The 122,707-nt window shown below is 53.3% G+C and overlaps 5 protein-coding genes across 8 annotated transcripts; 1 reads left to right on the top strand and 4 right to left on the bottom strand.

The window, feature by feature from the left end:
* Positions 1-6,314: 6,314 nt before the first annotated feature.
* EPHX1 (epoxide hydrolase 1) lies at positions 6,315-41,216 on the top strand. 2 transcript variants are annotated; one of them, XM_055323565.1, is made up of 9 exons: positions 6,315-6,467; positions 22,258-22,445; positions 24,731-24,911; positions 34,136-34,363; positions 34,876-35,005; positions 35,452-35,657; positions 36,457-36,565; positions 40,153-40,278; positions 40,766-41,216. In XM_055323565.1, exons 2-9 carry the CDS (start codon positions 22,263-22,265, stop codon positions 40,965-40,967), a joined length of 1,365 nt encoding a protein of 454 aa, XP_055179540.1. In that variant the 5' UTR covers positions 6,315-6,467; positions 22,258-22,262; the 3' UTR covers positions 40,968-41,216. The 2 variants fall into 2 exon arrangements, with proteins under 2 accessions (XP_055179540.1, XP_055179539.1); XM_055323564.1 differs by lacking the exon at positions 6,315-6,467 and adding an exon at positions 15,650-16,000.
* TMEM63A (transmembrane protein 63A) lies at positions 41,187-68,446 on the bottom strand. 2 transcript variants are annotated; one of them, XM_055323563.1, is made up of 23 exons: positions 68,369-68,446; positions 63,891-64,090; positions 61,582-61,661; positions 60,079-60,145; positions 59,190-59,227; positions 57,046-57,188; positions 55,929-55,980; positions 55,421-55,529; positions 54,691-54,761; positions 52,591-52,671; positions 52,229-52,352; positions 52,004-52,137; positions 50,708-50,845; positions 49,426-49,579; positions 46,877-46,983; positions 46,714-46,800; positions 46,237-46,299; positions 45,696-45,858; positions 45,334-45,439; positions 44,350-44,517; positions 43,653-43,768; positions 43,277-43,336; positions 41,187-42,703 (listed from the first exon to the last, which is right to left on the bottom strand). In XM_055323563.1, the coding sequence occupies exons 2-23, from the start codon at positions 64,074-64,076 to the stop codon at positions 42,530-42,532; spliced, it is 2,421 nt and encodes an 806-aa protein (XP_055179538.1). In that variant the 5' UTR covers positions 64,077-64,090; positions 68,369-68,446; the 3' UTR covers positions 41,187-42,529. The 2 variants fall into 2 exon arrangements, with proteins under 2 accessions (XP_055179538.1, XP_055179537.1); XM_055323562.1 differs by lacking the exon at positions 68,369-68,446 and adding an exon at positions 65,804-66,421.
* A 2,761-nt stretch (positions 68,447-71,207) lies between these two features.
* Positions 71,208-93,432, bottom strand: LOC129509018 (left-right determination factor 1-like). Its single transcript, XM_055324359.1, has 6 exons — positions 93,429-93,432; positions 93,242-93,336; positions 92,893-92,999; positions 72,321-72,518; positions 71,850-72,092; positions 71,208-71,571 (listed from the first exon to the last, which is right to left on the bottom strand). The coding sequence occupies exons 1-6, from the start codon at positions 93,430-93,432 to the stop codon at positions 71,208-71,210; spliced, it is 1,011 nt and encodes a 336-aa protein (XP_055180334.1).
* A 5,930-nt stretch (positions 93,433-99,362) lies between these two features.
* PYCR2 (pyrroline-5-carboxylate reductase 2) lies at positions 99,363-102,673 on the bottom strand. The gene is made up of 7 exons (XM_055323471.1): positions 102,451-102,673; positions 102,118-102,188; positions 101,545-101,724; positions 101,225-101,446; positions 100,913-101,005; positions 100,564-100,727; positions 99,363-100,056 (listed from the first exon to the last, which is right to left on the bottom strand). Exons 1-7 carry the CDS (start codon positions 102,515-102,517, stop codon positions 99,891-99,893), a joined length of 963 nt encoding a protein of 320 aa, XP_055179446.1. The 5' UTR covers positions 102,518-102,673; the 3' UTR covers positions 99,363-99,890.
* A 6,624-nt stretch (positions 102,674-109,297) lies between these two features.
* Positions 109,298-112,176, bottom strand: LOC129509078 (left-right determination factor 1-like). Of its 2 annotated transcripts, XM_055324460.1 has the most exons (5): positions 111,927-112,176; positions 110,610-110,652; positions 110,406-110,507; positions 109,940-110,182; positions 109,298-109,661 (listed from the first exon to the last, which is right to left on the bottom strand). In XM_055324460.1, the coding sequence occupies exons 1-5, from the start codon at positions 112,174-112,176 to the stop codon at positions 109,298-109,300; spliced, it is 1,002 nt and encodes a 333-aa protein (XP_055180435.1). The 2 variants fall into 2 exon arrangements, with proteins under 2 accessions (XP_055180435.1, XP_055180434.1); XM_055324459.1 differs by having other exon boundaries at positions 110,406-110,652.
* Positions 112,177-122,707: the final 10,531 nt, after the last annotated feature.

Here is a 122,707-nt window from a genome sequence, read left to right as displayed (position 1 = left end):
TACCTCCTGGCCCTTATTCCTGTCCCTAGAATGACATCCCAAATAAGCTACTTACATGCAAGCCCTTGTCTTACACTCTGCTTTCAGGGAGCCTAGATTAGAACAACAACAATGAAAAGCTCTTGGAAATTAAGAACATGATAGCTGAAATGAAAACACAAAAATGTGAAGGGTTCAACCCGGTTTTCATTTTCACTCTTTCAGGAGAATAGGCGCCAGGGGTGCAATGGGAAGAAGGGCAGAAACTGCTGTTGTCTGAACACCCCACAGACCCAGCTGATGCTTCAAAGAATTGATTAAAACAGAGGTTTAGGGACGCCTGTTGGCTCAGTGGTTGGGCACCTGCCTTCAGTTCAGGTATGATCTCAGGATGCGGGATCGAGTCCCACATCAGACTCCCTCCGAGGAGCCTGCTTCTCCCTCTGCCTATGTCTCTGCCTCTCTCTGTCTGTGTCTATCATGAATAAATAAATAAATCTTTAAAAAAAACCACAGAGGCTTAGATAACAGTCCCTTATTTGTTCCAAATGGGAACAGAATTATGTTCACAGTGAAATAAGGCATGGAAAAGATTCGGTGTCCCATGCAGACATGCAGAGGGCCAGAGAGCCTTTCCTGCCTTTGAACTTTGTGCACTTGTCAGCCTTTCCTTCCTTCTGTTGACCTCTGATCTGCATGCAGTTGTATCGTTGATCCTTGCTCTTGAAGTCCTGAGAACAGGGCGCAATCAGAGAACCCGTGACACCTAGGAGAAAGTGGTGTTGGGGAGTCAGTGTGAAATCATTTGGAAGAACTTTGGGGATAGGTGAGTAATGATCTATACATCCTCCTTTCTGTGGACTTGAGGAAAATGCTTTGAAGCTCAATGAACTGCATCTTTCTTCTTTGCATTCTTTATAAATGTGAAATCTTTTTTTATAAATGTGAAACCTATAGAAAACCTCAGATTATTTTCTATGAGTAGTAACTCAGTACATTGGATATATTATATGTTATTTTGTCATTCCTGATATCCCCAACAGATATCTTTGCAAATTATCTTGTGTATTGAACAGGAGCGAGTTTCCAGAAACTGGGGGTTCTGCTTGCATTTTATTTATTGGTTGGTTTGTTGGTAGCATCATATGCTGCCAGATGACTGGTAAATATACTTGACTATAAAAATGATGAGGGGAATCCCTGGGTGGCTCAGCGGTTTAGCACCGCCTTCAGCCCAGGGCATGATCCTGGAGACCCCGGATCGAGTCCCACATCGGGCTCCCTGCATGGAGCCTGCTTCTCCCTCTGCCTGTGTCTCTGCCTCTCTCTCTTTTCTCTGTGTGTCTTTCATGAATAAATAAATAAAATCTTTTAAAAAAATAAAAATAAAAATGATGAGAAAATGCAGATATGAAAGTACTTTATATAATTAATGTTCTTACAAAAGTCTCTCTTGAGCGTTTTGGTATCCCCTGTTTTGGTCCCCCTAGAGCCTGTTTGGTATCCCCACCCTCACATCTTCAAAGTCCCATTGGATTTATAATCTGTTCATCTTGCAGTAATGAGTAGTGGGCACTATGCCCTTTGCAGAATCTAGTTGTCATAAAATGCATGCAGGGTCTTATGCAATCAGTAAGCTCTCGATTGGTGTCTGGTAAAGGAATTTATTGGTAAGTATGGGGAGTGTCCAGATAGCAGATTGGACAGGGCAGGAGTCCCGTGGTGAATAAGAGCAAAGGAAAAGCTTGAGGTGAGGAGAGAAAGAGGAAGTGATCCGAGCCTGGGATTTGCAAAAGCACAAGACATGCTTTCGAATCTGAAGGAAGAAGCAATGAATGCCGGGGATCCAATGACCTCAGAAAACAGTACTTTATTTTTAATTTTTTTTAGAAAACAGTATTTTAAAGTTAATTTTTATTTTTATTTATTTTTTTAAAGATTTTATTAACTTGAGAGAAAGAGAGAGATAATGAGAGAGAGCAGGAGGAGGGGGAGAGGGAGAGGGAGAAGCAGACTCCCCAGCTGAGCAGGGAGCCCAACGTGGGGCCCTATCTCAGGACCCCGAGATCATGACCTGAGCCGAAGGCAGACACTCAACCGACTGAGCTACCCAGGTACCTCATCATCTATCTCTGATTTGCATTCTATTTTTCTGGGAGAATTCCTCAAATTCCATGCTCTGGCTTTTCCATTAAAAATTTTATTTCAAGGACATCTGGGTGGCTCAGTCAGTGAGATGGGGAACCAGCATCTTTGTTTTGAGGCCCCCAGATGTCCTTATCTGTGGCTGTTTCCTTGGGGAACTGCTCATTTATTTCAGAGATTGGTCCTCCACTTCCTGCCCTGGGATTGTCACCTGGAGGCAGTGTCCTGTGACCCCACAGCAGGAGGGGGCCTCGGAGGGACTCGAAGTTCCAGGCAAAGACTCTCACTCAATCCTATTGTCTTCCATCAGGTACTTCGCCCTGTCCCCTGAGTGCCAAGTGCCAAGGTAGGCAGATCAGAGGGCTGGGAGTGAGAATGAGGAACAGGGGATATAACTTCGTATACACACTTTAATCCTGGGGTGTTTTTCCCCCACTTTTTTTATTGCAGTAAAAACACATACAACAAAATTTGCCATCTAAACCATCTTTATTTTTTATTTTATTTTTTAAAAAAATTTATTTATTTATTTATTTATTTATTTATTTATTCATTCATTCATTCATTCATTCATTCATTCATGACAGACACACAGAGAGAGGCAGAGACACAGGCAGAGGGAAACACAGGCTCCATGCAGGGAGCCCAAGGTGGAACTCAATCCCAAGACTCCAGGATCATGCCCTGAACTGAAGACAGACACTCAGCTGCTGCCACCCAGGCGTCCCTCATCTTTAAAGATTTATTTATTTATCTTAGAGAACAGGAGTGCAGGGGGGAGGGGCAGAGAGAGAGAGAGAAAGACTCTCAAGCAGACTCCCCGCTGAGCACAGAGCCCCACGCAGGGCTCGATCTCACCAAGATCATGATCTGAGCCGAAACCAAGAGTCAGTTGCTTAACTGACTGAGCCACCCAGGCTTCCCTAATCATTTTTAAGTGTACAAATAAGTGATTTTAGGTTGATTCATATTGTTGTACAACCATCACCATCATCCACCTGCAGAATGCTTTTCATCTTGCAGAACTGAAGCTCTCTACTCATTAAGAAATAACGTGCTGTGATTGAGTCTATGCCTTGCATTCTCACCCAGCAGGGACACTCAGGGTGTACAGAGGATCCCTACTCCCCTCATCCACCCACATCCCTGTCTTCGGAGGCTCTTGATGCCTTTGGCTCCTAAGACTTTGCAGAGCTGTAAGGTAGGGGTTGGCAAACATTTCCTGTAAGGGGCCAAGTAATACATTTTTTAGGCTTTATGGGTAACTGCTCATCTCTGCTTTTGTAGCAGGAAAGCAGCCATAGACAATATGCAAACAAGCACAACCTTGATTTGATAAAACTTGATTTACAAAAGTAAGTTGTGGGTCAGATTTGGCTCCTGGGCCATAGTTTGCTGATCCCTGCAGGTCTAGAGCAAGAACACACCCACTTCTAGTGGCTGGAAGGTTTTCAGCTTTATTCACTTTGCTGAATCAATCACCCTACTTTCCACCTTGCAAAACCTAACGTTTCTCCTCTGCTGTTACCTTTTCTCGTGTTCACTTTCTCCCTGTGGAATATATAGCTTTTTAAAAATCCCTCTGTAGTTATTTTCATGTTGTTCTTGGTAACTGAGATAAATGCATATGTTTGTTTGATCCACAATTTTTTAAAAGATTGTTTGATTAGAGAGAGGGAGTGTAGGTGGGGGGCACACAGGGAGAGGCAGAGGGAGAGAGTCTTAAGCAGACTCCTTCTGAGTGCAAAGCCTGACATTCTGGTCTTGATCTTATGACCCTGAGATCACAACCTGGGCCAAAACCAAGAGTTGGTAGCTTAACCAACTGAGTCACCCAGGTACCCCTAATTCACAAATTTTTAAGCTTTTTATTTCAAAATAATTCCAAGCTTACAATGAAGTTGTTATAAGCATAATATAAAGAGCTCCTAAATACTCTTTACCCAGTTAGTAATTAGTATTTTGCAACATCCTTTTTGTGTTTTTTTTTTAAGATTTTATTTATTTATTCATGACGGACACAGAGAAAGAGAGAGGCAGAGACACAGGCAGAGGGAGAAGCAGACTCCATGCAAGGAGCCTGACGTGAGACTCGATCCTGGGACTCCAGGATCACACCCCGGGCTGAAGGCTGCGCTAAACCGCTGGGCCACTGGGGCTGCCCCACATTTCCTTTTTAATTCCCCCTCCATATATAGATAGATAGATAGAACCATTTCAGACCTTGTATTCTATTACTCCTTAAATAGTTCAGTGTATGTTTTCCAAGATCAGGTATATTAACTTAGAAAAAAAATCAATTCTCAAAATCAAGATATTTAATATGTGTAATCTATTCTTTAATCTATAGGCCAGATATCCCCAATAAATCCTTTCTAGAACTCTTCCCAGCCCAGATAGAGCATTGCAGTTGGTTTTCACGACTCCTTGGCCTCTTTCAATGAGAAACAGTTTCTCAGCCTTGTTTTCTGTTTCATGACATTGACATTATTTTGACACTGACGTCTTTGGAGATAAGGGCCGTTGGTTTCTAGAATGTTACTTTATTTGGGTTTTGGCTGATGTTTCCTCCTGCCTGCATTTTTGACATAAAGAATGTTATTTCCTTTGTTGTGAATCAGGAACTGATCTACAATTTTTATTTGAAATCATTCCCTCCCCCGAATTATTTTTCATTCTACCTTATGTCCCTGGAAACTCTCCAGAATTTTATACAGGGGAACATCCTTTGTTCTGATTTTTAAAAAATATATAAAATATTCTAGAGATCACATTATACCCACTCTTTTGCTCCATAAACCTTTGGGTGGCTTTTGACCAAAAGCAGTAGAAATCTGACTATCTAAACTTTGCCCTGCCAAGTTGGACTCTGTAGTGTATTTATCTACCAACGGCATATATACAGATTGTACTTTGAAATATCTTGCACGAACTTAGATTTCATATTCTAATGTTGCATGGATGGTGTAACCAAGGAGCAAGATGTTAGGATACATGGGTGAGCCTTGAGTTTACAATCTCACTGTAGTTATTTTATATAAAAATACCAGCTTTGGGCAGCCCGGGTGGCTCAGCGGTTTGGCGCCGCCTTCAGCCTGGGGCGTGATCCTGGAGACCCCGGATCGAGTCCCACGTCGGGCTCCCTGCATGGAGCCTGCTTCTCCCTCTGCCTGTGTCTCTGCCTCTCTCTCTTTCTCTCTGTGTGTCTTTCGTGAATAAATAAATAAAATCTTAAAAAATAAATACCAGCTTTACCGAAATGTAACTCACATACTATAAAACCCACCCTCCCAAAGTGCACAGATCAATAGTTTTCAGTATATTTCAGACTTGTGGCAATGCGGCCATCACCAGGATCTAATTTTAAAATGTTTTCATCATCACTGCAGTTTTAAGAATAATGGCAAAGTTGAGTCCCTTGGTGAAATGGCCAGAGCTTCTGTCGGAAAGATTCAGGGGAAGGATGGGGAGGAATGTGACAGAGAGCAAGTTTGTTTTTGTTTTTGTTTTTTTTCTTTTGTAATTAATTATTATTATTTTTTTTTTCAGAGAACAAGTTTTGAAAGAGTACAGAGATGCCCGGGGAGGCGGGGGTGTAGATTTCAGGGGCAGGAGCACAGCACCTGGGAGGAGCGAGGCCACCGGTCCAGGGCTTGCTCCCCGAGCACAGGCCGGAGCACAGGCCCGGGGGCGGCGATGAGTCGCATCCGCTGCCCGGCAGCAGCCTCTCTCCCCGAAGGGCAGAGTCCCGGGCCGGGTGAGCGCCGGGCTGGAGGCCCAGGGCGCAGGGCGCGGGGCTAGGGGCTGCAGGGGCGCGCAGAGGGAAGGAGGGCCTCGGGCGGGCGGAGTCTGGGATCGGCGCCCCGGCCGGGTCAGGGGAGCCCCGGCGCAGCCCTTCCGAGTGGGCGCCGCAGACCCCGGGCCTCGCGGGGAAGACCGCGTCGACCGCTGTGTGTGTCCGAAGCTTCCCAGGACGCCCGGCCCCAACGTGTGCAGGGGCAGGGGCGGTACGTGCAGGCGAAGAAGCGGGAAGGACGCGCCCCAGGGACCGCCCCGAGCCCCTCCCGGGCCCGGCACGCGGCGGCTGGAGGCTGCGCCCGGCCCTCGGGCCGCCCTCTGGGCGCCCTCTCCCCAGCAGGGGCCGCTAACGGGGGCGGGGCGGGGCCGAACCGCGCCCGAACCGCGCCCTCCCGAGGCCGGGGTTCGACCCCGGACCGCCCCTCGGGGGCCGAGCCTGGGCGGGGTCAGCGCGGGGCGGCCCGAGCCTGCAGAGCGGGAGACCGAGGCACCCAAGGAGAGCGCGCCCGCCGCCGCCGGAGCCTGGGGGCCTGGGAGCCGACCGCGTAAGGGGGCGCGAGGGCACGGGCTGGGGGCGCGTTTGCGAGGGGCCAACGGGGGGCGAGGGGGGGCTGGGGGCGCGGGCGGCGCTGGACTTGCAGGCAGGTGACTCGCTCACGTCCCCGGGGCCGCAGCTGCACGGGGACCAAGGGCCAGGAGCGCCCACGCCTGGCACCCCCCAGCCCCCCGCCCCCCGGGGCTGCAGGTGCGCGCGGCTCCAGGAAGAGGCCTGGGCAGGCCCTGCGAGCGCGCTCGGGCCGCGGGGTGCAGGTCCCCAGGCCCGCCCTCCCGGAGAGTATTGCTTCCAGGGCGCGTGGAGCCCCGAGCCCCGCAGTGAAATGCGCCTGTCACCGAAGTCCTGAAAGCCGTGTCCAGTCTTGCAGTTGGGGCCTGCTTCTCGGCCCCCGTGCCCGCCGCGCGTGCCCGCCGCGCGTGCCCGCCGCGCCCCGCGCTGTTGTCCCGGGAGGGAAGGCCTGCCCGCCTCGCAGCTGGGGCGGGGGCGGGGGGAATCTGGGTCTGGGGTCGGAGTTCCCCGCGGAGCTTCTGGCCGCCCCCGGAGCCTTGGCGGTGGGGAGTGGGGACTGCGGCTCCAGCAACTCTGCGGTCCCAAGTTTGACTTCTCTAAGCCTGTCCCCCATCCTCCCCGCGGGGCAAAGCTCAGGCTCCGCACAGCCTGCCCCGACTGGGCGCACAGCCCGCTTCCTGCCTCGGCTGCTCTGCACTCCGAGCTCTGCAACCCCGGCTCTGCACCCCGGGCTCTGCACCCCAGGCTCTACACCCCAAGCGCTGCACCCCCAGCTCTGCACCCTGGGCTCTGCATTCCCCGCTCTGTACACGCGCCCCGCGCCCCGGCTGGAGGCGGAACTGCCAGGGCCTGTGCACTTGAGGTCTGCGCACAGTTCAGGCCTCTGCTCAGATTTATGAGCTCCTGTGGGAAGTTGTTGGGGACGTTGGCCAGAGTCTCTGAGGCGCCCTCAGCCTCTTCTGATGCAGCGTCATTGAAAATAAACATTCTCAGGAAGCTGCCTGGCTCCAGAAAGTAAAACTGTCTTCTGGTATGAAGGCTGTTGTGGCTTCCCTCAGGGAGTCAGGGCCTCAGGGCCTGGCCCCTTTGGGTCTGAGGAGCAAAAAATTCTAGGATTGATCAGCAACGTTTCCACACCTGGGAGGGCCATGTGATGATGGCTTTTTTTTCTCCATCCTTGGGGTGGGGGGTGCGGAGGGCTCAGCGGAGATTATGCCCTCTGCAAGCTTGCAGGTTTGTGGGGAGAGAGGTAGACAGTGAAATAAATTGGTAAAACGTAAAATATGTTAGAGGAAGATGTGTGCCGTGGAGTAAAGCCCCGGAGAGGGAAAAAGAGTATCTGGTGGAACAGAAGCCTGGTGATGTTTGAATAATCCCAACCAGTTAGGAGTGGCACATTGCCATCGGGGGTGACTATGCACCAGGAGTGGAAAATTGCCATGGGGGGTGACTATGCACTAGGCTGAGGAAAGAGCAAGAGCAAAGGCCCTGTGGCAGGAGCATTCCTGGTGCAGATGAACTTTATGTCTGTTTGCTGAGTGTCAGCCTAGCTGCCACCAGTGCTTTTGGTGTGAGTGACCTCCTGCATAAACTATACTGCCCCAGCATGAGAGCCAGAGGACTCTAAACTTTCTGCCACCTTCCCCTACCCCCCAACCCAGTTCCAGAAAAGGAAAGACCTCCACCATCGCATGGTCAGTAACTGCTCAGCAGGGCAGCCAGAGGGAAACTCAACAGCATCTGCTCCAGCCCATGTGCCCTCGTATCCCTTGAGCACTCTGGCTGGTACAGGCTTACAGGTGCAGGGTGATCCCTGGAAGTGACTGAATGCCCTGGGGCAGAGGGGCCTTTAGAGAAAGGGCACCCACCATTGCAGGAAGCAGAGTGCCTTCCCCAGGACCCCCTTGCCGTGTCCTGGTTCATGTCTGATGCACGCACTGGAGCTCACAGGAAGCCCTGGCCATGGATGGAAGAGCTCAGCGTGCCCCAGGCTTAGTAGCCACTCCCCTGGTACCCTGACTCTTCTCTTCCAGCATCCTGGCTCAGGCCCAGACCCGAGAAGGCACAGGTGGCCCAGACTCCGTTTCTCCGTTCTTGCGTGGAAGTGCCCAGAGATGTGGAGCACAGCCTGGCTCACAGAATAAGAGAGGGCTGGGTGTGAGCCAGATACCCGAAGACACCTTCTCGGGGCCGGAGCATGCACAGTTAGATTGGGCCTGTGTTGGTGTGTGGGGCCTCTAGGGCCTCATGCCCAAAGCCCACCTCAAAGGATCCTAGACCCGATCATTAGGGATTCCTTCCTTTGAGGTCACACAGTGATGTGAAAGCACACCTAGCATAGAAGGAAGAGGGGACTTGTGCCCTGGCCATGTCATTGGTATGTCCCCTCCCTGGACCTTGTCCATAAAATGAGGTTGGGCTGTTCAAGCTGCAAGTCTACTGGTGGCTCTACTGTGTGACAACTGTGTGGTGAAGAAGTCCAAATGGATCCTCAGGAAAGGAAACACATAGGTGGGAGCAGTCCATATTGGTGGGGCCTGCGTGGGCCCTGCAGCCTGTGCCAGATCCACTGAGACAACTTCAATGGGAGTGAAGACCACAGCCCAAGGCTGTGGGGCAAAGCCTCGCACAGAAGGCAGGGGCTCAGGATCGGGACAGAGGTGTCCATGCCCAGCCAGCTGGCCTCCTGGGGTCACTGTTGGGGTGCTGGTAGGTGTCCTTAAGGAGCAGAGGCTCCAGGTGCTCAGGGGGTGAAGCTGGAGGTGCAGTGGGTCTCCCCCAAGCAGTTCCCCAGGAGAGGATGCTGCCCCCTGCCTTCCCTAAGGAGGGAGCAGCACTGTGTCCAGGACCCCCTGCTCCACCAAGGAGAGCACTGCGCTGTCCCATCCTTGCTTACATAACTAAACACACAATGATTGTGCAAACGCAGTTCAAACTGGTGTTTCTACTTTCATCAAAGTGTGTTTACCTTCCTTAGGGAGGTCAAATTGACCCTTCCTCACCTTCTGGAGTCCAGCCGAGGACTTCCTACTTAGTCTCTCTGAGCTTTATTGTTGATCGTCTTTTTTTCTCTTTTTTAAAGATTTTATTTATTTATTCATGAGACACACAGAAAGAGGGACAGAGATACAGGCAGAGAAAGAGGCAGACTCCTTGTGGGGACCCCGATGCAGAACCCGGTCCCAGGACCCCAGGATCACGCCCTGAGCCGAAGGCACATACTCAACCACTGAGCCCCCCAGGCGTCCCTGATCATCTCTTTATTTTATTTTATTTTATTTTTTTGATCATCTTTTTAAAACAGAGAACTACCCCTTACTTCTCCAGGTCACTGTGGTATATGAGATGATGTGTTTAAAGAGTCTTCCCACCCTGTGTCACACCTAAAGCACACTGTGGTGCCCAGACAGACTGACCGACAGGATGGGGGCCACATGTCCTCGCCCTGGGCTCATTGAGGGGCTTCAGGCAGCTCCCTCCTGGCCCAGGAGACTGTGAGGGCATCAGGAAGCTGGTGACCAGGAGCACGGGGCCTGAAGGCCTCCCCATCAGGGTGTCTCTGGCAAGCACACCTGGGATATGGCTTTCCCTGTGCAGTGTGTGGCCTCTGCTGCACTGAGGGTGACATTCCAGAGTATTCCTCTTGCTGTTAGGGCTAGAGAGACTTGGACCTTTGGGAAACCAGGAGAAACACTCTGCTTCCAGTGCCAGGCCCCAGGTGAGTCTGCATAGTGACAGGCGCAGCTCCGGGAGGTTTGACTCTCTTACCACATCTTTGGGGGAAAATGGAGGTACTTTCCCGCCTTCCTGGGGTTTTATTTTGCCTATGGCAGGACGTACCGGCTGGACCTCACTGTCGCTGCTAGGAGACAGGAGTGGGCAGGCCTGGCCACCCTGTGCAGGCAGAGAGCATGTCCTTGCCTGGCCTGGCGCCTGCCTCCCTCCCTCCTGGCTGCTCTGTCCACCAGGACCTTCCATTGAACTCCAGAAGTATTTTTAGCCTTTTGCAACTTTTTATTCCTTTCTGCTACCCAGACATTGCCACAAGCAAACTAACCCCCACCAAAATACCAGCAGCCCAGAACTTTCCTCAATACCCTGACCCTCATCCTCAGGGCCGCCCTCCATGGAGCACAGGGGCCCTATTGCCACATTCCAGAGGAGAAGCCGGCTTAGGTTACAGCCGAGGCCCTGCCAACAACTCTATCCCTGACACACCATTGAGGAAGCTTCCAGACCAGGCAGCAGAGCTGGAGGCAAGGGAGGGGCCGAGTGTGAACGTGCTGCGGAGGAGACAGGGTGTGGGCATCACAGCAAGCCCGGCCCACTGCTCTGTCCTCCGGAGCAGGGGTCTTCTCTACTCCCAGGGAGGTGCCAGTGTTGAAACCCCAGGCAGGGCCAGGCTCTGCCCCTGCAGGCAGTGAACTCTCACCCTGCTGTTTCTCTTGTAATTTAAAACCCATGGAAAACCAAAAGGGTCTCATGTGGCAGATCGGAACTGAAACAGGGCCTCAAGTGACACCAGGCGGGGCCCATGAGCCCCAGTGTGGGGATGCACCCCCCCTCCCCTGCATTATTCGGCTTCAGGCCTGAGTGGGGGGGCTGTGTAGATGAGTCTACAGTGGCCTCCGCTCGGGAGGCTAAGTGTGTACAAGTGCACAGGGGTCGGCCAGCCCCGCCAGGGTTCCTCCCTTCCCCTACCAACAGCCCCCCAAAGTCTGCCTTCCCCCCTACTCCCCGGGAACCCCCTGCCGTACCCTCCTCCCAGGACCACCCCTCAGCTTCCTGTCCTGGCCCAGGGAGCACTTAGCCTTGGCCTGCATCCCTCTCTCCCACCCGTTGTGTTCTGAGGACTGAAAACCCTAAGTGATTGCCCGTATGGGTGCACCCCCCTTCACCTGATGGAATGCTTTGAATCCCCCCAGTTTGGTGAGGCCTAGAGAAGTGAGGTTCTCCTTTCCCTGGGGTCCTGGCTCCAGGTTGTTCTCCCAGGTTTCGCTCTGGGTCTTGCAGAGAGGTGAACACGGCCTGATCCCGGGGCAGGTGCACGGGCATGTTGCTCGGCCCCGTGGGCCCCAGGGGGCCGGGGGCAACGTCTGTGGGGCAGAGGCTATGCCGTCAGCCAGTGTCCTCCCCTCCAGGGCTTTCCCACTCCGTGGGGCCAACTGCCACCCGGATTGGGCGGAGGGTAGGCGGTCTGGGCTGCAGCGAGCAGGGCCTGGGGATTTCAGGGAACTTCGGGAAGCCCCTGGGCTTGGGTGGCCGTCAGCAATGTGTTGGCGGCAGGAACATTCCCATTCCTTGCTGCCTTGGCAGGCTGGCCCTGGCATGGAAGGGAAACCATCTGTTTCGATGTTCCTTTTGCCATCCTCCGGAGTGGAGTGGCGAGACTGGGGAGGGCAGCCAAGGGCCCGGGCCTGGGGGAGCATGCGGACCACCGAGCCCACCGTGCTGTCTGGCCAGGCATCAGAAAGGCTCGTGGTGCCACTGTTTTCCCCTCGCTCTGCCCTGGAGTTCCCTGTCCCTGTTCCCGAGGTCCTCCCTCTCCTGTGAGTCTGTCAGGCCACTTGGGAGCACCTGCTGATCGTGAGGTTCTCTCCCACCGGCCTGGGTGTGACGGGGGGTCTCTGAGGGCAGGCTGAAGATACCCCATTGCATTCTCCAGGGTCTTGAGTCTGATCTTCACCTTTTTAAATCCAGACCCTGGTATGTGCAGTCCACCTGGCATACTGGCGGTCCACTCTTGCTTCTGGGAGAAATCTGCCATAACACCCCCTGCCACCCCCCGAACCCTCTCCCTGCATCTTACGGCCAGTGTCTACAGAGTAGTCTGAGAAGTAGGTTATATATAACTCCTCTGGGAGAATTCAGACATATTTTTGTTCAAAAGTTCTAGGGGCGCCTGGGTGGCTCAGTGAGTGAAGCATCTGCCCTTGGCTCGGGTCATGATCTCAGGGTCCTGGGATCAAGCCCCACATGGGGCTCCCTGCTCACTGGGGAGTCTGCTTCTCCCTCTCCCTCTCCTTTTCCTGCTCCCCCTGCTTGTGCTCTCTCTCTGTCAAATAAGTAAATAAAATCTTTTTTAAAAGTTCTAATAAGGGATCCCTGGGTGGCGCAGTGGTTTGGCGCCTGCCTTTGGCCCAGGGCGCGATCCTGGAGACCCGGGATCGAATCCCATATCGGGCTCCCGGTGCATGGAGCCTGCTTCTCCCTCTGCCTGTGTCTCTGCCTCTCTCTCTCTCTCTCTCTCTCTCTGTGTGTGTGTGTGTGACTATCATAAATAAATAAATTAAAAAAAATTAAAAAAAAAATAAAAGTTCTAATAATTTTTAACACTGTCATTCGAAGAATATTTAAATTCATTCACTCGACAATACATCCTGAGCACCCAGGGCGTGCCAGATGGTGGGGACCAGAGGGCGGCCAAGGCAGACATGGTCTCTACCCTCAAGGAGCTTCCTTCCAGCGGGGGTGGCCTATACTGTAGAATGTCGAACAGATGAGCCCATGACCTGAGCTAGGGATGAGAGGCACTCCGTGCTGAGATAGGTCAGGGCAGGCTGCTGGGAAATGGACGCTTGGTTTGAAATTGGAAGGATGAGCAGGAGTTAGGAAGCTGAGGAGAGGGAAGAGATCTGCAGGCTGAGGGACAGGCAAAACCCTGAGGAAGGAGGGAGCGTCATAGGCCCAACGGATGCCAAGAAGGTGGGGCTGGGCTCAGAGAGGACAAGGGGGTGGGGGGCAGCTCAGACCCTATAGATCTTGAAGGGTGAGCTGGTGTCACTCCATTCCAAAGGCAACAGGAAGTTATCCTAGGATTTTTTTTTTTAAGATTTTATTTATTTATGCATGAGAGAAGCAGAGACACAAGCAGAGGGAGAAGCAGACTCCATGCAGGGAGACCAATGTGGGACTCGATCTCAAGACTCCAGGACCACGCACTAGGCTGAAGGCAGACGTTCAACCACTGAGACACCCAGGCACGCCTATCCTAGGATTCGGATTCTAACAAGGGACATGAGGTGGTCAGGTGGATTTCCAGAATAGCACTGTGGCTGCAGAGTGTGTGGGAGGGGGCAAGAGCACGTGTGACAGAAGTGGACAGGGGCCCTGCTTGGGTCCAGGGGAGACAGTGCTGGAGGTGAATCTGAGATTATCTCAGATGTGGAGCTGCTGGACTTGCCAGTAGGGTGGATCCACGTGGGTGGAGTGTAGGAGGGGGTTCAAGGATGTCTCCTGGCTTTTGGTGTGGCATTCGGGAAGTGGGCAGTCTCCGTTACTGGGTGAGCGGGAACCCCAGAAGAAGACAAAGGTTTAGGGGGAGAAGATTGCGGAGCAGCTGTAGATGAAGCAGAGGAGGGTTTGAGATATTCGGGAGCAGGTGGGTGGGCAGGTGGGCGTTGGGGTCCCAGTTAGACCCGGGCAGGTGGCAGTGGGAGCCACGTGGACAGAAAGGATTGCGCCATGTGGACACAGTTCTCTGGCCACCTGATCAGCTTTGTTTACCCATTTATTTCACATTCCCACCTGCCGCTGGCCCTCAGAGGCCCATGGGCCGTCAGGTTCTTGGCCACGAGGAAATCACACAGTGGGATCCCAGCCACGTGAGCAGGTCTTGTGTGGCTCTGGTGTCAAGAGGGTGTCTGACTCACTGTTGAAGTTGAGTCACAGGGCAGACTGTCACCTTCATGGTTTGTCATGTAAGAGATGTATGATTATGTTGTTTTTGAGTAGATAGTACATGCATTTGGTAAAAGATTATTTCTTTTCAAGATATAAAAGCTTATTCAGTGCTAGACTGTTCCCTCGTGGGGCCCCTGGGTGGCTCAGTCGGTTAAGCATCTGGCTCTTGATTTTGGCTCTGGTCATATCAAGGTCATGGGATTGAGCCCTGTGTGGGGCTCTGTGCTGAACACAGTCTGCTGAAGATACTTTCTCCCTCTCCCTCTGCTCCTCCCTGCTTGCATGCCCTCTCACTCTCTCTCAAATAAATAAACAAAATCTTTAAAAAGCAAAAAAGATTGTTCCCTTGTGTTGGGCATCCAAGTGAACTGCCACTGTCCACAGCTTGTGTTTTTGGTCCATGCAGGTGCACCGTTTAGTATGCCGGCTGTTCTCATTTAACTATCAGGGAGATCTTGACCAAGGCAGATAGTTTTTATACTTTTAGACAAAGAGACAATAAATTTGTGAGGAATTGAGAGGATAAAGAAGACGGGTGTTTTTGAGCAACGGGGAATCCTAATCAGAATGTAGACCAAGGCTAGAAGATGAGACACACATCATCAGCTTTCTGGGCCCTCAGGTCCACATCTCTGGCGGTGCAGGTATCTTTTTCCTTCTTCTAACAGGAAGGGCATTTTTCACATGGGAGGTTTGTTTCCTGCTTTTGGGGTGGGGGGGCAGAGAAGGGTCTGAGACTCAAAGCACCTCCTGTCTCGTAAGTGACTTTTATTTAAAATAGTCACTGTGCCGAAGGGGCGCATCTGGGGAGGTCTGCCCTAGATTGGATCGATAAACCCGTCTCTTATTTCCATCCCCAGCTGGTGGACATTCAGGTTGTTTGCAGTCTTCCTTCTTACCAGGAGGGAACATCTGCAGCAAATCCTCCTGAGCATATGACAGTTTCTATAAATGCAAGTTCAGTGCTCTGGAGAAAGGAACTCCAGCCCGGAAGAGCTGGGCAGGGACCACATGAGTTTTAGATTTTTTTTTTAAAGATTTTATTTATTCATGAGAGACACACAGAGAGAGATAGAGAAACAGAGACACAGGCAGAGGGAGAAGCAGGCTCCATGCAGGGAGCCCGACGTGGGACTCGATCCCGGAACCCCAGGATCACACACTGGGCTGAAGGCAGATGCTGAACTGCTGAACCACCCAAGGATCCCCGAGTTTTACATTTTGACAGATGTCACAGAATTGCTTATCATGCAAAAAAGCAGCCTGAATGCTGTGGCCAAGTGGGAAGACACCCTTTTCTGTCCTCAAGAGGGATGAGGGCGCCTATTCCCAGGACCCCCGCCCCCCAACCACTGTGCTGCCATGCCTTTCTTTTGAGAACATATCTTTTATTTGGTCAGGCTGCAGGAGGATGTTTGGTCATCGGATAAATGTCTCAGCCATGGAGCACGAATACAGCACAGAACATTTTGAAGACTGAGCATTTGTTGTTGAGAGTTTATCCACGGGGAGAGGGGGGACTGGATCTATTTTCTCTGCCCCCTGACTTTTGCAATTAGGGTGCTGCTAGGCTCTGTGTAATAGAAACTCAAAGTGACTGTGGCTTCAACAATATAAAAGTTTGTTTACCTGTCACATGAAGGAAGTTTGGAGTAAATAATCCAGGACTGGGCTGCTGGCGCCACGGGCAGCAGGAACCCAACATCTCCATCATTGTCCTAGCATTGACCTCTCTCCTCAAGATCACCTCACAGCCCAAAATGGCTGCCAGAGTCCAAGCATCGCACCTGTATCCTAGGAGGCATGAAGAAGGAAGGGGAAGGGCAAAAGGTGAGTGGTTCCCAGCTGAGTCAGCGCTCTTTATGTGGTCTTCCACACTTGTGCAGGACCCATGCACCCTTGTGCGGACTGTGCACTGTGCAATCTTAGAGGATGCCGTGCACGTCATCCACATCATGGATCTGTGTATTTATTTACAAGTCCTTCCTAGCAGATGGCAATGAGGCATCTTACAACCAAAGCAGTATATTAGATTAATTTTCTAATCGTGTTTTGAAGAATGGGTGTCTTTTCCTAATTCACACAAAATGCTGTCTGGGCCATGGCTGGCTCTGCCCCGGGTACACTTACAGCTCTTTGTCAGCACATGATCACACCATAGACTGACCTGCAGGGAGGGCCAAGAAATGGTGTGTGGCTGGGCTTTACCAACTGAAATAAAACTCCCAAGTGAGGAAAGAAGGAGAGAACGTAGCTGGCCACTCACCACTCTGCGTCAGTCCGAGGGCACATTTGCTGATCATCCAGCTCCCTACAGGCCACGAGGGCAGAGTGCTGGGTTTTCAGTCACGGGGCTAGGCCACGTTTGTCTCACGTGGCTGTGATGCGCTCACCTCCCCAGGCACATTTCCTCACCCCGCCCTGGAGACTCGGCTGATCAGCTACAGAAGGGTCATCGGAACAGCCGCCTTGATTTCTGAGCTGGAACTCCTGGCTTCGTCATGATGCACTAACAATTTACAAACGAGAGAGGCAGGGACCCCATTCATCTGGTGCAGACCGAAGTGCAAAGACTGCACCCTGCAGCTCGCAACTCAACGCCTATGCCGGACACGGGTGTGGACCCTTGTGGCTCCTCACTCACGCGTGTGCTTTCTTACTTTCTGCCTAGTGAAGTCCTATTTATCCTTGAAGCCTCTGCTCTGTGACCCCCTCCTTGAGAATCCTTTGTGTCTGTCACTGGAAGGGTGGTGCTGTCCATCCACTTGCCCTGCTGGGACAGGACCTCCTCCTGCTTACCCCTTGTGCCTGCAAAGAACCCAGCTCCTTGTCACCCACACGTGGTGACTGCTGAGCTCATCTGTGGTCCAGAAAGCAAACTGCTATTTACCTTTCCAAGGCGCCAGTCCAGATCTGTTACCTGCTTTAAAGGACTAAATGACTTCCGGATACCTCCCAGACCAAGTTCAAGTCACAAAAGAGTCGACTTGAGCTTTCAATGTTGTTCCTTAAATGAATCGTCTGTTCGGAAACTTGTGTTTCTGCCTTGAGCAGAACAGAAAGACAGCTTCATTTAAACTATTAGACGGATGTTTCCTGCACCTGGGCCGGAGATGTAAGCACCTACTTTACTTGACCTTGTGTATTTAGCATTGTGCCTTGTACGTCAGGCGCAGGAAGGCAGGAGAAGGCGAATCCGCTGCTCCATGGGCATCCCTCATCACTTTCAAGTACTTCATGTTCAGTTCTCTCTTTTTTTTAAAAGATTTTATTTATTTATTCATAGAGACAGAGAGAGAGAGAGAGGCAGAGCCACATGCAGAGGGAGAAGCAGGCATCATACAGAGAGCCCGACGCGGGACTCGATCTAGGGTCTCCAGGATCACGCCCTGGCCTGCAGGCGGCGCTAAACCACTGCGCCACTGGGACTGCCCTCAGTTCTCTTTTTTTAAAAATATTTTATTTATTTATTCATGAGAGACACACACAGAGAGGCAGAGACACAGGCAGAGGGAGAAGCAGGCTCCCTGCAGGGAACTTGATGTGAGACTCTATCCCAGGACCCCAGGATCATGACCTGAACTGAAGGCAGATGCTCAGCCACTGAGCCACCGAGGTGCCCCTTTTATGTTCAGTTCTAAGGTCACCATGTTACTCAGTGAACTGCTTCATGCTAAACTGATCCCTGATTTTTCCCCCCTAGTTTCATGAGTATGTGCCCAGAACTTGACCTCAGTGTAGAATTTGGAGAATTCCACTCTGCACGACCTCATTTCTTATCTGAGTTGTCAGGGTCCCTCTGAGCAGTCTCCTGTAACTAAATGACCATCGTCCTCCAGTGATTATGCTAAAAAGAAAGAAATGACGCTGGTTTACAATAAAAACTACATTCTCCTTACAAGGCAGGCTAATCATTTTTTAGGGAGGGTAGCCTGATTCCAAGGACGAAATGCTTTCAATCAGAGGCCTTCCCCCCTCTGCCCCCTGCCCCGTGGCTCTCCCAGCAGAGCATTTTGTCTGTGTTCTGGGGAAGTGCATTACAAAATGAACAACACAGAACAACGGAATTGGATGGAATAGGCGCCGGAGCTTTCGGAGCTCACCGCCCTGGCTGTGGTGTCAGGAGCCCACACCACGAAGCAGGCACGCTGGCCCTGGAGAGCATTACTTCTGATGTTTTCACAGTAGCTCCCAAACATCCACGTTTTGAAGGAGGTAGAGTATTTTCTACACCAGCAGGAGCTGACTGCGGGAGCCTCATGACAGACGGAAATAGACAGGCATCTCCTGCCCAGGGACATGTGTTGCAGGATGCTGATAGCCAGGGGTATCCATCACGATACCATCTTCCTCCCAAGTCACGTCCGCGGGGAGCAGATACTCCCAGACCACAGGTGTTCATGCCATGCACGCACCAAGCAAGTCTCGCAGCCTGTTGTGCACATGGGCTGCAGCATGGCTCTAGGGTCTCTTCCAGCCTGAAGATTCCACACAGTAAGACAGGACTTAGGGGGAAGGGAAGGAACACACTGGCAGAGCACCTGCTTTGAGCCAGCGCTTTTATCTCCATCTTACAGACAAGGCCACAGATGCTCCGAATGGTTTCCTGCTAAGTGGTGGCACTGGGATTCCAACCACTGGAAACAGCAGAGGCTCCCTTTTTGTAAACTCCAAGATGTTCCAGTTCTTAATGTCATGGTAGTTAGACTTCAGGGGTCCCCTGGAATGGGGGTTCTCCAGGAAAACCAGGCTGGGCCCTTGTATGGTAACACCAGATGGTCCACCATGCTTCCCCAAACCCACAAGGGGTTCGCATGTTACTTGGTGTGCAGTGGGGCTGGAAGATAGTGTGCCACCCACCAGGGAACCCAGTGATCAGTCTGTTCTGCGCGCACCCCCCCCTCCCAGAAATCAGGCTACCTGTGACTTCTGAATCAGGAGGTCTTGCTTAGTAGAGAGAGCCCAGGCGGGTTGCCACAGTTGGGGACAGCATGCAGGCTCGGGAGGCCCGTGACTGTGGACACCCCAGGCTCCTAACAGGGTTCCTGCAGCGACAACTCCGTGCACCTGACCAAGCCATGATCTTCATGTCTCTTCCCCAGGCTGCGTACAGACCTGTCCCTTCTGTACATTGTAATCTCTGTGTAGCTTTCAAAAATGTGAGTGCTGCACCCCGGCTGCCACCACCAGAGGAAAACATCTGTGTTTCATCACAGATTATAGTTTTGCTTGACCTCTATATAAAGGGACTTGTGCAATGTGTGCTCTTCTGTGTCTGGCTACTTTGGCTTGGCCCTGTCTGTGGGGTCACATGTCGTGTGTACAGCATAGACGGTTCGTCCTCTGGCATGGCATACCACCGTGATGACACCAGTCTGTGACGGGTGGTGCGTAGGTCGTTTCTCATCTGAGGGTTCCATGGATAGAGCTGCTGTGAACGTTCTGGTTTATGGCTTTGGGCAAACACGTGGGCATGTTTAGGTTGGGTCTATACCTACGGGTGCATTGCAGAGGCATAGACTTTGTAAACGTCCAGTTCTAGTAGACTCTACCAGTTTTCCAGAGAGATTGTAGGAAATTGTCCTCCTGGATTTTGATTTATCCTGGTTTCTCTCTAGAAATTGCCTCCCTTACGGTTTTGATGGTGTGCTCCACGTACACCTGCCACTGAAGAGGGAAATGTCTGACTTGAGTCTGCCTCCCGGCCACATCAAGGGTGTGGCTGCACTGCTCTGAGTGCCTCTGTGCAGAGCATGCTGCATGTGGCAAAGGGGGCTGGGCACAAGAAATAGATTGCATCCTAGCTAGAGGAGGGAAAAGTAGGGAGACACCTGCAGGGCACGGTGCTCTGAGGCACAGAAATGGGGCCCAACTTCCTGCTGAGTTAGCTCCCAGAACCACCTGCCCAGCACCACCCCCCACCACAGGCCCAGCAGCGAACGTTCTGGCAAAGGCCAAGAGCTGCATCAATAAGCCCAGCAACCTGGAGCAGAGTCACGTGGTCTGCCTAAGGCCCAGGTGCTCTGTGGCAGGACAGGTGAGGCTCTATCAGTACTCACCTCTAGGTCTTTTTAAATGTTTTTTAAGGTTTAATTTTTGAGTCATCTCTCCACCCAACATGGGGTTTGAACTCACGACCCTGAGATCAAGAGTTGTAAGCTCCAAAGGACTGAGCCAACCAGGTGCTTCCTAGCCACTTTTTTAAATCTTTTTAACAAACAAGGTACAATAAGGTTTTTTGTTTTTGTTTTTTAAAGATTTTATTTATTCATCTGAGAGAGAGAGAGCAACACAAGCAGGGGGAGAGGCAGAGGGAGAGGGAGAAGCAGGTTCCCCGCTGAGCAGGGAGTCTGACTTGGGGCTCAATCCCAGGACCTTGAGATCATGACTTGAGCTGAAGGCAGATGCTTCACCAGTGGAGCTACCCAGGTGCCCCCACAGTGAGGATTTAGGGCTGAATTAGCGCCCCTTCCAGGGGCACACAGTTCCATGTACAGGGACTCTTGCCTGAGTAACCAAGCACAGGGAGCAGAGGGGGTCTGGGCAGGCTGTTGTTCGAGCTGGGGCTGCTGGTCAGGCTGCCTGCTTTCCAACCTGCCTCCTCCGTTTACGGGCCCTCCCGGCTTGGACATGCTGCTCAGCCCTCAGTTCCTCATCTGTAAAATGGGACCGTTAAGATAACTAGATGAGCCAAATGACATGGGGTGCTCAGAGCAGAGCCCTGAGGAAGTTTCCCCACACACTGCCTGTTCCCTTCCCAGGCAGTGAGCCCACACACACACTGCCTGTCACCCTCCCAGACAGCGAGCAGACACCACATCGGGGAGGCGCACACCCCCGCCCCTGCGTCCCTGGGGTGAGGGCAGCAAGGGGCATGCCATCTCTCAGTGCTGCAATAAGGGCAGGGAGCTTGGAGAGTTCTAGGCGCCCTCAGACCAGGACTTCAAGTACCAGCCCACTGGTGGCCCCGTTTAGGGGGACTTCTGCGGCAAGAGGGAACCTCAGGGCAAGCAGGATCGGGAAGCTTCTAGGAATGTGCCAGGCAGGTCTACAGATACAGGAAGCGGATTCGTGGTTGCCTTGGGCTGGGCTGCAGTGGGGGCAGTATGGGGCTGAGATCTAAGGAGTCTCTCTTTGTGGTGGAATGTTCTAGAATTGTGCTTACGGCCACACAGAACTGTGAAGGTGCTAGGAACCACCAGATTGTACACTTCAGGCAGGTGAATTGTATGGCACATGAATTCTGTCTCCTAAAGCTATTTTAAAATTACAACTGCGATGTGTGGCCATCTTCCGGCCACCTCACACTCTGCCTGCTTCCTGACCGTGGGAGCCTGCTTGTCCCTGGTGTGCATGGGGACAGGTCCCTGGCAGAGACAGCAGGGGGCAGAGCTCCGGAGTCCAGCGCTGGGTGGTTAGAGGGGGAGCACTCAAGAGGGTGGAGAGAAGCTTCCAGAGCTGGAGGTGCCTCAGAGGAACCCACGGCCGCAGAAGTACAGCCCCTGCGCCCAACACTCATATTTTTCTAGTTGGAAGGATGAATTTCATAGCTCAGTGTGGTTGTAGATGACTCTTGTCTTTTTTCTCTCCTTTTCCAATTCTTCCAGATGCTTACATTCTTTTTCTTAGGTCAGAAATATGTGAAGTTGGGGTGCCTGGGGGGCTCAGTTGGTTAGGGGTCCGACTCTTGGTCTCAGCTCAGGTCCTGATCTCAGGGTCGTGAGTTCGAGCCCCACCTTGGACTCCATGCCCAGCGTGGTGCTTACTTAAAAAAAAAAAAAAAAAAAAAGAATGAGAGACACCTGGGTGGCTCAGTGGCTGAGCATCTGCCTTCAGTTCAGGGCATAATCCTGGGGTCCTAGGATCAAGGCCCTAATCGGGCTCCCCACCGGGAGCCTGCTTCTCCCTCTGCCTATGTCTCTGCCTCTCTGTGTCTTTCATGAATAAATAAATAAAATCTTGGGTAAAAAAATAAAGTACCCGAAGCCAGGGGCTAGATGGGAGAGCAGGTGGGGACAGGCATCCAGGCCGGGGTCAGGGCCTGCCTGGGGGTCTCTGCGGCTGATGGACACGCCTCTCTCTTGCAGGAATCATGTGGCTGGAAATTATCCTCGCCTTGCTGCTGGGCTTCGTCATCTACTGGTTCGTCTCCCGGGACAAGGAGGAGACGTTGCCGCTGGGAGATGGCTGGTGGGGACCTGGGGCAAGGCCCACAGCCCCGGAGGACGAGAGCGTCCGCCCCTTCAAGGTGGAGACTTCCGAGGAGGAGATAGAGGTAGGGTGCCGTCTGTAGGCGGGACTGAGCAGGGACTGAGCAGCGTGGAGGGCAGAGAAGCCCCGCCCGTGGGTCCTGGGGGGACCTGCCCAGGGATGGGTCTCCCTCTGCTCTTCTCCCGCCGCCGGGCAGTGCACAGAGGCCGGCCCACGCCATCTGCCCATCCCCTCTGCCCCCTCCTCCCCTGCCTCCTCCTTCCCCCCTGCTCATGGGTCGGCAGCGCCCAGGTGAGAGGGGGTGCCAGCTGGCCCCTGGCATGTGCATCAAAGCTCATGGAAAGCAGTTGCTTCCTTCTCCTTTGGGCCCCTCTGAAACCCTCGGAGTAGGCTTGCAGGACAAAGCCAGCAGGTTTTCATCAGGACCTGGGCGGAGGTTCTTCCTGAGTAAGAAGCTAGGCCATGGGGACATCAAATGCTCAGGTACAGAGAAGCTACCCCAGACCAGCACTGATTACGCTCCTGCTGTGGTGCCGGTGCTCATGGTCACATCCAATCCCTGTAGTGAGGACTGTTGTTCCTCTTTCCAGATGCAGAAATTGAAGCTCAGAGGGTAAAGCAGTTTATCCCAGGGACCAAGATGAGAAGCAGGATTTGAACTCGGATCTGTCCAACTCCAGTGCTTATGTCCCTCCACCACACACACCACACACCACCCTTCTGATTCTGGGTGGGAGGGTGGTATCCAGTGGGATGGGCTGCAGGGCCAGGAGGGTGAGTGGGACCCAGGACGTCCTCACCCGTTCTTCCTCTCCTTCTGTGCGTATCGGAACACCTGCTGTATACAGGTGCGTGCTGGGTGCCGGGAGAAGAGCAGAGAGCAAATAACTCACAGTCCCGTAGCCCAGAGAAGGAATGGGCATGGAGGAAGGGTAACTGAGGGATTCATAGGCATAGATGCCATAAAATGTGCCAACAAAAAGTGAGATTTCTGCAAAAAGCAGAAATCGGGCTGCACTCGAGAGAGAAACCAGGCTGAGGCCCCTTGGGTAGGATAGATGATGCCTTCCTATTCAGGAGGCTGGGCCCCGAGGATGTTGCCTTCCTTGGGTTCTCAGACTCAGTCTAAAACATCCCAGTCTGTGTGCCTGGAGTGCTTGGGAGGACACTGGCTACAGGTGACACCCGGGAGGCCCTGTGAGCCCATAGAGACGTCCCGGTCCTGGCTGGTCTTCTCCCCTGATGCTCGCCCAGGGGGCTTGCGCCTTCTCTCCTGGTCAGTCCTTCTGATTCGAGCTGAGTTACAGTGTTTTCCTCAGTGCAAACCACAACCCGGGACAAATCCGTCCTACCACCTGTTTCTACAGCCCCCAGGCTGAGAATAGTTTTTACATCTTTAAATGGCTGAAAATAATCAAAAAAAGGACTGTCTCGTGACATGTGAAAATCACACAGCATGCAGATTTCAGTGTCCATAAATAAAGTTTTATTGGAACCCAGCCGTGTCCATTTGTCCACGTCTGGTCTGTGGCTGCTTCCATGCTACAAGGACAGAGTGGACCAGAGGCAGCTTGAAAAGCCTAAAATAGTTATTGTCTGGCCTCTTACAGAAACAACTTGCTGGTCCCTACCACGCATAAGACTCAATAAATTAAAAATGCGTATTGTTCATATGTTTAAAAACAGAAGGAGAAGTAAAGGTGAAGTCAAAAGGGGCGAACAGGGCAGCCCAGGTGGCTCACCAGTTTAGTGCTGCCTTCAGCTTGTGGCATGATCTTGGAGACCCAGGATCGGTCCCACATCGGGCTCCCTGCATGGAGCCTGCTTCTCCCTCTGCCTGTGTCTCTGCCTCTCTCTCTCTGTCTCTCTCTCTCTCTCTGTCTTTCATGAATAAATAAAATCTTTTTTTTTTTAAAAAAGGGAGGAGAACATAAGGGTGCCTGGGTGGCTCAGTTGGTTTAAATAGCCGACTCTTAGTTTCAGCTATGTCATGATCTTAGGGTCGTGGGATCGAGTCCCTCGTGGGGCTCCATGCTCAGCACAGAGTCTGCTCAGGATTATGTCTCCCTCTCCCCTACCCCTCCCCCATTGCACACATGCACACTCTCTCTCAAATAAAGAAATTGTTTTAGAAAGTGAGGATAGTCTTTCGGAACAGCCACTGTTGTGGGAAACATGGAGGTTCCTTCTGGGGTAAACCCGACCACCCAGGGTGCACGTCTGCAGACCAGCAGCCTCCTCACCCTCCCGTGGGACATAGCTTTGCCTCTCCCGTCTCACTGTCTTGTGGCTGCAGGGTTTGCTCTGTCTTCTGGAACCAAACCTGCTTTGCCCTGCGTTTTGCTCCAGGACTTGCATCAGAGGATCGACAGGGTCCGTTTGACTCCACCTCTGGAGGATGGGCGCTTCCATTATGGCTTCAACTCCAAGTATCTGAAGAAAATCCTTTCCTACTGGCGGAATGAGTTTGACTGGAGAAAGCAGGTGGAGATTCTCAACAGGTACCCTCACTTCAAGACTAAGATCGAAGGTATGTTCACAGCACCAGCTGCCGGGGGAGGTATGTCACAGGGGTAGCCTTGGCAGGTGCCCATGTGACTCAGACCCAACTTAGAATCCAAATACTGGTCCTCAAGAGGTATTTACAGGGTCACCTCTGGAGCAGAAAGAGACAGAATCCCAACAAATCCAATGGGCCTTAGAGCAAGACAGGAAAACGTATAAATAGTTTAAAAGCCAAAGAAATGCAGAATCTGGTCCAGTGATGGGACAGCCTTTGAGGGGAGGGAGCGGAGTCGTGGGCCTGACGTGGCATGGGTCAGCTCCAGCCCTCGGGAGGGTGAGGTCTGCTGAGGGCTGCTCAAGGGATATGTCGGGATCTGAAGAAGTATTGCCCTTTCTGTCGGCAGCTCTGTAGCCCGTGTCCGTCTGTGTGGTAGGTTGTTCCGCACCTGGGAGGGCTTCACCTGGGAGGGCAGGGACCTCCCAGATTGTCTTGGCAAGGCAACCTCAAGATCATTTGGGGTGAGGTCACAGTTCCCTCAGTGGAAACGCATTTCCCCCCTGTTGAGAAATAACTGACATCCCTCACGGTGTAAGTGTGAGGCGTACAGCGCGGTGGGTTGATTTATAGTCGTTGTGAAACCATCACCGCGGCGGGTCCTGCTCACACCCAGCTTCTCGTGCAGACACAGGACAAAGAGAGAAAAAACTTTCATCCTGGCGGTGAGAACTCAGGATCGACTCTTAACTTCCGTGTGCACCCCACAGCAGTGTCCGCTACGTGACCCCCCAGTGCCTGCGACCCTCGCACCTGGGGTTTGCACCTCCTGACCCCCTCCCTCCGCCCCCCCCCCCCGCCTCTGGTAACCACATGTCTCATCTCTTTTCCTGAGTTCACTTTTAGTTTTTGTTTTAGATTCCAGGTATCCATGAGATCCTGTAGTATTTGTCGCTCTCTGTCGGGCTTACTTCACTTAGTGTAATGAAGGCTTTATGTTTGCACGGGTGGTAGGATTTCCTCGTTTTTTAATGGCTGAATAATATTCCATTGTACACATTCGTACCACAATGTCTTTCTCCATTCATCCATCCGTAGACACTGGTTGCTTCCGTGTCTTGGCTGCTGTGAGTAATGCTGCAGTGAACATGGGGTGCAGATACCTTTTTGAATTAGTGTGTTCGTTTTTATATATATATTCCCCAAATTGGAATGCTGGACCATATGGCCATTCTATTTTTCATTTTTGAGGAACCTCCATACTGTTTTCCACAGTGGCTGCACCCATTTACAATCCTACCAACAGTGCAAGAGGGTTCCCCTTTCTCTGCATCCTCGTCCACACCTGTTGTTTCCTGTGTCATTAATTTTAGCCATTCTGACAGGTGTGAGGTGGGATCTCACTGTGGCTTGGATTTGCATTTCCCTGATGCTAAGTGATGATGAGCATCTTTCCATGTCTGTTGGCCATCTGGATGGCCATCATGTCTGTTGGAGAAGCATCTATTCTGGTCCTTTGCCCATTTTAATTGGGTGGCTTTTCTGCTACAGAGTTGTATAAGTTCTTTCTGTATTTTGGAGATGAACCTCTTATCAAATGTAAGGATTGCACATATTTTCTCCCATCCCACAGGCTGTCTTTTCACTTTGTAGATGGTCTCCTTTGCTGTGCAGAGGCTTTTTTAGTTTGATGTTGGTCCACTTATTTATTTTTTTACTTTGATGCTTGAGCTTTAGGTGTCACGTGCAAGAAACTGTCACCAAGACCCGTGTTGAGGAGCTTTGTGTCTATTTCCTTCTAGATCTTTCATGGTTCCAGGTCTTACATTTAAGTCTTTGGTCCATTCTGAGTTAATTTTTTGTGAGTGGTGTGAGGTAGGGGTCCAGCTTCATTCTTTTCCATGTGAATATCCAGTTATCCCAGCGCCATTAATTGAAGAGACTATCTTCTCTCCATTGAGTGTTCTTGGCTCCCTTGTCAAAGTTTAGTTGACCATATATGCCTGGATTGGTTTCCAGGCTCTCAGTTCTGCTCCATTGATCTGTTTGTCTCTTGGGAAAGCATATGTTAACCCCAGAAATATTTAGAATAAAACAGAAATGCTGGGGTGCCTGGCTGGCTCCGTCGGTGGAGCATGCAACTTGATCTCAGGGTTGTCGGTTCAAGCCCCACATTGGGTGTAGAGATTACTTAAAAATAAAATCTTTTTAAAAGTAATAATAAAGTAAAATAATAAAATCTTTGTAAACACATAGAAATGTTTAGGAAAATCAAGTTCATAGTGTTACTGAGCCTGGGTGGCTCAATCAGTGTAGCATCTGTCTTTGGCTCAGGTCATGACCTCAGAGTCCTGGGATTGAGTCCCATGTTGCAGGGGTGGGGGAGGTCCCTGCTTCTTCCTCTGCCTCTGCCCCTGCAAATAAATAAATAAAATCTTTTTTTATGTATTTATTTTCTTCTATAGTAAAATATACATAACAGAATGTTGACCATTTTGACTGTTGTCGTATGCAATACCCCAGAAAAGTGACAGTAAGCACATTTATATCATTATGCAGCCATCCCCACCATCCATCTTCAGAACTTTCTTATTTTGCAAAACTGAAACTGCATCCCTGTTAAACAATAAGCCCTCATTTCTCCCCTCTCCCTCACCTCTGAAAATCATTCTACTTTTGCACTCTGTGAATTTAAGTATGAATTTTGTACCTAAGTACTTCCTATGAGTGGAGTCATTCAATATTTGTTCTCTGCCTGGCTTATTGCACTCAGCACAATGTCCTCAAATTTCATTTGTTTTGTAGCAAGTGTCAGATTTCCCTTTCTTTTTAAGGCTTTCATAGTATTCCATTACATGGATAGACCACATTTTGTTCATGCGTTCACCCGTCCATGAATGGGCTGCCTCTACATTTGGCTATTGTGAATAATGCTGCCAAACATGTGGGTGCACAAGTATCTGTTCATGTGTCTGCTTTCTGTGCTTTGGAGGGATGCCCAGAAGTGGAATTGCTGGGTCAAATAGTAATTTTGTGTTTAGCTATTTGAGGAACTGCCATACTATTTTCCATATTTTACTATTTTTGCACGATTTTAAATCTCCACCAGTAGTGTACAAGACTGCTAGGTTTTATTAAAGTTTGTTTTAGTTATTTTAGAGAGGGAGAGAGAGTACAAATGAGAGGGGCAGAGGAAGAGGGAATCTCAAGCAGACTCCATGCTGAGTGCAGAGCCTGATGTGGGGGCTCGATCCCACAACTCTGAGATCACGACCTGAGATGAAACCGAGGGTCAGACGCTCAACTGATTGGGCCACCCCGACACCCCCAGACTGTCAATTTTTCCATGTCCTTACCAACACTTGTTATATCCTTTTTTTTTTTAACTTTTATTTGTGTTTAATTTATGCAGAATTTACTCCCAGGCCATAAGCTTTTGTTTCTTCAGCTTCTTCTGGGATGTCTTTGTCTTCCGTGCAGCCTCCTCTGCTGGTTTAGGAACAATCTTGTCTTTCCTGTCAGGACCGTCTCCATGACGCAGGGAGAGCTCATGCAATGGGTTAGTCTGACCATGAGTCCTGAGAGTTCTGCACCACATCTCAGGGGTTTTGCTCACCTGGATGTGCTCTGGCCAGAGAATCTACATCTAAACCCTTCAGATCAGCATTACTCTCTGTGTTTTTAAATACATGAGGTAAAATTCTAGCACTCTTCTTGGGGCCCCGAGCCTGTGTCCAGTATGGGCACACCTGCCAAGTCCAGCATCACAGCGATGGTGTGGCACATGCTGCTTCTGCAAAGCGACACCCCTCATGTACCTGGTGGCTTTTCAGATATGCCTGTCCTTGCTAGTCTGTGCAGTCTTACCTGTGTTAAAGTGAACACTAAGATCTGAACCTCCTGATTTGCATGACTTTTCTGGGTCAAGTGAATAGCAAGCCATCTTCAGAGATCACATCTGGCTGTTTCCGGGAAGAGCAACACGTGACATTAGCCATCCTGATGGGCGCACTGCAGCGTCTCATTGTGGTTCTGATGCATGATTGTCTAATGATTAATGAGATTGAGCATCTTTTCTTGCACTGCCAGCCATTTGTATATCTTCTTTAGCAAAATGTTCAAGTCCTTTGCCCATTTTTGAAGAGATAGTTGGGTTTTTGTTGTTGCTGGATTTGAGGCTTTCTCTTGTTCTGCCTATCAGTCCCATATGAGCTGTGGGATTTGCAAATATTTGCTCACATCCTGTGGGTTGTCATACTATTTGGTGGTTCATGTTAAGGAAACTGCATTTTTGGAATTTTAAATATTTGTAATGTTCAAGACAATTTGGCCTTTTCAAGTAATGGACTTTTTTAAGATTTTATTTATTCATGAGAGACACACAGAGAGAGAAGCAGAGACACAGGCAGAGGGAGAAGCAGGCTCCCTGCGGGGAGCCCGATACGAGACTCGATCCTGGAACCCCAGGATCACACCCTGGGCTGAAAGCAGATGATCAACCACTGAGCCACCCCAGGAGTCCCCCAAGTAATGGACTTTTGAGTTATAACTGAGAGTGTGTAACTGAGTAATGGATTCAGATTTTATGTGAAAATCTTCCTGAGTTTACATGAAGTGTTGGAAGATTTAGGCTTTACCACAGTCATAAATTTATTAAAATTCTTAAATTTAAAGTATGTGGAAGATGTATCAGTCAGGCAGATCAACTAAAGTTCTTAAAAAGGAAATTGAAATTATACCATGTTTAAAGCAAGTTTAAAAATGCAAACATTCATTAATCAAAGGCCTCTGGAGAATAACTCTCAACACTGCTTAGATTAATAAATATACAGGAAAAAAAAATAAATATACAGGGGACGCCTGGGTGCCTCAGTGGTTGAGCGTCTGCCTTTGACTCAGGGCCTGGTCCCGGATTCCCGGGGATTGAGTCCTGCATCCGCTTCCTTGTGTGGAATCTGCTTCTTCTCCCTCTGCCTGTGTCTCTCTTTCTGTATCTCTTATGAATAAATAAATAAAATATTTAAAAATAATAATAAATATACATGAGCACCTGGCTGGCTCAGTTGGTGGAGCATGTGATTCTTGATCTCAGGGTGGTGAGTCCGAGCCCCACATTGGATGTAGCAAGTACTTAAAAATAATATCTTTTAAAAAGAATAATAACATTTTAGCAATATAGAGAGGATAATATTTGTAAGTTGAACTCAGAGGCCTAATATAGAGCTAGGTTTCTAAACTTGTAACTAATGAGATGAGGACTAATTTTAAACATAAAGCAGTTGTTGCTGTACCCTTCAGGGACTTGGATATCTTCGTCATGAGCCTCACAAGAGAATCTGAGCCACTTCATCCAAGCCAAAGTACATATAGATCTTTGTATGAAATTTCCAAATGTTGCCTTTCGCATCTCTGGTGCCACATTGCCTGGTTTCCTCATCTTGATTCAGATCACTCTGTTGCTGCATCTCTTCACTGGTCGTCTGTTAGAGGCTGACAGGGTACCTCCTGCATCCAGGCGTTTTGGGTGCAGAGAACAGGGTCCCTGCCTTCTTTCAGGGGTGATGCTTACCTTTACAGTACAGGGTGAGGGGTTCTGCAAGGGAGGAGGCTCTGGGAGCTTCATGAGCCCCACTGCCACCTGGAAATGTAATGGAAGGCTTCCTGGAGGAGGTGGCATCTAAGCTAAGACCTAAAGGATAAATAGAAGTTTGCCACTAATGTGAGGAAGGTAGTCCAAGAGGAGGAACCAGCACCTCCAAACATCCAGCGGCAAGAAACCCTAGGGGGCTATTCCCTTCCTGGAGGCTGCAGGCTCAAGAAGCCTTACCCCCTGGACCATCTTGGGTTCCCCAGGGCATCACAGCGAAGAACAGTGCAGATGCTCCAAAAGGGGGCGACTTTGGGCATTGAGTCGTCCCAGAGGGCTGCGACCAACCCCATGTGCAGTTCAGCTCCCTCCCCAGGATGGCGGTCCCAATTCAGAGCTGGGCGTGCAACACCCTGCAGCATGCTGCAGACCATAGATCTGCCGGAAACAGGGGCGGGTGAGGTTGAGGGGACTTGCTTCCTCCTCCAAGGGAAACCCCCATATTTAGGAAGTATGGGCTTTTAACATTTTTTTTTCATTTCTAAAATTCAAATATTTAAAACTCAAAAAGTCTATAAGGAAGCAGTGAAAAGGCAATCTCTGTCTCAACCCTTCCCCCAGCCAGCATTTCCCACCCCGGGACAGTTTCTGGTTCCCTCGCACACATGCTTCTAGGCATTGCTGTGCACACCAGCACCTGTGCATCTGTGTGGAATTCCCTCAGATGACAGTGTGACCATTTGAATTGGAAATCATATCACATTGTGCAGTGTGTCCCGAAGGAGGTAAGGATATCTTCTGAAATGAACTTCAAACCAGGCGTAAATATAGCAACATAGAAGGACATGTTACAAAATAGAATGTATGTAGAGTTCTGGTTTTGTTTGAAGAAGGTTATAATCTGTGACTGTTTTTTAAGAAGTCTGAGCTGCGGGGCACCTGAATGGCTCAGTCCGTTAAGCATCTGACTCTTGGTTTCAGCTCAGATCAGGATCTCAGGGTCTCAGGGTCGTGGGATCGAGCCCCATGTCAGGTTCCATGCTCAGCTCAGAGTCTGGTTGGGATTCTCTCTCCCTCTCCCCCTCAACACCCCCTGTCTCTAAAATAAATAAATAAATCTTAAAAAAAAAAAAAAAGTCTGAACTGTCCCAATCCAGAGGAGTCTAAGGAGACATGAAAGCAACATGGGGTCCTCAATGAGATCCTGGAACACAAACAGGATGTTAGGTAAAAGTTAAGGACATCTGAGCTGTATTCACCGTCTGTGGACAGTGGTGTTATTCAGCCTTTGCAGGGAAGGAAACCCTGCCCGAGGGGACATCATGGATGAACCTGGAGGACATTCTGCAGAGTGAAATAAGCCAGTCACAGGAAGACAAATTCTGCATGATCCCGCCTGTGGAGGGATCCCGAATTGCCAAGCTCATAGAAGCAGAGGGGGCTGAGTGGGGGCCAGGACGGGGGAGATGAAGAGACGGGGAAATGCTCGGTAAGGGGTATAGAGTCTCAGTTTTGCCAGATGCCTAAGTTCTAGAAACATCCCGGGCTGCGGCATGCCCGCTGTTGATAGCACACTTAACAGTTTGTGAGGACGGAGGTCTCCTATTAAATATTCTTACTACCATAAAAATAAAAATGTTTTTAAAACTAAGGAAATCTGAAGAAATTATGGACTTTAATGGAGTCATTAACGCATCAGTACTGGTTCATTCCTTGTAACAAATGTACCGGAATAACGTAAGCCATTAATGACAGGGAAGCTGGGTGTGGGTTCGTGGGAACTTCCTGTACTGTCCTCACTCTTTTTCTATAAATCTGAAATTGTTCCAGAATAAAGGCGCCTGGCTGGCTCCGTCAGTGGAGCACAGGCCTTTTTTTTTTTTTTTAAGTAGGCTCCACCCCGAGATCACGACCTGAGCCGAGGAGTCGATCACTTAACCCGCTGAGCCACCCAGGTGCCCTGAACGTTCTAGTCTTGACCTTGGGGTCGTGAGTTCAAACCCCACGTTGGGCATCAGGATTATTTTTTTTTAATTGTTCCAAAATAACAGATTTATGTTTAAAATTCTGGAAAGAGAACACAATGTTCTCTTCATGTGCTTTTCCCCCCTTTTGATTTATCTGTTTTCCATTTCTTATGGTAAACATATGTTATTTATGTAATGAATTCACAACTGACCAGAACATTAGCTAGTCATGGTGCAGGTCTCCAGGCGCTCTCTGGGCCATCTACCTGACTGGGAACAGACTGCCCTCAGAGGGGCTCGGGGGTGCCTGGAACCCACTTGCCCACCCTTGGCTTGGATGTGTTCCAAGGGTCCAGCACTCGACTCAACCTTGAAAACATTTCTCCACTTTAAAAAGTTATGCATTGAATTTACATCCCTTATAGAAAAATTAGGAGATCCAGAAGTGCCCGGGTGATTCAGTGGGTTAAGCATCTGCCTTTAGCTTGGGTCATGATCTTGGGTCCTGGGATCGATTCCTGCATTTGGGCTCTGTGTTCCACAGGGAGTCTGCTTCTCCCTCTCCCTCTGCCCCTCCTCCCTGCTGGTATGTGTACTCTCTCTCTCAAATAAATTAATAAAATCTTTTTTCAAAAAATTAGGAGGGGACACCTGGGTGGCTTAGCGGTTGAGCGCCTGCCTTCGGCTCAGGGTGTGATCCTGGAGACCCAGGATGGAGTCCCACATCGGGCTCCCTGCATGGAGCCTGCTTCTCTCTCTGCCTGTGTCTCTGCCTCTCTCTCTGTTTCTCTCATGAGTAAATAAATAAAATCTTTAAAAAATTAAAAATTAAAAAAATTAGGAGGGACAGAAAGAGTAAAAAAATAAATTAACACTTGAAATTATCTTGCTCAGAGACAACTTTATATATATTTGTAGTTTATCCTTCCAAATTTAAAATTTTATATACATATGAGTTCATATACTTACCTATCCATACATATACATACACATACAGTTCATGTACACACGGTGTATAAATATGCACACATAGGACTGCTTTCAAAAATTAGATATTTGGCTTGGTAATTTGCTTTGACCACTTTGAACTGTTTTATATGTTAAATGAATACATATTTGCACTGTCATCTTAAACAGGTGTATTGTATTACAGTGTAAACTATAATCTGTTGCAGCCTCTAATGCTACAATATACAGGTTTTTTTCCCCTACTCCTTTTTTTTAAGGTTTCTTTTTTTTAGTTTTAAGTGACCTTGACACCCAGCGTGGGGACCCCGAGATCAGGAGTTGCATGCTCTATGGGCTGAGCCAGCCAGGCACCCCACCACCCTGTCTTTATTAAGCAGCATTTGCCAAGTGCCACCATGAGCCACGAAGTGTTCTGGGCTCTGGGAACTTGGCAGTGTGTGAACAGCCCGGCCCTGGCCTCACAGGGCTCATGATCTGCTGGGTAAGGGGCATGGCAGTGGTCTGTCCCCTGCAGGGCACCTGTGAAGGCCAGGAGGGGCACCTGTGCAGCTGGAGCATGGGGTGGGTGCACAGCGGTGGGTGGCCGCTGCCATGGGGCCCTGGGGGCGTGGCACCTGCTGGCTGAGCTCTGGAGGGAGCACAGCCTGGGTGGACACGCTGAGGGCCGGGGCTGCAGCCTCCCCGGCTCTGGGGTCCTCTCCACCCTGCGCTGACTGTGCTCTGTCCCCCAGGGCTGGACATCCACTTCATCCACGTGAAGCCCCCCCAGCTGCCGTCCAGCAGCACCCCAAAGCCCTTGCTGATGGTACACGGCTGGCCTGGCTCCTTCTACGAGTTCTATAAGATCATCCCGCTCCTGACTGACCCCAAGAACCATGGGCTGAGCGACGAGCATGTTTTTGAAGTTATCTGCCCTTCCATTCCTGGCTACAGCTTCTCGGAGGCATCCTCCAAAAAAGGTAGGGAGGTGGGGGGCGCCGGTGGGGGCCAGGTCTTCACGCAGGCGGGCATGGGGCTGGGACGGCTCCCTTCGGATGGCCCATGCACTTGCCCAGGCCCTGCCGTGTGCAGTGGGTGAGGGGCGGGCAGGGCCGCGGCCCTGAGCAGCCAGTGCTAGCCCGGGCGCCTGGACTCTCACGCCCTCAGGAGCTCCCCGCACGGCAGCAGGTCCACGTCTGGGCCAGCAAGGCTCACCAAGCCCCGCAGGGAGTACAAGCCCACAGAACCTCACCGGTGCTGGCCGAAGCCCGTGCACCCTCACTGCTTGGCCATCCACGCACTGCCCCTCTCTCCACACCGCCTGCTGAGCCCTGGGTCGCACTCCCAGGGGCCCTAAGATGCCTCCTCCCCCACTGTGAGCTGCTGTCACCCCAGCATGGGGCAAGGGGGCCAGTGAGGAATTCCATAGGAGCCCGAGAGGGCCCCAGGAGTGACATCTCTGTGACTCTCTTCTCTTTCCCCTTCAAACCAGGCTTGAATTCAGTGGCCACTGCCAGGATCTTTTATAAACTGATGCTGCGGCTCGGCTTCCAGGAGTTCTACATTCAGGGTGGGGACTGGGGGTCCCTGATCTGTACCAACATGGCCCAGATGGTACCCAGGTGAGGGTCACTCTTGGGCATGTGAGACGGCCATCTGTGCAGGGCCACAGGGTCTGCCCGGACGTGCCGTCTGAGCTACAGCGCATCCTGTGGGCCTAGAGGAGAGGAGGAAAGGTCCCCCGTCCCCCTGCTGTGCTTGGGGCACCTTGACGTGCATTCCCTTTCTATTTGCTATCACATGGGGCTGGGGACTCTGGGCCAGGTGCACAGGCAGAGAGGGCCAGCCAGACGAGGAAAAAGTCAGAAAGTAGACCTTTTTGGTGGCCCATGTCCTGGAAGAGACCACAACTTTCTGGAAGCTGTATTTTCCTTCCCAACCCCTTCCTCCATGTCCAGTGGCCACCCCAGAGGGACAGATTCCCAAAGGGGCCAGAGCAAGGGTCTCAGCCCCATGGCCTCCCCCAGCCCTGATGCCAGCCTCACCTGGACCCTCTGTCTGCCCTCAGCCACGTGAAAGGTCTGCACTTGAACATGGCTCTGGTGTTAGGTCCCTACATCCTGACTCTGTTCTTGGGACGGCGTATCTTGAGTCTTCTCGGCTACACCCAGAGGGATCTGGAGCTGTTGTACCCCTTCAAGGAGAAGGTTTTCTACAGCCTGATAAGGGAGAGCGGCTACATGCACATCCAGTGCACCAAGCCTGACACTGTGGGTGAGCACACGCTCAGGACACTGCAGCCTCCTCCCAGGAGGTGCCTACACCCTTCCATGCACCCAGCCAGGCGCCAGCCAGGGGCCCTCACTTGCCCCAGCAATGCTGCTCACAGGGTGAAAACCTCCCGGGAGGGACCGAACTCTGTTTCTCGCGGCATTTCTGGGCATAGGTCAGCCAGTGCATGGCCGGAACATTCCAGACGCCTGTGTGAGCTGATTCAGTGGGCACCATGCCCTGGTCCCCTGACCCCTGCGCCCTGAGCTTGAGTCGGGGAGGGAACTTGGGGGCCCAGCAGCTCCAGGACTGGGGGGCTGGAGGGCATCAATATTCATTTGTAACTGTTCCCCTAATTTGGACTTTCAGGTTCTTTCTTACTTTTCACTAATCTGAGCGTATAAACTTAAAACCCCACCTCTTAAAAAAAGTTTATTTATTTATATAAGTAACCTCTACACTCATTGTGGGGCTTAAACTCAACAATTCTAAGATCAAGAGTCGTATGCTCTTGATCTCAAGCCAGCCAGGTGCCCCCAAACAGCACTTTTTTAAAAACAGCGTTCATACATATTTCTTATCGGGGTCCCCCGAAGCTCCCCATGCAATGGATGGATCCCCCAGAAGCAGTGGGGGCAGTACCCCCACTTTTTCCCAGATGGGAGTTCCAAGGCCGAGGATTATGTAGATGGGGGGTGCACGAGCATCCCAGGAGTTAGGGCAGAGCTGCATCACCCCATGACCTGGCGGCCTGCTCACTGGTCCCAGGCCTGAGTTCCTCCCTCACTTCTCCTCACACCAGGCTGTGCTCTGAATGACTCTCCCGTGGGCCTGGCTGCCTATATCCTGGAGAAGTTTTCCACCTGGACCAACCCAGAGTTCCGAGACCTGGAGAATGGAGGCCTGGACAGGTGAGACCCTACCTGCCAACCACCTGCTCAGGTCCCAGCAGCCATGGCCAGTACGTCCACCTCCTGCCCAATGCCCCTCAAGCCCTCACCTGGTGAACACAGCCCCAGCTCCTCTAGATGAGGCTGTGGAGGCACGGGGAGGTCTAGCCACTCGCTCCAAGCCTCACAGTGCAGTGGTCAAGAATAGGAAGCAGGGCTTCAGAATGTCTGTGCTCCATTTGCTAAACAGCCCCCTTCTGGGATCAGTGGGTCCAGGGGGAGCAGCCGGGGCTTCCTCCTCCCGTACCCAGGAGAGCGAGGCTTGTGGCCACCTGGATGTGTGCCCTGGGGAAGCCAGCCGTGGAGGCCGTGGCCTCTTTAGCATGTGATTCCCAGGCCTCTGGCCCAACTCAGGCTCCAGGAGGTCGGCCCTGACCCAGCTTCTCCAGCACCCATCCCCTTCTTCATTGCTCTGGGGACACCCAGGGCACCAGACGCAGTGCTGGGGTGGGAGGAGGGAGAGATGGGGCTGGCTCCCACCTCGGGGATAGGGACCGTGTGTAGGTTGTGCTCTAGGCCCCACTCCTAGAATGGGGCCCGGTATGCAGCAGGCACTCGACAAATACATACTAGAGGTGAGCTCGGAAAGGCTGTGGGAGTCCCGAGAAAGGAGGATTTGCTCTGTCTAAGGGGCAGGGAGGGGAAATGACTGGGAGAATTCAATTAGGCCTGGGCCTTGAAGGATGGGTAGGAGTTTGCCGGTGGAAAGGGTAGAAGAAGAGAATGCAGGCAGAGAGGAAAGCAGAAGTGAAGGCTGGAGTGGTAGACAAGTGAGGTGCCCTTGGAAAGGCTGACTTTGCCGAGGCGTGGAGCAGGTGCACGGGGGCCAGACTGTGAGCCCCTCACAAGCCCTCACCCTGGGATCTGTTCCCTGCCCCACACTGGGCAGGACCCAGGGGCAACAGGGATCCATCAGCAGCTCCTTGGCAAGGGGTGGCCCTGCTCCTTGCCCACAGTCCCTGCAGCCAAGGCTCGAGGCCCCCACTGATCCCCCCAGCCCTGGGCCTGGGGTTCCTGCACTGCTGCCTGGCCCCCTGCCCACACACACCAAAGCTTCGAGCAGGGAACAGCCGTGCTCAGTTCTGTAGTCTAGAAAGATCACTGAATGCTCGGGCGGAAATGGGTGCTGTGGTCCTTTTCAAGCTGTGACCAGAGCTGAGGGGGAGATGGGAGCCCTTGGCCACCTCGCTGAAAGTTCCTAGTTCCCAAGTTAAATGTTGATTCTGACCATTCACTTCTCATTGACTGGATTCCATCCTGTCACCACAGTAACATTTAAAAGGAAGTTCATCTTTCTCTCCTCTTGCTCCATGCTGCTGTTGCTAGAGAGGAAGGAGTGTATTTTTTTTTAAGATTTTATTTATTTATTCATGAGAGACACACAGTGAGAGAGGCAGAGACACAGGCAGAGGGAGAAGCAGGCTCCATGCAGGGAGCCTGACATGGGACTTGATTCCGGGTCTCCAGGATCTCGACCTGGTGCTAAACCGCTGAGCCACCAGGAGTGTATTTCTAAAGGGGAAGATGCCTTGTGAACGTATTCATCATTTCAGAGAAGTTTTCACATTTAATGCTAACATCCCACCCTGCGCCCCTCACCCGCTCCAATGGGAGCAGGGCAGCGGTGAATCAAAGGTTCCTTAAAATGTGGTGCTCCAGAGAAAAATGTGATTGGCCAGTTACAGCTAAACAGCTGACACAAACAAGCAAGTTCAGCAAATTGGCCTTTCTGGGCAAATCAGCGTCTGATTAATCAACCAAACTTCCTGGCCAAGAGCTGGGGAGCCAAGTGGAGCTGCCGCAAGTTCCTCAATTCAGGCAGCAGTGACGTCAGCAGAGCCTTGGGTAGGGAGGAGCAGGGATTGTTGGGGGGCTGGGGCAGGGAGGGAGGAGAGGGGCGCAGGGACTACCAGGGCTCAAAGGGGACAGTGAGGGGGGAGGGAGGAGCAGGGGCAGAAGGTTCTACCTCCCTCCTCCCTGCTCAGGCCAGAAATAGGGCTTAAGGAGGAGGAGCCCCTGCAGTGTGTGGCATTTAGAAACAGAAGCGCTTCTGGATTGTGAAGTATGTATGTGGATTTGTATACAGATGTGTGAGCACACGTGTGAGGGTTGTGTCAGTGAGGAGGGGCTGGACAGAGATGTGGTCCCACTTCTGGTGGACATGCTGGGGGGGAGCTGAGATCTGGAGCCCACGGAGGGGTCAGGAGGAGATGACCTTCTCTGCTCTGGGGGATGGTTAGCAGGCAGTGCCAAGGAGCAGCCTCCCGGGTACACGGAGGAGCTCTGGCCTCCTGGCTGCAGGGGGAGGATGGAGCCTAGTGAGAAGCCCCTAGCTGAGTGGGGGGCAAGGGTGAGCAAAGGGGTGACAGTTGCAAAGGGGTGCTGAGGCATGGGGAGGCAGGGGAGGCAGGAAGGCTGGCCTCGGGGGCCTTGGGCAGCAGACCGTGGGCTGGGAAGGGAGAGATAGAGGCTGCAGGCTGGGTGCAGGGAGGCAAGAGCTCTTGGAAGCCCCCAGATCTGGAATTGAACAGGGAGGGCCTGAGCAGAGCTGTTCCTGGAATGGGGGAAAGGCAGGCAGGGTAGGGGGCTGTCAGACACCCGATGGTGGGGACTCGTCCGTTCCACAGAGCCCGAGTCCCCCAGGGTCTAGACCATCAGGTGGGTCTGGGCTGCAGAAGGTACAGGGCTGAGGGCATCAAGGGTGTATCATAGAAGTGAGAGGGATGGGGAGGGAAGCCAGTGGGTCCGGGTGCAAGGGGTGCTATCCTGGGAGGGAAGTGCAGAGGCTGGTGGGGCAAAGATGAGTGGGGGGCACAGGGGCAGAGGTGGATGCCCAGAGGGCACGTGCAATGGGACCCATGGCGGGCTCCCGGGCTTCTGGACACAGGGTAGAGTGAGCCCAAGGGCAGGTGGGGCCAGGGGAATGTGGAGTCTCAGGGTCCACAGACCACATGTGCCCCAACAGTAAGAACCAAATGGCTCTTTCCTCGCCAAGCATGGAGGCCTGCTGCCTGGGTGGGGTCCCCCCACTCAGCAGTCCCGGGGTGAGGAAGAAAGGGGTGTCCTGCGCTGAGTGGCAAGGTGTCTGCAGGGCCCCATGGCTCCCACATGGGATGACACAAGCTTGGCAGGAGGCTTACAGGCAATGCCAGGTGGATCTAGGGGCTCTAAGGGCCTGGAAGCTGGGATCCACCCAGGGCCTGGTCGGGGTGAGGCCACCTGGGGCTGGCCTGAGGGTGGCCTGTACAGAGGGCCCAGGGGTGGTGACCAGCCCAAAGCCCCTGGGTCCCGCTGACCTCGCCTGCTCGTCCCCTGGGCTGAGCCTCTGGGGATGGGCAAGGAGGGGGTGCGCTGACACTGCCCAGGATGACAGAGGCAGCCACCATAGCCTGGTCCTGTTGTGGCAGCTGGCGACCCTGGGCCAAGCCTGCCCGTGCCCAACCTTGGGTGCACTCTGACGAGGAAGCCAGACAGATGGCGGGGGTCCTGGCCTGTGCCTGCAGCCTGAAAGCCTGCCCCTGAGCCGCCTTCCGGTTCTGCTCTCGTAGGAAGTTCTCCCTGGACGACCTGCTGACCAATGTCATGCTCTACTGGACCACAGGCACCATTGCCTCTTCCCAGCGCTTCTACAAGGAGAACCTGGGGCAGGGCTTCATGGCCAACGCGCATGACCGGTGAGTCTGGCTGAGCCCACACTGGGCCCCTGCCCACGGGCTTCTGGGCTGGGAGCAGCAGGACCACCGGCTGTCGACCCCAAGGAGGCATATTTGACAGTGGGACAGTACAGCCTTGCCTGCCAGGTGCCCAGGTGCCTGGGATGAGGACACGATGTAATGAGCTCACAGAGGGAAAGCAAGCTGGCCGCAGGCCACCAGGATGCTGGCCCGGCTAGCAGTGACGGTTCTGAGGAAAGAGGAGCAAAGTGCGAGCTGGCTGGGGGTGTGAGAAGCTGCCCCCTCCCACTCAGCCATGTTGTCCAGAGAAGAAGGCCCCCAGTGGTTGGATTGGAGGGGGTGGTTAGAGCCCTGGGTCTGTCCTCCTCCTTACGGCTTCCTGTGGCTGGTGAACGGACCCCCACCCCATCCTGGAACCCCTGCTACGGGGCAAAGACGGGGACCAGGAGGCCACCTCACCCCTCACTGGGTCCTCTGCCCCTTCTAGGATGAAGGTCTACGTGCCCACAGGCTTTGCTGCCTTCCCTTGTGAGTTAATGCACATGCCAGAAAAGTGGGTGAAGGCCAAGTACCCAAAACTCATCTCCTACTCCTACATGGCCCGTGGGGGCCACTTTGCCGCATTTGAGGAGCCAGAGCTGCTGGCACAGGACATCCGCAAGTTCGTGGGGCTTCTGGAGCTACGCTGATGCCCATGGGGACTGGCTGTCACCCTGGGGCTCCCTGGCCAACAACGTCTGCCCCTTTACCTGGAAGCCCCCACACCCCGCCTCCCGGCGCCGGCTCCCAGGGAGCAGGGAGGCTCCCAGTGTTCTCTTGGCAAAGATGTACACCCCCATGCCTGTCCCCTGCCCATGCCTGGACCCCATACTCACTACCAGCACCAGTGCTCCCACACACACAATCAATAATGATAAATGATTTTATTCCTAAAAGTGGCTGGGACCAGGTGACATATGCATGCCCCAAGCCCACATGGGGTCCCCCTCCCAGTGGAGCTGACAGGTCTACAGTCTGGGTTGAAGAGGGGGCCGCCCAACCCTTTCCTAGAAGGGCAAGACAGGCCCACAGAGCACCAAGATGCCACTGTATCCCCTCCCGGTGTCCTGGACACCTCAGAGCATGGAGGCCTGAGGGCCTGAGGCTGGGTGACACTGGGGCGGGATCGCAGGGCCCTGAACCACACACCACTGGGTTCCTACAGGGTGGGCCCCCCACACACACTGCTCCCTGTGCCTCTGGCATCCCCTGGAGGCAGCAGGAGGCTGCTTCTCCTGCAAATGCCCAGAACTGCATCCCAGTCCCCATCCTTGCAGGAAGAGAAAGGAAGGGGCCACCTGCCCTTCCAGCTGGGGTCACAGCCTAAGGGTGGTGCATGGCCCAGCTAGGCACAGACACCCGCTCCTTCTCCCCCTTTCCTGACCTGTTCCCTGGCTCTGCTCTAGGAGGCCACCCCAACCTTGGAGGGAGCAGGCATATGCAGCCCTGCAGAGGCAAGAGAGGGTGGATCTCACCAGTCTAGCTGGTTAGGCACTTTATTAATGGTCCTCATTGTCCCTGCCTGCCACAGGGTGACCCTGATCCAGCCAGTGTCACTGGCAACATGATACAAAAGGAGCCACCAGGTGGGCATGGAGGGCCGCGTGCAGCCAGGAGGGGTGTGGGGCCCCCCAGATGGGCCCATCGCCTTCCTGTTCCCACAGTGGGTGCCCGGGATCGGCAGAGGAGGGCTGGAATGGACCCTGACCATCATCTGGACCCCATCTCCGGCCTGGTTCCGCCGCAGGCTCTTTGGTTATCAGCTAGTTGAGTGTGTGCCTGGAGCTGGGTGGGCAGCGTCTGGGGCCTCCGAGGGGGGCCCCTCCACTGCTCCATTCTCCCTCGTACCTGATCTGGTCACCACAGCAGCTGGGGCTACGGGTGTAATTCCAACACGTGATTTTGCTAAAAATTGTCCCAGCCACAGAACTGGACATTTGTGCAGGAGGGAGACATAGAAGGGAGCAGGCCTCTGGCAAGCAGGTCGGAGGACAGGGCTGCATGACCCCCTCCTCGCTGCTGTGGCCGGGAAGGCCGCTGCTCACCACCCCATGGGAGTCCCAGCCTATCTTCCTCAGCCCAGGGCAGGAGCACCTTTCCAGTTCCATCCTTGAGGAGCAGTTGTGCTTAAAACATGTGGAATGTAATTCTGGGCTTGGCTGCTTTCCCACCTGGGTCTCCTCTCCTGGCTCGGAGCCTGGCCTGGCCACCCTCAGGCCTCCTGGTAGACAGGCGGCTCGCTGTCACTGTCCCCAGGGCCCTGGGCCGGGCACTGCCCTGGGACAGTCCCGCTGATGCTGTGGATGGCGCCGTAGGTCTGCTGCTGCTGTGGGGACAGGGCTGTTCTCTCCGAGGACAAGCCATTCAGAATCCGGGGCACATAGGGCTGCCAGAAAATGGGAGTCTGAGTGCTTGGAGCAGGGCCAGGCATGAGATTTCAGACCCAGTCCTCCACCCCACTCCTGCTACTCCTTCCCAGAGCCAGGCTAAGAAGGGGTTTTGGGCCATCCACCTGCCATGCCTCCTCCCTTGTCTGCAGGGGCAGGTGTGCCTCCAGGGAATGAATCTTCTTTAAAACCTTCTCTGGGGCTGGACCAAGGACAGACACCCCTACGAATGCCTGACCTGGGGGGGGGTGAGGGCTGGACAGAAGGGTGCTGTGACCTGGGTCTCTGGCCCAGGCCTGGCCCTGTCAAGTACCGTGGGGGCCTCACCCAGCAGGCATTCAACCTGCAGAGAACAAACGAGGGCCCAGAACTGAAACCAGGGGATGGGGTAGCATCTTGGCAAAAGGAACGCGGCTTCGGAACGCGGCTTCACCTCTGCAGGTGAAGCATCCCGAGGGCCTAGGGATTCCTTCTCGAAAGGACCACGGCTGCCACGTGATCAAGGGACTTCCATCTCACCAGGAGCCTGGGAACCACTGAGGCTTGTTGTTCAGGGAAAAAGCAGAACGTACCGTGAAGGGTGCTGGCCTGGAGACTTCTGCCTCACTTCCTTTGTCCCCTGAGTCTTCTGTCTGCAAACAACAGCACACATTTGTGATGAGAAACAAAACCGATCTTCCTGCACTAGCACCCTCCAAACAAACAGACTATTAACACTCAGGATGGCAGTACCAGCTGGCGCCAACCTCCCGGCAGCAGAGGGTTAGGGGGTGGGCCTCCTGGGGAGCAGGGAAGGGGTGGGGAGGTAACACATGGCACGACTGCTGCGCCTGCCCCATGGGGAAACAAAATCTGGAGAGGGCGTGTGACGAGGTGGCAAGCGGACCTGCCACCTTCTCCCCTGGGCCACATGGGTGAATGGCTGTGGGGGGACCCAGCTCCCTTCACCTTGTAGTTGTGAGGGCTCAGGTGCTTGAAGCATCCAAAGCAGGTGTAGGCCAGGCAGACCAGGATGGTGAGCAGCACGACCAGGAAGGTGAACACAGTGAGGGGGGCCTTCAGACCTGGGGACAGAGACAGGCCAGCCTTGCCAGGGGGGAAGAGGGGCTGCATGTGGCAGGATCTGTTTGTGACCTCTCCCACTGCAGGGAGGGTGTCTGTACCAGCCAGGAGTACCCAGGGGATCCCATGGACCAGCTGCCTCCATCCCCAGTCAGATTCCAGGGCCTGAGACACCACATCCACCTGTCCACTTCCTTGCTGGGTTGGTGCCCTGGGAGAGGTAGGAGTGGGGCTCCCCCACCTGACAGGGCATGGTCACACCCCTTCTGATTTTTCCTTTGCACAAGAATGTAAGCTATGAGGACCCGGGCCCACCCGCACCCCAAAGGGCACCCTGGACCAGCGTGCCCATCTCTGGCTCAGCGCTGATAAGGGGGCTGCCTTCTCTGGAAGCTTCTCCACTAACGTGCCACCAGGGTCACCAGGGGCAGCTCTGGAGCCGAGCTGTCAGCCGGCCCTCCCCCAGCCGCCACCCTCTGACTGGCCATCCGGGGCGGGATCTGACCAGCTGCTGTGAAGGCCTCCTCCAGAGCTGCCTCCTGCCCCCAGCCCACACCCCACCGTGGCCGGGAGGGCCCCTCACCCAGACGCAAGAAGGAGAAGAAATAGAGCCAGAAGAGACACAAGATGGGGGCGGCCAAGGCCTGGTTCACAGCCGCCAAGTGGATCCTCTTCTCCAGCTTGGCCGGGAGGTAGGCAAAGTAGAGGTTGTGCCGGTCCACCATGTGTTTGAGCAGGATGTAGATGAGGCCTGCAGAGATGGGGCTGTGAGCGGCAAACCCGGCTGGGCCCCAGGGCCCCTTCACCTCCTTCCTCCTGGGGCTGGCTCTGCTGCCCCACCGCAGGAAACCCAAAGAGGGCTAAGCACACATCCCAGCTGCGGGTGTCCTCTCCCTGTCCCTGTCCCTGTAGCACACAGAAATTCTAGGATCATTCTGCAGAAAGAAGCTACTTTACACCCAGATGCTCAGACTCAACTATTTCTGGGACCTCCCCCACGAGCCCCCCACCATCCCACAAGGCTCTGGCTCTCCCTCCCTCCCCCACCCAAGCTGACCCATTACACCCAGTAGTCGGCAGATGCCCCAGAGTCCTACCCCAGGGGCAGCATAGAAGGTGGGGTACAGCCTCCTCTATGAAGTCACGTTATTTAAAAAATGATTTTGTTTTTAAAGATTATTACCATACACTTTTTTAAATAGTTGAAGAACATACAGGGACAAGTGAAACCTCCTCCCACCCCTAAACCTCAGCAGGCACTGCCAACAGTCTCTTGGGTGTTCTGTTTCCTTCCAGAATCTTCCATCTCTCTGGAGTTCCTGATGCTTATTTTAGTGGCAGGACTTTGGTCTCTAAAGTCAAACAGTTCAAATCCTGCATCTACTCCTCACTAGTGTCACACTGAGGGCTTCCACACTGGAAGGGCGTGGGCAGGAGACCGCTTCATAGGCCAGCATTGAGTGTTAGGACTGAGAATCCAGGTGGTTCCAGAGGGTTGGCTGCAGGGACCACGGATGGAGGGAGAATCAGCCCCCTATCCTCCTGGGGCTGCTCCGGGGCCACTCACCGAACGGCGCAATGATGGGGCAGGTGATGCTGTAAGCCACGATGACGGTGAAGACACACAGCATCCATGCGTACATGGCTCCAAACTCAAACTGGAAGGCCTGGTTCTGGACAGAGGGGAAAGGAGCTCACTCCAGGCAGCCAGGGCACAGACGAGGACGCTGGAAATGGGAGGCACACAGCTCCCCCCACCTCTTGGGAACCCTTCTGCCTTGGGAACCAGGCTGAGGGTGCTGAGGACCAATGGCACAGTGACCCTCCCACCCTAAGCTTCGGGGTCAGCCTCTGGGGAACCCCACAGTGCAGAGGCTGGGGTCCCGGGAGGGAGTCTACACTCCAGCCATACCCGCCGCGCCGCTGTACCTGCTTGATGTTCCTGCGGTCGGCCGCGGTCTTGGCCATGATCATGCGGAAGGTGTAGAGGATCAGGCCCGGCAGCCGCAGCAGCTCCATGCCGTTGCCGATGAAGGCCGAGGCGATGACATAGTTCACAAAGAAGGCTCCCTGGTCAGGCAGGAAGACACACCTGGGGGGCCACCGGGGTGGGGGTTGTGGTGAGCTGAGGCCTAGGAGCCTCTCCCCCACCACCCTCTCCCTCAGGGAGCCTAATGATTCCTCTCCTCCCCGAGTGGCTCTGTTCTCAGGAATAAGTCTCAAAAAATGAACAAGACTCCACTACTGGAGTTTCAGCCTCAAAGATGAACCACATTTCTGCACACGCAGTGCAAAGCAGGTCAGCTCCACGGTGCCCACTGATGGTTCTGCTCAGCCTGGGAGGGATGCTGTGGCAATGCCAGGCCCAGGGGCCCCAGGAGGAGAGTACTGTCCCCTGCAGCCCCAGCCCAGCCCCGGGGGGACATGCCCCTGGAATGCAGCTCTGAAACACAAGGTGGCTGATACTCACTCCAGCCTGATGGAGGTTTCTGAGGAAGTTTTGTCAAAGAGCCACCGGAAGAAAAAATCCAGACTGGAAGAAAGAAAGAAAACGCCATGAGAATTTATGTCCAGTGCTCTGCGTGATGCCTGCATGTTTTCATTCCTCTCTGCTCTGAACATCAGGCGGAAACTCCAGGCCCGAATTTCTTGTCTAAGATGCCACTTGCTCCATTTAATGAGCAGGGCAGCTTTGACAGCGACTCCTTCCCTTAAAAGATGGTCCTTGTCCTGAGGGGAAGGTCCATGCTAAGTTTTGTTTTCAAGCTTCTTTTAAAGGAAAAAAGACCCTATATCCAGAAGAATCAAGGAGCCCGCACAAGAGCTCCCCGGGTGGGGTGACGGGGATTTGCACACACCCCCAAACTATCTCCCCTCTCCTGGGGACAGAGCTCTTCAGATCTAGCCCCCATGCTAATTCGGAGCACAAGGTGGAGGTGATGCGTACCTGGTGAGGCCCAGGGAGGGCAGGATTAGCACCATGAAGATTAAGAATATGTAGACCTTTGACATCATGATGCGGTTTTCTCCGGACCTGCAGGAAGCCACAGGTGAGTCCCCCGGGCCCCCAAGTATCCCAGGTGGCCCCAGGGATACCCCTGATCACTCACTTGGTCCAGTGAGACTCCAGCAGTGTAGAGTAGTACACGATGGTGGGGAGCAGAGCAGAGAAGGACCACAGCAAGAGGGTGGGGAAGAACTGGCTGATGACTGGGTCCTGGAAAACAAAGGCCACAGAGGAGAGACATGGGCATGGCCACATGGGGACCTCTTGGTCCTGCCTGCCCCCCCACCCCCACCCCAGAGCTGATGCTGGGCCTGGTACAGGGTAGGTATTCCAGAGCAGTGGTTGAAGAGACTGTAACGGCACTTGGCGGGAAGACAGCTCTTTGGAGCAGAGGAAGGAACTTCACATATGGCTCATTTGCACGTGTCCTACTGACCACATCGATCACCCCCGGCCGCCTGATACAAACCCAATAGCAGATGCCGGAGGAGGTGGACACACCGAAGCCAGGCCTCCCTGGGGCAGCCACCCGCTCAGCAACCACCGGCCCAATAGGGGCCCAATCCCTTGTGCACCTGCTGCACTCACGACTGTCATCACACAAGCTGACCCACTACTACTTTCCCTGATAAAGTGAGTATAACAAGAGAGGAAATTTCTTTATTTAAGATTTTTCTTATTTATCTAAGAGACACACAGAGAGAACAGGAGGAGAGGCAGAAGGAGCAGCAGGTTCCCCACTGAGCAGGGACCCCAACGTGGGGCTCAATCCCAGGACCCTGAGATCATGACCTGAGCTGAAGGCAGAAAGACAGATGGATGCTTCACCAACTGAGCCACCCAGGTGCCCAAGGGGGAAGATTTCTTGAAAACTAAGTTGCATACTTCAGAAAGACTATAAAGGCCAATTTCTTAAAAAATGCTACTGAATTAGAGGCACTGGGTGGCTCAGTCAGTTGGGCGTCTGACTCTTGATTTTGGCTCAGGTCACAATGTCGGGTCGTGACATCGAGCCCTGCATCACGCTCCATGCTCAGCAGGAAGTCTGCTTGGGATTCTCTCTTTCTCTCCCTCTGCCCTTCCTCCCTGTGCTCCCCCTTTCTCTCAAGTAAATAAATCTTTTTTAAGAAATGTTACTGAGGGATGCCTGGGTGGCTCAGTGGTTGAGCGTCTGCTGTCAGCTCAGGTTGTGATCCCAGGGTCCTGGGATCGAGTCCCACATCAGGCTCCCCGCGCAGGGAGCCTGCCTCCCCTTCTGCCTAAGTTTCTGCCTCTCTCTGTGTGTCTCTCATGAATAAATAAATAAAATATTTTAAAAAATAAATTTTAAAAATAAAATTAAATAAAAATGTTACTGAATTATATGACAGTAAATTAACTATAGAAGACCAAGGGACTGGAGATTCAGGAGAGATCTGTACTTAGAATGGCTCTGCAAGTTATCTGTAGATTCTCGCTTTACTTAAGAAACAAAAACTGGGGCATCTAGGTGGCCCAGTCAGTGAAGCATCTGCCTTCGGCTCAGGTCATGATCTCAGGGTCCTGAGATCAAGCCCCATGTGGGACTCCCTGCTCAGCAGGGGATCTGCTTCTCCCTCTGCCTGCCCCTCCCCTTGCTCGTGTATGTTCTCTCTCTCTCTCTCTCTCTCTCTCTCTCAAATAAATAAAAAATAAAATCTTAAAAAACAAAACAAAACTGGCTTATGGAGAACAGAAAAGGAGGGGTCCACTTAGCTGATCCACCCTCCAAAGAACAGGCCTTGACCATACACCCAAAGATTGGCAAAGGCATGAACAACATTTATAGGCTTTAAGTCTAAATAAAACTGCTTAATGTACACTATAGATTTTTTAATGATGTTTATTAACCTCTTAATAAACCTGTTTATTAAACCTGTTTACCAAATCACGTAAGAGAGCTTTGACCACATATTAGCTCATGAGCAGCCCTGTGAGGATGCTATGGCAGGTGTTTCAGTCCAGCTATCAGATGGAAATCCAGGCTCAGAATTCATCAGCAGGGAAGAAACAGCAGAGCAAGGGCCAGGACCTCAAGACCTCCAGCCCCATGTGCCTTCCCAGAGTGTGATTAACTGAACACCAAGTGGAATTGGAATAAATAAGAAAGATTTTGGATGATATTTCAGCAGAGCTAATTATGAGAAAATAATACCTTTTTAAGCAAATGCCAATTTAGGGAGTATTTAGCTATTCTGGATTCACCTAAGATTTAAAAAAAAATCATTTGGGGGCACCTAGGTGGCTCAGGTCATGATCTCAGAGTTCTGGGATCAAGCTCAGCAAGGAGTCTGCTTCACCCTCTCCCTCTGCCCCTTCCCTCCACATGTCCGCACGCACTCTCTTTCTCTCAAATAAATGAATTCTTTTTCAAAAATTATGAAAAAATAATTATGTTTCCTATCTAGAATCAATGGCTTTGTAGCAAGATTATTGAATGTGAAAGAAATAATCCCACCCTGCTGCCCCACTCCATGTCACTCCTTCCTGCCCCCCCCAACCACCTGCCTCACCACAGCCCCTGCTGAGAGATACTGCTCCAGCTCCCTGCCCACATCTCTTGTCTCTTGTTCCATCCACCATGCCTTCTAGTCACCAGCCTTGCAGGAGGGGCCTTGCAGAATGGTCACTCACGTTCAGCTCATGGATGGGTTTGGTGACATTAAACTTGTCTATGGTGGACAGGATGATGGAGGGCGTGGTCAGGAAAAACAGTCCCACGAAGAGAGTGAAGTTGATGCCCAGCCACTGGAACCACCAGCGGAAGCCCTGGATGGAGAGGTTCTTCCTGCAGAGGGGAGGTCATGGCCAGTAGGCTTATCTCCCAGGCACCCACCCCCAGAGTTGGTGGGTCCACAAGTCAAACTTAGGGCAGGAGACCAGCCCGAGGGCTCTGGCTGGGGGCTCATTTAGACCTCAGGAGTACAGACAAGTGCTCTGTCTTGACCTTCAGCTCCAGTAATGTCAAGTTTGGGTCTCTCCAAGGAAAAAGAGACTGTTCACTGCTAACATGGCTCCCAGTTACAGCCTGGGGACCAGAACCCACCAAAGAGATGCCATGAATACCTAGGCAGACAAAACAAGGCTCTGAGCCGGTACTCCCCAGCTATGTCTGCAACTTTTGGTGACTGGTGACACATTCTTCCCAGCAGGGGCAAGGGCTGGATGCAGGGAGGGCAGGCAGGGGATGTAAGGGCCAGGGACAGACAGAGATAGCCTGTCCTGGCCTCTCACCCCACTGGAACAGACAACAAACCACCTGAGTTTGATGAACACTGTGAAGTGAGGTGCAGAACCCTCAGAGGCCAAGCTAGAGCCAGTGGAGACAAGCACCCAAAGCTCGCTCCAGGAGGAGAGCGGAGGAGGGGTAAGGAAGAAACTGAGGCCAGCCTCTCTGAGGCCTCTGCTGGGGCTGCCCTCACCCCCCACATCATGCTCAAGGCTGGCCAATGACCCCCTTGGACACAGCTCAGCTCGCCAGCCTGTCCCCCAGGCTAGACGGGGGAGGGGGAGGCCAACACCTGCCCTAAGGCTGCATGGGGGGAGACAAGGGCCAGGAGCCACTCCTGGCTGCTGGGCATTGCCACGGGGCTGGTTCTAATCCAGGTAACATACCCACTGGATTTCAAAGATGCTGAGTATGAAAAAGAGAAACATCGCAACTAAAAAATAACTGATCACACATTGAAATGCTAATATTTTGGATGTTTTGGATTCACTGGAGCAAAGCATGGGGCATGGACACCCCCCTACACATACATCATGCCCCCCCGCCCCACCAGCCCGGGCTCCGAGAGGAGCAGGGGCCGCCTACGGACCTCCCTGACTGCCAGATCCTGCTCGTGCTTCCAGGTGACAGGGCAGCCCCACCAGCCCTGGGGCCTCTCTCCCACCCCCGCCTGTCCTGGGGGCTCACCAGCAGATGTCCTCAGGGTAGGTGGCAAAAGTCACTGTCCATTTGGAAGTGCAGAGCTCTTTGCTGCAGGAAGACGGCTGGGGCTCCCCTTTGCACCGCAAGCTCTGACACTTACAGGCATTGAAGTCTTTCAGGATGCTGCCAGGAAAAGCAGAGGTGGCCAGGGCCCGGACACAGAGGGGACCGCGTACATACATGGGAGACAATACCCAGTGACAGCAGGGCCCCAGAGCACAGGACCTTGGCTTTCTTATTAGTTTGTTACAGGTGATGCTAAGAAACATCGTGCCTGGCACACTGCAGGGAGGACTCCGTCTGAGCCCCAGAACAACCTGGCAAGCCAGGGAGGACTTCTGCTTTATGGAAAAAGAAATCAAGGCTCTCCCACTTGGGTTTGTGCTCCATCCGTCTAATGCTGCCTCCTACGCTGTTGCACAGCCTCACCCGACGCTCCTCCCTGGGCCATCCCCTCTGCCCACCTAGCATGCTGGAGCTGTGGGCACACCCTGCAGCCGGCCAGGGCCTCACCGCCCTTTCCCTCACTCCTTTGCACTCTGACACCCTGCATCCCTCCCTAGGACGGCCACCCCAACCCCCACCCTCTCCATGTCCCCCACTCCTGACTCAGAACACCCTCTATCTATATGGACATCTCCCCCTTCTGGCTCCCACCTCACTGCAGAGCACACCAGGGGGCTGTTCCTGGGTCCGTGCTGCCCACAGAGAAGGCAGGAGAAGGGGTGTCCATGTGGCTACCTGCTTTCCACAGCCCTCTCCCAACCCCAGGCCGTGCTGTTCCCAAGGCAAGATGACACCGAGTACCCATGTGAGACTGTTATGGGAGCCCGAATGCACTCTGGAACCCTCCCCAGGCCTCGGCTTTGCAGCAGGGAGTGCCCCGAGTGTCCAGGGGTCTGTGTGTTTGTATGAAGATGGGAAGCCCAGGCACAGAAGAAGATCTGTGGTCCAGAGAGGATATCTGAAGGAGGGCGGCATCTATCCCGCTGGACAGAACACTGGACACAAAGCAACGGGATCCCCAGGGTGGCTAGTGAGAGCCCAGTGGTAGGGTGAGGCCACATCAACCCAAGAGGGGCTCAGAAGAATCAGCCCTGGCCAGCTGTCACACAAACTCGGGCTGCGATGACAGAGGGAGTGTGGCCTCCCCGGCCACATCTGGGGAAAGAGGTGGAAATGCCCCCTGGCAAATCCCAGAGACGATTAGCAGTACCACGCATCCCCAGCAGGGATAGCAAGTCATCTGGAGGAGGGGCCCCCGTGCCCTGTCATACTCACTAGATGGCCATGGACTTCTCCTGGAAGGTGACGAAGGCCATCCCCAGGGGCTGCTCCTGGACACGGCATTCCTCCTCCGCGATCCTCTCCATCAGCCTGTCCTTCAAGCGTGTGTAGTAGGAGATGGCGTCCTCCTGCCAGGAGACAAACATGCCCTGGTGACAACACAGCCCTGGGTGCAGGTCAGGGACCCTGCGGTGTGCTCCTGCAGGGCTGGGCCCTCACCCACTCACAGCCCGGCACTTCACAGCAGCAGAACTGGCCGCAGGTCTTGGGGTTGATAAGGGTCCACTGGCCTGTCTTCGCCTGCAGGTTGGTGTAATAGGTCAGGCTCTTCTCGGCCTTCTTCCTGTAGGGTGGAGGGGCAGGTGCAAATGTCAGCTAATCCTGTAGCACACACCCCACACTCACCCTCCCACCATCGGTGCCCACCAGACCCAGGAGTTCAGCTTTCTAAACAAGAAAGGGCAGAGCCACCCTCCTGCCTTCCCCACTGAGGGCACCAGCTGCAGCCAGCAGGAAGGGGGGGTCTCAGTGCAGGAGAAAGTTGCTACCCAGCGGGCTACTCCCTGCCAGCCCCCACTTACCTCTCCTTGCACAGGTACATCAGCCTGGCCACGTTGTAGCACAGCTGGACATCCACCACCTCACACGTGGGATATGCGTCCCTGTGCCCAAAAGACGGCCATTGGAAAAGAGGATGTCCCAGACAGGAGAGATGCCCAAGTCTCCAAGGCTACCTTGTGTGCTACCAGAGACCTCTTTTCTCTATGTCTTTTATCAGGGATTGTAGATCAGAAATTTTTTTTAAAGATTTTATTTATTTGTTCATGAGAGACACAGAGAGAGAGGCAGAGACACAGGCAGAGGGGGAAGGAGGTTCCCTGTGGTGAGCCTGATGTGGGACTCGATCCCAGGACCCCGGGATCATGACCTGAGCCAAAGGCAGATGCTCAACTGCTGAGCCATCCAGGCATTCTAAGAAATTTTGGAATTTCATACAAAGAGGCCTTTTTTTAATAGCATGAAAGTAATTTTTTAAAGACTTCATTTATTTATTCATGAGAGAGACAGGGAGAGAGAGGCAGAGACATAGGCAGAGGGACAAACAGGGTCCATGCAGGGAGCCCGATGTGGGACTCGATCCCGGAACCCCAGGATCACACCCTGAGCCGAAGGCAGGCACTAAGCCGATAAGCCACCCAGGCGTCCAATAGCATGAAAGTAATTGCCTGAAAGTGACAAGTTTATACTCTCTGGGCTTTAAATCAACAGGCGCTTCTGACAAAGGATGAACACCACTGGCACCATCCTCCACCCACCCAAAGGAAGAGAGTTATCTGAGATGAGAGTTATCTTTTCCAGATGAGGAAAATAAAGGTCAGAGAGGCTATATGACTTGTGCCCCAGGCCACAGAGCTAGTGGCTGTCTGAGCCCTGATATGAATCCAGGCAGCCCAGTGCCAGGACCCATGCCCAGAGCCACCATATGATGTTTCCTCCCAAAACACACAAAATCCCCACTGACTACATGCCAGGAACCACTCTGGGTACATCTTAGTGAGAGACACAAAACCTACAGATAAGTCAGTCACTCATTTAAACAGCACCCCAGCGTAAGCATCCCAGCCACAAGACAAATGCCCATGTCGGTCCCCAGGGATTGCAGTCGTGTGCATCAAAATTGCCCCCTCAAATGGGATGGCTCTGATCCAGTGTCTGTATGGGAAGGAGGGGGCTTTTTTCTTTAAGGTATACATTAAATAAAACAACTGTTTCCAAACATCGCCTGCCAGGTACCTTGGGGAGCCATTTCAAGGAACAGAGAAAAAGCATGCCAGTATCTGGCGTTTATGTAAAAGGATATTTCTAAAATACTTGGAGTTTCTGAGGACTTAGTCAATAAACTGTAAACATTCATAATATAACTGTGTATACGCATCATCTGCGTAGCAAGCATTCTTCACAAATAGCTCCAAGTTACACCCTCAACCCCAAGTCTGCACTATAGGGTAGCAACTGCTGCGCCGGTGGGGAGTGAAGACAGAAGCCTCGGCGCCCTTGCCTGCAGCCCACAGGGTCCAGGGGCCTCTGCACCTGCTCTGCCCCACCCACCCCACTGCTGATGCTCCATCCTGCATACACTTCCTCCCTCCTCCATCTGAAAGCCCTCCTCCCACCCCCACCTCCACCTTCAGGAGTCCTGGGTGCAGGTGCTCAGCAGGGGCTGTCCCGGGAAGGAGGTCCCACCAGGAGAGCTTGGACTCGCTGAATGGTGAGCTCTATGAGGACAGGGCTCCGGACCCAGGTGCTTACTCAAGAGACACCTGTGAGTAGATAGATGAGCAGCCCCAGGCCTTCCCCTTCGGGGACCAGCTCTGTCTGGGGCATCAGGCTCAGCACAGCTGATGCTGAGAAGCCCAGGGCAGATCATCTCTCATGTGCTCTCAAGACATTTATTTGCACCTACACCCTGGCCTGTACTCCAGCTACTGTGGTCACACGGCATATTGTGGTGGCTTAGAGAAGACAGGCCACCTGGCCAGAACCCTTCCACGACACCAGCACCGATTCGATGCTTGTGTGGCAGGGCCAAGCCCCTCTTGAGGTCTCTGGGTGCCCAAGCAGAAGACAGAGTGCTGCCCTAAGGCACTTGTCCCACCCAGAGGGGCCACAGCCCTGCTCACCGGAAGTGGCTCTCCACAGCCTCCTTTTTGGTGTCCTTGGGAAAGCCCGTGATGAACAGGGTCCGCCGCACCTGCCAGAGAAACGCACCAGGAAGAGAAGTCACCAGGGCAAGCCAGTCTGCAGGCGGGCCCAGCCTTCCCACCCTGTTCAAGTCTCCCCAGAGAAAACAGTGAAAACTCGGAAGGCTCAGGTGTTCTCCTCCTGCAGCCTGGCAGAGAGAGAGCCCTGATGGATGTCATTCACGTAGCATCATCTTCCAGACTGTACAAAGAATACACTTCCAAAGCAATTCTGTGAGCCTCCCTTGCATGACAAGAAAGGGAGAAGGAACCCAGAGAGGGTAAGTGACTCAAATGGTGTCACACAGCAGATCAGAGGAAGACTCAGGCCTGGAACCAACAGAATCTCCTCCTCTCCCATCAAGCTGTGGGTTGCAAAGACAGAGAGCTGCTTGCTCTCCATCCGAACTTCTGAGAAGGTACTCAGAATCAGTGACTATAAGCCCAAACCCCACAAATTTAAGGGCTAGTGGGCAAAACAGAGGGGAAAAAATCCACAGTCTAAAATAATCAGAAATTTAAAAAAAAACATAACATCATCTTTGAGTACAAACATGCCAACTGGATTCCACAGAGGCCTCTCTGGAAGATCACTGCTCCTGGATCCCAGCCCATAGGCCTGGGGCACCACTCGGCTCTTGCTCCCACCTGCACCCCCAGCCTCACTTACCAGGCTCTCCTCCTTGTACAGGATGGACTGGGTGTGATGCCGCATGAAGCCCACGGTGAGGATGAGGTAAAGGACAGCGAAGATGGTGTGCAGCCAGAGGAGGTCATTGCTGGGGGGGGGGGGAACTAGCTGCCATCAGGGCTGGGCTCCTGAGCTGGGGTCGGGGTGCAAGGCTGGGTACCCCTCCCAGCGCTGAGCTGGGGGCCAATGGCTCCATCCCAGTAGATGCCTCCAACAGAGGTCTCATGGCCTGGCTCCTGTAGAGCGGGCATCATCCTGACAGATGGCCCCTGCCCCACGAGACCCTCTGGATCTCCTAGGACCCCCAGCAAAAGAGTCGCTGCCTGGGCCATGTCTGTGCCCACAGCCGGGCCACAGGTGCTGGCTGCGGAGGGACCCTGGGACATCAGCCTGCTCGAGTGGGCTATCTGGCCGAGCCCAGGCTCTGGAACCCACTTTCCCCTTGCTCCCACCATCAGCACCCTCACAGCCCCCTCCCCACACTTACTCTGTCTGCAGGTTTGCTATTGTGGTCCTCCCAAAACTGTAAGGGTCTTTATCTGCAGAGAAGCAAGATAACGTAGTTCCAGGGTCAGGTTAGGGAAGGGGGGTGCGGTATGGCTAGCCAAGGAGTGTGATCCCAGACCAGTCAGAGGACCTGACCATCCATCCGGTCATTTCAGAGCTCCACCAACCAAGGCCTCTGCTCTACCCAGCAACTTCCCAACCCACCACGTGGGTAAGTCAACACTTGAATTCCTCCTGCTTTGAAATCCTTATGACATTCCTTGAGAAATCTAAAATCATAATAAGCTGGTCCCAAAAGCAAGTTGGGAATCACAGGGCATAGAAGTGGGTTCCTGGGGCACCTGGCTGGCTCAGTCAGCAGAGCATGGGACTCTTGATCTTGGGGTTGTGAGTGTGAGCCCCAGAGTGGGTGGATAGATTACTTTAAAAAAAAATTTTTTTAAAGAAATTAAGGGACACCTGGGTGGCTCAGTGGTTAAGCATCTGCCTTTGGCTCAGGTCGTGATCCCAGGGTCCCGGGATTGAGTCCCGCAATGGTTTCCCTTCAGTGAGCTTGCTTCTCCCTCTGCCTATGTCTCTGCCTCACTCTGTGTGTCTCTCATGAATAAATAAATAATATCTTTTAAAAAAGATTAGTTTAAAAAAATAAGAAGAAGAAAAAAACCCAGCGGATTCATGATGGCATTTTGGAAGCTGGCTTCCAACAGTCGCTTAGAAACATTGTTCTCCACTCTGATTTTGACTTTGAGCATCATGGACATCTTCCAGATCCACTAATTATGGCCTCCTGATTGGGTGGGGGCTGGACAGTGTAAAATACTCTCCAAAAGCCCTTGATTCTACGTATCTTGGGGCTTTATTCCTCTTACTTAGATAGAATCAGAAATGGACATCGGGGGCCCTGGCTCTCGGCCCCGGTGAGGGTGGGTTCTTCTCCAGACCTTCAGACAGAGGGGACATTCTGAGAGTCATGCCAAGGACTCCTCATGTCTGACTCTGAGCGGGAGTCCTGGGGTTCTGCTCTACCTCACTGAGCCCCGTTCCCTGGGGCTGCAGCTCTGCCCGGGCCCAAGTCAAACAGGACGAGGGGTCATTACCCAGCAAGTCACCCGAGAGGTTGACAGGCAGGATGACGCACAGGGACAAGCAGCTGATCACCACCAGCAGGAAGATGATGTGTCTCTGGAAGGACAGGTAGTGGATGGCGTCCTCCCCACACCACTCCAGGATCTGGTCATCGCTGGCCAAGACACGCACATGGAATGTCAGTGAGCAGCCAGTAAAAGGCCAGGCCTCAGGTGACCTCACTTAGTCCTCAGGACCGTGCAGGGAGGCAGGTGCTAATCCCACCCCCACCACTTTAGAGGTGAGGACGCCGAGGCAGAGCCCAAGTTTCCAGTCACACAACTTGTGAGGGCAGAGCTAGGATGGGGACCCCTGAGCCTGGCCCCCCCGAGGACCCCCACACCAGGCTCCCTGGGAGCTGCTGTTTCTGGAGACATCTCTGTGGGGGCCGGATGTGGATGCTCAGTTACCCCGAAGCCCCTACCTGCTGCTGGGAATAAGCAAAGCCACTGACAACAGGGCTGCTGGGGCTCTTCTGCCAGGCTCACAGCCCCCACTCTTTCTCCGGGCTCCCCACCCCCAGGGGCAAGCTTTGAGGCAGAGTGGGAGCCAGCACTTCCAGCATTCCGGGGCTCAGGCCATCCTGCTGCCCCCCTCCTCCCTGTGTCCTGCGAGGTGGGGGGCCCCACAGAGGCTCCACCCTTTCCTGGGGGCCATATTTGGAAGCTTCAGCTAGCTTGGGGACCGGAAAATTCTAGAGGCTGACAGCCAGACTTCCATGCCACAAAGGCAGAAGAGGGATGTCCTTCTTTCCCTCTCCTGACAGGGAGGTGCGCTGGGCGTCCAGCTTCCAGAAGGCGGGAACAAGCAGTGATGAAGACTCAAACCAATGAATGAGCAATTGTCATCCAAGGTGTTTCTGGGGACACACCTCTGACTTCCCAATCTGGCTGGGAATGGCAATCCTAAGGAACCTGTGGGGACCCTTTGAATGGCGGTTGGAATGTTGGCCCGGAGCAGCTGTTAGAATTTAATCATAGCCTCAAAAAAGTCAAAGTGCTGTCCTTTCTGCAACAGGAACAGAAGACAGAAAAACATGGGGAGTGGAGATGGGAAAATACGGCGGACACAGCATCGCAGTGACAAAGCAGGATGCGCAGCGGTCCCTGCTACAGCCCCCCTTATGAGAAATTCATGTCCATGGGGTGGGGGGGTCTGGAGGGGACACAGGACAGTGAAAACAGGGTGCAGGGAGAGACCAGCCACTGCTACCCGCCTTTGTGGGTTACCATGGAAATGATGAGTCAGTGTCTGGCACTGCCCCACCCGGTTCTGGGGGGGTGTGGTCCCAAGCCCAGGGGCAGGGGTGTGGCCTGAGCCCCACCCAATGTGGCCACAGAGTAGCCAAATAACAGGCCCTGGGCATCTCTCGGGGGCAGGGTTCCAGGTGACCTCAAATTTCTTCTTACTGGTTCTTTCCCTTACTGGTTCTTTCCCCTACGTGATGGACTTTTTGCGCAGAGTATATGTGACTTCCAGCATCAGGAGGAAATGCCTCCTGGTGGCGCAATTTTGCAGTGGCAGAGAAGGGTGGGGTGGCAAATCCACCTCTCCCACCATGTCATCCCGGGCCCCCTTTTATAGTGGAAACTGAGACCCAGAGTGAGGGTACCCAACATCCCATAACTGCCGGACATCACCAATCCTAAGAGGTCCTTCTTGTATCTTGGCACCTCTGAAAGGTGCTCCCTATGATCACAGCTGATCCTAGCTTGATCGGATTTCTCTCTGCAGGCCTCCCATTTTAAAAACAAGGCAACCTTTAACCCAATGAGGTGAATGCACTAAAGCACCATCTTTTCTCCTCTATGCACTAAATCAGATACAGAAGCCTTCCTGGAAGAGCCTCCTTTGAGGGGGTGCCCATCATCCTTGCCTAGAGCACCAAAAAATCAGCTTTAGTTAGCTTGTGCAGGTGCTGTCTGGGCCCCCCTAATGCCAGCCCCCCCCCCCACTGCTTTGGGCCCGAGCTGAGAAGCAGCTAAGAGACCTCATCTTGCAGTCAGGTGTCTTGGCTCTTTCTTCCTTGCTGACCAAACACGCAGAAAACCCACCCAGACAAAGACAGACACACAGACACGCCCCCACTCACACGGGCTCCCCAAGCTGTACTCACTGCAGGCGGAAGATGGCAGTCAGCCAGGGGCAGCATCCCTGGAAATGCAGAGATGGGGGATGAGCCTTGAACATCTTTGTCTTTGGGAGGCAGATGTGATCGCGATATTAAACAACCATCTGACCTCCCGCGGTGTAAAAGCACTACTTCTGTCCTAAATTCAGCAAGCTACCGCATGTCCCCGAAGTGACAGTCTCCACGCTCCCATTTATGACACGCACCCTGTGCCTGGAATTCTGGTAAAAACCTCTCAAGCTCTGACAATCTGTGGAAACATACAGGCTCCGGGGGCAAATCCTGAACTTGAATAAAGAGCTCAGGGCAGCTGTGGAGAAGCTGCTGTGGGTTGCTATCTGGGCATCCCAAATCACTGGCTGAGACATGGGGCAGACGCAGGGAAACGGGTGAGACAGTCCCCCCAGGGTGCGTATATGGAGGAAGAGGGTGCCTGTAGCTTCTACTGTCCGTCGTGTCTCTTACACATAATACTCCCTAAAGCCAGGCTGTCCCTCCACCCCTGGCTGGAGACACACTACTTTTGGTCATCACCTGTTCAGGGTGATGGGCTCCTGACCACATCTAGCTCAAGCCAGCAGGCAAGCCAACAAAGAACTGTCCCACTTGGCCCTGCGTGTGATCACAGCAACAGGCGCTGGGACCACAGGGATTCAGGAGCCCTCTGCCTGAGAGTTGATCCTGTCGCACACCCTGGACACCCCCAGCTGCATCTTCCCTGCAGGACATCCCAAGTCCAGGTGGCACAGGGAAGAGCTCTCATCAACGCTCACCACTCAGGACACAGCGTACGGAAGCAGCCGCTCAACAGGTGCACAGCTGCCCTCCCCCACGCCCACCCAGCCAGAGCCACACCTGCCCCTTAGATACCAACCAGCTCGCTTTCAAAATCTTGTTGCCCGAAAGAGGAAGATGATGACAATCTCTGGAATCTGGACTCACTAGAAACACAAAAGGGAAGAGTGACAGGAAATTATTTTTAAAAGTCCAAAAGCCGACGTCCAACGTCAGGTATCTTGCCACCTCTTAGAGCTCCAGACCAAAGCTACTAGCACTCCTCCAAGTCTGGCACAAAATGTAACAGTTCGTGAAACATGCAGACAAGGGCAATGACCACTACATGTAGGCATGTAACACTACATCACAAGGGACAAGTGGCAAGGGGTCGGCATCAGCAGATCGTCTCTGTGCCCCGCACCCTGGGGCCTCAGCACCCCAATGCATCTACCTAAAGTGACTTCAGAGTTCAATGTCTGCAATACATTTCCCAATGTGTTAAACAAAACTTAGAACAAAGGCTGTATTTTATCCAATCTACAATTCCACTGGTTGTAAGGGACATAACTATTTTGTTTTAAAAATTTCATTTATTTCTTTGAGAGAGAGAGCACAAACAGGGGGAGGGGGAGGGGCAGAGGGAGAAGCAGACTCCCCACTGAGCAGGGAGTCCAACGTGGGACTCGATCTCAGGACCCCAAGATCATGACCTGAGCTGAAGGCAGACGCTTCACCGACTGAGCCACCCAGACACCCCAAGGGACATAAGTATTTTATTTATTTGCTTCTGCAAATGCCAGAACTGAGGCTTTGAGGAAGGAAGGTGCTTTTACAGGCCCAGTCCCTCCCACACAGTATGCATTTCAACACGGCAGCAGCCCCTAGAGCAAGAGTGGCAGGTGTCGCCGGGTGAGCGCCAGAGGAGGCCCAGGTGGAGCAACCTGGCACACGTGGCTTTCCCTGATGGCTTCCTATTCTGCATCTGACACAAGATCCAGGCTGTGTGACAACAGCTGGGGTTGGAAACACCAGTATGCAGACCTAGAATACACCCCCTTCAGGGGTCATGAGCAGAGAGCCAGCAGAGCCAGGAGAGGTACGGCCAAGGGGGTCTCCGTTCTGCCACAGACTCACCTGATGCTGGCTTAGGGAGGGCCATCAGCCCACACCAACCCGGAGCAAGGACAAGGGCCTCTCCCTATGGCCCTACCACCCTTCCTAACCCTTCTTGCCTCCTCCCCAACCCCAAAGTAGCACATTTCAAAGAAGAGACACTTGAAAACATTCAAGGTGAGAAAGAAAACTGGCATCATTTGCAGGCTATACTGACAGCTCCACATACGGAAAGCAATCCGATTTCCTCCAGAGCCTGAAACCAACAAGGTTCCAGCCACGGCCAGGCCAAGGCCACGGCCCAAGGGCAGCACTTCTGGCACTGGCTTGGCTCACTCAGCGCAATCTAGTGTCAGCATCACATGTGGGCCGCCAGCCTGTCCCAGTCTCTCTCTCTCTCTCTCTCTCTCTCTCTCTCTCTCTCTCTCTCTCTCACACACACACACACACACACACACACACACTCGAGGTGATGTGTCTTTGTTACCTGTCTGCTTCTGACACCAGGGCAATACGGCCATAATCCCAGAATTTCCTTCTTATGATGGAAAACACGAATATTAAACACTAAAAGGAGAAAAGAAACCAAGGACAAGCATCTCAGGTGACTTCTAATTAGAGAGTCAGCGATCTTAGAGACTTGCCTAAACTCAGTGGGGCTAGAAGGGCCCAGAGAGGGTGCTGAGCTGCCCATGGCCACACAGCTGCATGGTTGGATGCTCTGCTCACCTCATTCGCTAGCGCCTGTCGCAGGCCACCCATGCCGCGCTAAGCTTGCCCTGGCGCTCTCCTTGTCAAGCACATTGCCCTGTTCTTCGCTCTCAGGGCGGCATCAACAGCCGCGACCTTCTGCAGCCCTGATCGGCCTTCTGCTGCTCCCAAGCAGGAAGGCAAGATCTGGCCTCATAGCTGCCCTGGGGACTAGCCTCCTTCTTCACTTTACACAAACTTGCATTTTTAATTACAAGGTAGCAGAGCACCCCGCCAGGCAGAGCCAGAGGTGGTGAGACCCTTACTCGGTGTTTGGTTGTCCTCGAGGCAAACCCTGTGGATGCCAGTGTGGAGCGAAGCCCACCAAGGACCACCAGGTCCAGCGGGCTCGGCATCCACAAGATGGGACCTTCAGCCTATCTAACCCTCCCTTAGCTCTAAACTCTGTAAATTCTAGATCTCTCCTCCCTCCCCATACCTCTGCCCTGGCCTGGCCGGTCCTCAGCCCTGGTCCCACCTCTCCCCACTCCCCAGACAGGCTCCCTCCCTTCCAGATTCAGGGACCTAAGAGAGGCCATTTCTCATTAGCACATCCCCACCACGTCCCCAGTCAGGAACTGAGCTTTTCAGTGTGGTTTTTGTGTCCCTCAAGGGAATCCAGAAGGCCAGAACCCCAGAGGGACTGCGTTCCTGTTCCCTGAGGAATGACCTCAAGATGGGTGGGGAAGTTAGTGATATGTTTCCAGAAGCAGGTGACTCATGTCTTGGGATAAACCTGCCTGCCCGCCTGCCCTGCTGCTCCTTCTCGGGGTATGGACACCTCCCACGCATTCATGTTTGCCAGTTCCCAAGTGTACCCCAGAATATCCAGTGATGAACACCCACCGCCGCCAGCATAGTGCCCTGGAGAGTGACTCTCTCTTCAGCCAACCCCGCTGCAGCCACGACCACCTCCTCCTCCAGACCACCTACCTCGGCCCACGCCCACGCTCTCCTGGGTCCCTCCTCCAGTAATCCCAGCAACCCTCTAGACCACCACCTCGCTCCTCTGCTGCCCCTACCCACTGAGGCTGCTGTAGGTGCCCGTGTCCTCAACCTACAAGTGGGTTTCTGCTCCAAGACAAGAATCCTTTCTCACAGACACAAGATGAGTGGCATGTGGGTTCCCATAGCAGCCCACAAAGCACCACAGTGTAGCTACCATGGACATCTGAATCCTGGGTAGAACTCCCTCTTCCTTCCCAGTAATAATTTTCCACTAGCTACTTACATTTATACCTGCCTCTTTCTCTCAATCTGGGCCTAGGGCCCTCCTGCCATGCCAGTCCCATTTCTCAGGCCTGCCCAAGCCCAGCCTCTGGCCCAAAGCAGGGCATCTATACCCTCCACCCCCATCCCACCCCATTTACTCAGCTGATGTGTGTTACCCATGGGGAGAAGGCATCAGGACATGGGCCAGCCACAGGCAGGCAAAGGAAGGTGGCCTTACCCCACTACCTCCCACCTGGCCAAAGGCGAGTCAGCACAGGGGAGAAAAATAGTGTACTTCCAACTAGGGGGGGTGTTCAGGAACAAGGAGGTCTACACTAAAGAGAGGCCACTGAGTGGATCAGCTCTGAGTAAGGTGGGCCTCTTCCGAGGTCTGTCCTATTCTCTATGGCTGATCCCTCCAAATGCCCAGGACCCAGTGGGGACAGAAGGTTACATTTCTAAGCCGGGAGGTGTGGGATGCTCTAATTCAAGCCCACACCTTCCATTCATACCTCCTGTCCCTGCAGACTGCACCCTTCCCACCAGCCCATGACGTGACAGGCCAACTCCGCGGTCATGCTCATCATCAAAGGGACAGCTAAGTGGGCCCTTTAGCACAGTCTGATCTCCCAAAATCCCAGGGGTAGGAATTATGAGCTCTGTTTTACAGAGCAGAAGCCTGAAGCCCATATGAGCAGTGGCACACACAGTGACAGCAGGTAAGCAGCAGAGTTGGCATTTACACTCAGGTATGCCTGGCTCCTCGCCTGACTTCCCCAGAAGGCCCGGGGATGGTGGGGTGAGGGGGAGGACATGATTCAGGAGGGGTCTCACCAGGAAGCAGCTGACGTCAATGAGCAGGACGGTGGGGATGCCCCCGAAGGTGATGCCCTGGAGCACGGTGCTGTTTTTGGCCGAGTTGTAGCAGTAGGAGTCGTTGGGCTGATCCCCGATGCCCAGCCGCTCACGCATGGACACGGCCTTGGACTGCCACAGCTCCAGCGATGGGCGGTGGGTCATCGTGCCTGTCCTCCCTGGAGAGCAAACCCGGCAGACGCTCAGGGCTTGGACCCCCCTGCAGCTCCCCCAGCCTGCGCTGGCAGCGCCTAAGGTGGGAGCAGCAGCGAGAATCAGGGAGGGACAGACGCCAGGCCCCAAGCGCCTGGCAGAGCCTACGAGAATAGGTCCATTGTGGGGACAGTCCCAAGGGTCAGCTGGGTGGGTGGAGGGCTCGTCCCGGACATGGCTGGCAGCCTCCCCAGCGCGAGGGAGCAGGAAGGAGAGCCAGGGTGCCAGAGCTCCTCCTGCCTTGGGGACAGCTGCTGAGAGGGTCATCTGTGGGAGCCCCTGGGGGCTCTGAGGACAGGCAGGGACAGACCAGGGGAGACAAAGGGGAGGAAAAAAACCCAGGAAGGAGCAAAAAAGAAAGGACATGCAAGTCCACAAGGATGGCTGATCCCCTGGAGCCACAGAGGAGCCCCCGCCCCTGCTGCTCCTGGCATGTCCAGCTGGGACAACAGACATGGGCCTTCCACCCACTTGGAGCCGAGGCCCAGGGGTGTAACAGCCTGCCCAAGACTGCAGGCTCGTCAGGGCAGCATCAGCTCTCAGCCCCAGCCCCTTCCCTGTCCCGCACGGTGACACACACACATGAGTTCTGGGCAGCCAGAAAAGGCAAAGGGGGTTGGGGGGCAGTGGAAGAGGATGGAAAGGAGGGAGGGGGCTCCTCAGGGCCCCCTGAAGCACACTCCCAGCTCTGTCCTCTCACCCCCACCCTCCTGGGTATCCTCGGTCTACTGGAAGACCCAGCATTTCCAAAGCAAATATCACTCCCAGCTGGTTGTTGGCCTTTCCTTTCGGAGGCGCCTGGCACCCCCGAGAAGCTGATGGAAATCTCCAGTGTTTGTCTCCTGGCACCAAAGGCCCCAGAGTTAATGGCCAGGCTCTGGCCCCCTTCTCATGCCACCTGAGGCTGGAGAGCCAGCAGACACACTGGGCAACCCGACCTCAAGCTCCCCACTCCCTGCATCTGGCTAAACATTGTCAGGGGATTTGTTACATCTGATATTTCTGTTTCCTTTTTCTTTCTAAGATTGTATTTATTCATTTATTTCTTTGAGAGAGAGAGAGCACAGTGCATGCACATGAGGGGGGGCAGAAGGAGAGACTCTCAAGCAGACTCCTCCCTAATTGCAGAGTGGGGCGCAGGACTCAGTCTCACGATCCTGAAATCATACCCTGAGCCAAAATCAAAGTTAGACACTTTGAGCCACCCAGGTGCCCCTAGCTCTGATATTTCTAACCTGTTATAGGAACAAAAGTCTTGAGGACAAAAAGAAAAGGCACAGACAACCCAACCTGGTGTTTGGACTACCTGGTAATGCCGCTGGGGTGTGTATGGGGGGCGGGGTTGCCACTTCTGAGCCCTGGGGCTGGCTGGCTGGGGACAGTCACACACATACGCCAAGACATGAAGGAAAGGGGTGGGGGTGGCAGTTCCAAGGGCATGGGAGGATTCCCCAGAAGGCTGAGTCACTTTTTCACCCCTCTAAGAGACTTGGCAATGGCTGGAGTAAGTGAAGCCAGAGCCATGGAGTCGGTGGTTCTGAACAGAGCAGACTACCTCTGAGAGACAGTTCTTGTTGGTTTCCTGCTTTAAATGTCACCCAGCGGCACCATCCCAACAGAAGGGCCCGGCCTGACTCTCTGCGGCCAGCTCCTGCCCCTCCTCCTCGCTCCACACTCACCACATGCCAGGAAGGAAAAACTGTGGGTGAGTCCCCTGGAGAGGTCCTCAGTTGGAGCCGGTTCCGGCTCCGGCTCCGGCTCCGGCTCCGGCAAAGACAGGGGCAGCCCTAGCCACCTCCCAACACGCCTCGGGCCTGCTACTCATTTCCTGCAGGGCTTTCCTGACCCCAGGAACACAGAGCACCAGCCTTTACAGGCTTCTCTAGGGAAGACAGACGGTCAGAGTCCCTGGAAGCTGTCTTTCTCAGCTGGGCACACTGCCCTGTGCTCACACCTGCCCTAAGTCTCTGAACTCAGACACCCACGTGGAGTCTCCGGTTCTTCCCAGGGCAATCCCCCACCCTCCTCTCTCCCTCAGCTCCCCGAACTGGTTCTGGGCGCTCTTAACTCCTCTTCTCTGACTCCAGGTACTGCTGGAGCCAGGGAGTGTTCACTCCCAAGAGCAGGGCTGGCTGTGGGCTCCAGAAAAGCCTCTGAGTTCAGGATCTCCTCTGGGTCCCAAGGGCAGCTGCCATCCAAGGACTAGATTCAGGAAAAGGAACACAGCAGAACAAGCAAGGGAGGCTTGAAAAGTGACGTGGGAAGAAAAAAGTCATCCTCATAAAATGCCCACAGAGGGAGCACTGTCCCTGGAAGGGAGAGAGGCTGAGCTCTAGAAGAGCAGAGCCCCCACCCACCAGGAAGTACCTGTGACCCCTCCCTCTTCACCCTCCAGCTCCAGACACGCCTCTACAGGACTCTCCTCCTGCCAAACAGGCTCCTCCCAGTGGCTTTACGAAGTTGGAAAGAACTCCCGAGGTCACCCAGCAAATACTGCCGGCCTCGGGGAGGGAGCCTCGGGGTGCCTGCAAGGTCAGCCCCTTCCAGGGGAGGCACCCATGTGAGGGCAGAGCTTTAGAGGCCTGCCCCGCCTCTCCAGCCTTCCAGCTCAGGTGTGAACTGTCCCTGGCCGTACACACATCGTATCCAAAATCTGCTGAAGCCTTGCGGTCCCCCCAGGCCCAGCACCCCCCAACCCCCCATCCCCAGCATGTTCCAGAACAGACAAGCTCTGATGCGGCAGCTGGGAGCACAGCCACCCCAGGGCAGCTGGCTCAGTGGCAGAAACCAGCAAGCAGGCCCAGTGGCCCTGGGAGAGCCCTGGCTTCAACCACCCGCAGTCCTCCCTTATTTGTAGTTACGCTTATGCAAATGCCTTATTTGTGCCTTCTGGAGAATGCTCTAGTAACCTAAAGGTAGGAGCCACAGAAGCACTGTGGGGCCCTGCAGCCAGTGGAGCAGGCACCCCGGAGTCTGGTCCCGAGTCTGGTCCCGGTGGCTGGGAGGGAGGGCCGAGGCCGCTCCAAGCTCTAACCCGCCGGCCTGAGTTGGCAGCAAGGACTAGCCCCTGACCAGCAGCGCACACCTGACCCTCGTCACCTTCCTTCCAGAAAGGCTAGCCGACTGTTGCGGGGAGGGGGGGGGCGGGGAGCGTGAGCACCGTCAGTTTTTGTAGGAAGGCCCCCTACAAATTCAGGGTATCTTTACCACAGATCTTCCGATTTTCTTACAACAGCAAGACCACAAGCAGTTCCGGCCCTGCTGCCACAGGAGCTAAATGGGATCTTCCAGATGCAGGAGGTGGTTGCGAAGTGAACACGACGTTCTCAAAGCACCGCCAGACTTTTCAAAAGCTCCTGGCTTTTATTTTAAGTCACTCCTCCGGCTAACGGAGGGCTCCATCCGATGCTCCCACTGTCAGAGCCCGCTCAAGAGAGACCTTTGCCCCAACACCAGGCAAACAAGACGCCATGTGAGCAGGAAAGGGAGCCCTGCTTCTGTTGGCATCCTCTGGGGGCACCCAGGGCTCCAACAGGTGCGGGGGGCGGGGAAGAGGGGGACAAACTCGGTGGGACAGGACACGCTGGAGGGAAAGGGGGAAACCCTGGTTGCGCAGTAAAGCTGACAGGGAGTCTGTCCCCATCCCCCGTGAGTGTCTTCAGCCCTGCAGGAGCCAGGGCCCCAAGGAGCCCGCAGTGCCCTCCACAGCCCCCTGCGACGCAGGCAGGGATGGGTGAGCACGGACCCTGGGCCCTGGCACCCAGTCACACAACTTGGCAGTCACTCCGTCCACTGCACGGGGATTCCTGCCCTTGAGGACACTACCTGCAGCCGAAGGGGAAGGCCACCCCACCCCCCAGTCTCAGGTAGCCAGTCTTCTCAGGTCCCCAACCCCAGTGGCTCTGGTTTCTGGGCAGAGCTGTCCTCACCCTTCCGGAAGCCCTGGGCTCCCGAGACCCGGGCAGGGGTCACCGCCGGGCAGCCCCAGCGGCTTCCACCTGTCCCCCAGCGCAGGGCACCCAAGCGCCAGCCACTTCCCAGTCCTGCGGGGCCCAGGGTCCGCGAAGGAAGTGCCCCCCCCTTCCCAGGGCTGGGAGGTGGGGCTCCGGGGACAGGTCCCGAGGGGAAGGAAGGGGCCAGAAGGGGAGAAGAGGGGGAGAGGGGGGGACAGGGAGGCTCGGAGGGGGAGTCCGGGAAGGCTAGGGGGCCGCACCGAACCCCTGCTCCCACCCCTTCCCCTCTACCTGCAGTCTGGCATCCGGCTCCACCTGGCCGGCGCGGGAGGCACCCCACCACTTAAAAGTTGCAAAGTGAAACTCCAGCGCCTCCCGCACATGCGCAGAGCCACGCGCCGCCGGCCCAATTCTCCGCGGTGACCAGCGCCCCTCGGCCCTCACCTCGCGCAGTGCGCAGCCTGCCCGATCGGGCCTGCAGCCGCCCCCCAAACAACACGCAGCTCGGCTCCTGGCGGCGGTCTCCAGGAGGCCTGCGGCTCCCAGGGTCCGGACCCAGCTGCCCTGCCTCACGGGGAGCGGGTGGTGTGTGATGTGGGCAAGAAAGACAGAAACAATTATTAGATTTCCTTACTGCCCACAGCCCACTGACAAGTCCTTGAAACAGGCAGAGTGACATTCTTCTAGGAGCTCAGCTGCCTTGATGTTAATACTTTGCAAAGAGCAAAAGGCAACCTTATCCCCATCCCTGGGAATCCGTAAATCTACTTTAACATATAAAAATTCCTTTAGATATTTCCTTTTTAAAAATATTTTAATTGTTTATTTTTAAAGATTTATTTATTCAAGAGAGACACAGAGAGAGAGAGGCAGAGACATGGGCAGAGGGAGAAGCAGGGTCCCCATGGGGAGCGGGATACAGGATTCCATCCCAGGACGCAGGGATCATGAGTTAAGCCAAAGGCAGATGCTCACCCACTGAGCTACCCAGGTGCCCCTATAAATTTCCTTTTCTCTAAACCCCCCAAGATACATGTTGGTGATCATCCCCCAAGGATATGGCCCACCGACATATATCAGAAGGGTCTCATGACTCGGGCTTTATTACACAATGACCTTCCCCAAACAACAGCTAGCCCCCTAGACGTCCTGTGAACCTTACTTCCAAATTCCTTAGAGACTCACACTCTCCCTAACCCCATCCTGACTTGGAAGTATATAAGGGGCCACTCAAGGGGGCCACCCCAGTGCAGTTCTTGCTGCCATGTCCCCTAATATTCTTTTCCTACACCAGTGTGCACAGTCAGCTGCAAGCTCCCTGGGGCACAGCCCTGATGCTCCTCCTGCAGGCCTCCGTTTAGCATCTGCAGCCCTGGGGGCATGGGAGCAGGGGAACCTCAGGGCCTTTCTGGCACTGCAGCACTTGACCTTCACAAGAGCTTCTCAGGCCTCTCCCAACTCTTGGCTCTCACAGACATTCTCCGTATGTCCCTGGCCCTGATTGGAGCCCGGCTGTGGCTCTCTGCAGTGGGGTGGCTGGGGTGAGTGCCTAGCATCTCTTCCTGCTTTTCAGATAGTTCTTTCCTTTCCCATCTGGCCTTCTCCTTGTCCCTCCCACCCTCACCCCACCCCAAACCCAGCCACTAATTCCTGCAGTTTACCCAGGGCTCCTGCACTCAACCCTCATCCACCTAATAAATGCCTGGACAGCTGTCCTCTCCTGCAGTTACCTCTTGCTCCCAAGGGCCTCACACTTGACCTCCCCCTGGGTCCTGGTCTGGTTGGTTGGCTGGATGTCTGTCCTCCCCCCTTCTGCCCCCCACCCCTTCTCAGACTGATTGTCTACGCCTTTATCATCCTTCATACCTGTCCTTCATGTCCTCATTCCTTCCCTGCCTGAATTAATGGCACCGCCACCCCTGGTCTGAGCTGAGGGGTCCAGGGACATGCCAGGCTCCAATCCCAGTTATTAGAATGGTGAAGCCACTGACAAAAAACAAAGCAAAAAATGAAAAGGAGAACCATCAGAATCTTTGATTTCAAAATTTCAGAGAGAGAATGGATTTCTAAACTTGATTTTCAGTAGATGAAGTTTATTTAGAAATCAAGAGAATGCCTGATGGGTCAGAATGTGAGCTGAGATAGTCATAACCCCAGTTATTTATCATTAGTGTGTGGGGTGCTTGTAAAAACACCATTTCCTTAAGTCTCCAGTAAATACATGGGAGTCAGGGATTGTTCTTGTACATGGGGAAGAAACAGTTTGAAGGGTATGGAATTCAGAGCTCATAAGGGCTGTGCACACTGGCTAGGAATTCAAGGCATCCAGACTGGGAAGGAACTCACAGCTTATCTGACCCTGTCATCTCTCATATCCAACATTTTCAACATCTGCTCCCTTCATCTGCCCCCAAAACTAAAGGCAGTTCTACAGTCTTGTAGTACTGATGAGTTTTCCACCAAAGACTTTTTTTTAATTTTATAGCAAGTGGAAGTGAAACACAGCCAGGAAAGTAAAAACATCAACAGTGACAAGTATGTCTGCTTTGGTTCTAACAGGACAGGTACACTGGACTCTGAATGGCTTCAGGCTCAAATTCCTATATTAGCAGCTGAGACTGTGACCGAATCCTTCCTAGATCCTTCCTTGGCTTTCTAAGCAGTCTAATCTAATCCCTGAGAACTGTTCCCTCAGCATTCTGCATCAAATGGAAAAATACAGAATATAATGTGTTTTGTTTGCTTGTTAGAAAATGCCCTCACTATCTGGGTTGGGAATACACAACCTTAGGGCCATTCCACAGGGCACAGCACACATCCAGTGACCGTCCAAGGAAACAGTGACAATTTGGCTTTTTGCTCTTAGGTTATAGAGTTGACAGAGGTAAGTGCTTGGGACATCCTGCAGTGAATAACATGAACAGAGAAGGCAGGCAGGGACTACCCAGTTGCCAGGGAGTCTTGGAAAACAAAAATCAGCAGGTGAGCTGAATGGACAGAGGAAGCAAATTCAAAGCTCAAATGATGGCCAAAAGTGTTTGCTCAGCCACAGATCTGTAATGCCCTCCCCATGTCCTTGAGCACGCCTGATGCACATGGAAGCCAAACCCCTCAGCACTGCACCCCACACCTAAGGCTCCAGCTTCCTTGGCACGGGCATCCCGTCCCAGGAGCAGCTACACTTCTGCACCCTCATGTTGGGCAGGCTGACCACCCGGGGCCTGGGCCTGCCTCCCTCCTTGACAGTGACGATCATGGGCAGCGATGTCGTCTCCGAGGGGACGCACTGCCGTGGCCCCAGAAGTGGCCACTCGAAGGGCAGGGGCCGCGGGGGCTGCTGACAGGTGCCCACACACTCGTAGGCCAGGAACCCCGGGGGCTCCAGGACCCAGTTCTCGGCCCACTTCATCCCCCGCAGGTCAATGTACACCTCCTGGCGGCAGCAGCGGGCAGCCTGCGTCACCGGCACCTCGGGGTCACAGTCGCCCTGAGCTCTGCGGGGACAAGGAGAGGCTGGGGTCAGCTGAGGGTGCCCGGGGCAGGGGGAAGGCCCTGGGGGAGGGGCGCGTCTAGGAGGGAAGTGTTCCATCCTGGCAGTGTTCAGACGGCTGCTTGTGATAAGGCTGGATGACTACCAGTGGCCAAACAGCACAGAACAAGTGCCATCAGCCCCGAGAGTGGCCGGAGAAATTTCCCGCACCCGCACCCCAAAAGAGCCCCTTCGACGGAGGTGGCAGTCCCTAGGTGCCCCATCCACAGGCCCGGCGCCTACCCGTAGGTCCCCAGGTCCAGGGTGTGCAGCTCCAGCCGGGGCTCCCCCTGCCCGGCGCCCGTGGGCCCCTGGGAGGCAAAGCGCACCAGCCTGTGGGCACCGGAGGCCGGCGGGCCCAGGTGCTCCCTCTGCACCGACACCTGCAGGAGCAGGGGCTGCCGAGGCCGGCTCAGCTGCTGCCAGAAGGTCACGGCCTCCGTCACGTCAAAGGCCTTCCAGCCGCTCTCGTGGAGGGACACCAGCCTGCGTGCCACAGGGGGGCCAAGGGGGACAGGGGCCTGAGCTGGGGAGGAGGGGGTGGGTCCCGGGGGTGGGGGGTGGCTCCCCTCCGCGCCACCCCGCTGGGGACGCCCCCAGCCCCCTCCCCTCCCGTCCCCTCCCGTCCCCTCCCCTCCCCGCCGTCTCCCCCAGCTGGGACCCGCCCCCTGGCGCTCCCCTCCCTCCCCGCCCCGCCCCGCTCGCAGCCCCCACCTGGAGTCCACCAGGGAGGTGCGGTTGGGGCCGTCGTCTCGGACTTGCAGCCACTCGATGGTGACGCGGGCGCGGGCGCTGTGCGGGGACAGCCGCTCGAGCCTGCGGAGCGCCGCCCTGGGTACCGGCTCCTGGAAGAGGCGCAGCACCGCCCGCAGCAGCCACCACCAAGGCTCCTGTATGAAGGACCAATCCTGTCTGCGGGGATGAGCATCTGGCCCGGTGCTCAGGAGGCTGGGGGGAGGGGGAGGCTGCTAGATCCTGGGCCGTGCACAGTGGGAAACCACTATTCCGGAGGCACCTTCCTGGGCAAGGGAACCTGTGATAATTTAGCACCAATGCAGCTTTATCCAATTAGGCCCCATCTGTCCCTCTTTCTGGCTGTTGATGGATTCACAGATTAGAAGTGGAAGAACCAGTCAGTCCATCGCCCGCTTCTGAGCCAAGGCAAGCGATGCTCAGAGACATGACCGCTTCCTAAAGCTCCCACAGTCACAGGTGGCTACAGCGTATGTACTATCAGGGCTCCCAATGGCCATCCTGAATTCCCTCTACACCCTCCAGCTCTTCCCAACCAGAGCCCTGCCTGACCCCGGAAGCTGTCCTGGGGGGCCTCAGTCCAGGTGATGGGGCCAGTCAGCAGTGGGCCAATCATCCAGCTTCCGGAGGCTTCCTGCTTGTGATGGACGGTACCACTGTCCAAGGGCCACTTTGGACCTGGCCCTGGGCCTAGAGCTGAGGGTACCATGGAGGGCAGGGGGCTGGCGTGGGTGTGGGCAGCAAACCTGGTGCCCCCTGGAGAGATGAGTGATGGGGGCTGAGGCAGGAGGGCAGGTGAGGAGTAGGGCCCTGTGCTTACCACCACCCTCCTGCCCCTCCAGATTTGAACCCCCCTAGAATCCAGGCTGCCAGGTGAGGGGTCAGAGGTCATCCTCAGCCTCCAAGGGTCAGGGACCTGCTGGACCTGGCCTGGGCTCAGAACCAGAGGGGACTCTGAGGTCAGTCAGACAGCCCAAAAGCAGCTTCACTCCTGCATTAGAGCCCTACATCTGGGGGCTCCAGGGGCCTCCTGTCCCCTTCCTGTTCAGGGCAGGCCCTGCTGGGGGTGTTCCAGAGATGCCCTGTGGCCTGGCCCCACATGCCCTGGGCCATCCCAACCCTGCACCCATCAGTCTCCTTGATCCCAGGCCCAGGGGCCCATGTGGCCCTTTGGGGTCTTCAGACAAGCTCCCAAGTAGGCCCCACCTGTCCTCCCAGGATGGCCAGGATCAGCAAGGTGGCCCCTCCCCAGGGGCTCCCTAAGCAGGAATAGGGACCCTCATTTCAGTTCATCCAGCCCCTTCCTGGCAGGAACAAGTCCTGGATTGTCCTTGCCGTGCCACCCACTAGCTGCATGTAATTGGGCGAGTTTTCTATCCTCTTCAATAGAAGTCTCCTTGTATAACATGGGAATAATGTACTGTTTTTTTGTTTGTTTGTTTTTTGCAAGGAACTTGTCGGTATTGATCAAGATGTCAGCAGAGTGCCTAGTACAGCCCCCTGGTGTACAGTAGGTGCTTAATAAATAACAGGAGTCTTTTCACAGTGCTACTGATTTTTCTAGTGGTTTTTTTTTTAAAGATTTTATTTATTTATTCATGAGAGACACACAGAGAGGCACACAGGCAGAGGGAGAAGCAGGCTCCATGCAGGGAGCCTGATGCAGAACTTGATCCCAGGACCCGGAAATCATGCCCTGAGCCAAAGGCAGACACTTAACCGCTGAGCCACCCAGGCATCCCTCCAGTGTTTTATTTTAAGAAAATTAAGTTAACACTGTTTTTAAATCCTTTTTTTTAATAATGAACACACATAGTACGAGAGTGAAAGATACCAAGGGTGCATGAGAGACAGCCGGGCTCCTTCTCTTGTTCCTCATCCATCCTTTTCCCCAAGATGATCTGTGCTCTTCAGCGAGACATGTCACTATTTCTCCGGGTGGGCCCTGCCTGTCCTCCCAGGACAGCCAGGGTCAGCAGAGCGGCCCCTCCCCTGGTGCTCCCTAAGCAGGAATAGAGACCCCGGTTTCAGTTCATCCAGCACCTTCCTGGCAGGAGTGAGCCCTGGGCCATCCTTGCTGTGCCACCCACTAGCTGCATGGCCTCCCGTGAGTCCAGAGGACTGAGCCAGCCTCCTTCTGACAGCTGTCCTGTCAATTGGATAAGGCCAGGAGAGCCAGGATTCTGAAAAGACCAGGAAGGTAACAATAGCGGATGTGGCTTGGGCACCCATTGTCCCTCCCCTTGAGTTCCCAGAATACACATTATTAACACTCTCATCTGACCAATAAGGTGATGTACTTGCCCAAGGTCACAGGCCAGCCTTGGCCCCCCTCGGAGCTCTCACTAACAATCTATGACCTTGGACAAGGGTCTTAACTGCTCTGAGCCTCCTTTGTGAAATGTCAGCACTGTTTCCCTCCCAGGGCAAAGTCCCCCGTGAAGGGGAGGGTGGGTGAAGGAGCCCCGGGAGGTCTGTAAGGCAAAGTGGGAGACCAGGCTGCACCAAGGGGGGTGCACACTGTGAAACCACCCGAGGCAGGGCACTGGGACTCCCTTGGGCTCTGGAACACAGCCTCACCTGGTGCCTTCCTCTCCCGGGGGAGCCACTCTTCCCCTGCCCCACCCCTCCCTCCTCCTTCCCCCCTGCACTTGAGCTTCCTATCAGCTGCCTCTTGGTCTCCTCAGACACAGAGAAGAGGCAAAATCAGTAAATATCTGCTTCATTAATTGAAGAGAAAGGGAGGGAGGAAGAGAAGCTTATGGAGAGAAGGGCTTCTAGAAGATCCTTCTTCAGGACAATATTGGAGCAAACAGACTAGTTTATAGGAGCATTTTTCTTTCTGTGCATTTTTTACCTGGTCAAAAAACAGATTAATATTACTAACAACTCTTCCCAAGAAAGGAAAGAGAGAGAGAGGAGGAAAGAAAGAAAGAAAGAAACAAACAAACAAACAAAGAAAGAAACAAACAAAGAAACAAACAAACAAAGAAACAAAGAAAGAAAAAGAAAGAAAGAAAGAAAGAAAGAAAGAAAGAAAGAAAGAAAGAAAGAAAGAAATCTGTGTACAATCCTACCACCTAACAGTGATTTGTTTGCTTTTGAGTGTCTAAACCCTGGGAAGTCTGGTGTTTAGGGGGGAAGGAAGACGGTGTCTGGACTCAGGGCTGGGAAGTCCCCACTCCCTGGAGGTGAGGAGGAGGAGGAGGGGAGGCCAGCACTGCTGTGGACCGAGGCCAGCAGGCCAGGGAGGACAGCCCCACCATCAGGGATGATCCTGTTCTTCCAAGGACAGAGGCTGTGTCAGCTCTGCGGCTGCCTACACACTGGCGATGGGCCCGAATCCGGTGCTGGGCCTCCGTACTTACCTCCTGGGTGTCTGCTTCAGCCGGAAATGTCCCTTGACAGGTGCAGGTATGATCGAGGCCATGAAGGGAACAGACAAACCAGCCAAACAGCCAGAGCCAGGCCTGTTTGGGCCCCTGCCTGCCTTGTGGATCCCAGGGCTGGTAGACCTTGCGGTCCTGCTGCCATCGCTGCTTCCTACCAGGCCTACGGACTCTTGTTCTCTGCGGTGAGGCCCACAGCAGAGAAAGGAAAAGACAAGCTTTGCAATTAGGAGGGAGAGGCACAGGCACACCTAGGCCACGGCATCCTGCCCCCAGCCCTAGCGGAGGACACAGGGTGAGGAGGGAGGTACTGGAGAACAGGCGTCTGGGTCCCTGTGCAACCACACCTGTCCACCCATGCAGCCCATTGTGCTGAGGCTGACGTGGGTGCCCCTGCCCGCTCCCCAGGGGCATACACAGCAAGCCCTGGGAACTGGTGGCCTTAGCAGCTCTGGGCAGCATCCCCCAGGCTGGCAGGCCTGAATCCAGGGGTCAAGGAGCCCCATCTCGTCTGCAGGGGTCAGCCCGCTCCTGCTGCCAGCAGCCCAGGGTGGTGTGGGAGCCCGAGCCTCCTCCATCACCCAGTCACCCAGGCAGGAGCAGCCCATCCCCAGAGCCGGGAGGGCCAGCCTCGGTGGGATGGCTCTGGGACTCCACTGAGCCCTGAATATGGGGACCTGATAACCCGACCTCCTGGCCCTCCTGCTCCCCTTCCTCATCCTGTTAGGGACTTAGGTGCTCAGAGATGGAAGCAAAAGTGTCACATGAGAGAAAGGAAAGAAAGAAAAGGTGGGCTGTGCCACTGTGGGAGGCTCCCTACTGTGGAGGCTACCCCTCCTCCCCCAAACGTGCCCTCAAGATCAAAGGGCCGCTTAGATCCGAGGGGAGGCCTCCAGACTCAGGCAGGCCACCCCCATCCCATGGTTGTTGGGGTGTGTGCCTCACCTAGCCGCCTCTGCGGAGCTGCCTCTTCTGCTAGGATGCTTTTTGTCCTCACACAACACGATTAAAGCACTATGTACAGTATTTTCCTGATTTGTCCTTTTTTTTTTTTTTTTTTGTCCGTTTGAATGGTCAGTGGCCCCCATACTCCCACCCCAGAGACACTTCTGGGGGCTGCATATCTCTCTGGGATCCTGGCTGGTGGCTCCTGGACACCCTGCTCCCCCACCCACCCCCCCAACTCCCCGCCCTCTGCACTGAGTTTAAAAAGGCTTGGATTCTCCAAGCAGGGGGCAAAACTTGCTTGCTGCTCTGGGACTGGAGATAAGGCTGAAAATGTAAACATCCCCCGGAAAGAAAGCGCGTGGACCTGAATCTCTAGAGGGATTCCACAGAGATCTCTATATAAACACACGATAAAACTAAAATGTCATCACAGTACACGTATTGTTTTGAAATTTGGTTTTTATTTTCATTTCCCTTTATTTTTATCATGGGCCTGTTTCCAGGTAAGTATTTATTATTTTTTTAATGGCTCTTAGGAAAATTAAACAAGTAATGCTTGAAAATGTTCTTGATGAAAAAAAAATGTTCTCGATGTCACGAACCCCAGGAGGGCAGGGGTGCCTGGCTGGCTCTGTTGGGGGCACATATGATGTTTGATCTCAGGGTGGTAAGTTCGAGCCCCACACTGGGTGTTGAGATTCCTTAAAACTAATAATTTAAAAAAAAAAAAAAACCAGCTGGATGGGTCAGTGGTTGAGCATCTGCCTTTGGCTCAGGTCATGATCCCAGATTCCTGGGATCAAGTTCTGCTTCAGGTTCCCCACAAGGAGCCTGTTTCTCTCTCTGCCTGTGTCTCTGCCTCTCTCTCTGTGTGTCTCTCATGAATAAATAAATAAAATCTTGAAAAAAAATAAAAACAGCAGGGCAGAAGTCTATAGAGGAGAAAGCAGAAGTCTCCCTTCCCACCTCACAAATTGTCTGCTCAAAACAATACTTTCCCAAAACAGTCAGGGTGCTGTAGGGCAGAGGTCTGAGCAAGCTCAACAGGAGTCTGTGCCCAGGGATCACAGGGCTGTGGTTACAGTGTCTGCCGGAAAGGACACTGCTCCTAAGCTCCGCCAAGTTGCTGACAGAATCCAGCTCCTTGGGCTGGACTGGCTGCAGGCTGGGAGCCCCTCTTGACTCCATAAGGGCATCACTTAGCAGATGCCACTGTACCAGAGCACCACAGACAGGGCAGTTTCAATGACCAGCACTCATTCCTCACAGTTCTGGAGGCTGCAAGTCCAAGGTCAGAGCACCAGGGTGGTGGGGTTCTGGTGAGAGCCCTCCTCCAGCTTTCAAACAGCTGCCTCTTGCTGTGCCCTCAGGTCACATGAGGGCACGGATCCCATCATGAAGGCTCCCCCTTCCTGACCTAACCACCCTGCAGAGGCCCCACCTCCATACACCATCACACTGGCAATTAAGGCTTAAATGTGTGAACTTGGCAGGAGGGGGACACGTTCCTCCCACCATGTGGCCCCTCCATTTTCGTGCCAGTTACTATGTGTCAAATGTCCCTTAATGGGGGCACCTGAGTAGCACAGTTGGTTAAGTGACTGCCTTTGGCTCAGGTCATGATCCCAGGGTTCTGGGATCGAGCCCCATGTTGGGCTCCCAGCTCACCAGAGAGCCTGCTTCGCCCTCTCCCCCTATTTGTGCTGGTGTGCTCTCCATGCTCTCTCCAAATCTCTCTCTCAAATAAATAAATAAAATCTTTTTTAAAAAATGTCTCTTAATGCTTTGCATCCTTCTGACTTCCTTTTTTTTAATATTTTTTTTTTTTATTTGAGAGAGAGAGACCAAGCAAGAGAGAGAGCACAAGCAGCAGAAGCAGAGAGAGAAGCAGACTCCCCGCTGAGCCCACAGCCCGACATGGGGCTCGAATCCAGGACTGACTCCAGGATCATAACCTGAGCAGAAACCAAGAGTCAGATGGTTAACGAACTGAGCCACCCAGGGGCTCCAGAAAGCTCTCGCTTTCTCTGCTACTTAGGGCTGATATAGTTAACTGGGCTCACCCTGATATTCCAACATAATCTAACTGTGCCATATAATAAAATCATGTAATCGAGGATGTGATATCTCTGCATATAGTCCAATTCTGGTGATGAGAGCAGGGCATCACTGGGGGACCTTCTAGAAATGTGTCTCCCACGGTTGTCCACTGGTAGGGGCTTGATACACATCTTTTCAGACCTTTTTCCATGCTTTTGTGTACACTTAAGCATACCACTTTATTTTGTATTATATAAATGGTACACATGAGTATTTTTCTGTAGTTTTTTTTTTTCAGTTAAAATGTTTTAGGATATTTTCTATGCCAACAGATCTTTACTGATATTTTCCAACACCTAATCTTTTAAATTTTTTTCTTAAGATTTTTTTGAGGGGGAGGGCAGAGGAAGAGAAAGAATCTCAAGCAGACTCCCCTCCAACTCATGACCTGAGCTGAAACCAAAAGTCACACACTTAACTAACTGAGCCACCCAGGCTTCCACCAACAATTTTTTTTAAGATTTTATTTGTTTATTCATGAGAGATACAGAGAGAGGGGCAGAAACACAGGCAGAGAGAGAAGCTGGCTCCCTGTGGGGAGCCCAACGCAGGACTCGATCCCAAGACCCCAGAATCACACCCTGAGCTGAAGACAGACGCTCAACCACTAAGCCACCAGGTGCCCCTCCACCAACAACAATTTTAAAAAGACTTAATGAATAAAGAAAAAACCAACTAGGTCCTTGCATGAGAAAAATTCCAGTGCTTCTTAAATTAATCTACAAATGTAACAGAATTCAATAAAAATATTAGAGTGTGGTAAAAACCCAGCATACACAAAGTCAAAAACCAATAATAAGCCAGGGGGAGATATAACATTTGCAATAGGGGAGCACTGTGTCCACAATGTATAGTGTCCACAAGTCAAAAACCAAAATGGCAACTTGGTAGAAAAATAGACACAATGTACTGAATGAATAGTTCTCAGAAATGGAAATACAAATGGCCTTAAACATTTGAAAAACTGTTCACCGTTATTCATAATAATAAATGCAAATTAAGAGTACAGTGAGATGCCACTTTTTCTGTATTTGATTTTTTTTTTAAGTTTGGTTTTTAATGACACTGTGCTGGTGAGGCTGTCCTCTCATCTGTTGCTGGAGGAAATGGAGCTCAGTTTGGCAATATCTACCAAAATGAGAACTATAAGGGGGAACTTGGGTGACTCACAATGTTGAGCGTCTGACTCTTGATCTCAGCTCAGGTCACAATCTCAGGGTCGTGAGTTCAAGCCCTGCACTGGACTCCACACTGGGCACCCAGCCTGCTTAAAAGAGAGAGAGAGAGAGAGATCTATATATATATACTCTGTAGCCAGTGTATCCACTTGTAGACTTTTGTTCAAAAGACACATTCATACAGGTATGAAGTGGCACTTATTTTTTTTTAAAGATTTATTTATTTATTTATTTATTTATTTATTTATTTATTTATTCAGAGAGAGTGAAAGAGAGGCAGAGACACAGGCAGAAAGAGAAGCAGGCTCCATGCAGGGAGCCCAACGTGGGACTCGATCCCGGGTCTCCAGGATCACACCCCGGGCTGCAGGCGGCGCTAAACCGCTGCGCCACCAGGGCTGCCCTGAAGTGGCACTTATACTAGACTGTTTATTGCAGTATTACTTGTAACAGTAAACACTTGGGAACAGTATGAACTTCATTCAAAGAGATCTGATTACATAAATCTTGCCACATCTGTACAGAGGAATTTTATATAGCAGTAAATAAATAAAATAAATAAAATAAAATAAAATAAAATAAAATAAAATAAAATAAAATAAAATAAAATAAATAAAATAAAATAAAATAAAAAAGGCATGTGACAGCACTATATAGAAGACTGCATTGTGTCCCCCCACACATTCATATACTGACGTCCTAACCCCAGCACCTCAGAATGTGACTGGGTTTAGAGAAGGGACTTTAAAGAGATAATTAAGGGGAAATGAGGTCATGGGGGAGGGGATCTCATCCAATCTGACTGGTGTCTTCTAACAACAGAAAATTGGGACCCACAGACCAGGGGTGCGCATGCATAAAGGACCTACTATGTGGGGACAGAGAGATGGTGGCCACCTACAAGCCAGGCAGAGAGGCCTCAGAAGAAACCACGTTTGCTGGCACTTTGATTTTGTGGCTGACGATAAATTCCTATCTCAAGGAGGTTACAGTGTCGGAGAAAATAAGAAGCTCCTTTAAATCAATTAAACTAATTGCACTGGCTGTGGGGGGTGGGGGTGCGGGCCTGGGACAAGGGGCGGTACTGGAGGGGCCACAGGGAGACCGAGGCCAGAACGGGCAGAGACTGTTCGGTGAACCTTTACAAAAATAACATTATAATAACAAATTGCAATTACAATTTTGAAAAGAGGAATAGATCACACTGACGGATTAGTAAGATTGGCACAGTGCGGAGAAATAGTGACGTGTCCCTCTGCAGAGCGCAGACCATCTCGGGGAAAAGGATGGATGAGGAGCAAGAGAAGGAGCCCGGCTGTCTCTCGTGCACACCTTTGACACCTTTCACTCTCCTACTATGTGTGTTCATTATAAAAAAAGATTTTAAAAATATTGTTAATTTTCTTAAAACACTGGAAATTTCAGTAGCACTGTGAAAAGACTCCTGTATTTATTAAGTACCTACTGTACACCAGGGGGCTGTACTAGGCACTCTGCTGACATCTTGATCAATACCGACAAGTTCCTTGCAAAAAACAAACAAACAAAAAAACAGTACATTATTCCCATGTTATACAAGGAGACTCCTATTGAAGAGGGTAGAAAACTCGCCCAATTACACGCAGCTAGTGGGTGGCACAGCAATGACAGTCCAGGACTTGTTCCTGCCAGGAAGGGGCTGGATGAACTGAAATGAGGGTCCCTATTCCTGCTTAGGGAGCCCCTGGGGAGGGGCCTCCCTGCTGACCCAGGTCATCCTGGAGAACAGGTGGGGCCCACCTGGGAGCTTGTCTGAAGACCCCAAAGAGCCACGTGGGCCCCCGGGCCTGGGATCAAGGAAACTGATGGGTGCAGGGTTGGGATGGCCCAGGGCATGTGGGGCCAGGCCACAGGGCATCTCTGGAACACCCCCAGCAGGGCCTGCCCTGAACAGGAAGGGGACAGGAGGCCCCTGGAGCCCCCAGATGTGGGGCTCTAATACAGGAGTGAAGCTGCTTTTGGGCTGCCTGACTGACCTCAGAGTCCCCTCTGGTTCTGAGCCCAAGCCAGGTCCAGCAGGTCCCTGACCCTTGGAGGCTGAGGATGACCTCTGACCCCTCACCTGGCAGCCAGTACTCTGGCAAATCCTGGCTCCTCCCCACCTGCTTATCCCAGACCCCATCACTCTTGTCTCCAGATGTCAGGACCACTGAGAGTCTCCTCAACACTCCCTCTCCTCCACTCCCCTCTTCCCCTGCAGGACAGCAGATCTGACTTTGGGATGACTTGCAGGCCCAGTCCACTGCAACAGAAGGCCAGGCTCCCCACCCCCCCTCAGATCCACAGCCTGCAGAGCAGGGCCCCTTCCTGTGCATGACAAAGATCTGTCCTCCCCACTGCCAGGCCATCAGCCCCTTGGTCTCCCAATCCACACAGGCTTTCTTCTGGCTGATTGCCCAATTGTTTTATTTCCCCAGCAAAACTCTTGAACCCAAGTGTAATCCACATTCAGGAAAGGGCCTGTGTTTGCAGAGGGATAAAGGGTCTGGGAGATTGGCCCTGTGTCTGCCTCTACCAATCCTCTTTCTGGGTCCACACTCAATGAACCCACTGTATTAAAGGTGGCTCACCATCTCTGTAACCTCAGGCCAGAAGGGTCCCTTCCTGATGCATGTGGCAAGAGGCTAAGGGAAGAACCCACTTCTCTTTCCCCTGAGTGGTTCCTTTTGTCTCTTGGATGTGAGTGCCTCCAGCCCCCACACCTGCTCCTTCTTTGTCCCACACCCTCCAGACTCAGCTCCCAGAAAGTTCCAGCATCCTCACTGGCAAAATAAAGCTGTGACCATCTGGGATTGACCCTCCATTAGTCACCGGCAGGGCTGCAATGGCCACCTTCCCCTCCCACTGCCTGCCCTGCCCCCACTGCCAACAGGTGTCTCAGACAGACTTGACTCAGAGGCACTCTATTAATTAAAACCCTCTCTAAATTAGCTTGAAATAGATCAGAGAACTAAATAGAAAATGCAAAGCCATAGGGGCGCCTGGCTGGCTCAGTCACTAGAGTTAGAGATTCTTGATCTTGGAGTCATGATTTGAGCCCCACATTGGGGCAGAGTTCACTTAAAATAAAATAATTTTTAGGGGCCCTTGGGTGGCTCAATGGGTTGAGCTTTTGGTTCAGATCATGATCTCAGCGTCCTGGGAACAAGACCTGCATCAGGCTCCCTGCTCAGCGGAGAGCCTGCTTTTCCCTCTGCCCCTCACCCCTACTCGTGCTTTCTCTCTAAATAAATAAAAATAAGAACAAACAAAATAATTTTTAAAAATGCAAAACCATAAAACTCCTAGAAGATTAACAGGAGAAAATCTAGATGAACTTGAGTCTGGAGATGATTTTTATTTTTTATTTTTATTTTTTTTAAGATTTTATTTTTTTATTCATGAGAGACACAGAGAAAGAGGCAGAGACACAGACAGAGGAAGAAGCAAGCTCCTCGTGGGGAACCCGATGTGGAACTTGATCCCAGCACCCTGCCATCATGACCTGAGCCAAAGGCAGATGGTCAACCACTGAGCCACCCAGGCATCCCTGGAGATGACTTTTAGACACATCACCAGAGGCACAATTGGTGAAAGAAATCATTAATAAGCTAGACTTCATTACAATTAAAAACTTCTGTTGTGCAAGAGATACTGTCAAGGGAATGAGAACACAAGCCACACACTGGGAGGACACGTTTGCAAAGGACACATCTGATAAAGAACTGTTACCCAAAATATCAAAGAACCCTCGAAACTTAACAATAAGAAAACAAACAACTCAAATCAAAAAGCAGTCAAGAGGCACCTGGGTGGCTCAGTGGTTGAGTGTTTGTCTTTGGCTCAGGGTGTGATCTTGGGGTCGTGGGATTGAGTCCCTCATCAGGCTCCCCATAGGGAGCTCACTTCTCCCTCTGCCTATGTCTTTGCCTCTCTGTGTGTCTCTCATGAAAAATAAAGTCTTAAAAGAAAAAGCAGGCAAAAGATCCAAAAAGACACCTCACCAAAGAAGAACAGATGGACGAATAAGCATACAAGGGGAGGATCAACAGCACATGTCATCAGGGAAATGCAAATTTTTAAAAAAATTTTTTTTATTTATTCATGAGACACACACACAGAGAGAGAGAGAGAGAAAGAGGCAGAGACATAGGCAGAGGGAGAAGCAGGCTTGGGACTTGATCCCGGGTCTCCAGGATCACACCCTGGGCCAAAGGCAGGCGCCAAACTGCTGAGCCACCCAGTGATCGCCAAGGAAATGCAAATTAACCCAATGATGGCTCCATCTCCTGTCTACTAAAACGACCAAAATCAAGAACACTGACCCCACCAGGATGCCTGGGTAGCTCAGTGGTTGAGCATCTGCCTTCAGCTCAGGTCGTGATCCCAGAGTCCTGGGATCGAGTCCTACATCGGGCTCCCTGCATGGAGCCTGCTCCTCCTTCTGCCTGTGTCTCTGCCTCTCTCTCTCTAGTGCCTGAATAAATAAATAAAATATTTTAAAAAATAAAGAAAATACTCTGTATGGTATTACAATGGTGGATACCTGTCATTTCACATTTGTCCAAACCCAGAGAGTAGAAACGATGGACATTAGGTGACAATGACATGTTGGTGCAGGCTCAGGCACTGTAACAAATACGCACCAAGGTGGGGTTGCTTATGGTCAGGGAGGTTGTGCATGTGTAGGGGCCGGGGGTATGCGGGAACTCCTTATATTTTGCGCAATTTTTCTGCAAACCAAAACTGCTCTAAATAAAATAAAGTCTTTTTTTTAAAATAAGGTATTTAAAAAAGAAACAAACAAAAAACCTCCAATGACTTCCTACTACACTTTGGGTGACAAAACTCAGATGTCTTCTCTTAAAGCCCAGGCTGATCTTGGCCAGGCTCACCCTCCTACCTCTTGTCCTGCTGCTCCTCACTGGCTCCCTGACAGCCTGTCACACGGCCCTTCTTGCTGTCCCCAAACCTGGAATGGTGGTTCCACCCCAGGGCCTTTGCACCAGCTGTATCATCTGCCTGCAAGGCTCTGCATGCTGACCTTTGCAGAGTTAGCTGATTTTTGTCATTCAGAACTCAGATCACACATCATGTCCTCAGAAAGCCCTCTGTTGCCCATTCATAAAATCCTCAGGTCCCTTCCTGTTCCCACCAATCAAGATGTCTCTTATCATTCAGCTTTATATTCCTCTTGCTACTTAGTCCTATCTAAAATGATCTTCCTTATCTGTTTGTTTCACTGTTTGTTGACTACCTCCCCATTAGGATGTAGATCCCATGGGCTCAGTGACTTTGTCCAGCCCGTTTTCCTGCTGTGTCCCTGCACAGAGAACAAAGACCAGCACTCATGGTGGATACTTCATCGATACTTGTTGAATGAATAAATGAATTAATGAATTGAAAGATGGGAATCTGAGCCCTGTATGGACTTTGTGAGCACCCCAGGATCTCAATTTCTTTGTAAAATGAGGGAGATAAACTAGATTTTCCTTCCAGCTCCAAAGTACGGGGAGGGAGAAGCAGGGTGGGTTGGGCTTCTCCCTAGACAAGCCCTGTCCACATGAGATGCTGTGGGTTCCCACCAAGGAAGGCCTCCCCAGTCCCAGGAAAGGTTCTGGCCACCCAGGAACTCTCAGGAGCCCTTACTCCCTGCCCCATGCCCCAGTGTATCTCCATGGGACAGGGGAGAACTGTCAGAGAAGCCGAAGGAAACCCCAGCACCCACCCTGGCCCACCCCACTGCAGAGAGCCACAGGCCTAGGGCAGGGGCACGGACATATAGAGAATGCCTCATCGTTGCAGTGAAAAAGGAGAGCCCAGAGATGGGAGAGGCCGGAGAGGCTGCAAGGGTGCCCACATGGGGGTGAAGACCTGCCCAGGCTTTCCCAATTGGTGGTGCCAGAAAGACCCCTAGGGGAAGCTTGCTCCCATGCCTCATTCCCATGGGGAAACTGAGGTCTGCTGAGGTCACCTTATTTGCTGAATGGAGGGATCAGTTTGGAATCAAACTTCTCGGTCACAGGATCCCCCCACGTGGCCAATTCTGGACCCCAGGGAGCCCTGTGTCCTTGCATGCTCTCCCCAAATGCCCACCCTGAATGCTTCCCTGCATGCTCTCCCTGCATACTCCCCCTGCATGTTCCCCTCTGCATATTCCCCCTGTATGTTCCCCCGTGCATGCTCCTGCTGCATACTCCCCTGCAGGCTCCCCTGCTCGCTCCCCCTCATGCTCCCCTTGCATTCTCCAAGCAGTGGGCCCACAGGGCTTTCCTTTGAGAGAACAAAAATCCAATTAAAAAGCTAACTATTTCTGGCTCAGCCTGGGAGGCTCTGCTGTCTCAGCTCTGCAATTAAAAACGGAGTAACATTTAAGTGAGGGAGGGATGGGTCCCTAGAGCTCTGTGTGACCAGCCTCTCATTTCCCACATGGGGCTTCAGCCTCCTGCCCCTGGAGCCCCTGAAAGGGGATGGTCTGAAGGCCTCACCTCAAATCAAAGCACCAGGCTGCCCCGCCCGAGAGGGAGCACCCCAAGAGCCTGCGGGTCAGTGTGACAACGGTCAGCTCAGGGTTGGCCTGAGCACCAGCTAAGGGAGCCTACATGGGCTGGGGCACACCAGTCCCAGCGAGCTGTGTGGTCTTGGGCAGACCAGGACCCTCTCTGGACAATGAGGGGTTTGACCTGCACAGTCTTCCCGTCCCTCCAGTGACTCTGGTTCTGGACCACAGCTGTGTCCTCTGCTCAGGAATCATCCAAGATGTGTCTCTGTTTAATTTGGAGTCCATTTTTACAGTTGGAGATTTCCAGGAGATGTGTTAGCTCGGTGTTAGCAACTGAGCAAAACAGAAGCATCCTCTGGGAGGTGTGCGTGGGTGTGTGTGCGCTTGTGCAAGTGTACAATCTGTGAGGGTGCAATCCCTTCTCTGCCTGCAAGCCCTCCGAGGCCAGTCCTGAGGACTGGGGACACAAGCAGGCTCATGGTGGTCCCAGGAAGTATTTTCATCTGGGCTCTAGTGGGAAGAGTGGGCGGGCACCCCTGAGGCCCGCAGAAGAACAGGGCCTGTTCCCATCTCACAGGCCAGGGGCCCTGGGTGTCGGGAGGGGAGCAGCTCTAGGTAGATTCCAAACACAGACAGCCTGGGGTAAAGACAAGGAACAGAGCTGGAGACAGCACCGCCCCACCAGTAATGACCAGAGGGCCCTCCACAACTGCAGTGGCTGTATCTAGAGTAGGCGGCAGGTGACTCTGCAGGTAGAGGTGGAGGTGGCCACTCCAGCCATGGCCTTCACCTCTGAGCACCTTCCCATTCCTCCAAGCTCCCCCCCCAAGCACCCAGGTCCTCTGGGGCCTGTGTCACTTGCCGAGTTCCCCAAGCCACCGCCACGACTGCCCTTTCTGTGTCTCTCTGGTCCTTCTCTGCCTCTTCTCCCTGATATCTCCACATTCCCCAGACTCTGCTGTTAAGGGCTGAACCGTGTCCCCCCAAATTCCTATGCTGTAGCCTAACTGTCACACCTCGGAATGTGACTGTGCTTGGACATATGTCCTGTAAAGAGGGAAGTAAGGTAAAATGAGGTGGTATCGGTGGCCCTAACACAATATGACTCGTGTCCTTACAAAGAGAGGACGTTAGAACACAGGGAACTATGTGAGGAAAGCGGGAGGGCAGCGTCTGCAAGCCAGGCAGGGAGAGAGGCCTCGGAACACACCAGCCCTGTCGATCCCTGGATCTTAGGTGTCTAGCCTCCAGATCTGTGAGACACTAGATTTTCGTTGCTGAAACCACCCCATTCATGGTACTTTCATGTACAGTCCGAGGAAACCAATATTCCGATCTCAGGCCAATGCACACGAAGCCCTAACTCTACCCAGCTCTAAGTTATGGTTCGAGGTTGCACATCTACACTCGGGCCTCTGTCCCCGCCTGCTCCTCAGAGGTGGGGCTCCCCGGCAGAGTGGGGCGCACAGGGCTCTAGCTCCGCTGCAGCTGGTCACAGCCCCAGGCACACCATGAGACTTGTTCTCCTTGTTTGTAAAAGTGGGGATCGGGACACCCATTTGACGGGGTGCCGGGTGGGGATCGTTGGGCTGGAGAAGCGGACGCAGATCTGCAGATCCGTGGATGGGGGCAGGCCAGGAGGAAAGCAGGTGTGGCGGCCTGGCCAAGGCTTCCAGCTCAGTCACTCCCTTACCTGATCTGCCAGGTACTGCCAGGAGGTCAGGCCCATGAGCCACAATAGAACAGCCACGGTCCGTCAGGTCCAGCCCCAGGCCGGGCCCTCCATGCTACCTGCCCACATCGTCCCAAGAGACCTGTCAAGTGGGCACCTATCTCCGGCCTCACTTCCTCTGCCACTTCCTGTCTGCTCCCAGCACTCTTTACCGCCTCTGTCAGAGCATTTACCACCCTGTGGCACAGATGCATTCCCACCAGATGGGGAGCTCCCTTAGGGCACGAAGACATTGCTGCTCTGGTGCCTGGCACACAGTGGGGTTCTATGTGTGCAGATGAATCAGTGCAACTGAACAGAAGCTTCCCATGCCCCCCCGCCTCATTTCCCACAGCTGAGGACGTGCACCGTTGCAGCAAGGCCAGCTTCTGTCTCAGCCCTGCCTTCCCCCTCCTCCCCCCGCCCCTGTGGTCCCTGGGCTTCTCTTCACCTGGGTCCTATCCCCCAGAGCTGCCCTGGACATCTCAGGACACTGACACCATCACATCGAGGGTCTTGGTACATGAATATTTTGTATTTTGTGTGCCCCAAAAGAAGCTATATATAAATACACGTCAACTGGTAATCAGGCAGGTCTTTTCTCGAGTCTTCACCTCCTTTCTGTTGTGTCTCCCCGGATGCCCGGGCATGCTGGCTGTGGGCCATGGTCAGCCCCACACAGTCAAATGGGCATCTGTGTGGGTCTCAGGGCAGAGCCGGGCATCAGCTCCCCTACTGCCTGAGGGTCAGAACCTCTAGTTCTGCAGCTTGGGTGGGAGATGAGGACCTACCACATTCAGAGAGGCAAAAAAGATAAGGAGAAGGCATTTCCGGTGGAGGAAATGATGTGAGCAAAGACAGTGGGGGGCATCCAGGTGGGGGTGGGCCTGGGGTCTGGACCGAGGAGCGTCTTGGAGAGTAGAGGGTTCTAAGACTGGAACCAGAACTCAGGAATGCCAGTGTTGTTTCCATTTCCCATAATTAAAAAGGCAGGTGTTTGGGATGCCTGGCTGGCTCAGTCAGTGGAGTGTGTGACTCTTGAGTTGGGGGGTGTGAGTTCGTGTCCCACGTTGGATGTAAAGATGACCTTTTAAAAAAAAGGCAGGCGATGACTTGGTTTGAGAAGCAGGTCTGGAGCCGGTGTGCTTGAGGAACAGGGGCCATGGCCATCCCCACCCCTGCCCCTGCCCCAGACCGCAGCCTGACCCTGCCTCCACCAGGCCCCGGCTCTGTCACCTGTCTTCCTACTTATCTTCCCTGAGCCTCAGATTCCAGAATGATCCCCATGAAAACAAGAGTGACCTCTGGTTATTGGAGCTGCCTCCTGCCAGACCCCTAGCCCAGCAAGTGTTCCTGGAGGGTAAACAACTCACCTAAGGTCACGCGACTAAGGAAGGGATGTGATTCTCCAGGCCTCTTCCTGAGCTCAACGACCAAGGACAAGCCTGGACACGGGGCCACCTGGAGAGCCACCCAGGGATGTGTGTCCCTCCAGGGACAGTGGTGCTGAGGTGCAGGAGCAGAGGCTGCTGGGAGGAGGAAGATTTGAGTCCTTCCCTCTAACCCATGCTAAGCCACTTTTTCATGGGAATGCATGAAATCACCTGCCACAGCGGGCACTGGGCACGGAGCTGGATCCGGCCTCCCCTCGGGGTCTTGTCCTGGTGTCAGGCCACCCGGGGTCTCAGCGGTTGGCGCCTGGTGCCCTCTAGTGGCGCAGCTGGGCACCGATGGGCCAGAATGCACCTTCCTCCTGGGCCTGCCCCTTTGTTCCGGGCACCTCACCAGGCCACCTGCTGTCCTTGAGCACTCTTCTGGGAGACAAGGGGGGACACTGGGAAGAAGACTTGGAATATGATGGCTGGGATTCGGCCCCGCTACCTTAGACAGGTGCCTTGGGTTTTTCATGTGTGCAATGGGGGTGCCCACACCCTCCCTCCTGCCTCCCGGGACTCCGGTGAGAATCCAATTGGATGTGATGGACAACAGGACCTTGAAGTTCAAAAGTGCTACAGAAGTATTGTGCTCGAGAGAAAATAACTAAGTGCAGGTCCAGGACGCCAAGGACCAACGAAGGGCTGGCGTGGGGGAAAGAGCCCAGGAGGGGAGAAGGCATCCCCAGCAGAGGAAAGGGTGGTGGGCAAGGGCAGCTGGGGTCAGCAGAGACCAATTCATCCTGTAGGGCAAGGGGAGCCTTCTGGGGACATTCAGACAATGGTGTTGGAATAAGAAGTCGACAGAGATTCATTTCTTGGTCCCTTCTCTTACTCTACTGCCCAAACCAATCTGCAGATGCAATGCTATCCCTATCAAAGTTCCAGTGGCACTTCTCAGAGAAGCAGAACAAACCATCCTAAAATGCGTGTGGAAGCACAAAATACCCTGAACAGCCAAAGTGAACTTGGGAGAGAAAAGCAAAGCTGGAGGCATCACTGTATATTTCACAGTTAGGGTAACGCACACAGTATGATGTTAGGGTAAAAACAGACACACTGGTCAAAGAGCAGAACAGAGTCCAAAAATAAATGCACATGCATATGGCCAATTAATTTACAACCAAGGAGGCAAGAATATACAATGAGGAAAATAGTCTCCAATAAATCGGTAGAAAAACTGAGCCGCATGCAAAAGAATGAAACTGGACCACAATCTTGCTTTTTTAAAGGTTTTATTTATTTATTTGGCAGAAGGAGAGAGCACAAGCAGAGGGAAGAAGCAGACCCCCTGCTGAGCAGGGAGCCCAACACAGGGCTCAATCCCAGGACCCTGGGATCATGACCTGAGCTGAAGGCAGATGCTGAACCTACTAAGCCCCCCAGGTGCCGCTGGACCACTTTCTAACACCACACACATTAACTAACTCCAAATGGATGAATGGATTAAAGACTTGAAAGTAGACCTAAAACCACAAAACTCCCAGAAAACATAGGTGGTAAACTTCTAGATGTTGGTCTTAGTGATGATTTTTTAAATTTAATACTAAAAGCAAAAGCAACAAAAGCAAAAACCAGCAAGCTGGACCACATCGAACTAAAAAGCTTTTGCACAGCAGAAGACACCATCCACAAAGTGAAAGGCAACCTACGGGATGGGGCAAGATGTTTGCAAATCACATATCTGATATATCTGATAAGTGGTCATATCCAAAATACATACAGTCACACAACTCAACAATGACAACAAAACACATTTGATTAGAAAATGAGCAGAAAAAAAAAGAAAATGGGCAGAAAATCTGACAGATATTTTTCTGAAGATGACATCCAGATGACCAACAGGTGCACGAAAACATCTCAATGTCACTGATCACCAGGAAGGTGCAAATCAAAGCCACAGTGAGATGTCACCTCATGCCTGTCAGAATGGCTCGGATCAAAAATACAAGAAATAACAGGTGTTGGTGAAGATGTGGAGGAAAAGGAACCCTCATTCACTATTGGTGGGAATGCAAACTGGTGCAGCCACTGTGGAAAACAGTATGGAGGGTCTTCAGAAAATAACATATAGAATTACCTTGTAGTCCAGCAATTCCCCATCTGGGTATTTATCTAAAGAAAACGAAAACTCTAACTCAGAAGGGTATCTGCACTCCCATGCTGACTGCAGTATTATTTACAGAAGCCAAGACACAGAAGCAGCAATCCACTCATGGACAGATGAATGGATAAAGATGTGGTATTAATTAATGGAATATTACACAGCCATATAAAAGAATGAAATCTTGCCATCTTGGATGGACATCAAGGGCATCATCCTAAGTGAAGTAAGTCAGACAAAGAAAGACAAATAGAATATGATCTCTCTTATATGAGTAATGTTTAAAAACACAACACCACCAAGATCATAGATACAGAGAATGGATTGGTGGTTGCCAGAGACAGGGCTGGGGGTGCAAGAAATGGGTGAACCATTTTTTTTTTTAGTTTAAATGAATCAAATAACTTGTATTTTTTAAAAGATTTATTTATTCATTTTAGAGAGAGCATGCTCATACACGTGTGGGGAGGGGCAGAAGGAGAGGGAGAAAATATCTATGAGACTCTCTCCTGAGCGGGGAGCCCAATGTGGGGCTCGATCCCAGGACCTTGAGATCAGGATCTGAGTTAAAATCAAGAGTCAGACACTCAACAGATTTAGTCACCCAGGTGACTTGAATAACTTACATTGTTTTAAGTATATTTTAAATAAAACACTCTTTAAAATGTCACGGAAACACATTTTTAAACAGTTCTTTGCTTAAAAATATATTTGCGGACCAGATAGGTTATCAAGACTCTAATGACTCAATGCTATCAACTAAGAATTTGAAGTTTCTCCTATTTAAAAAAAGGCAAGAGGAATAACAGTTTTATTTGCTTCTACAAAACAGAAAAAATTAAAATATCTTATCAGAGGGCAGCCCAGGTGGCTCAGCGGTTTGGCGCCGCCTGCAGCCCAGGCCTGATCCTGGAGTCCCGGGATGGAGTCCCACGTCGGGCTCCCTGCATGGAGCCTGCTTCTCCCTCTGCCTGTGTCTCTGCTTCTCTCTCTCTATGTCTCTCATGAATAAATAAATAAATGAAATAATAAAAAATAAAAATAAAATTTTTAAAATATATATATATATATATATATATATATATATATATATATATCTTCTCAGAGCATGTTTCCCAGTGGCTTGATACCCTCAAAGCAAAGTTCCCACTCCCCAGGGAAGGCTGTAGGGAAGCCAGTGCTGACCCCATGGGGCGGCACCTGCGGCGGGGGCGGGGGGCCTGCAGCATTAGCCCCTGCCTCCACTCCCCGCTCCTCCTGCAGGAGGGCACCCCCATCAGCACAGTGAGGGGAGGCGGACAGTCCGGGGCTTCAGGAAACAGGTCTGGTTTAAGGACTCAGGCCTTCCTCCTCGCTGGCTGTGCTCCCATCTCTGCCAATATGCCAGTGTTCCCAGCAGTAAGGGGGGAGATGCTAACCAGGTAATAATTCTTGAAGAGAACATAAGATCATAGCTCTTGCCTAGGTGACACTGTGTCCGGCCCTTGATCAGTGCCCACAGTGTGCACGGTGTAGGTCATGCAGGAGAAGCTGTTGACGAGGAATCTCGCTGGGCTGCCCACCTCAGGAGAGAGGACCCCTCGCAGCGCCGGGGCTGCAGGAAGAGCAGGGCTGCATCAGCGCAGCATCACCACCTGCTGAGGTTCCACCGGGCTGCCCCATGACTCAGGCCACACTGGGCTTTACCCATGGCAGTCACCACCCCCAGGGAAGGACGGGCAGTTATTGTTGTTTTTCCTTTCTAAGGACCGAATGATCAATTGAAGCTGAAACAGACTAATGAGTTGTCTGGCCAGGGAAGATTGGAACCCAGGCCTTTGCTCTTTGGTTTGTAGAAGTGTATTAACTAAGATGGCAGGAGGGAAACTTTTGTCGGGATTTTACTGACAAGATCCTGCACGTGAATGGGATCCCTGGGTGGCGCAGTGGTTTGGCGCCTGCCTTTGGCCCAGGGTGCGATCCTGGAGACCCGGGATCAAGTCCCGCGTCGGGCTCCCGGTGCATGGAGCCTGCTTCTCCCTCTGCCTGTGTCTCTGCCCCTCTCTCTCTCTCTCTCTCTCTGTGACTATCATAAATAAATAAATTTAGAAAAAAAAAAAGATCCTGCACGTGAAAATCCAACATAAAACTCACATACCTGGGTGAGTACCTGGGTGGCTCAGCCTGTTAAGTGTCTGCCTTTGGCTCAGGTCCTGATCTCAAGGTCCTGGGATCGAGCCCCACATCAGGCTCCCTTGCTCAGCAGGAGGTCAGCTTCTCCTTCTCCCTCTGCCGCTCCCTCTGCCCATGCTCTCTCTCTCAAATAAATAACATCTTTTAAAAATAAGTAAATAAAATTCACCTATCTTTGAATTCAGGGGGGACCAGTAACCGAGATGCTGGCATACACCCACTGAGATGACTAATCGTTGTTTGTAATGCCAGAGGCAGATTTCTCATTCTATCTGGGTCACCCCCACTGAAGTATCCCCCAATGCATGGGAAAGTCTCCCATGTCCAGACAAACCTCTCTTGCGGCCACTCCAGCCCGAATGTATTTTCAAGGAGGAGAAAACATTTACCCATGTAATCCCTCCTGAAATGGAAAACTACTTTGAAACTGATTTCCATCTCAACATAGTTGTTAAAGATTTGTTTATTTAGAGAGCATGAGTGGGGGGAGGGGCAGAGGGAGAAGCAGAACCCCCAAACAGGCTCCATGCTCAGCACAGGGCCTGACATGGGGCTCGATCCCAGGACCCTGAGATCACAACCTTAGCCACAATCAAGAGTCAGATGCTTAACCAACTGAGCCACCCAGGTACCCCAACAGTATTAAGTTCTAAAATCGAAAAGTGCTTTGTAGTTGACTTCCATCCCAATTCCTTTCTACTTAAAGGTTCCTGACACGCTTCCCTCTTACCGGAAGGAGCCGGACGCTATAGGAAAGGCTCAAATGCTCTGGGGGAGGCAGGCCTCAAGACAGAGTGGCCCGGATAGAAAGTCATCAAGGGTTCCGCCCATCCCAGCCAGCTGAGCAGAAGCACAGCAGAGGGGCTCCAAAAATGCTTGTGGAGGGACCAAAGAAAGTCAGAACCTAACCAGCAGTGAAATGCCAGGTGCAAAGACAGCTGGCAGGTGCACAGGGCTTTCATTCACCCCAGCAAACAAGAAGCCTCCTGAGGCACCGCAAGAAATAGCCCAGCCCGTCATGCACGCAGAAGAGTTGTCACGCATTCATTCATCCGTGCCTGCCTGCTGGCATTGACTCAGCTGTATTTACTGAGTGTCAAGCCTGAGGACTGAGGACCAGGGGTGTGGCCTGCAGCCCAGACTGTCCCCCACCCCCACCCCCAGAGGCACCCCAGCTGCTGGGGGAGACGGACGATTAGCACCCGATACAATCAGTGTCGCGAGGCAGGAGGCCCAGAACTACCAGATGGCAGCCCACCCCGGGGACTGGTGGCACAGAAGGGTGTTTTGGTGGAGACAAGAGACAGAGGACCAGTCTGTTCGCTTTAGCAGTGGAATACTCTCGTGGCTAGAGTAGGGTGTACAGGACATGCTCCAGGCCTGGCTGGCCCCCCGGGCGATGCGTCCTGCTGGAGCACCCCCCAGGCAGCCTGGCAGCCCCCTAAAGGTTTGCAAAATATATTTGGTGATGAAATAACACCCCCATATGACTTCTAAGTCAGTTCAGTGAGAAAATACTTATAATGAAATGTCTTAGTCCTGTCCCCATCTGCCTTCCCATCGTCCCCACCCCAAGTATCTCTTTCACTGGTGTCTTGTGTAACCTTCTAGAGCTTCTTAATCCGATTTCGTACTCCCATCCCCCCAACTGCCTGTCTTTCATAAAGGTAATGTGCTCTCCACTCTGGCTCGGACCTTGGAAGGAGGTGCATTTCGCTTTCTAAATGCTACTGATGCCACAGACACAATACCCATTTCTGTCTGTGTTCTGGTTTGCTGGTAAAGGGAAGAATAAGTCAAGGTTTTGAAGTGTTTTGATTAGACAGCAGAGAGGCTGTCTGCGCCACCTGGATTGGGAAGGGAAGTGCAGTCGGGCTCTCCAGCGTCCCCCTGAGAGACACAGAGCGTGCTGCCTAGTAAATGGTCACACACACGGGACAAGGATGTGTGTGCCCAGCAGGAAGCAGCACAAACATGTTTTAATCTTTTTTTTCCCTTAAGATTTATTTATCTTTGGGGGGAGCAAAGGGAGAGGGAAAGAGAATCTCAAGCAGACTCTTGCTCAGCACAGAGCCCAATGTGGGGCTCGGTCTCATGACCCTGAATCATGACCTGAGCTGAAACCAAGAGTCAGATGCTTAACCAACTGAGCTACCCAGGTGCCCCATTTTTTAATCTTTTAACTCTGGAGGTAAGGCCTGCATATGGCCAGGAAGGAAGGAAGGAATGAAGGAAGGAAGGGTGGGAGGGAGGGAAGGAGAAACCAAGTGAGAACCAGCCGCAGCCCCACTTCTACTTCCCAGCAGTAACTATTGGTGACAGGTGGGCAGATATTTATGCTCTATTTTGCAGGAGAGCAACATCAAGGCAGCAGGTAAGGCAGTTTTGTGGGTCCTGTGAGAGCCAGCTGTGACAAGGGCTTTGAGGCCTGCTCTAGGCCAGGCACCCCAAGAGTCCTGATGGGCTGGGCACAGGAGACAGGGGGCTGGCTACACCCTGCCCTACTCTCTCTCCCTCAGCCCCCTCTGCCCTCCATGTTGCCCACATGTCCTGTGCCCACATCCATCCTCGGCCCCTGTGCTACTCCAAGCAAGGAGAGTCTTGCTGACCAGGGCACCCCCAGGCCTCATGGGCACTTGGCAGAGTGAGCATTCAGCACGTATGTATCACAGAGGCTGTGCTCTTACTCCTGAAAGGCTTGCAGGGGGCCCTCAGGTGCCTTCCAGGTGGCTCGGGCTACAAGCTGTCTAGGGCATGACAGCCAGGGGGCTCCCTTGACCTCAAAGGGAGTCCCTACCCCCAGGGGTGCTAGGCACAGGGGGAAACTGGGCAGCCAAGGGCGGGGCAGAGAGGAACAGAACTGTTCTCCAAGGGCTGACCCCTCTCCCCTCTCCCCCAGGAGGACTGGGCCGCAGTCACCCTCAGACAAATCCTGCCCTGACCTCATGGGGTCCAAGGGCAGAAGCGAAGAACAGGTGTCCTTAGCAAGTGAGGACTCACCTAAGCCTGACAGACCCCAGGCACTGAGGTACAAGCCAGGGCCTGGCTGTTAGTAGGTCCTCAGTAACATATGTTGGTGGACAGAGGCCTGGGAGTGGGGTGGCCTTGCAGGGGGTGAAGAGAAGGGGACAGTCTCCGGGGACCTAGGGCACTTCCCCAGCAGGCACAGTGCAGGCAGGACATGGATCCAAGTCCTGGTACTAACTTGACAAACTTCTTTCATTTTTTTAAAGCATCGGCAGGATTTATGCATCAATTTCACCCACTTAAGTGTACAGTTCAGGGAACATGTGTGTACACAGCTGAGCAACCATCGCATCTTATTTACAGCCCCCCTGGTTCCCAACGGGAACCCCGTGCTCCTCCCACCCCCACCTGGCCCGGGGCAGCCATGATCTGTCACTACAGATACACATTTTCTGGACACTTCAGATACGTGGAGTCATAGAATTTGCAGCCTTTGTGACTGGCTTGTCCCTTCCCATGAGGTTTCTGAGTGCCACCAGGTCACAGCCAAGCCAAGGCTTTTTTTTTTTTTTTTTTTTTTAATCAACAAACAATATTCCATGGGGTGAATGTAACTCATGGTTTGTCTGCTCACCAGTTGGCAAACATTTGGGTGGTTTCCGTTTCTTGGCTCGGATGGATAATGCTGCCACAACTACTCAGCTGCCCAGGTGTTTGTGCGGACAAGCGTTCCTGCTTCTCTTCGGTGAGTGCCTGAGTAGCACCACTGGCTCACATGGTAACTCGGTGTGACTTTCTGAGGAGCTGCCAGACTGTTTGCCCGAGTGGCTGCACCACCCTCCACGTCCTCAATACCCGTTATTAGCTTTTGGGTTAACACCACCGCTGCCACCACCACCAGTCATGTGAGTGGCTGTGCAGTGGTAGCTCACTGGGCTTTGATCTGCATTTCCCCAGAAGGTGACGGTATTAACCATCTCTTCACATGCTCATTTGCCATGTATCTTCTTTGGCGAAATGTCTGTTGGCATCTTTTTGGGCAGTTTATTTAACCTTCTTGAGCTTCACCTCACTCTCCCCAGCTACTAAATCCTAGGAATTCTTTATGAAAGGCATGCAGAGCCTGCTACATAACAATGATGGCGTTCTGTAGGGTTGACCTAGGCGCTGCGCCCCACAGGGATGGGCCCACAGTCTCTCAGGTTGGGAGTGGGAGGCCAGGCTGCTCAAGAAGGATCCCCTCCCATAGCTGGAGGGTGAAGGATGAGCACTACTTGCTTGAGGGGTCTACCCTGTTCTAGATGTTCTGTTGAGCCACTCCACAAGGTCTCACTGCAAACCTACCAGAACCTTCTGATGAAGTGCGACCTCCCTGTTGACAGGAGACAAAACCTGGAGACCAGATTCAGTAAGTTCTCCAAGTTATCGAGTTGAAAGTGTCAGAAACTAGCGCACTTATGATGAGCCCAGGGCCGTGCCTGGTGTGTTTAATCACTGCGTTGTACACCTGAAACTAATACTGTATGTCAACTAACTGGAATTGAGATTTTAAAAAATAAATCTACCAGCAAATCACGAGGGAAACAGTGGCAGAAACTAAGATTGGAACCCAGAGATGCTGCTGATGGTCACAGGGAGAAGGGTGGGGTGAGCTCCCAGGGATGTGCCAGAAGCACGGGCCTGCACTGGGAAACCCACAGCCTCCAACCGGCTGTGCAGACAAGCACACTCAACCCTGGCCCCACCAACGAGAGGCAGCGCAGCAAGCTAAGTTGCTTATCCCCCGCCCCAGGCCTCAGCTGCGTCTGTCAATTGAGGGAAAAAGTAGTTCCTCTCTTGGAGAGCAGTCTGTCTGGATCCCATGCTTGGCAGGTACAGTGCCCACTACAAAGCAGAAAGCTTCCCCCTTTGTGTCGGGGCTTCTACCCTCCCCCCACTCAGGCCACTTGGTTCTTCTCTGCCATGAATTCGAGCTCCTCCTAGAACAATCCCCTGACCCTGACCTGGGGGCCAGGCTGGAGCATAGTGTCTTCACAGCTCTTAGGACCTATCCCATAATTTCTCATCCCTACTTACTGCCTTTAGACAGTGTTCCCCCATACAAGCAGGGAACACCAGGTCAGGTCCTCGAGTTCTCTAGAATGAGGACTTAAGATTAGCATAAAAAAGCAGGTTAAGGGATCCCTGGGTGGCTCAGCAGTTTGGTGCCTGCCTTTGGCCCAGGGCTGATCTTGGGGTCCAGGAATTGAGTCCCATGTCAGGCTCACACCATGGAGCCTGCTTCTCCCTCTGCCTGTGTCTCTGTCTGTCTCTATCATGGATAAATAAATAAAATCTTAAAAAAAAAAAAAAAAAGGCAGGGTAATAGGGGCACCTGGCTGGCTCAGTCTGCAAGGCATCCAACTCTTGATCACAGAGGGTCATGAGTTCAAGCCCCACATTGGATGTAGAACTTACTTTAAAAAGGGGGGGGGGGCAAGGTAACAAAAAATAACTTTATTGAAGCAGCTTAACAGCATTGAGTAAGGCTTTTTCAATGAGACACCTACAAAGTAAGAGTTCAATATAAGCACAGTCTAATTCCCTGCTTTTCTGATTAACTGTAACAATTCTAAGTTGCTCGCTTCTTATCCATTTATAGTTCACAGAGAAAAGCCCTTGTCATGTTTCGTAGCTCTCTCCACCTTGACGTGGCATCAGGCGGACCCTGCCTCAGGCTCCAGATGGAGGACCCCAGCTGCAAGTCTGCAGAACTTGCTACTGAGTGGGGTTCTGACTGGAGTCCTGGCCTGTTTCACCCCTGGCAGGTATGCCAGCCTGCCTCTGGCTGCCACCCTCAACCACTCCCAGAGCATATTCCATGGACAAGACAGGAAACTATTGCAGCCTGGCCTGAGCAGGCTTAAGGAGGTTTTATCACCAGGACCAAAAGCTGCTTGCTGGGGCCTGCCCTCACCCTGCACGGTCCCCCTCAGGGCTCTGGTTCTAGAAAGGAGGGCAGAGGCTACCTCAGTCCTTCTTGCCCCCAGAAGCTGGGTTTTTTGTGAGGAGCTTCCCTGAGCTGGAATGGGTCAATGTGTACACTGTGGGGGATTCCAGCTTCACTCTGTCCAGAAGAGTCTTCTTGAGGGCAGCTGGGGACACCTTCTCTTGGTCAGCCATGGACTGCAGCTCTCTGCAAACAAAGCCCCACAGGGTTGAAGGAAGAGCCAGAGCTCCACAAGGCTGCTCCGTACATATAACCCCCAAGCCCAGAGAACTTGACACCACCCGAAATTAGAACCCCAAATCAAATGCTCCCCTGAGCTTCTCAGAAGTGCCATTCAACTCCATATGGGTTACTACACACACGTGTAGCTCCACGTGGAAGGAGAGAGCTGGTAGGGACAGGAGACTCAGCAGGCTTGGAGTCACACACCTGTCCAACCCCACCTCCACAATGTACTACGAGCTGCCTGGGCTCAGGAAAATTGTCTCTGGGCCTCACCTTCCTCTTCTATCAATCCAAGCTACCCACCCACCCCCACCATCAGAACTGTGGTAGCGTTAAACAAGTAAAACCTGCAAACCCTCAGCTAAACAGAGTCTGAGAAACCATGCTTGTGGACACAGCATGGACTCCAGCACTGCTGAGGGATCAGAGACAGCAGGTTCTGCTGGGAGTGGTGGGCAAGCAACCCACCGTGTGCGGATGCAAGAGGCCTCCACAGCATTGATGAGCAGGGAGCGGAAGCCCCCACTCTCTAGGAAGTGCAGAGCATGGATGGTGGCCCCCCCAGGGGAGCACACATTATCCTTGAGCTGGCCTGGGTGCTGCTCTGAGTCCAGTAGCATCTTGGCAGCCCCCTGCAAGAGGTGGGAAGGATTAGAGCAGAGAACTGCTTCTCCTTACCCACTGCCCTTCCCCAATCACTAGCCCAGCTTCCCAACCCAGCCCCACCCCAGCTCAGGGACCAACCCCCCCTCCCCAACTCCACCCATAGCCTCCACCCCACACCCTGGTCCAGAACACATACGGCGGAGATACTGACCAGCAAGGCCTGGGCCCCCAGTCGGACCGCCAGGCGCCGAGGCAGGCCCATCTTCACCCCACCATCAGCCAACGCATCCAGGGCCATGAATGCCTATGGAAACACTCACTGAGTCCCGGGGCTGCAACACCCAGGGACCTCCCTATGGTCGGCTTCACCTGAGGACTAGAACTAGCTCTGAAGGCTGACGTCCTCCACCAGCTAGCTTCGCCCTGGACATGGGCAACACCCAGAGCCCAAGTCTGCCTACCAGCCCATCTTGCTGCCTAAGTCCCTAGAGGGCTGAGGAAGTACATGGGGGGGGGGGCTCACATAGGCGGGCCCGCTGCCGCTGAGCCCTGTGACAGCATCAATCAGGTCCTCCTCCACCTCGGTGCAGAAGCCCACGCTGCTCATGAGCTGCTCCAGGAGCTGCCCATCTTCCACCAGGGCATGGGTGCCCGTGGCGTACACCGTGGCGCCCTCCCGCACCACCACAGGTGTGTTGGTCATGCAGCGAATCACCTTGGGGGCCGGCTGGAATGCCATCAGCTTCTGGAACAAGGAAGAGGCCCAAGTGAGCTGCCGGGGCAGGCCCCCCACCCCTACGCACAAACGTCGCTTCACAAGGGCACCAGGGCTGAAATGGGCACCTTTTCCACAGAGCTGATGGTGACCCCGGCAGCACAGGACACCACAATGTGCCTGGGTTGGACGTCGGCCCCGATCTCGTCCAGAATGAAGGGGATGATGTGTGGCTTCACTGCCAGGAACAGGACATCACTGTGCCTCACCGTCTCCTTGTTGTTCCGGGTCAGGTTCACACCCATCTTCTGCAGGAGGAGATTGCCCAGCTCACAGTGCGGGGCGGGGCAGGCTCACAAGGCCCAGGCCCCGCCAAGGAGGGGATGAGCCCCTGCCAAACACTCTGCCAGCTGCAGCCTGGAATCCGCCGGGAGGGGGGGGGGGGCACAAAGTCTCCCCTTGCTGCTGCGGTAGGCTCGCTTCCCCAAGGCAGGTGGGATGCGGCTGCCTCCCATCCCCACCAACCCTCGGGCACCGTCAGCCAACCCCTCGCCAGGCAAGTCCCCCCCGCCCCCCGCCTCCGGGCTGGGATGTGGCACCGGCAAAGGGGCAGGTGAAATGGAGCGCCCAGCCGTGGGCACGGAGGTGGGCGCAGCCGGCGGCCAGCACTGCTCCTGCGCCCCCGCCCCTGCGCCCCCTACCCTGAGCGAGGACACGGTGGGCAGATCCATCTCCGGGGAGCTGGCTATGATCTTGTGAGCCGACAGGATGCCTGCGGGAGACGCGACCCGACCCCTCAGCCGGACACCGCGGACCCGGGCTCCCGCGCTCCCGGGGCGGCGGGTCAGACCCACACCCAGCCCCTCCCCCGCGCGGGCTCGCGGCCCCCCCCGCTCCACGGGCCCCGTCCCGCCCGCCCGCGGGACGCCCAGCCGTCGGGGCTCGCGGGGCGGAAGGCATCCCCGGGCCAGGCTGCGGCTCCCCGGGCCAGGCTGCGGCTCCCCGCCCCCCGCCCCCCGCCCGCGCGCGCCCACCTGCGGCCGTGAAGCCCCGCGCCAGGGCACAGGCCAGCTGGCCGGCGCCGATGAAGCCCACGCTCATGGCCACTGGAACGCGCCCGGCGCCGCCCGGGAGCCGCCGCAGGACACAAGACGCCGAAGTGAGCCCCCGCCAGCCGCGCGCGCCGGAAGCCGGACCCAGGCCGAGGCACACAGCTTCCGGCCGGGCCCCCGGGACCGCTTCCCACCGCCTCCCCGGCAGGGGCGCCGCGGAGCCTCACGGGGCCCCGCCCCGCCCCGCCGCGACGAACCAATCCGCAGCCGGGAGCTCTGGAGGACGGACCAATCCGCGGCCGGGAGCTCTGGAGGACAGACCAATCCGCGGCCGGGAGCTCGGGCCACGTGCCCGCCCCCGCGCACGGGATTGGCGGTGGGGCCCTCTGGCGCGGTGCCCGGCAGCGGGGGCTCCGCCCAGCCAGCCCACAGTGACCCGCACCGCCCTGCACCCCGCCGGTGGGGCTGGGGCGGGGGGCTGGGGCCGGGGTCCGGGTCGAGGTCCGCTAGTGCCGTATCTGGCGCGGGCCGTCAGCCGCCCTGGAGGCCCCGGCAGGTCGCGGCCTGCAGGCACGAGCGGGGTCCCGGCTGGAAGTCCTCCCGGCCTGCGGGGGTGGCCGCGGGAGCGCCCCCGGGGTCCCCCGAACCTGTGCGGTTCTTAAGAGATGGAGGCCAGGCGTCTTTCCTGCCTTGAGGAGGATCCACTGCTCAGTGTGAAAGGGGCGGGGGGGGGGGTCAGCCGCCTGCATTCTCACCTGTCTGCTTTCCAACTAGTTCTTTTCTCCAGCTTCTGTCCTAACTCAGGCGAGGCCGGGGCGGGGGGGGGGCGGGGGGCAGGGGAGGCGGCGCCCCTGGGGACTGCCCGGGGCGGGAGAGACCTGCCCCCCTCCGGGCTGGGGGGACTCTGCTCCCTCCCCCACCCTCCCCGCGCGCATCCCGGAGCAAGCCCCCGCCTCCTCGCTGCCTGAACCCTTGAAGGTGCGGACCAACTGTTCACTGTTATGCAAAATAATATTTCGATATTTTTTTCCTTTAAAAAAAAAGATTTATTTATTCATGAGAGACACAGAGCGAGAGAGAGAGAGAGAGAAACAGAGACACAGGCAGAGGGAGAAGCACGCTCCATGCAGGGAGCCCGACGTGGGACTCGATCCCGGTTTCACAGGATCACGCCCTGAGCGGAAGGCGCTCGACCGCTGAGCCACCCAGGGATCCCTTGATCATTTTTTTCTGATTGGAAAAGGAACACATGCATATTTAGGAAAATTCGGGAAATACAAAAAAGTTAAGGTCAAAATCACCCACAATCAGAGAGTTCCTGGGGATAGTTTCTTGGAAACATTGCTGGTGTATTTCCTTATGTTATTCATGTCTAGGCATATATAGTTTTCCACCCTTGGAAATAAATGACATAGATACAGTTTTGAAGTGTCTATCGTAGATAGTTAATAAACATTTCCCAATGTCATCGAAAAGTTGCTTAAAACAAGATTTCTGTGATGACTTAGTATATTACATTATACAGCTGCACCACACTAACCGTTCTCCCAAACATCAGAATTAGGTTTATCAATTCCACAGATGCTCACTGAGCCAGGTTCTGGGGGTACAGCCATGAACAGAGCAAAGGTCCCAGTCCTCACAGACTTATAACAGTGTTTTAAATTATTCAGGGGCACCTGGTTGGCTCAGTGGGTTCAGCGTCTGCCTTCAGCTCGGGTCATGATCTCAGGGCTGTGGGATGAAGTCCCAAATTATGCTCCCTGCTCAGCGGGGAGTCTGCTTCTCCCTCTCCTCTGCCCCTGCCTCCTGCTTGTGCTCTTTCTCAAAACTTTTTTTAAAAAAATTACTCATACTACTGTAAGAAAATCTTTGTCTAACTCTTTGATTATGTGCCTATGTCCATGCATAGTGGCTTTAGAGGCTCCCCGTGGTGGCCATGCCACAGCCTGGCCCTAATGGCACCAGCAACTCAACAGTGCAAACTAGCTGAAGAAAGGGGGGCTTTTGGTACAATCCTTGGGAAGGTACTGAGGAGCATGCTTTCTGGAAGGGGCACATGTCTCAGGAGGAGCCCAGGGACGAGACCCGGGGCCCAGCACTGCCCACTCTTTCCTCTCTTCTCTGGTCCTTACTAGCTTACACTGGGCCTCCTTTCTTGTAGAAGAATCTTCGCCAGGCAGTGGGGGAAGGTGGGTGCCTCTAAATGCTGTCTGCTCCTCTGAGGGATACTGGGCTTCCCACAGTCCATTTGGAAGGCTGCAGGCCCCCTTGCTTCCCCTGCCTCTCTGGCTATGGCCTGCAACCCAAGAGGTTGCACCAAAGCCAAGTGGTGTGTGTGTGTGTGTGTGTGTGTGTGTGTGTGTGTGTGTGTGTGTTGGGGTGGGGCACAGTGTGCTGTGTCATTCCCGTCACACTCCTTTCACACATCCATCCATCCCTGACCTGCTGGCCTTGGTATCTCTGCTTCAGCGTCCAGTAGAGGACCACAGGGACAGGGGAGGAGGTCACGTCAGCGGCCCCCATGCTGGCTTGGCCACCAGCTGGGCCACAGGAGAGAGGGCTCTCCTGAGGCACTTGGCCCTCTTAATACATCTTGGATGAGTGAGCCACTGGTTGAAAACTGGTTATTTTTTTGTGTGGTACTTTGAGATCTATCATCTTGGGTTTTTTTTCATCTCCAAAGTTTAAAGTTTTTGTGTACAAAGTTCTATGTTTTAATTACAGGCAGTCCCATTTCCTTCTCTTGTATGACCTTGCTGACTCTTATGGCCCTGCCCTGGTTCACTTGGTGAGATGCAGAGAAGAAAGACCCTTCCTTCCCTGGGCCACTTAGGATGCCTCTTCAGGAGGGTCAGCCCAGTGCCACCATCCTGCAGTGTATACCCAGGCTCCAGGGCTGGCAGCTGTGTCCTTGGGTGCCCACTCAACCCCTGAACAGGCAGAGAGAAGTCCTGAAGGAAACCAGGGAAGCTCACCAAGCTTCCAGGGCTGCCCACCTTCCCCCCTCTCCTCCTCCTACCTCTCTACCCCCTTCCTCCCACAGTCCTGCTCCTCCCCCTCCTACCTTCCCAGACAAAGTGGATAATGGGTCATTTCTGCCTCCACTTGTCCACATTTCTCACCCCCAGGGCCTCTGGGCCTCCTTCCTAGTCTGTCTAATTAGCTGGCTTATATCCTAACAATGGAAGAGATCCAGGGAATGAAGGAGGATCCTGAGCTGCTTCCAGCTAATCCTATGGCAAGTCTCCAGAACCCCAGTCCTCCCTGACTTATGGACCTCTCCAGGGAGGCACATTTTGCATGCATTTTTTTCTCCTTTTTAAATTATACCAGTAATCCATGTTGATTGTAGAAAAATTTTAAATTTGATCAAATAGAAAAACGAACATTCCTTCTAATCCTATCACTTAAAGAGATCTAATGTGACTCTTTGGAATTTAACTCTATACTTCTTTGTCCTGGAGTCAGGTACATCTTAAACCTGATGTTTAGGGGTGCCTGGGTAGCTCAGTCAGTGAAGTGTCTGCCTTTGGCTCAAGTCATGATCTTGGGGTCTTGGGATGCAGCCTCACAGCAGCCTGCTCCCTGCTCAGCAGGGAATCTGCTTCTCCCTCTCCTTCTGCCACTCCCCCTGCTTGTGCATGGGCTCTCTCTCATATAAATAAATCTTAAAAAAAAAAAAAACTGATTTTTAAAACCAGTAGGTGCTCACGTTGTATATAAACAGGTCAGGTTGTATGTAAATGAGATATGCAAAAAACAAATCATGGTGGGGTTATGGGCAGTTTTCAGGTCATTCAAAATTATCTTTAATGCTGTTACTTCGCCTTTTAAGTGGAAACAGATTGTAATTACACCTCACTTCTAATGGACCTCAACTGTCTTAATTGCTGCTACTGCCATAAAAATGCACTGCTAGTTTTGTATCAGAATAAATGTATCACCTCACATTTTGCAGGTGAAAAGTCTGAGTGGGTCGAGCTGGTGCCTCTGCTCTAGATCCCACAGGCCACATCAAGATGGCTGATCCGAATTCTTCTCCAGACAGTCGGTGGGAGAATTGGGACTCCGACTCATTCAGGTTGCTGGCAGAATTTGGCTCCACATGGCTATAGGACTGAGGTCCCCCTTCCTTGCTGGCTGCCAGCCAGGAGTCCTTCTCAGCTTCTGGAAGTCGTTCTCAGCACATTCCCTGGCTCATGGTCTCCTTCATCTTCAAACCAGCAACGGTTTGAACGGTCTAGCCGTTTTCATACTTCAAATATTTCTGGCCTCCTCTTCTGCCCTTTTGGGGATCCTCCTGGGAGCTCCTGGGTGTGATCTGAAGCCAGCCCACAGACACGGTGGACCGGGAGGGACAGAGGCAGGCCACTCCCAATGGGCTGAATGAGCTCAGGAATCTGAGCTAGGAGGTGGTCTTGGGGGCTGCAAGGTGGTGGACCCTGTGCCCATCCACCACATCCTAAAGGTTCAGAGGGAGGCTTCACTGGGGTCCAGTCACATACCCCCTCCCTCCTGATGGTCCCAATACCACATCACTATCCCAAGTCTGTCCTGGGGGAAGCTTCTGGGAGCAGGCAAGGCAACTGGAACCCACATTCCAAGGACAGGAGAAGGGATGAGTAGCCTCCATCACCTAGGTCCAACTCACAGGTCGTATCTTCTCATTGACCTTCCCTGCAGCCTCACCTCTGTGCCTTCAGCCAAAGAAAGTTCTCTACTTTGAAGGAATCCTGTGATTCGATTGGGTACACTTGGTTAATCCAAGATCGTCTCCTTATTTTGTGGTCTGTAACCTTAATTACAACTGCAGAATCCCTTTTGAAGTATCGAATAACAGAGTCACATTTGAAGCACAGAATAAGAGTCACAGGCTCCAAGGACTGGGAGGCATGGATGTTTTGGGGGAGAACGTTCTGTCTACCACGCTGTCTCCCTGTGCTGATAAGCCCATCTTTACATTTTAAATTGGACCCAATCTCCTGGATATTTTAGCTCACATGGGATGATGGGAGCAGGCCCATCTTTACCACTGATTAAATGTGACTGGCTGGGAGTCCACAGACCCACAGAGAGGTCACTGAGTAGAATTCTTTAGAAGGTATCCATACCATTCTTGTAAAGCAAAAAACAGTATATCCTGGTACTCAACATCCCACAGGGAAGGCCTTCATTCAGATGTCTTATGCAGGTGATCTAGGCATTTCTTTCAGAGCCAAGTCCTCTCACCTGCCTCCAACAGTATGCTTGCCGCGTTCTCAGATCCTGGCTGTCCAGAGACTAGCTCCAACTTTCCCTCCACTATTCCACTGTTATTAATTAGTTTTGTGGATGAAAATGGAGTCCAAGAACTTCAATAGCCAGTCATAAGGAAACCCCGTTGTCTGGAAAGGGAAACATAGGGGCACTGCCAGATGTGGCAGCTTCCAGATGACATGGTAGCCAATGCCCATATCATCATTATAAGCCATTCTGTGGCATAGAGATTCAACAGATTTTCATCACCCCAGTCCCAATTTCTTCATCTGGAAAATGGGAATAATAATACCAACCTCAAGGAATTTGTTGCAAGACTTAAGTGATGTAATGTATACAGAATCACCTAGCACAGCACCCTGGCTTATAGTGAGTGCTCAACAAGTGCTAGCTTGCTTGCTACACCACTGTCACCCCAGGTCCCATCCCCATAACCACTGCCAGGGTGAAAATACTTTCTAAAGAAGGGGCATGTGTGAGTGATTGTTCACAATACCGGTTTTGGTATTGTGAGAGCTGGGGGAGGATATAAGTATTATAAATGAGAGCTTAATCTAAAGTTGATTTTTGCAGTGTTTGGCAGCCCCATAGACTGGAGGATCTTGATCACCTCCTTTCATCACATCGTTATGAGAGCTTGTCCCTGTCATCACCCCTTCTCTCTGGCTCAAGGGGCACCAGAAAATAAATGCAGAGGCACAGAGTGAAACATCACTTTATTTCAGCAGATTATCTACACTCAACTGCTTTTGCTAAATTTTAATAAAAGTAAATACATGTGGGTCCTGGTGGTATATCCTCTAAACCAGTGGGGGAAATGACCTAACTATGCACAGAAAATTCTGGGTCTAAGGGGGAGGAGCAGGGGAGGTTAGGGCTCTCTGTCCCCCAGGGTAATGACTCAGAGCTGAATCCCACCTCCTCCCTTGTAAGCAGAAACAGTGGCCAAGGGCTTCCCCGTTGGCTTGAGGTCACAGTTGAGGTCCTGTTAGATCCAGAAGCCAGGTGTCCTGACTGCCTGCCCACTGTCCCCAGCTGGAAACCCTTGGTCCTCCCTCCTCATAATCTCTAAGGGGAGTGGGGGACCCAACTATTTTTACAAGAGTCCAGAATGGATCAACGTTTTGGGGAACAGGAGTTCTGTTTTAGACCTCCTCCCTACCTAGGGAAAACCAGGAGATTTTTTAAAATTCTCTTCTAATTCTCATAATGTAATGGGGTATATCAGTCTGTTTCTGCAGTTCACATCACAAGGCGTGTCATCCCATACGCAGCTGAGGATTTGCTGGAGAGAAGCTCCCAGCTACCAGTCTGTCCATGCCCAGCTGCATCTTTTCACAAGTAGGCTGGGATTTCCTTCTAAAGCTCGGTAGTCCTCACTGCTGTGTTAGTGACTCTTGGAAGTGCTTAGGTGGGTGAGGCTCAGGAGGACAGGAAACAAAAGACCATGCAGCAGAGGTAAAGCAGGGACGAGTTGGGCCGGGGGTCACTAAGGAGGATTTTCACACCTACATCAAGACCTGCTTCTGTGCACCTGTCCGGTCAGAGGCCTTGGCACTGCACCCCACACCTAAGGCTCCAGCTTCCTTGGCACGGGCATCCCGTCCCAGGAGCAGCTACACTTCTGCACCCTCATGTTGGGCAGGCTGACCACCCGGGGCCTGGGCCTGCCTCCCTCCTTGACAGTGACGATCATGGGCAGCGATGTCGTCTCCGAGGGGACGCACTGCCGTGGCCCCAGGAGTGGCCACTCGAAGGGCAGGGGCCGCGGGGGCTGCTGACAGGTGCCCACACACTCGTAGGCCAGGAACCCGGGGGGCTCCAGGACCCAGTTCTCGGCCCACTTCATCCCCCGCAGGTCAATGTACACCTCCTGGCGGCAGCAGCGGGCAGCCTGCGTCACCGGCACCTCGGGGTCACAGTCGCCCTGAGCTCTGCGGGGACAAGGAGAGGCTGGGGTCAGCTGAGGGTGCCCGGGGCAGGGGGAAGGCCCTGGGGGAGGGGCGCGTCTAGGAGGGAAGTGTTCCATCCTGGCAGTGTTCAGACGGCTGCTTGTGATAAGGCTGGATGACTACCAGTGGCCAAACAGCACAGAACAAGTGCCATCAGCCCCGAGAGTGGCCGGAGAAATTTCCCGCACCCGCACCCCAAAAGAGCCCCTTCGACGGAGGTGGCAGTCCCTAGGTGCCCCATCCACAGGCCCGGCGCCTACCCGTAGGTCCCCAGGTCCAGGGTGTGCAGCTCCAGCCGGGGCTCCCCCTGCCCGGCGCCCGTGGGCCCCTGGGAGGCAAAGCGCACCAGCCTGTGGGCACCGGAGGCCGGCGGGCCCAGGTGCTCCCTCTGCACCGACACCTGCAGGAGCAGGGGCTGCCGAGGCCGGCTCAGCTGCTGCCAGAAGGTCACGGCCTCCGTCACGTCAAAGGCCTTCCAGCCGCTCTCGTGGAGGGACACCAGCCTGCGTGCCACAGGGGGGCCAAGGGGGACAGGGGCCTGAGCTGGGGAGGAGGGGGGTGGGTCCCGGGGGTGGGGGTGGCTCCCCTCCGCGCCACCCCGCTGGGGACGCCCCCAGCCCCCTCCCCTCCCGTCCCCTCCCGTCCCCTCCCCGCCGTCTCCCCCAGCTGGGACCCGCCCCCTGGCGCTCCCCTCCCTCCCCGCCCCGCCCCGCTCGCAGCCCCCACCTGGAGTCCACCAGGGAGGTGCGGTTGGGGCCGTGGTCTCGGACTTGCAGCCACTCGATGGTGACGCGGGCGCGGGCGCTGTGCGGGGACAGCCGCTGGAGCCTGCGGAGCGCCGCCCTGGGTACCGGCTCCTGGAAGAGGCGCAGCACCGCCCGCAGCAACTCACTGTTGGGGGGCAACCGCTGCTCCATGCCAAACACCAGCAGGTGCGTGGAGGCCTCTGTCGCCAGCCACCTGCCGGCCACCTCTGGGGACAGGCATGGGGTTAGGATGCCTCTCCAGCCTCAGGGCAGCTTCAAGGGGCAGCAGAGCCCAGAGTCTGCACAGAGGACTGGGGGCTGGGGTTCACCTCAAGTGCACAGACTTGCAGCCTTTCTTTTTGTTTGCGTTTTAAGATTTTACTTTTATTTATTTTATTTTGTTTTATTTCATTTCATTTCATTTTGGTGGGGGGGGGGGCAGAGGGAGAGAGACCATCTCAAGCAGGCTTCTTGCTCAGTGCAGAGCCCAGGGCAATGTCACCAACCTGAGATTATGACCCCAGCTAAAATCAAGAGTCCATACTTAACCAACTGAGCCACCTGGGCACCCCTAAGATTTTATTTTTAAGTCATCTCTATGCCCAGTGTGGGTCTCAAACTCAAAACCGGGACATCGGGAGTCCAGTGTTCCACCGACCAAGCCAGCCAGGCCCCTGGACATGCAGCCTTCTTTGGGCAAAGAGGACACAGCAAAAATGGGAGGGCCAGTGGAGAGAGAGGGAGAGAACCCCACCATGGAAATCTCTGGTCCTAAGAGTGTCCTAAGAGGCAGAGCAAGAGCCCTGAATTCCTCTCATTTCCCTGTCATGCCCAGGGAGATGTCCCCACCTGGAGGAAGAGGAATCCAGGGCCTATAAACAGCTTTTGCCGGGCAGAGGCAGGACATGTACAGCACCCTCCTCAGATACACCAGTCCATGTGTCCCTGACACCTGGGGCTCCAGGGTGGCAGCCTCATCGGCAGACCTGCCGGCCACACGGCTGCCAGCAGTCACCTCTGCTGAGTCACCAGGCCTCCAGGCACCTGACCCGGCCTGGCTGGAAAGCAGGAGGTGTGGGTCTGTGTCCAGGCACTGAGGAGGTGAGCCCCAGCCCCAGGGAGGCAAGAAGGTGGGGTGGGATTCACACCTGGCCCAGCTCTGATAGGCTGACTTTAAAATGCTGGAATGGGCCCTCCCAGGTCGTCTCATAAATGGCCCATGGGTCTGGGAGGTAGTCAGAGCTGCTTTACCCTCATTTCACAGAAGCCACCGGGCTCAGAGCTGTTGGGTGACTCGTCCAGGGCAGGACAACAAGTACCAAAGCTGAGTCCCAAGCCCAGGGGTCCCTCCACTGCTCCTGGCCGGCATGCAGATCCAGACAGGGCCTGGATACAGCCGTCCTCGCTGTCCACGGGCCCCCGTCCCGGCTCTGCCGATGGCCTCCCCAGAACGGGCCCCCCCACAAGGACCGGGATGCGGCAGCCAGCAGGCAGGTCTCACCTCGGAATCTCTGGCTGAACCTCTTCCCTCGGGAGTGGGCCCCATGGCTGCGCCGCAGCAGGGCCACGTACTGGGCCGTCACATGGGCAGGGGTGACCAGTGCCTCCACGTCGCCCTCATCCAGGACAGGCACCTGGCTGAGGTGCAGCTGGCGCAGCAGGCCTCCCAGGATCCGCTCCCCGCTCAGGGCAGCTCCGGGGCCGGTCAGGGGCAGCGCCCACAGGGCCCAGCACAGCCACATGGGCGTCATGGTGCCGCTGGCTGGGGAGGAGGACGAGGAACAGAGCTGACGTGCCCCTGGGAGGCTTCAGGAGGGTCCCAGCCAGCTGTGCGGAGGGCCAGGCTGGGCCAGCTTTATAGGCAGCTCTGGGCCTGGCTGGGGTGGAGGGAGGGAAGGGGGGAGGCCAGAAGGGAGGCCTGGAGAGAGGAAGGTCACACCCCTCGGACCTCCTGGGAGCCCAGCAGCCAAACAGGTCCAGGAGCCTGGAGGAGGGGGCTGTCTAGAAGGGGCACTAGAGCCTGTCTGGTTGCCACACCAGCCTGGGGCCTCTGGCTGCTGCTGTCTGGGCAGCTCAGGGCTAACTTTAGGGCATGTTGACTTTTCCTGGCCCTACCCCAGTCCTAGTCTATGAAGAAGTGGGCCTATTCTGTAAGAAAGAGAATCCTATTAGGCAGCTATTGAAATCTCCTTCCTGGAGGCCAGTCTGGGTCTCCGTGTGTTCGTCGGGAAGGAAGGAGGGAGAGGATTCTGAATTCCTGTCTGCTCCTGGCCAGGCCCCATTCTGTGAGCTCTCACAGAAGTCCCTGGACCCCCATCCCCCACACTCTCTACAGTCCCCCTCCTGCTCCTCTCCACAGACCCTCAGAGGACCGTGTCCTGTCTGTGACTGAGGAAGCTGCCGCTGTCAGGCCCAGCTCTCTGGCTGTCCCAGAAAGGGCAGTTTTGCAAGTGTCTTCACAGTCACACGACCGACCTCAGAGTGGGAAAAGCCATGCAGGCTGTGCCAGTCACTCTGGGAGCACTCCACACCGTGAGCCTGGCCTCAGGCTCACATGGGTGCTCAGGTGGACCCGGAGCAAGGGACAGGGACCTAAAAAGCGAGGTCATAGCTGCCCAGAGTCATGTCCTGTCCAAAGCCTGAAGTATGGAGCACATGGGGGTGGGAGCCTCTCAGGGCCTCCCAAACACATAGTTTAGGTTGGCTGGGTGCAAGTATGGGGCCTGTGTGCTTAACTGGCTGTTTGACCTTCTAACAAGATCCTGAAGGTCTTAGTGACTCAGTTTCCCCATCAGAAGGAGGGGTGATAATAATCGGGTCTACTTCACAGGACTAGTCTGGAAATCAAATGCATTAACATGTGGAGGATGCATAGCCCAGAGCCTGGTATACCGTAACCACACTATAAGGGTTACCTGTGGCCTTTCTAAAAATGGCCACAACAACAACAATCATTTCTTGAGTGCTCACTGTGCCAGGCACTATTCTCATCTCTGAGCATGTGTTCACAACAGCCCGAGGAGGCAGGTATCCGAATGCACCTTCCAGACACAAAGTCAGAATACTGTTCAGGGAAGGAACCTGCCCTCGTTCACTCAGCTGGAGACCAGGAGACCAACGCACACATCTGACCCCAGAGACCCCCTCACGGAGGAAATGCAGGAGACAGCCCTTCCCAAACCATGTCAGCTTCATTCTATCATGTTCTGGAATAGACGATGTTTGAGTGCCAAGGGGCCCGGCAGATGGATGCTGTGTCCCTGACAGGTATCTCCTGCCATGCCTCTTCCCCTGTGCTCCCACACATGAAAGAGTGAAAACTTCTGGTGCAGGGAAAAGAGTGAAACTTCTGGTGCTCAAGGGCAGAATGTCCTCAGGATAAGAGCCCAGGGACATTGTGCACAAATTGCCACCATATGCATATGCATATTCATATGTGCAGGTGCATAATAAACATAATGGCTAATAGTGCCTATGGGTTCCATGATGTTCTGAGTGCTTTAGATACATTAACTCTTTTTTTTTTAATTCAGGTATCATTGACATATAACATTATATGAGTTTCAGGTATACAACATAAAGATTTGATATTTATATATGTAGCAAGCTGATCCCCACTGGTAAGTCTGCTTCACACCAGTCACTAGACACAGTAATAAAATTGTTTCCCTTATGCTAAGAAGCTTTAAGATCTATTCTCTTACCAACTTTCAAATAGGCAACAGAGTATTGGTAAGTATTGTCACCATGCTGCGTGGGGGATGCACATCCCCAGAACAGACGTCTTTTATGACAAGAAGTCTGTATCTTTTGACCCCTTCCCATTTCAGCCCCCGCCTCCCCACACCCAGTACTTTATCCTGACAACAGCTCACCATTCTGATCTCAATTGATAAAGGAACTCAGGTGTAAAACCATTGCCTGACTTGCCCGAGTCACACAGCTGGGAGTGTCAGAGGCGGGGATGTTGGAAGGGATTCTGGCCAACACGGATCCCCGAATTCCTACCTGTGCAGGGAAACAGAGGTGCAGGCACCCGGCAGCCAAACCAGGGCAGGAGAGGGGTGGCCTCAGCTCCTTCCCACCTGAATTTGTGCAACCCAGAGGGAGTGAGGTGCTCCTGTCTCCCACTGTCTGAACATCCCTGACCCACGAGGCACCACCTACCCATTGCACCCCGCCCCCCGGGCCTCCTGCTCTCTCTGGACCAAGTGCAGCCTCCTCAGGAGCAGAGCTGAGGCTTTTCTTTGCAAGTGATTAGCAGGGGCTCACTGGATGCAAACATTTGGGCTTTAAATCAAGCCAAAAGGTGCAGAAGTGGCCCATTCGCAGGTGACCCAGGGCCTGTGGCCCTTTGTCCCTGAAGCTGTCCTGAGTTGGTGTTCCATAAATATGCAACAGGCCGCCACCCTTGCCATTTGCAGAGAGAGGAAGTCCGGTGGCTTATCACTGGCCAGGATGGTGCCAAGGAAGTAACACCGGGCTGCCCTGCAAGGCCAGGGACTCCTCCCTAGGGCCCCAGCATCTAGGCCCCACGAGCCCTCTGGAGCTGGAGGCTCACGATGAGGTCACAGGGGGCCCCTGTGCTGGTTTCAGCAGGGACTTGTTCTAACAGGGCTAGAGGAGGTCAGGCCTCCAGGACAGCTGCTCCCCGGCCCACCGGGCACACAGATACCAGGCTCTCCCCACTCCCCTCAGGGGCCCCAGCCCCTGTTGCACCTAGGGTCACCAGCCAGTTACACTGAAACTTCATTTTCCCAAGAAGAAACTAAAGTACCCCTCCTGTGCTGGATCGTCTGCCTCCCCCAGGCTTGTCACTGTGCTCCTGGGTGGGCCTCCCAGCACCCAGACGACTCAACGCTCTCAACACCCAGCATTTCTGACAGGGGAATGGGCTTCCAGGACCTGCTGCTCAGGGAGGCCCGCAGGGCCAGTGGGCACCTGAGCAGGTGGTCCACAGTTAGGAAACAGAATTATTCTAGATCCTGGGAACCTCCCTTAGTCAGGGAGCTCCTGGGAGCATTTGGCACTCCAGGGGTTTTCCCAGCAAGAGGCCCCCTGCTCCTCCTCTGCTACTTTATAGAATCGGGGAGCTGAGAGCCAACATGGACTGTCCAGGCCAATCTGCCCCTCCCACCCCCATTTCTAAAGCCAAGAAAACCGAGATTCAGAGAGGTGACCCCTTCCCCCAACTTCCCACAGTTCCTAAGGCTGCTGGCATAAAGCCAGGCCTTGGATTCCCAAGCCCAAATTCCTTCCACACCCTGAAGATCTTTCCGGCACACAGTCATGCTGGACTCCCAAAGCAGGCAAGGTGCACCCCACAGCCTCAGATGATCTGGGACTCAGTCCGGTGGGGCCTGAGCTGGGCAGGGGCCACAGAGAAGCAGACAGAGGCCAAACTCCCCTACTCCCCAGGCTTCCTGGACACAGGCTTTTAGTCCAGAATGTGGATTCCAGGCCGACTAAAGTTTTGCTGGGGAAATAAAATAATTGGGCAATTAGCTAGTGGCCAAAAGAAAAACACGAATGTGGATTGGGACACTTTTTACCAGGGACTCATTAGCCAGCAGGAGGGAGGCCAGCGGCCTTTGTCATGCACAGCCGGGTAGGGAAGCAGGCCTGCCTGCAGAGACTGTGGATCTGGGTGGACAGTCTGGTCTGGCAGTCTGCGGGTGGGGTGCGGGGTAGGCTCCAAGAGGGGAGCACAACAAAATCTTGCCTCTTCTGACCCGTGGGAGGGAAGACTACTTATAATGCTGTCTAAATATGCCCCTTCTCCCCAAGGCATGATAAGGTGGAAAAAATCCATACCATCTACCAACCTGTATTGCTCGGGATTTTAACGTTTTGCAAAGACTTTTTTTTTTTTTTAAACTAGGGAATGGTAAAACGGCGGGGATGGGGGGTGTTTTTTGTTTTTTGTTTTAATTCCAGTACAGTTAACATACAGTGTCCTGTTACCTTCCGGTGTATGGGAAGAATTCTATTTTAATTTTTTTCTTTAAGATTTTATTTATTTATTCATGAGAGACACAGAGAGAGAGAGAGTGGCAGAGACACAAACAGAGGGAGAAGCAGGCTCCATGCAGGGAGCCCGACGTGGGACCCGATGCCAAGTCTCCAGGGTCAGACCCTGGGCTGAAGGCGGCACCAAACCTCTGAGCCGCCCGGGCTGCCCAAGACTTTTATTTTTCACAGATATGTTGGGATGCTAAGAGTATTAACTGTATGAACGCCATACAAGAATGCAAATACCTTGGAACATCATGGGTCTGAACTACACAGGTCTGATTACACACAGATTTTTTCAATAGATAAAGTCCAGTGTTATAAGTGCATCTTCTCTTCCTTATGATTTTCTTTTCTTTTTTTTTTTAAGATTTATTTATTTAGAGAGAGAGCACAAATGCGGTGGGGGGCAGGCAGAGAGGGAGAAGCAGACATCCTGCTGAGCGCAGACCCCAACAGAGGGCTCTATCTCATGACCCTGAGATCTCAACCTGAGACAAAATCAAGAGTCAAATGCTCAACCCACTAACCCACTCAGATGCCCCCTCCTTACGATTTTCTTTATTTTCTTTTTTAAAGATTTTATTTACTTATTCATGAGAGACAGAGAGAGAGGCAGAGAGAGAGGCAGAGACAGAAGTAGGCTCCATTCAAGGAGCCCAATATGGGACTCAATCCCAGGACTCCAGGATCACACCCTGAGCTGAAGGCAGACACTCAACCATTGAGTCACCCAGGCGTCCCTCTTTTTCTTTTTTTAGATTGATTTATTTATTTATGATACACAGAGAGAGAGAGAGAGAGGCAAAGACACAGGAGGAGGGAGAAGCAGGCAGCCCCAGTCCATGCAGGGAGCCCGACGCAGGACTCGATCCCGGGTCTCCAGACTGCGCCCTGGGCCAAAGGCAGGCGCTAAACCGCTGAGCCACCCAGGGATCCCCTCCTTACGATTTTCTTAATGACATTTTCTTTTCTGTAGCATACTATATTGCAAAAATACAGCATATAACACCTAGAACATGCAAAATACGGGTTAATCAACTGTTTATGTTATCAGTAAGGTTTCTGGTCGAGTAGTTATGTTTTGGGGGAGTTGAAAGTTATGCGGGGATTTTCAATGGCCCAGAGGGGTTGGCACCTCAAACCCTTGTTCAAGGGTCTGCTGTACCCTGCACTCACGCTGGATCTGTTGCACGCATATGTGTTAGGACCAAAGTCTCCTCCAACCCAGGTGGCCTTTAGGTGGCCCATCCTCCCAGCTGACTCTGCCCTCTCCGTGTGGGATTCCCGGGATCCTGCAGTGGCTTCCCTGACCTGCTGTGGCCTGGCCCTGCCGTTCTGCACAGCATGGTAGTGCTGGGACTGTGAGGGTGGGCTCCCGCTCTGCACCTGCTCCAAGCCCCGCTCGGCTCTTCCACAACCTCCCACTCCAGCATCTGCCACCTTCTCCAGGGCGGGTCTGTTCTGTGGGCCAGTGCCCAGGCAAGGGGACTCCTGCCCGGAACCGCCCAGGAACCTGCATGAGCACTGACAACTTCATGACCCCATGCCTCCTGAACCGGCCTCACTGGGCACACAGTCCAGGGATGGGACAGGAGCAGGGGGAGGCTGGCTGGGGTTGCAAAAGCAGGCCTGTGAGGGGAAACATCTGTCCTGCCATGAAGGTGACAGTGATCTGGCCCATTCCAGATGATCCAGATGATTCCTCGGCTTCCCAAACTCCTGAGAGAGGTAAGAAAGGGCTCCCCCCTCCCAAAAAAAACACAGAAAAAAATGTTTTCCTGAGGTCCTTTTTGGGCTTTCCCTGAGCGTTTGAGAGTAAGAACAGATGAACAGAGAGGTTTTTTTCTCTCTCTAAATGCTCCAAACATAATCATGCTATATGCAAATGAATATTTAACACTCTAAAGTTAGCACCATGTAAGTCAATGTTTCCCTCCAAATTTATGTTACTTTAGGGCACCTGGGGGCTCAGTCAGTGGAGCATCCAACTCCTGTTTTCAGGCAGGTCAGGATCTCAGGGTCATGAGATCGAGCCCCATGTTGGGCTCCACGGTCAGCACACTCAATGCGTGGTCTGCTGGAGATTCTCTTGTTGCTCCGTCCCTTCCCCCCTCCCAAAATTAAGAAATAAACCTAAAAAGTAAAATAAAATTAACTTCTGTTATTTCTCCACCACCACCCTTTCTTGCAAAAGACTCTTTTATGCCTTTCTAAATACTTTCACTTTTGGGCAGCCTGGGTGGCTCAGCAGTTTAAGCACCTGCCTTCAGCCCAGGGCATGATCCTGGGGTCCCGGGATCAAGTCCCATGTCAGGCTCCGTGCATGGAGCCCCTTCTCCCTCTGCCGGTGTCTCTGCCTATCTCTCTCTCTCTATCATAAATAAATAAAATCTTTAAAAAATAAATAAATAAATAAACAAATACTTTCACTTTCAGGAGCGCTGGAGCAAGCAGGAAGCTAGTGCTTCCTCTGAACGGTGCCCCTGGGCAACCCGGGGTGGGGAGGGGGCTCAGCGGTTTAGCGCCGCCTTCGGCCCAGGGCGTGGTCCTGGAGACCCAGGATCGAATCCTGCGACGGGCTCCCTGCACTCTCCCTCTGCCTGTGTCTCTGCCTCTCTCTCTCTGTGTCTCTCATGAATAAATATATTTTAAAAAAATAAAATAAACGGTGCCCCTCTGCCAGGTGACTCCTAGCCTGTCCCTTCTGTGACACAGACACAGTGCCCCCTTCAGAGCCCCCCGGGAGACTCTCCCAAGGCCCAGCCTGGCTTCCAGCCCATGCCCTGCCACCAACCACCTTGCGTGCAACACAGAACAGCCGTGAGTGACCAGCTTTGGGCTTATTCTTCTCTCTTCTTTCTCTTGCCAGAGATTCTCATCTGGCAAGTGTAGCACAAATTTCATTTCCTCCATGAAAATCTTCCCCTGGTGTTCTGAGCACCCCCAGCTCTCCCTGACCACTGCATCCCTGTTCTCTGGATGCTCTTGATCCTCATGGGAACAGCTAGGTGATGCTCCCTGCTAGCATTCCGGAGACAGATATCCAGCAGAGTAGTAGCTCAGCAAGGGACAGACACTCTCTTGTTGGGACCTGTGATCCTGCTTAGCCCAGTGCCTGGCAAACAACCAGTGCTCAAACAGTTTGTGCTGGGTAGGGTTGTGGGGTGGGGAGGGAAGGAGGGAGGAAGAGAACCAAGAATGCATGGATGGATGAGTTACTTTTTGCTAAAAAACTCGATGGGTTTAATTAGAGAGGAGATCTTAGTCCAGTCCACCTTTGGGGTCACCCTGTTCTAGATGGAAAGTCTTCACAGCCCAGACTGGATCACAGTTTCTAGGCTGCAGGTACTGAGCCCATCCATGTGGAGTCAGGCTTCTACCCAATCCACGGAAGAGCACTGGGGAGGAGTGGTGTTGGTACTCTAATCTTGGGGCGGGGGGGGGGGGGGGGGGTGCTGATAAAGCGGAGAGGAAGGATTTGCACATCCTGAAGGGTGACTCAAAAGGAGGGCTGAGTAAACAAAATACATAATAATGAGCAAGTAGTCATTTGGGAATCCTTGGATTAGCTCTGTCCTGCTGGGACAGACCCTTTCCCCAGCATTTTTATCAAGAGCTCAACCGCAGCACCCATCTGGGAAAGGAAATGAGCTTTTGCCATCCTCTCTGGTGAGAAGCTACTGGCCTGCTTGCCCGGCTTCCTGCATGTTCATTAGGGAGTGTGACACTCCAGCCACCATGCAGCCCTGACACCTCCTGCAAACACTTCTGGCTTCCTATGCAATGCAGTGCTCAGCTGTCCCTGGAGCATTTGGCTGCCACCACTTGGTCTCAGGGCTCTGAGAGGTTCCTGGTGGGAGCTGATGAGCTTTCTAAAGAGCTATGTGTGTAGAGTGAGTGGGGTGTGTGTATGTGTGCATGGTGTGTATGTGTATGTGTAGTGTATACGTACGTTATGTGTGCATGTGTGCATGATGTCTATATGGTGTGTTTTCAAGGACGTGTCTGGGGTACAAAACCCCGCAGGGAAGAAGGGTCTGTAGCCACAAGCACGGGTCTCCCACTTGGTCCTCCCCAAGGCAAACACCACTTCTGACACAAACCATGCTTCTCCAGGGTCTCCTTCCTTCGATTTGCTAACTTCAACAGTATCATGGACTCCCCACTACAACAAGCAAGGACTCTGCTTTCCATGGCCCTCTCCAATTTTTATTTTTTATTTATTTTTTATTTTTTTTTAATTTTTTTTATTTATTTATGATAGTCACAGAAAGAGATAGAGAGAGGCAGAGACACAGGCAGAGGGAGAAGCAGGCTCCATGCACCGGGAGCCCGACATGGGATTCGATCCCGGGTCTCCAGGATCGCGCCCTGGGCCAAAGGCAGGCGCTAAGCCGCTGCGCCACCCAGGGATCCCCCCTCTCCAGTTTTTAATAAACACTATGGTAATTGAGTTCTGCCACTTTTGCAAATGAAAATAGAGTGTTCAGGGGATCCCTGGGTGGCTCAGCTGTTTAGCGCCGCCTTCAGCCCAGGGGTCTCTCATGAATAAATAAATAAATAAATAAATAAATAAATAAATAAATAAATAAATAAATAAATAAATAAAATCTTTAAAAAAAAAAAAAAAGAAAGTTCAAATCTCCACCTCTTGCCCCCAGAGCTACAGATAGTGTATCGCTTCGTCACCAGGTAAAACTAGGAGGTAAGGACGATGGAGATGTCTGCGCTGGGGGAGCCGCAGCCTGAGCATCACTGCGGAGAGCCAGGGCCACCCCGCCCCCAGGGGAGACGACATGGGAGGAGCAGGCATCCACCAAAATCTCTCTAAGAGATGGGGTTGCCTGTGCAACAAATTGTCTCAGCACTAAGTGGCTACAACACCAACACTTCCCATGTCGAGTCTGGGCCAACTCCGCAGAGCAGGAACAGCTGGGCTGGATGCTTCTGGCTCAGGCTTCCTGGTGGGTTGCACTCAGCCCGGAGACAGGGGACCAGGAGGGGCAGGAGGGGAAGAGGTCCAGGGAGCTGGGACCTCGCCCCTCTGGCACCCTGGTCCTCCCTTGACTATGGCCACGGCACCATGCTTGCTTGCTTCAGAATTTGGAGGGAGGAAAATTTAGAACTTTCTAGAGGCCAGCCTCAGCCACTGTGTACAAATTAATTCCATTTTGAGGTCATGCAACCTGACTGCGAGGGACCCCACTGGGATTTGAACCCAGGGCCCCTGACCAGCCAGGCTGTTCTCCACAGGACCTTAATCTCATGGGTAAACAAGCTTCTAATCCCAGGGCTCCTTCTGCACAGCCAGCTAAGCCCAGCCGCAGTCACTGAGCACCCATCCAGCAGCAGACTTTTCAGGGCTGGGGACAGACAGGGTCCCACCCTGGGGGAGCTCAGCCTCGATGCACAGGTGATGAGTGTGGCTGGGCCCAGCTGATGCTAATGCTGATATGGACTCTTCTTAGCTTCCTGAGGCGCAGCTGTTTCAGGTTTTCCTTCCCTTGGGGTGGGGCCTGTCCATGTTGACTGGGCAGAGGCAGCCCTGTCATCCCCCGAGCCTCTGGGGTGGCAAAGGCCCCGCCACCCTGACTCACGACTCTAAGCCCTTGACCACAAAGTAAGTGGCACCCTTGCCATCCCAGAGGACACTGGCTGGGCTGACTATGGGCCCCTGTTCACATGACCAGGCTTGGCAACGGCCTCACAGCTCAGGGCACCCGAAGAAATAAGATGGGGCCTAAAGAAATAAAGCAATGAGTCAGGAAATGTGTGCCTGAGACCCAAGGGAGAGGTGCTGGCTTCTTCCCACAGTACAGACCCCCTCCCTGCCTCTGAGTGACCCTAGTGCCTGGTGACATCGCACACTGGTCATGCCCACACGTCACGGGGCCTTGGGCTCGTCCCTGAGCCATCTGCCACATCCAAAGAACAAGAAGGACTGAGCCTTCTTTCTAGGGTTGCTAAATCAGTTAGTACTCATAAAACACTTAGAAGGGGCAGCTGGGGGGCTCCGTTGAAGCGTCTGCCTTTGGCCCAGGTCATGATCCCAGGTTCCTGGGTTAGAGTCCCATGTCGGGCCCCCTGCTCAGCGGGAAACCTGCTTCTCCCTTCCCGTTTGTGCTCTCTTTCTCTCTCAAATAAATAAGATCTTAACAAATAAATTAGGGATCCCTGGGTGGCTCAGTGGTTTGGCGCCTGTCTTCGACTCAGGGCGTGATCCTGGAGTCCCAGGATCAAGTCCCACGTCGGGCTCCTTGCATGGAG

The sequence above is a fragment of the Nyctereutes procyonoides genome, unplaced genomic scaffold, assembly GCF_905146905.1.
Source record: "Nyctereutes procyonoides isolate TBG_1078 unplaced genomic scaffold, NYPRO_anot_genome, whole genome shotgun sequence".
Taxonomy (NCBI): Eukaryota; Metazoa; Chordata; class Mammalia; order Carnivora; family Canidae; genus Nyctereutes; species Nyctereutes procyonoides.
This window is presented reverse-complemented; position numbering and strand designations above follow the sequence as displayed.

What these genes read in the sequence shown, in the direction of transcription:
- EPHX1 (XM_055323564.1), top strand. Translation starts at nt 15,931, where the DNA reads ATGGCTGCCAGAGTCCAAGCATCGCACCTGTATCCTAGGAGGCATGAA. An exon ending in CTTCCGAGGAGGAGATAGAG is followed by an intron (nt 22,446 to 24,730) that starts GTAGGGTGCCGT and finishes GTTTTGCTCCAG; the next exon opens with GACTTGCATCAGAGGATCGA. An exon ending in ATGGCCCAGATGGTACCCAG is followed by an intron (nt 35,006 to 35,451) that starts GTGAGGGTCACT and finishes GTCTGCCCTCAG; the next exon opens with CCACGTGAAAGGTCTGCACT.
- TMEM63A (XM_055323563.1), bottom strand. Translation starts at nt 64,076, where the DNA reads ATGACCCACCGCCCATCGCTGGAGCTGTGGCAGTCCAAGGCCGTGTCC. An exon ending in GCTGTGGAGAGCCACTTCCG is followed by an intron (nt 52,672 to 54,690) that starts GTGAGCAGGGCT and finishes TTTTGGGCACAG; the next exon opens with GGACGCATATCCCACGTGTG. An exon ending in CTTCTCCTTCTTGCGTCTGG is followed by an intron (nt 43,769 to 44,349) that starts GTGAGGGGCCCT and finishes CTCTGTCCCCAG; the next exon opens with GTCTGAAGGCCCCCCTCACT.
- LOC129509018 (XM_055324359.1), bottom strand. An exon ending in CCTACAGCCTTCCCTGGGGA is followed by an intron (nt 72,519 to 92,892) that starts GTGGGAACTTTG and finishes TCATCCCCGCAG; the next exon opens with ACAGGATTGGTCCTTCATAC. An exon ending in ACCTCCCTGGTGGACTCCAG is followed by an intron (nt 72,093 to 72,320) that starts GTGGGGGCTGCG and finishes TGTGGCACGCAG; the next exon opens with GCTGGTGTCCCTCCACGAGA.
- PYCR2 (XM_055323471.1), bottom strand. Translation starts at nt 102,517, where the DNA reads ATGAGCGTGGGCTTCATCGGCGCCGGCCAGCTGGCCTGTGCCCTGGCG. An exon ending in CCACCGTGTCCTCGCTCAGG is followed by an intron (nt 101,725 to 102,117) that starts GTAGGGGGCGCA and finishes CTCCTCCTGCAG; the next exon opens with AAGATGGGTGTGAACCTGAC. An exon ending in TGGGGGCCCAGGCCTTGCTG is followed by an intron (nt 100,728 to 100,912) that starts GTCAGTATCTCC and finishes CACCTCTTGCAG; the next exon opens with GGGGCTGCCAAGATGCTACT.
- LOC129509078 (XM_055324459.1), bottom strand. Translation starts at nt 112,176, where the DNA reads ATGACGCCCATGTGGCTGTGCTGGGCCCTGTGGGCGCTGCCCCTGACC. An exon ending in ACCTCCCTGGTGGACTCCAG is followed by an intron (nt 110,183 to 110,405) that starts GTGGGGGCTGCG and finishes TGTGGCACGCAG; the next exon opens with GCTGGTGTCCCTCCACGAGA. An exon ending in CTGGACCTGGGGACCTACGG is followed by an intron (nt 109,662 to 109,939) that starts GTAGGCGCCGGG and finishes TTGTCCCCGCAG; the next exon opens with AGCTCAGGGCGACTGTGACC.